At 29.6% G+C, this 141,434-nt stretch overlaps 11 protein-coding genes across 20 annotated transcripts; 6 read left to right on the top strand and 5 right to left on the bottom strand.

The window, feature by feature from the left end:
- Positions 1–35,094: 35,094 nt before the first annotated feature.
- LOC111036820 lies at positions 35,095–38,188 on the top strand. Its single transcript, XM_022319035.1, has 3 exons — positions 35,095–35,207; positions 35,646–35,817; positions 37,907–38,188. Coding segments are annotated over exons 1-3 (339 nt in total). The 5' UTR covers positions 35,095–35,205; the 3' UTR covers positions 38,072–38,188.
- Positions 38,189–38,972: 784 nt separating this feature from the next.
- On the bottom strand, positions 38,973–48,525 carry LOC111036817 (beta-galactosidase-like). Of its 3 annotated transcripts, none has more exons than XM_022319033.1 (13): positions 48,406–48,517; positions 47,779–48,296; positions 47,310–47,457; positions 45,033–45,199; positions 43,528–43,678; positions 43,399–43,462; positions 42,369–42,463; positions 42,097–42,289; positions 41,684–42,024; positions 41,321–41,596; positions 39,850–39,987; positions 39,584–39,790; positions 38,973–39,455 (listed from the first exon to the last, which is right to left on the bottom strand). In XM_022319033.1, exons 2-13 carry the CDS (start codon positions 47,808–47,810, stop codon positions 39,246–39,248), a joined length of 2,022 nt encoding a protein of 673 aa, XP_022174725.1. In that variant the 5' UTR covers positions 47,811–48,296; positions 48,406–48,517; the 3' UTR covers positions 38,973–39,245. The 3 variants fall into 3 exon arrangements, with proteins under 3 accessions (XP_022174725.1, XP_022174724.1, XP_022174723.1); XM_022319032.1 differs by having other exon boundaries at positions 47,779–48,320; positions 48,406–48,486; XM_022319031.1 differs by lacking the exon at positions 47,779–48,296 and having other exon boundaries at positions 48,406–48,525.
- A 2,028-nt stretch (positions 48,526–50,553) lies between these two features.
- LOC111036818 (beta-galactosidase-like) lies at positions 50,554–57,976 on the bottom strand. Its single transcript, XM_022319034.1, has 11 exons — positions 57,747–57,976; positions 54,575–54,741; positions 53,628–53,778; positions 53,500–53,563; positions 53,263–53,357; positions 52,997–53,189; positions 52,550–52,899; positions 52,199–52,474; positions 51,540–51,677; positions 51,242–51,448; positions 50,554–51,146 (listed from the first exon to the last, which is right to left on the bottom strand). The coding sequence occupies exons 1-11, from the start codon at positions 57,837–57,839 to the stop codon at positions 50,928–50,930; spliced, it is 1,953 nt and encodes a 650-aa protein (XP_022174726.1). The 5' UTR covers positions 57,840–57,976; the 3' UTR covers positions 50,554–50,927.
- Positions 57,977–76,517: 18,541 nt separating this feature from the next.
- On the bottom strand, positions 76,518–77,892 carry LOC111036822 (elongin-C-like). Its single transcript, XM_022319037.1, has 3 exons — positions 77,543–77,892; positions 77,280–77,461; positions 76,518–77,224 (listed from the first exon to the last, which is right to left on the bottom strand). Exons 1-3 carry the CDS (start codon positions 77,570–77,572, stop codon positions 77,083–77,085), a joined length of 354 nt encoding a protein of 117 aa, XP_022174729.1. The 5' UTR covers positions 77,573–77,892; the 3' UTR covers positions 76,518–77,082.
- A 2,739-nt stretch (positions 77,893–80,631) lies between these two features.
- LOC111036821 (elongin-C) lies at positions 80,632–82,127 on the bottom strand. Its single transcript, XM_022319036.1, has 3 exons — positions 81,826–82,127; positions 81,162–81,355; positions 80,632–81,061 (listed from the first exon to the last, which is right to left on the bottom strand). Exons 1-3 carry the CDS (start codon positions 81,853–81,855, stop codon positions 80,920–80,922), a joined length of 366 nt encoding a protein of 121 aa, XP_022174728.1. The 5' UTR covers positions 81,856–82,127; the 3' UTR covers positions 80,632–80,919.
- Positions 82,128–85,478: 3,351 nt separating this feature from the next.
- On the top strand, positions 85,479–89,218 carry LOC111036812 (threonylcarbamoyladenosine tRNA methylthiotransferase). 4 transcript variants are annotated; one of them, XM_022319023.1, is made up of 10 exons: positions 85,479–86,364; positions 86,655–86,882; positions 86,977–87,316; positions 87,374–87,604; positions 87,661–87,849; positions 87,923–88,125; positions 88,184–88,329; positions 88,393–88,573; positions 88,629–88,775; positions 88,983–89,218. In XM_022319023.1, the coding sequence occupies exons 3-10, from the start codon at positions 87,055–87,057 to the stop codon at positions 89,190–89,192; spliced, it is 1,569 nt and encodes a 522-aa protein (XP_022174715.1). In that variant the 5' UTR covers positions 85,479–86,364; positions 86,655–86,882; positions 86,977–87,054; the 3' UTR covers positions 89,193–89,218. The 4 variants fall into 4 exon arrangements, with proteins under 4 accessions (XP_022174715.1, XP_022174716.1, XP_022174713.1 ...); XM_022319024.1 differs by lacking the exon at positions 86,655–86,882; XM_022319021.1 differs by having other exon boundaries at positions 85,479–86,882.
- On the bottom strand, positions 89,124–94,885 carry LOC111036813 (probable tRNA N6-adenosine threonylcarbamoyltransferase). The gene is made up of 7 exons (XM_022319025.1): positions 94,617–94,885; positions 94,328–94,549; positions 94,035–94,254; positions 93,791–93,969; positions 91,669–91,801; positions 89,369–89,467; positions 89,124–89,278 (listed from the first exon to the last, which is right to left on the bottom strand). Exons 1-7 carry the CDS (start codon positions 94,729–94,731, stop codon positions 89,239–89,241), a joined length of 1,008 nt encoding a protein of 335 aa, XP_022174717.1. The 5' UTR covers positions 94,732–94,885; the 3' UTR covers positions 89,124–89,238.
- Positions 94,886–95,088: 203 nt separating this feature from the next.
- Positions 95,089–106,239, top strand: LOC111036811 (disks large homolog 5). Of its 2 annotated transcripts, none has more exons than XM_022319020.1 (21): positions 95,089–95,264; positions 95,655–95,825; positions 95,892–96,024; positions 96,093–96,261; positions 97,085–98,193; positions 98,258–98,390; positions 98,452–98,582; positions 99,363–99,639; positions 99,705–100,105; positions 101,601–101,813; positions 101,887–102,142; positions 102,219–102,385; positions 103,487–103,684; positions 103,749–104,053; positions 104,121–104,433; positions 104,515–104,639; positions 104,732–104,966; positions 105,046–105,272; positions 105,331–105,563; positions 105,634–105,853; positions 105,927–106,239. In XM_022319020.1, the coding sequence occupies exons 2-21, from the start codon at positions 95,786–95,788 to the stop codon at positions 106,034–106,036; spliced, it is 4,995 nt and encodes a 1,664-aa protein (XP_022174712.1). In that variant the 5' UTR covers positions 95,089–95,264; positions 95,655–95,785; the 3' UTR covers positions 106,037–106,239. The 2 variants fall into 2 exon arrangements, with proteins under 2 accessions (XP_022174712.1, XP_022174711.1); XM_022319019.1 differs by lacking the exon at positions 95,089–95,264 and adding an exon at positions 95,286–95,502.
- Positions 106,240–106,655: 416 nt separating this feature from the next.
- On the top strand, positions 106,656–122,230 carry LOC111036810 (protein spaetzle 4). Of its 4 annotated transcripts, none has more exons than XM_022319015.1 (5): positions 106,656–107,178; positions 114,592–114,737; positions 118,590–119,135; positions 119,954–120,076; positions 120,876–122,230. In XM_022319015.1, exons 2-5 carry the CDS (start codon positions 114,712–114,714, stop codon positions 121,150–121,152), a joined length of 972 nt encoding a protein of 323 aa, XP_022174707.1. In that variant the 5' UTR covers positions 106,656–107,178; positions 114,592–114,711; the 3' UTR covers positions 121,153–122,230. The 4 variants fall into 4 exon arrangements, with proteins under 4 accessions (XP_022174707.1, XP_022174706.1, XP_022174710.1 ...); XM_022319014.1 differs by lacking the exon at positions 106,656–107,178 and adding an exon at positions 110,526–111,063; XM_022319018.1 differs by lacking the exon at positions 106,656–107,178 and adding an exon at positions 113,757–113,859.
- A 1,449-nt stretch (positions 122,231–123,679) lies between these two features.
- Positions 123,680–125,536, top strand: LOC111036816 (eukaryotic translation initiation factor 3 subunit G-like). The gene is made up of 3 exons (XM_022319030.1): positions 123,680–123,891; positions 123,961–124,474; positions 124,922–125,536. Exons 2-3 carry the CDS (start codon positions 123,969–123,971, stop codon positions 125,265–125,267), a joined length of 852 nt encoding a protein of 283 aa, XP_022174722.1. The 5' UTR covers positions 123,680–123,891; positions 123,961–123,968; the 3' UTR covers positions 125,268–125,536.
- Positions 125,537–126,993: 1,457 nt separating this feature from the next.
- On the top strand, positions 126,994–130,739 carry LOC111036815 (probable rRNA-processing protein EBP2). The gene is made up of 5 exons (XM_022319029.1): positions 126,994–127,184; positions 127,599–127,682; positions 128,095–128,202; positions 129,017–129,489; positions 130,546–130,739. Exons 1-5 carry the CDS (start codon positions 127,143–127,145, stop codon positions 130,715–130,717), a joined length of 879 nt encoding a protein of 292 aa, XP_022174721.1. The 5' UTR covers positions 126,994–127,142; the 3' UTR covers positions 130,718–130,739.
- The last annotated feature ends 10,695 nt before the right edge of the window (positions 130,740–141,434 follow it).

Here is a 141,434-nt window from a genome sequence, read left to right as displayed (position 1 = left end):
CAACAAATAAAAATTCCACAGCTTGAATAACTGAAAAAAGCAATAAAAAAGCAAAAAAAGCATTTATACTAAAAAAAGCAAAAAAAAGCAAAAATAAATTCGTTTATTTCGTATCAGATTAACGTGAAATGAATTTATGTATAAAAATTAGATTTCTATCTTAAATATATAAATAGAAGCATTTGCTTTAAAATCCGAGCCCTATATATAAGTAACTTATATGACTTCAGACTTGATTTTTTTAACAAATATTAGTGTTTTTAGACAATAGCAAGTGATAAAAGTGTTTTTAATTATTTTAAAATATTATAGAATTTCAGTTAAAAAATATATTGCGACAATAATTATACGTATTCATTTTTTCTAAATTAGCCATATAGGTAAATACTATATAGCATGTGTCAGTCATGAACATATTGATTAATGTTTTGAATCAACCATCCGGTATTTTATTTAATAAAGGTGATCAAGTATCAAAATCATAAGTTAGCTTGCAATGTTTCATCATGCAGAAAGTGTATTATAATAAAACCCTTTTAATACCATACTGGGTATACTGTCTATTATAACCACTGACCCGTTAACTTTTTAACCATACTGTTCTCACTGTACATACCTATAATAATAATTAATAGTTATACGTACACAATGCATATGCAACTCACATATGTATGCACTCGTATATTTATAGATAGCTATATACATATACTTATTATTAACATTAGTTCACAGACCTATCAATTTTATAGACAATAATATAATATTTATAATATTGTTATAACGATGAAATATAAATAAAACAGAAATGAGTGAAGTATATAGAATATAGATAGATACATCGCTACGAGTACGATTCGTTTTTACCGGTTTTATATTTGCGTGTAACGTTATACTTTTTTGTTTGTTTTGCCATCGTTGTAAACAAAACAGTGGCGTTAAACAATGCGCAAACTCGAGCATTAGACAAAAAACTCGGCAGTACCTATCTATATTCACGTGTGATTTATATGACACTATATATTATATGCATTAGTTGGGACGCGGTCAATTATAACGCACTCGAAACACTGTATGACTAATGCGTATAGGTACCCACGATCGAGACAATAGACAATTCATTTTATGAATTAATTAGAAGAACATTTTGTACGAGTGTAGAAATTCAGCAGTGAATGCAACGGCGATTCGTACTCCGGACAGCAGGGGGACATGAAATCGGCCACGTGATGGGCGTTTAACGGCCCATGAATCGCAGTTTGGTGTCATTCGCAGTGACTTTAATGCAAGTCAACCCCGCCGCCACTGGTGGGTAGCCCATTTGCGACCGAGGGTGCGGTTCGTCTGGCCCCGTTTACAGTGTGCATACATAATAATAAAGATAATAATAATAATAATAATAGGTAATATACGTATGCATTAAATGTCATTATTGCGCTATTACCGGTGCAATGGTTGCAGTGAACATGAAAAGTAATCGTTGTATGCATATAATATATGTTTCCATAGAGAGCAAATTGTCATAACATTAAATTATTATTATGTGCGTTTGTGTATTGCAGTATTAATAAATAAATAAAATAAGTGACAATCATTTTGAACCTGCATAATAATATGTATCTACCTACCTATGCGTAATGTGTATAAGCGATTATATTATACAGTTGTTAAAAGGCATCAAGCATACCTCTATAAATACGACCCGCCTGCATTGCGGACGAATGATCGCAAAGAAGACGGCTTGTTGAATATTTGTATTTTAGATTAGTGTTTTATATTTGTATAAAATTATCTACCCCCGGGCTACATCATAATATAATTAATAATTATAATAGAATTTTACATTATTATGTACGGACAAATGGAATAGAAAGAACTTACATCAATTTCTAACCATATCATATGTTATGTTGTACTACCCTACAGTATGTATATTATATTATGTACGCATATCGCCCATTTAAACATCGATTCGTAATTGTCATGAATAAAATAGCATTAAAAAATGCAGTGAATGTATGGATCAACTATTATAATATTGTTGACCAATAATATTATAATAAATAATAATATGCGTTATAGTATACAATGCATTGTAATAGATAAACGCAACTCACTTATATAATGCGTATATATTAATCATTCCGTTTATCGCAATAATAATAAAAATGTAGTCTAGATTATTTTTGATGGCTCAATTACGGATCCCGCATTATATTATAATAGAATACAATGACAAAACATCTGACAAATTGACCTACGTTCAATTGCACAAAAGAAAATAATAACAATAGTAGGATTATTGTTATTTTTACGTTGCACTTCATTTGGTATTTTAGACAATGATTTTCATACTAGACATCAAGCCAGTTTCATTTGTTGTGTAATATTATAGTATTTATAATAAGCAATAATATATTATTGTATTACATTATTATCGTATACAATATGCATATATATTAAATCGTGATCATGATTCAGGGTGTAGGTATAACCAACGTGTCCTGCAGTGATGGGGAGCAGCTTTAACCCCGTCCGTTTTGTCTGATAATATTTTATTTATTTGTGTATAATATGTAATGTCTAACTACAATCTTGTTTTGATTGTGACAAATGCAAAATTAACATAAACCATTTTTTTTGTCTTACGCACATTTAGAACATAGTTAAAATGTATCTCCATATTTCCCTCTTTGCGATTTTATATATTATTGAAATTAAGGTATCATTACTTGTTGTAACAACTATAAATAATAATAATATTATTATATGTTTATCGTCAATAAGTTGCTATTTTTGAAGTATAGACTTTTAAGAAAGTAATTATTTTTTCATTTTCTAAATGTTTTAGTTATTTATAATTATTAGTATTATTAAAAACGTTCTTAGAAATAAAAAAGTCTTAAAAAAGCTTCTGACAAAACATAGTGTTATTCATTAAAATTGTATAATATAGGCAATGTATATTTTAATAATTAGTTTCAATAATTTAATTACTATGAGTGATATATGGAGGAATGTTTTAATGCATTATACTTGTGTAAGAGAGAGCAAAAATTATTCTAGTATATAAAATACGTATAAACTGTATATATGTTAAAATATTAAACAATATTCAAATCTGAGAAAACTATAAATTAATAAGAAATTTCATTTTAACAAAAATAAGTTAATTTTTGGTAAACAATTTCTGAATTCTATTCCAAAAATTTAAAATAACAGATACCCAATAAACATAAAAACTTAATTAAATTTGGCCGGTTTGTAATGAACAAGAAAAATGATTAATTTAGAAAAAGTGTACTCGTATTAGAACAATTTACTAGTTTCGTTTGATTTATTATTTTAACGGCGCGCCGGCAAACGAACCATTAGTATATAGATGCCATTTATTATTTTATATTCTGCTTTGTAAACATAATATTACATTGTAGTTGTAACTTATTATTTGTATTTATGTTCAATGTTCATACACGTTGATATCTGTCTACAATGAAATTTATTCATATATATTGTTTGATGTGTTTGATCATTGATAAAATATCGTAAATAATATTTATTTATTTTAAACCTCCCTAACACTTTTTTATCATAAAGATTTATGGTTTTTAACAATATATTAAGAATAGTAAGTATTTTTGGTAGATACAAACAAAACACGCGCTTTAGTTATCACTCCTAGAGGAGAGGTCCCGTCAATAATATAATGAACATAATTATAATATACTTTTGTACTTATATAGTTACTACAGATTTATTGTAAGGGAAAACCTACGATGCTTTATCAATATATATTAGAACTTGCAGTTATGTGCACTTTGGAGTGCAATATTTGTGTGCATTAATATTTGGATTTTGGATCACAAGATATTTGCCATTACACCTTATCGCTTTCTTTCAACAATAGTTAGTGTCCTATACTTGGATGTATATTCTGGATGGCTATACCGTTTAACCATTACCTATACCAATACGGGAGTTGCCAAATTCGTTACCAAGTACCATTAGGAATTGAGTATCTTAAAATGTAACGGAAGATACTTTCTGTTTAAATTTAAGCTGTACCTCACTTATTCGTTACATCCAAAAAATAGTTAGGCCTTTAATGTCCGATACCTGAATTATTTTCTTCAGTTTCTACCAAACTGTTGGATTTGTCTACACGCTATAACTGAATAAACTACACTAGCCTATTTTGATAAAAATGAAAAATGATTGGTAGAATTGCTTCTAACAATTTTTGAATAGAAAAAACAGTATTAAGCAAGTGTGTTAATACAATTTATCGGTTTACAATCAGTAAAAATAATGATTATAATAATAACTGCAATAACTAGATACATATTTTATATTGTGAAGAATTGCTTAAAATCAAACGAAATTCAACACGGCTCAAGGGTAAATGAAAGAAGATGCAATATGGGAACCAATTTGATATCAGTCATGATCAGCCACCAATATACCACTGGAAAATTTAACTAGACTAAATCGTCAACCCAGTCAAACACCCAACGCATTTGACATAATATGCGTCACAATACCTTTAAAGTTTTAAGTTATGAGCACTGGAGTAGTGGTGTCGTACTGTAGGTACCGACCGGTTTTGACAGATTAATTATTATTATTGTCGATATCAACTATTTTTCACAATTGCAGCTGCACTTATAGTATTCGCTATTATGTTGTTATTCTTTTTATACATTTCTTTCCAATCCAATGATTTATTTGAAATATGAAAAATATATCATATTTATACCCACATTATATACATTATATATATAATAATCGTATTGAAACTCGGTGATATTGTATGTGTATACACTGCGCACGCTGCTGCAATAATCCTCCAACATTTAAACCCACACAAATTCTTTTTTTTTCTCATCCCATTGAACAAATATTTGCTCTCGATATGTCAAAATGCCGCGGTTTTTTTTAGCATTCAATTTCACCGTCACCCCTCGGGTGCTCTAATTTTTTTTCTCACACGTACGGTTATCTAAATGTCATCGTTTCTCATGGTCTCGTTTGTGCTTCGTGGTGAAAAACGTATACCCCTAGGGTCAGGTCGTGGTTTAACTCTTTCACAAAAAATAATATTATATTATATATATTGTGCGTATGGTTTTATGGTTTACGTATACACACACACACACACACACATAATATATATATATATATGTATCACATATAATACATATAATATCGCAGAGTGAATTTGTCAACTAAAGGGTGACCTTTATGAAATTGATACTTTTTTCCATTCATATAAATCATACAGTTGTTACGGTTTTTATCCTACAACTGTTGCATGCATTTTCAATTAAACATTTATTATTATTATTGTTGTACAACGAAGGGTTCTCGAATCTTAAACTCAGAATCGTATTGTAATGCTCTTGCTCTATGTGCTATGTCAATCGTAAAAGAAATATAAAAAATATATATCAACCATTAAAAATGATAAACAAAAACAAGAGATGCCCTTTCTGAAAAAAGTAGGTACCTACCCTTTATGTGCACGATGACAGACCGCAGATACTAAAAAAAAATAATTTATTAATCATAACACGCGTGAACGAAATGGTGTAAAGCCGTTTCCGACGACATCATTCGCATTACATATCATTATTTATTATTGTGTTTCATATAGACTCGTTCTGAGTCATCGCAATGTTTTCAATTTGTATTATATTTTAGTTCTTTAACTGTACAACCGATTATTTTGGCGGTCGATTTAGAAAATAAATTCGTAGGTTAGGTTATTATAGTGCGCTTATTATAGTGTTAACATATTATCTCACTTAACTATTGGTTTCGGTAAAATGCGCTTCACTAGAGATTGGTGTCTTACATAAAATGTTTAAATGTGTCATAGGAACCGACTAATATGTTTGTTAAGGTAACTCGAGTCTTATACGTATTAACACTTTCAGATCATATTAAAATAATAAATAAACTTTTGGCTTCTAAAATGATAAAAACTTCTCTATCCTCCTACATTGAATAATATTATGCTTATTAGAACAAATAAAATATTTCCTCGAGTATTTATTTATGGGTGTACTGTAATTTTCTGTGACTTACCGACTTTTTAGTTTCGCCATTATATACCACTAAAGAGTAGTTCAAGGCGTATGTGTGCATACACTAAAAACGATTGAATATGTACAATCATGCTCCTAAAAATATTCAAATAATCACTTGAATATATTATACAGTATAAAACTTATGAATAAAACAATACAAACTACTTAATGAAAAAAAACTGCAGCTTAATGATAATTACCTATACATATGAAAGTTTGAATGAAAATAAGTGTATATATTTAATTTTATTTAAATACTATTTTGTTCCCATAACATAATTCGATAATTGTTTTGAGAATAAAATGATGGAAAATTTGTTTTCTGTAATTTGTATTTTACGGATTAACCGTGAAATTCACTTATCCGTGTGGTTGCCATGCCACCCTATTTCAAGGACAATCGAATGATCCCGGATAGACACATATTATAACAGTTAACCGTTTTTTCAATTCGTTGCCACGAGAACAAACAAATCATGTATTTAAATACTCAAGAAAATAGCTAAAACACTTGTATGTCCTATGACGTCGTGGATCTAGAAAGTGTTGAAACTAAATAAACTCTCCGAAAGCACAAACCCTCTGAAGCCAACTGCAGTAGGAGGTGTAAGTGCCGCTAGAGAGTTAGATTAGGGGCCCACATCTCTTTTTCACATTTCTTGTTCAATAAGTTTTCAAAAAAAATGGCTATTAATCCGTTTCACGAGAAACTAGTAGCTTTTAATCAACAGGTAATTAACGTCCATGGTTCGATCCCCGGCCGATGACATCATTTTTGCACTATTCTTAAATTTATTTTTATTTTTTGTCTATCGATTGACGTTTTATATTTTTATTGCACGAAAACTATTAATATGTTGTCTATCTATGCAGGTACGGTGCATCAGTGACAGATTAATACACCAAACAGGGAAATATGCTGAAGGATTTTGAAGCAATAATACTTGGCTAGATACTTAATAGTTATTCCTAGTACGTGTAAAGTATATTGAAATAAAATGTTAATAAAATAGTTTATATTTTATTTTACTGACCTGCAGGTATAGCAATACATGGAGCAAGTGATTAAACGAGATAAGTTTGACACTAGTGCCGGATAGGTTAAATAAGTAGTTAAAGCCCATTCAGTTTTAGAATTTTTACTAGCTCAAAACCAGTTAATTTGGCTTAGAACTACTAAGTTAAATACAAAACCCATAAAAATATACTATATAGTCCACCGAGCATCACTGAAATTGAAAATTGAAACATTATTTCGACTTCTTATCGTGTACACTGTAGGCACAAAAAAACCACATATGATTGTAAAACTAATACATTAATCGTTGATCTGAGAAACCAAAATTATATTAATTTATTATGAAAATATAATTTCAACTTGATGTTTTTGATTTCAAACTATATATGAATAAATACATTTTTTTATTGTGGTTGTTTATAAAATTGTAATTGTTATCATTGGACTTATGGGTCAACTATTGTTTTTAATAATTTAACAGTTTAGCGTCTACTATTGATTATACATGTATGCCTACTTTTTATTAAAAAAAAAAATTACAATCAGTTTTAATGAAAAAAAAGTAACAAGGACAATAGACAAAATAATACATAACACGAAACATCTAAAGAGGAGACTATATTCGGTAACAACTAACAGTACATATTTTTTAGTTTTTATTTTTCAAACACATCTTGTTTTTGATACATATAAAAACAAAACAAAAATGGTTCTTACATCAAAAGTTTATGAACATTATGTTTACAATAATTATAAAAATGTTAAATACTTTTTGAATAAAATAATATTATGCCAAAAAATGCCGAAACCTTGAAATATGCAATTATACGTAAAATTAAAATTAATGTTTTGAATCCTATGAAACTAATTTATTTGTTACTTAGTATCTAATACTGCTTAACAAAGTTGATATTATTTCTATATTATGATAAACATAATATTATTTCATTGAAAATTCTGTAGAGATTTACGAAGTTCAATTAAACCGGAGCTCTTTAATTCGCACATCAGCACATCAATATAATATTCTCTACAAATCTACAATATATACCTACACTTTTAACAGCAACTAAATCAAATGTGGAAAGTACAAAACAACAGATATAAGTAATCGAATGAAATAATGAAATATTGAACATATTTTATAAAGCGTATAAAATGGACCGTAATAATGGATCTGTTAGAATTATGACATAAACGGAGTAATTTTTTCGGTTTACGCAAACTTATTAATTCATAAAATTATTTCTCTATACTTTAATATTCAGAACACATCTCCCCCTCCTCCTCCGAAAATTGTTCCGAGTACACGGCCTCGTATCCCACCATATTATATTCCACGTGATAGGTCACCTAAATACACACAATGGCTACACAAATATATAGGTACTACGTCAAATATAATAATATAATGCGTTATAGCTGTTGGAAATGTGAAATGAGGATAATATTTTATTGTGGCAAACTGGCGAACTGGCAAAGCTGCAACAGGCGAGACATGTATTATTTTTGATCCCAAAATCCAATACACTAGGCACACGCAGATGCCTCCTCTCTATTGCTCTAAGGCCCTGCTGATACGGTTAGGTCACAATTTTCGGTTCGTCGTATCATACGTACGTATATATAGTGTACGTTATAATAGTATTATTATTGTTATTATTATTATTACTGCTATATAATAGGCGGGCACGACAATATTATACTCGCAAACTCTAACACAAGACGGTCACGACGAACACCGAATTCGCAACAAGGATTAGCGTCGATTGTACTGGCCCGCATTCAGACACACGGACGACGGACCACAACAATATTATACGCGCTTCAACGACTACGATTCGAGCGGAAACGGAGGGAAATAATTATTACAATGATACCTAATAATATTATATAATATTATTGAATCGTAAAACCGTTTCACAATCGTTTTTTCCCGTCTTGTCGGCAATACTCGAACGAGTTTCACTCAATTTTACCTCTTTTTTTTTTTTTATATTTCACCGAACGGACCGCGATCGCGGGTTCGACGTCGATGGCGATAATAACAATATAATGCGTTTTAAAATATTATTGAATCCTATTCGAAAACCACAACCGAAGAGTAAAAAAAAAAAAGTCTTTGCCCGTTCGTACTCGCCGCCGTAATATATTATATATATTTTTTCCATCGCCCAGCATTGTTTATCAGCGTACAATGATGTGACGACGAGGAGTGTGGCGCAACGGTGTCGCAGGTGGTAGCTTGTCGGTAGGCATGGCACATACATGCATCGTGCGCGAGGAGGCAGATGTTGAGATTGGCTTAGGGGCGATGTCGTCTTGTATCGGAAAAAAAAAATTCTATGCACAACAAAAGATCTAGAAAATCCCGGACGTTCTTTTTTTTTCAAACATCTTTTTCTTCCCATAAATCTGACGGGCTAAAGACGCGTGCCCCCGACGCCCGTTATTTTCGCCACACGACGGCTGGATTTATGTACTACATTTTATGTATATAATAATATATATATATATATATATATATCACGAGTATATACCTCGAGATATATGTATATATATGTTACGTATGCGTATATTGTATAATATACCTAAATTAGACTTGAATGGTTGTATAATAATATATATGTGGACCCCACTCGAGGCACGTCGAGCACCGTCCCGCGGTATATTGATCGATGACTCGGCGGTGACTTTTGCTCTACTTATATGGGTATAGGTACCTACTGCCATACGCATTATATTGTGAATGTTATGTGCTCCTACACTCTGCGAAAAGAGGCCGGTTGACATTATATTGTTTCTGTCCACTGCAGCCGACTATTATACTATTATTATTGTTCGGTGCCTATATATATATACACACACACACACACACACACACACACACACTTACGTGTAGGGCGGCGTGGGTCACCCCCGTCACACACAAGTCCTCTCGACTTACCGGTTTTTTTTTCTTTACCTTCTAGTGCTTTTTGCGATGACAAAACTGAATTCAACAAGTATAATAAGTATAATAATATTGTATACTGTGTAATATGTTATAGTACTGAGTACCGACGCGGCGTATACTTTGTATCCGCTCCAGCAGGTCGCTGTGCAGGACTGCAGCTCGACTTGGGGGATTTGTACGATTCGTTATCCGTCCCCGCTTGTCCACTGTGTATTGTAATATATAGATGATATTTTTGTACAGGGCGATTCATTGCTCACCCTCGTTTTTTTCCATCTACTATTCGTTTATTCAAATCATGATTTTTTTTAATTTTTAAATATATAGGTACCTACTTCAAAGCTATATTTCGAAAAGGTACTTGTATTTTTATATCATTTAACGGATGTCCTGTGGCGACACAAACTTATTTTTTTTCAAATTAGAACCGCCCGCTTTTATTGTAGATTATGGTCAAATTATTTTTTTTTTTTTTTTTGAAAATGGTATAGTTTTGGTAATTAATAAATTAATAGTACCTAATTCATTTTCAATCTTTTATTAACATTTTATAATTTTTTTTAACTGTCCATGTTAAATAAAGGCTAGGCTAATATTATATCTATTTTATACTTGATGCAGGGTCATTAATTAGTACTTAAACTGGACCTGTTGCACCTAAGACAAAATTTGTTTTTTAAGATCAGTATACCGATTGCGCTGCATATACTTTAGTTGGGTACCTATGTTTATGTATATTAGGAGTATCTTAAATGTACTAATTTTGTTGAAGTTCATTGTAAACAAACGAAAAAATTGTTTTTGTTTAAATCTGAAATAAGCTATTCATATATATTATGAACCACTTTTAATTATATACACTAAAAATATAATGTAGGTAATATAAAATAATATTATTTTAATATATATTTATTTAATGGTAATTGTATATTTGTGTGTATTATATTATTTATATTTATGTTCATGATTGTATTCTAATAAAAATATTGTTATATGTGCTATTGAATAAAACGAATATTACTCTGAAAATTACTAAGCTCAATTGGAGTATGAAAAAGGTTAAGAGGTTAAGCGCAATTGGTAAACTCCCTTTAAAACTACCCGTTTGAGTTTAAATTTTAAAGCATTAACATTGTCATAAAAATCATCTGCTTGATAATGTATAGTACAAAAGAGTGGTCCTCGTTAGATAAAAATGTTATATTGCCACGTGACATTTATATGATGGTGTATAAAACATTTATATCAAAATATATATTCAAAACATAGATTAAGGTCGTTAATAAGTATATATAAACATTCCAATAACTGACACTGAATAAATTCAATATTAAAGGATAAAAAGGGGCTTGTGAGTGTGTTACTAAATTCACCAAATATCCTGTATATGGTGTGATGTCGTCTGAAGTTCTAGCGGTGAATAATAAAAGAATTTAGAGGGATAACGAGTCAATCATGAAAATTTGTTGAAAACAATTCGTCAAGACCTTCTTGTATGGGTATCCACACTATTTACAAGTTAAACCGAGTCCTAATAGGTATCAAGTATATATCGATTGACAATGACGATGTAGTATTTTAAATACGATCGATTGTTTTGACGAAACGAAGACAATATGCAAACGAATAATATTGTGTTATAACGAGTTTATTTCATTCCGTTTGAAGTGAAAGTGTTATATATATATTATACTGCAGTTGTTGGCTTAGAACTAATGTATATAGTTCAATACAATGCTGAGTGATCACAAAAGGAAATTTTTGATAAAATTAGATTCATTTTGCACACGTTTTAGGTTTATACAAAGTATATTATCACATGCATATTGCTGAGTATTAGTTAAATTGCATATCTAACGAATTTTTGTGTTGTATACTTGTATGTCAATTTATCATTAGGAAACATAACACGCGAAGTGTATAATATGGTAATAATAAAAAACGACCTAACTAAAGCAAAATTAATTATGTCCATTCCGTTTAATTATGGCTGTTTAAGGTCTGCGTATAATATTCAAATATGTTTTTACACAATGTACACATATTGTAAGCCAAAATAAATTTTTTTCTAATAATCACAAATCCACATGGGAAACTTGAAGTAAATTATTACTTGGATAAAAACAATTTGATGTGAGAGTTGTAAATCATTTATTCGATGTATTTATACGATTAAATATGGTCCGTGTGCTGAACTGTGAAAGGTTGTAGAACTCCAAAAACTGAACGTGTTCCTTATAAATTAAACTTGGAATTATTCAGTAAAATTACGTTATTTTTGTGTTTTTTATACTTTCTCTAAAAACTACATAGTTTGTATATACGTTAAATATTAAATAAATATTGAAATATATTTAATGATATTTTGTTTATAACAGTATAATAAATATATTTCAGCGTTCGCTACATATATACATATTATATTCAAAACAGCATGTATTTCTTTTTAATATAATTCCAGTTTTTACACCCCGAACAAACGTAGTATAATTTTAACGACGTATGAATAAATTTTCAGCTGAATTGCGTGTATTGCTTTACCAGGTGAACACACAATATTAGACCTTTAGAATAAATCAGCTGTATTTCTAATTTATATACATTTAAATTGTATTTGAATTTTTTGTTTTTTTTTATGAGTAATAATACACATTCTCAAGTTTATACTTTTTAAATACACAAATCAATATCATCAGAAATAAAAATATTGTTTTTTTTGTGGACTACATTTAAGTTATGTTATAATTATAATATTATATGTACAGTAATGTAAATTATACTTAATGATATCGTGAAACACGTATAACAGCTTACGGCATTTTAAAAAGGTTCAGCCCCATATACATGTTAGCTGGAAAACGGTTTGGCAAACATTATAAGATAAAATATGCTGTATATTAGGGGTCTTAATTTCAGGGTAATCACCTAAACTGTGCCTAAGGGAGTGTTTAGACTCTTAAAAAAAAATACGAAATTGCAAAAACGTTTCGAAATATTTGTATTTCAACCGAAATATCGTCAGTAGCGGTTGTAACAATGGAGAGGGTACTGCGGGAAGAGAGATCAAATTCGCCCTGCTTAGCACACACGCCATATCAGTAGTATATATTCAATTGTCATCATTTAATTCAACGCTTTTTAATATTGTATTCAAGATAATACTTTAAAATATTAATATCTAGCCACTAATTTTTTGGAAAAGTTGCGTTTTTAAGCTCAATAATTGAACAAAACAACAACCTAGGCGTGGATCTTAAGAGTTAACATACTATGGTAAAACAAATAATAACTTTCACAATGTATGAAGCAATATAATAATATGTACTATAAAGATCAAACATATTAACCGTTAGCGTACATTATAAGACAGAAATGGGGCAATGGGCAGTATCTCAGATACAATGAAAAATGTAATAACATTTTTTCCCCTGGTACATACACATATTGTACCTATAGTACCTATATTGGCTACTACCTATCTTCTATTTATATACGTACTTAACTCATGAGTATGTATTGTCGATTTTAAGTTCAAAAGGAAGATCATTAAGTTATATTTTCAATTTAAAAATAATTCGATCTTTGTTTTATCTCGGAGACCCACTCACCAGTGAGTAAACATAATTGATTAATTGTGTTGTAGGTACCTAATCATTTTTGAATACTATAATTTCTCATCGATTTTTTAATAAATAAGCTAAATGATATGCAATTGCATTTATTCATCAGTGAAAAATTATAATTATATTTTGTATGATTATATTATAATATATTAAATAAAAATTGTTATTTGTATAGTTCATCGATATCAAATATAATATAATGAAAGGTTCGCAGAAAATTAAGCAGATAACCATTTTTTAAACGAATGCATACTATTATAATTCTTTCAGACTTCATTATTATATGAAAGCGTTGACAACAATTTCGTTTTTTTGTATACAACTGAAATGGAAAATACTCTCCAATTTTTTTTTATTTTCTGAGAATGTATCTTGTTATATATTATACCTATATGGGTACGCCGATACCATACACTTACTAGTCATCTTGTACAACGATATATTATTACCTATACGGAGAACAACGACGGAGTGTCGATGAAAAATAAATAACCACGAACAATGAGTATAACGATAATGACATTTAATATACTATTATGAAGTATATAAAATAATATACACCGGAGGATTTTCGCACGTTTGACGGATGCATTTCGACTGATGCACGCAGATGGCTCGCACCATACATCCCGTCCGTACCCAGGACCCGACGACGCCTAGGGGCTTTGCCTGCCGAAATCGCACTTACAATATACCGTGTACATTATCTACCTCTGCACGCACACATTTACCACCCATCTACCAAGGTATACCTACCCGTCAATAATAGACACGCGCGCACAAAAGTTAGTCGCCGTCACGGCCGGCGGTCACCGCGAAAAACGCCTTTCCCTTGTCGCCCATATAGTTATATATATAATAATAACGTCGTACACGCCTAGGTAATGTCGTAATATGCGCTAGTCACAGTCATCAATAATCTTCTTCCGGCGCCCCTAAAAAATCGACGTACACGCAACCCCCCCTTTGGTCGCGAATGAGACGTACCTGCCGTATGATATTTTATATACACGACGACGGCTGAATGACACGCTGTCGAAGATGGGCGGCCGGTTCGCGATAGAAAAAAATAATAATAATAATAATAATAATAATATACCTATGTGCAATATAGGCAGGCAGGTATATTACGCCAAAATGCACCGTGTAACGACGACACGGACGTATGTGTTGTATAATAGGAAGTCGTCGTCGTCGTCGTCGTCGGTGCCGCGAGACGATTTATCATCGATCGCACGGCGTATAATGTATAATATATTTTATTATCTTTTCCACTCGGCCCGATCCCGCGGGAGACACGATCGACGACGGCGAGATCATCATTATATAGGGGAGATTATTATCGTCCGTCGTCGTTATTACAATTATATTATATTATTATCTTCATCAACGCGTCTTCTACCTTGTCGTCGTCGCGATATTATATTATACCTGCGACAGTCGGATAATGGCCGACACCATTACCACCGCTGCGCGTATACACGACATTATTTTACACGCATTATTCGGAAATTGGCGAGATATCTGTCGCGGTGCGCACCGGTGCGATTCGAAATACTATCGCCGTTTTTAAATTGCCCTTCTCGGCGTCCTCGCACATGTCCTCCTCCTGTGACGTGCCGCGTCCTGCACGGTCTGCCGATTCGATCGTGATGAATAAAATATAATGTACGATGGTTTCGGCTATACCCGGTGTTCGATTTAGTCGTCCCGTTTTCCACATTATATTATATATTATAATATTCTATACCAGCTCGTCGTCATATCGAAAATAATAATAACCCTTTTTTTCGCGTAAAATACTGCACACGCGCACTTTATAATATATAGACATATAATAATATAAAACGCGCACGTTACGCGCGGGCCCTGCAGTGTATATAATTAAATATTTATTTTTTTCAATGTAAATATACGCACACTTATTATATTATGTTCTCGCGTATACCGTTCACGCATAATATTATAATGACCTATACCTAGGTAACGTTCTATTATTATTATTATTATTATTATATAGAGTCGAAGTGCGGTGGCTGCAGTGGCGGCCGCAATAACGTACCCGCCACCCATCATCATATACCAGCGGCATATTGTGCTTACTAATTATTATTATATGCGCTCGGGAGGAGGTGGAGATGGGTGGACAAAGCATAATATAATATTTAATATTATTCGCACCCCACGCGTTGGTATACGAGGAATACGACTATATTATATATGCATACGTAGGTGCCTCCGCCGAAGTATATTATATTGTTAAAATGCCGTGTGCGATCGGCAGATCTGGTTTGATTTTCGCCGGGGAAAACGGCCGTTGCGGATAAAAGTCCAAAGTCACGGTTTTAAATGGGCCCGTCGCCATCGTCGTCATCGTCGTCGTCGTAGTCGGCGGCTGCAGCGGGAGAGGTGAAAAGAAAAAGGGTTAATGCTACCCCCGCGGCCCCGGGATGATATCGGTCGGGAAAAATCGTGGGGGCCGTCGTCCGTCACGACGTGTTTCTATTATAAATATACCTACTTCATATATATATGGGCTCGCGCGCGCACTCACCCCGTTTAGGGGAGGATCGGTGCATGTCACAGAGACCGAATGACCCCCGCATGTGAGTCGGCCGTGTTTATTATAATGACGGCTAAAATGTCGTTTCGAATATATTTATTCTATTTTTTCTTTTGATTGACTTTGTCGCGGCGGCGGCGGCGGCGGTGGCGGCGGTGGCTCTAAACGGCTCGTTTGCATATATTATATGACCTCACGCTGACCGGAACAAATTGAATTATGCCGAGTCACTGCCCACCGAATGACAGATTTTTTTTCCGCGCATTGTTTCGTGTTTACGACACGTGCCGTTGACAGCTGCACACAATGTGTATAATATGCTGCTGCAGAATCCCGACGCGCGTACTTACATGTAATATGCATATTATAATATTATGTGTATATATGTCCTGGAGGTGTTGTTATACTACTGCATAGCGCACACGATATCGCGGGTGCGTTTAACTTTCGGAAATGTTTAAATTATTATTATTTCGGGAGCGATTCGTCACAATGGGCACGGCGCGTAACAGTATAATATTATCATATATACTGACCGATATATAGGTACCTATATTATATAATGTGCAGTATTCGGATGAATGGCTAATATAACATTATATAATATATACATGAACGTGTATAACACCCCTTTCGTGGATATAATATATAATAATATAGGCACCTAAATATTATAATATGTCATGTATTTTAGCAGAACGCGGTTAAATACAATATGCATGTATATCATTGTTACTATTTGTAAACTCTCGAGAAAGACAACAGAAAAAACGCTTTCGTTTCGCCGACTCTCGAAATAATAATAATATATATATGTAGGTACACACATGTAGTTTTAACGAAATCGTTTGATGGCTGTTTCGAGGGTGCGCACGGCGCATCATTGTAGATAAATTCACCAACCGTTTAACCGTTACACATATTATAAATAATTCTAAAGAGAACACACATAAACTGTGTAAATAACAATGTTTCTTGCGAGCCGTCCTGCGTAATGCGCTAGTAAAAAAGTGTTGTGCATTTTAACATTTAATCGTAGCAATTTATTATCTCCCGTGGGTACGGTTTTTACTATAAAACACAATTCGAACCGATGATGGGAATCAAATACGTATATTTCCGCACAATGGTACCTATTTATACTATATTGTATAGGTATCTACGACGATTCCCCCCCAAAAAAAGAACCGCGGAATCGAAAAAAAATAATGCTAAATCACACACCATTATAGTTGAGCATTTTTTTTTCCGAAAGAAAATGGTCTTGCCGTTTTGGGGTGTCTAATCAGTGAGATTCTATTTATTTTTTTTCATTTCCAACCGAATGTGGATTCGCTATATGGGTTTATGATTTTTAGTTCAGGTCATGACCCACCGTTAAAATCACCAAGCAAAAGCGCCGTGATAAAAACGAAATAATCAGCCGATTCGAAGAGCGTACACCTATATAGTATATACCTATATAAGTTGTGGAATAAAAAAAATACCAAATGATTTCCGAACGTGTATATTATGCACGCGAGGGCGTCCATTTGTTTGAGGGGCATTCGCGTGCGATGTAAATATTAGAAAATAATTTGAAAACACCCATTAAATTCCCATCGGCGTGTATATGAAAACTACCCGACGCGGGTGCAAAACCGTATGGGGGCGCACGTTCACACTATAGCTGATTATATTATATTATGTATTATTATTATCATACCTCTTTTTTATAATCCATTCCGTGTGCCCTTTGAAAAATATATTATTTCATTATAAAATTGCATACCCAGTGGCGATGGGTGGCATATAGAAAACATTTGTTTTTACACCATATAATACAATATAAGTCTTATACCTACTTTTTAGAATAATATCATACAATTCATAATAATTTCATGTGCGTTAAAACTATTGACGCAGAGGTATATTAATATATTATATACACACAGTGCTCGAAGTGGCTCAAAATAAGTGGGAGGATGCTCTTGATTAATATAATTTTCATATATAGCTTTAAAAGTTATACACCTTGAGTGGGAAGGGGTGAGTTCAACTCATGTATACCAAAATATTCAAAACACTCATTTTTAAAATGTTTTTAAATGCTCAACAATATTACTCAAAAATAGCGATTCTCATTTAAATGATTATTTTAAGGATGTATTTGAAAATATTATATTTATAAGTATAAATTAAAATTCTAAAAAAATAATTTGAATAAAAGCAACTAATAATGGAGGGGGTAGCATCATGTGTGAATCATCCAGTATAACAACATTTTTGAAAAGTGTCATATGTATAGGAACTTAGTTGTAACGAACACTTAAACAACAGCTGACCTTAAATATTAACCTATTAAATTGTAAACATGAAAATCTTCACGGTTGACGTCCAAAACACTATTAAGTTAAAAATTAATTTGTATTATTTTAATTTTTTGAATAGATTATAATATTAATTTTGAAACTGCAGTTATACATTATGAATACATTTGTACACTTTTAATTTAAAAAATTAGTGTGTAATTCACATTTGTAAAACCATTAATAACTATGTGCACTCTTTTAAATCATTTTTCAGAATATTGCAATGGAATAGTATAATATACATTACTGATACGTTGGATTAATGAATTGATTGTATCAGAAATCAGAATAAATATGCTGCTTGAAAGTTTGAATATTTTAATGATTATCAATATAATAGTTATTATTAAAAATAATTTTTCAGAAACTATTGTGGGTACTATGTGGAAGTTGGTTCGTATACTCGTATGTGATATTAATAGTATTTTGTGGCGATAAATATTGTTAATTTGTATATAATTAATTTTATAACTGGTCATATTACAATTATTTATTAATAGCATTCAAAATGGTATCTTAGTGACAGGCGTTGATATAGAAATCTGAAGGGGAGAGGTTTTTACTAAAATACGACAAATATTATTGTATTATAATTTAAACACGTAGCTTCCCAAGGTACAGTTGCTTGAATACAACTTGTTGTTTCACAACAATTTTTTGAAAACTCCAGTTCAGGAAAATGTCTATACCTACATATTATTTTTCTAAGGTATGCTACTTTTTCTAGCTTTTAGAGGAGCACTTAAATTATGGAGCTCCCGGCGTAAATTAAACCAGCAGCAAGAAAATAACCAGTTGTACATGGTGTAGTTGTTGGTGCTCAATATTAAATCTATATTTATAATGAATGTTGAGAATTTTACAAAACACTGTCTTTAAATGTTTTTTGCGTAAATTGCTCAATCATGTCCCCCATTAATATTATTTACGTTCTTTTTATGTGTCTGAATTAAGTACCTACATGATTTAATGTACTCACTCTATTATTATATTATAATGATGCCAGTAAGTGAATGAGTGAATGAGGAATGGCAGGTATACAACTATTGATACAATAAATATCTACAAAAGCACAAAATAAACACATCGTTAAAGATACTATACAGAAAGAATGTCGTTTTTATGATAAATTTTTGAATTGAGGACACATAAATAATTATTTAATTGGTTAGTGACAATGTTCGAATTACGCCGTCGAAAATGACAGCCGTATACTGCACGATTATTATCAAGATGAAAAATTATTAAATTATTTCAAAAAAATACATAAGTTAATTTCTAAGAACTGTAACTTATAACGACGATTCTCGAGGATACCAATCATTTGAGAAGTCTATTTCATTACGTAATACGCGGTGTACGTACACAGCTGAAACATAAAATCGATAGGTAACATTTTAAAACTGTTCGTTTTATTTAGTTGTTTAGTTTCTTCCAAAACGTGATTAATCACGTCTCACTATATATTCTTTACTTATGCATTCCATTCGAAATGGTTTACGCTCGGAAATCATTATTAATAAATAATAATTAACACAGACTATATTTCTGTTATTTGAATAATTTATTCTGCAATTACGTATATCATATGATCGTCGTACACAGAATTCAGAAATACGCGTTTCAGCTGCTGCAGGGTTGCTCCCCATAGCTATGTTCACCGAGAAGCAGTTTAAATATTACAATATGTTCGCATTGTTAAGTAGTACCGAAACGAAAATCGATAATATTTTCGATCTATATATCATGCCTAAAGGTTCGCCTCGACGGCACCGAGTATAATTTATTCAATAAAGGATTCCGTTATGATATTATTATATTGTGTTGCAATACATGTGATGTGGAAGAAAGAAAAACTCGTTGACATTAAAGAGGTTTCCGTTATCGGGAGGTGAAACCGGGTGACTCTTGTGGTAAAAATATAATATTTTAACCAAACCACAAACTAAATAATACCGATGTACAGGGTGATTTGGTAAGCATGCTCACCCCCTTTTATCTATTATAATAATGCACTTATTTCAATTCTGATTTTTTGAACTATCGAGCATAGGTACTTTTAAATATTATGATTTTAAATACATAGGTCAACTTTTTTTGTATAAATTATTTAAAAGGTATCTTGAAGCGGTATAAACTTCTTTTTAAAATCGAACCACGAACCACCCTTTTTCAATGTACTTTCTTATCAAATGAGACGTTTCAAAATTATTTAGCTTAGTCTTATACCTACTAAGAATAATCATAGTTATATTAATCATCAATTAATGTAAAATAGGTGTAACATTTAGTCTATTACCTATTACATTCTTACAAATTTTACAAATTATAAAACATTTGTAATTGCTTTACTTGTCAAATCATCATAACCCTCCAATCTGCTAAACCAATTATCACGCACTTGTATCCTTAGTAGGTACTTAAAGCTTAATAACTCAGGAACTAAATTTTTATCAATATATGCCTACAATAAAAAAAGTAGTGTTTCTTAAAAAAAGAATATTAAACATTAAGAGATACTGATTAAATTACACAAAAAATATTAGTTCATTAAAATATGGTCGTTTATATAAGTGCCTACTGCCTATGCTTAAAAAATCGAATAGGTATGTTCATTGTTAAAGGAAAAAATGTGGTCGATCAGTCTTTGTTAATTACCCTGTACGGCTGTACAACCATTCATGTAAGAACTGTGTATCCGGAAGATAGTATGACATAATATTATCATTTAAATGTAACGTCAATGTCAAATCCTGTAAATATAAATTATGTATACGACGCGTAACGCGACCAGACCGGTATATTATATTAATTTGACAATAATTATTTTCATGTCACTACAATGGGTTAGGTAATTTTACTAATGGACGTCGTTATGTGGTGTAATATGGTAATTCGGACGGCGCACAGGGACGGAAGTAGAGTTTTAAAAAAAGGGGGTTTACTACGGGACAAACGGACACGACGCCCACGTAAGTGCTCGAGGTGGGAAACCGTTGCGAAGTGCCACCTCGTCGTGCGTCGCACTGGCATATATATTATATATAGTAGTATACATACTCATTTATAAACTGCGTACAAGACGTACTGCACATAACGATCGAAATATACTTAGGCGTAATAAGTGAAACACCGATTTCGTTTTTACTGTAATATTATTATAGTCTAATTGCGAGACTTAAACAGTCTTGTACGAGTTTCACAATGTCATACGTTAGTATAATATGACGTGTGCTACAGTGCAATTGATCGCAAAACACATTGTTCTAAATTATAACGCATACGTCGTACCAAGGTTGTAACTAGTTTTTAAATATTAAATCTAAGTTAAAAGTTGAATTTTATTTTCACTTTTCGACTTCACTAATTAGTAGTTAAATTGTTTAATTAAATTATTAAATGAACGAGGTAGTTAAAGTATCCAGTATCCATTGTAACAATATACTTTCGCTTTTTCCAGTTAATTTGAAAAATAATACGATAAGTTAATTATGTCTACAAATATTTATAAATGTATTTATTTTTTGTTGTATCACTTTACATACACAATGTCATTAAATGCAAATAGACAAACTAATGTTCCCTGATTTAATAATTTACCATAAAAAACCATTGCCACTGACTCAAGTTAATTTTTTCATTACCTCACGTCCTCACTCACCCTTGCATCATGTTGTAGTAGTATAATACGCCTACTGGTTACTACAACACTAGCACACAACTTAATTGACGATGATTATATTATGCATATAATACCTATATATTTAATAAATACACGTAGAAAAACGTTGACACGTAATAATAATAATAATAATAATAGTGTATACCTACCTACAGCCTAGGTAAACTCGTATTTCCGAGCTACAGATCATATCGCACACGCCTGTGTATAATAAATATAATATTAAATATAAATATGATATTCTAATTAACCATTCACTTGTGCGGACGTGTGCAGGGCACCTATTACCTCGGCTATTGCACGTCAACGTTACATTATCGTTATAATTTATAGCCTTTAAGGTGTACTTGGGACGCGTCGCGAGCTATATTTAATATTTAAACGAAACCGTTTTCGCGAGCGCGAACAATGAGACGCTAACGAACGTTTTGCGCTGCATCGCAGCTCGGGCTGAAGCGAAAACACACCCACATCACATTAAATGCACACATAGGTATAACAGCCAATATTACTACTATGTTGTGCTATAAATCCTGGCGGCGACCATTGATCATCGTCGTCCAATCGTTCGCGCAGTTCGATTTCATGTGAATAATAAATAATAATATATAATATTAAAATATGGCATACACATATTATAACGATATTGTACAGTTGTTATATTATTATTATTTGAATTAATTTCAAGTTCCCTGTATATTTAATTCTCAAAATATAATGCACAACCCCACGCATATGCGGGCTATAAAAATATATGATACCCCGATGCCCAAACTCGTTGATATAAAAGGATAAGGTGTATACAAACGTCATTTATAACCGTGAAATCACACGTTCGATTTGTAATCGAATCATTTATAGCGATCTGTTTCGGGATTTATCATTTATAAATATTATAATATCATAATAATTGTACTGCTAACCATTAAGCAATAGACGGCAACGACGTTTTCCGGCGATTTTCGTACGCTGCGATTTTCACTGCATCGGCTATACGGTGGGTACCTGTGGTTGACCGTTGAAGTATTCTGCCTGTTTTTATTTCTCCGGTTTGGCCGCCTTTTCCGTCGAAATTAAGCCATATTTTCCGTCGTGGATAATAACGCGATGGTTCAGGATCACATCTACCGGTTACAACCGCTAGGGTCCGCTAATAATGAATATCATACATCGTCATAGTCTTGTATCTAGGTACCCATTTGGCTGCTGAAAGCTACTGAAAAATATCTGTATAGGTTTACTCCTTGAATATATTTTTATTTTGTAATCTATTTTTCGATGGTTTCGATTAACTTCTGAAAGTTGTAACGGCTTTATCATATAACAATAATCATGTAATATAAAAATTTAAAATGTCTTAATCAAATAAGCTTGTTGTTAAAATCAAGCTTTTATTTAAATTTAAAATAGCTCATTCATAATGCAAAAAAATAAAAATAAAGAACTATTATATAAACGTTTTTAGAAAATTATTTCAACATCTTCTGTACTTTTTAATTAAATAAAAAGCACCCCCCGTAGGATTGTGAACAATATGTCGGTCTGCAATCAATTAGCCACGGTTCACTCGAATCCTGATTTGCCTTGTTCCGAAATTCGCCGATCCACGTTCCTGAGAAATAAAATCGACAGAATACAACAATAATTATTTCAATTATAATAATAATAATAATTATTATTATTATTGTAATCGAGTAATGAATATTATTATTATTGTTGTTTACAGTGCACGAGCACCGATAAAAGCGTCGTAATTCGATCGCGGGAATAGGTAAACTGAATACTGATTCGATTACCGAGCGCGTAATATAGGTACCTGCTGTGTGTGTACCCATTCTAATATTCTATCATTAATACGTAAATAATACTTGCGCGGTTAGTACGCCCATACAGGTATAATATTATTGTTGTGCGATCGATTTAATAATACAAATAATATTACCGTCGATATAATATAATAATAATTAAACAAATTGTTTTTAACGGTTGATTAAATACCATCGTGAGACATGTATGCGCACTGCAGTCGTATAATAATTGTGTGTTTATATAGGAGGTACACTAGCGGGCAACCGATTATTATTATTTTAGCCTCCGGACAATACATTATATTATTATTAATTATTATACTATAATATCGTATAATGTATTATTATAATATTCTACTATAGGCATTCGTATATATTTTTTTTTCGCGGGGGGGGGGGGGGGGGGGGGTGAGAGTACCTGATGTTATGTATAACGTGAGCGTTTACAACACACGTATTAAATAATATTATGTCCGACGACCTCCCGATGATTCGCTTCCGCGCGGTTTTTTTTTTGTTTCTTCCCGTTCCGCTCCATCGACAACCGATTATTAGTATGCGTATTATTATACATACGTTCTCACCATGTGTATTTTTTAATAACAATCATTAGCGGTCCGTTTTCTTTCGAAAATCGTTTTCAGAATACTCGACCGACCGGCCGACCGAGTTCGTGGATAATGCATTAATACGTTTTCTCCGCGAGGGACAACAATCTTTGCACAATAGGTAAAGGAGGTACCTCACTACAATATAAAGAAATCAAATAAAACGAATGCGTCGTGCTGGTTTGGTAGCGAATTACGATCTCGAAGACACGACTTTATAAATGACGACAGATCCAGATTATTTTTGAAATTTTAACTGTAATTAGTTAATGATATATAATTAACTGAATGACTTAAATAGATCATAAATTATTCAATGTAATAGCTTTGAGTCTTGTGAAACTTTAGTCTGTTGATTTGAGAAAAATAGGAAAGCGGTTAGTCACGTTTAACGTTTAAACAAATCCATAAAAATGTGGTCAACCATGTTAATTAAACATATTTTTTAATTAATCACTCTGTAGACAATGGTATGAAATAAAAGTAAGCAAATATATATTAAGTGGGCACAAACCTAAAAGTTATAACTTATAAGTAATGAGTAAATAAGTCTTTGTGCATATGCCGTGAAATAAGAAGAAATAGTAGAATGTATTTTTGAAAGTTTCACAACCATTATGATGTTTGACAAGGGTAGAAATGAAAAAAAAATTTAATTGACGTTTTTTTAACCTAGCTTATATTTTTCTTCGTATTGGCTTTAAACTTTGAGGGTTAAATTGATTGTCTGTAGTAATTATTAACTGTTACACCCGGAACCGTTGACTCAATAATAAACTAACTCGAAATGATTTTTATTTCTCTCACCCGCTTGTTTTGATTAAGCACACAATAATAATATTATAATATGCAACATTATACATTTATACCTATTTTAAATATAATAGGTACCAGGCACATTATATTTATATACTACTTATATACGTGAATGCGATATGACTGTACACTAACGGTCCATATACAATATTGAGGGTAGGTATAGGTACACCGTGAGAATTCGTCCTGGAAAAGAACTATACATTCTACATCGTATACGTATACACTATCGGCGGCGTTGTTTTTGGGGAGGATTGCGGACGTTTGTTTTTTTTTTTTTTGTTTTCTCGTTCCATTCTATCTGTGTGCGACGGCCTTTTCTCTTTCCCTCGCCGCTCGCGTACGGTTCGGACAACGCTGCTCGTTTCACCCGGAGGACGCACCGCGTTGCCGCTCCCGGACCAGGTGACGAAGCCGCCGCCGTGAGTACAATATAATAATAATAATAATAATAATAATAATAATAATAACATAATATACTGATATACGCGAGGAGACATAACACACGTATACACGCAGGTACACTAGCACGAGGATTTCGCAGGCCACGCGAAAACAGATGTCGGTCACGCCTTTTCGACCGCGGCCGCTGCGGCGGCGGGATGCGTGAATAATGCGATCTCGCATTAGCCCGTAAAAACGTCACGGGTCCGGAACCGACGACGACGACGACGACGACGTATGGTCGAACACTGTTTTTCGTCGTAGCACTCGATTAAGTTCGGACGGCGCATAATATTACACGCGCTCATAAACGCAGGCCGCACGTACAGGGTGTCCCGCTGCAGGTTTCGAAAGAGTGACGGTCACTACTCTGATGCTCGCGGGTCTCGCGGTCGTGGCGTGTGGTGTCCATCGCGGTGAGACTCCGGTTTTTCGGGCACCTCCCCGACAATTCTGGGATGAGAAGTCCTCCGGAGAGCGGCGAGACCGGATCGAAATAGGGCTGTCGGTTCAGTATACAGTCATATATTATGGTCACGTCTGCATGCGACTCACAGAGCGTTAGCCCGCACTCTGCGGGATTTGTGCGGACGGGAATGGTTGTCGTCGCGATCTCGCGAGACGCGAGTCGTATTATATACGTCTCTAGCAGTGTGATATCGAACGTATATTTTGTGGAAAAAAAAAGTGCACAAAAACTCGATTTAGGTAACTCACAGTATATTGATTGGCGTACCGGATGTTTTGATTCTGTAAGTGCACTAACAATACAATATTACGGCGCGTACCTATAATACTTCATATTAAATATATCGTTTTGAAATCGGAACGTATTTCTTATGCGAGACACCCTGTAGAACATATTGTTTTAATTTAATGTCAGTGCTGTGCGCACGTTTGTAACGATATGTGATATAAAAATGTTTAATTCGTTTTATTGTTTTGTATAACAATAATATATATGTATATAGGCATACATATTATATGTTATTATACCATCGAGCGCGGGGGCGAAACCGGAACGATATTGCGTATCATCTTCGTCGTGTGTGATGGGCATGTGTGTAATATTATGTATATAAGAAGATGTACACCGGTAGATAGGAAACCGACACTTAATCGTCCGCCACTCGATACGGTGCAGAAAAGGGTTAAGCGAACCGCGGTGATGCGGCACCGGGCAATTTACACAGGCCGATATGAACATATTGTGTACAATTATTATTGTTATGACGGGCCCGAAGATAAGACGATTATAAAATTATGATAATAATATTATTTCAACGATATAACGTGAATTATTATAATAGAGCGGTTGTACGCGTGGACAACGATTGCTGGCCGACTATACGTAATATATTAAATTAATAATTTACACCGCGTACAAATGTGCCAGACGACTCGAACGTTATACTAGTGGTAATAATGATACCACATTATTTCATTATAAAATAAAATATATTGTTAACGATCGTTTTTTTTTTTTCATTATTCGTTCGGTCAATTTAAGTGTTTTTTTTTTTTAATAAATAAATGATTTATGGTTTATACGGTATTTAATAAACGTATTTAGTATTTACACATGCGACTACATGAGGGAAAATAAATGCAGGCTTGGGCGCTAAGTTCCCCTCAAGTATTTTTATGACTCCGTAAATATAATATATTGGATAATAAGTCATAAAAAATATATTCTTGAATGAGGCACATAATGTATTGAGAACGATGCTACAAGACTGATACACAAACCTACTCATATTTGACTGTTCTCGGTATTTAAAAAGATAATTTATCGTCAATTTATTAAATGATGTATTATTATAAATATAATATTTAAAAGACAGGCAGTTAAAGTATCAATATAACATTTTAATTTCTTGATTAAATAATAAATATTCATATATATATATACAACCATATAAATGCTACCGTTAATCTATATATGTATTACAAGCCACTTGCATCTGAGTACAATCGTATAAACTTATTACTTATTAGAGAGGAGACATGTTCGGAAACTTTATTAAAGATGAATATCAATGAGGGCTACAGCCCCATCTCCTAATGTGATCATAGCTGTGCCCATGCGTATGCCTACATAGTTAAAGTCTTATATAGCTATTATTATGAATAATGACATCACTGTTTTGAAAAATAACTGATTTCAATTTTTACGAGGATTTTATGAAAATAATAGGGACACTATTCTTAGCAATTCGTATATGTATATTGGTTTCACAGTGATATATTTTTTCTACAAACCATATTAAATAATTTTTTAAAGAATCCAACAAATCGATTTGATGTTAGCCATCTATAATTAATTTTTTCATTAAGAGCCTACTAGTGTAGTTCACCAAAACGCTAGAACAAACTTCGTAAATTTTTGAAAAAAGTAACTAGAAAGTGCTATTTTAACTAAAAACCATTTTTGTCATGCGAATATTTAAAATGTATTATAATAGTTAGGTACCTAAATTAGAGCAACATTATTCGACCCACAGAAGTGATTGAAGCGAAACGCTTTCCGAATACCCGTTATCTGTATTCCCTGGGTGCTTTTATTTTAAATAACAACCCTTACTGTCACTTTCATATTCTGAAATAATTTATTTTTATGGATATTTTTATGCATAAAAGTCAACAGTTTCGGTTGAACATTTTGCGAAAGTGTCAAAGTTTTTATATGTGGTCATGTGGAGAAAATTAAATGCAAACTGACAAAATACACCACAATCATATATTTAATAATAATAAATTAGAGTATGTATATTAAGATGCATCAACATTTTCGGTTCTATTATTAATGTACATTATGCGTGTAACAAAATGTTTGAAAACAAATTAAAAAAATTAGCTCTTGATTTGAGGTTAACGGTTTATATCGAATTTTATACTATACCAACCTACCTATATTTTATTTTATATTTCTGATGTACTTGAATAAAATAGGTACCTAACTGATTAATTATACAGCCAATAAATGGCATCATAAAAAAATTGAATTTTAATATTTTCCAGTTTACGAATTATTGTTTGTTTGTGCAGAAATTTAAACACGTAAGTAAATATACAATTTAGCCATTCAGCTATAAAAAAACAAAACATTTCACAATAACCCAAGAGGCTGAGAAAGATAGAAGACCCGAAATTCTCAGCGAATCTACAAATGTTTTTATTCTATACGTATGAGCTATTCTAGTCATTGTATAGGTGTATCTTTATAAAAAAAATCTAAAAAGACAGTTTCATTATTTTACACTATTAATTGTTTTATGATACTTTTAAAATTATAACTTAATTGTACTAACAGAAAAATAAAATGTTAAATATATTTTTTAATGAAAATGGTTTTTTTTCTGAAAGTTTTAATGGTGAAATCATCAATTTTTAATTCGCAGTTTTATCAACTATATGGACTACAGCTTTCCAAAGTTAAGTAAAAATTCATAAATAGTTTTAATTGAAATAATTGGAACATATTTCATTTGGTATAGTTCTAAATAGTTTTTTTTAACCATAATTTTAATTAATATTTGAATTTCACATATTTTTATAAACTCAAATATGTAATCTAATAAAACACACACAAACAATAAACATTGTAACACAACAAAATAAAATGTGAATATGTACATATGGTAGGTATAATAATAAATTCATTATTCATTATTCATCATACATATAATATAACAATAACATAATTCAATCTAACGTTCTACATTTTAACCTACCTACCTAATTTAACGATGATTGTACCTATACCAATGTAGCAATGTAGTGTTGTTACATCACGCGGAAAACAAAATTAAAAAAATATTTGGTAATAATCAACAAGGAGAAAAAATGCTTGTAGGTACAGTTGAAGTAATAACTAGACGGAAGAATAAAAAATTACCCTAGAACGTTTTTTTTCTTCTATTTTTTTTTTTACACGCAGAGGGGAGAAACAAAACTTTTGTTTGCGAGAATTATGTGCAAACCAGATTTTTTTTAATCATCCGGAGTTAAACCCTCCATTTGGAAATCGCACATAAAAAAAAAATACACAATATAATATTTCCAGGTGTAATTACGTTATTCACATACGCGTTTAAAAATTACGATTTTATTGAATTTGCTAACCGAGTTATTTGGCATTTAAATGTCGTCTTATTGTTGTCTTGATAATAATGAAAAAATAAATAAATATGCGTTTACACAGGTACAGCACAACAGGGGGAGATGTGAGCATTTTCCAAGGACTTTTATAGGGTCTACATGGGGATGAAAAAGTATTATTGGAATCTCACAGGTATTTAAAATTAAAATACGGTCCCTGGTATAAAGCATATTGTTGTCACTGAGGAGAAATACTGATTTTTGAAAACCGGATTTGCGTACACTTATAGTAAAAATGTATTACTCGATTAAATATTGTTTAATCATAATATTTTATATAATTTTGAAAATGAACCAACAAAAAAGTTATTTAAAAATCGAGTTTTGTGGTAGGTACTGTATTTCTGATAGACGCAGACGATAAGAATTATTGTTTTTAACGCATATAAAAAATATGGTAATAAGATAATAAAATATGATTATATCATATTTTTACCACATATTATATTATATTATATAATTGTATATCATGTTTGCTAGCTACCCAGTTTGCTTGAATCTAATACAAGTAAAATAGATATTGAATGTATAAACAACGAAATTTATGTACCTAATTAATAATAAATAATTTGTATTATTGTATGTTCATAAGTCATGAATACTTATGAATCGCAATTAGAGTTGGAGGGTGGGGGCTACACGCTCAACGTTTTTTTAAGTCTATAAACCTTAAGACTATTTGCTCCAACGATTATATATTAGGAGAAATGTTAAATATAGACCATTTGACCAGATAATTAAAAACATGGTTCATACATTTTTGTACAGCTATGTCTTGAATACTTTTTGGAATCGCCAAATTTGTAGAACGAGGCATGAAAGTTTACGAGCGTCGAACGTATACAACGTATGCACTATGCACCCTGTGTGCATTCTGTAATATGCAAAAGCTTTGGGTGGATATATTTATAAATATTTAAATAAACACATCATATGTAGTATACCTATTATATTATATTATTTTATCATAATGATAACGGTGCACCCTAAATTGTATGGTTACCAATCTGATGTTCGAGATTTTATGTATTTGCATAATATATTAATTCGTTAGTAAAATATTATTTTAAAATTTAAACACACTTACAGCTTTTTTTCTGTACGTATGCACAGAAGGAAATACAATAATCTAATACGATATTAAAATTTAATTGTGTTTGCCAAAATGGGCAATAACGTGATCTACAAAATGTTGCCTGTTAAATTTTTTAAATAATGCTAGTTTCGTTAATTTGTTGGTAAAAACTTCTCTGCGATATGCCATCTATCATAGTTTAATGGTGGTTTAATAAATAAGGCTATCTACAGATCAAATTTATCTTACCGTTATAATATACAGAATATTCCTTATACTTCACTATGCAAATATCTTCATAATATTAGTATGTACCGTGTAGGTTATAAATATATTTTATAACGTGTGATATACATATATCGTAAATGTATTTCTAAATTCCTTATATCTCCAAAGGACGATTCAAATAAATCCTTTGTAGATGGTTGAACCTGAAAACAACGCTAACACTCGCTCCTGAAATCGTGATTCTATTATTTTATTATATCATTTATAATATTGTAGATTACAAGATATTATATTATTATGAGTTTTGAACTATGTTAATGTGTTATTATATTCACGTGTTCTAATTTTATACTTGGTTATGTCATGACGTCCCCAGAACACTTCTACATCTTCTAAATTTCGGCACCAATTATTGTGTCAATGAATCGATGGTTCAACGATTGTTATATTAGTGTAGAGACACGCGAAATAGGTACGACACAGCTAGGCTATAACTATGTGTTTTTTATCATAAAATGACAAAAGTACTTAGTATATACTTACATATAGGTAACGTCTAATATTAATTAAGAAATGACCAAATTTCGGTATAGGCAGCATATTATACATAACCATGAAAAGTCGGGTAGGTAGTAATATAGCATATTGAACGAGTACACATTATATTGACTTTTTTCAGTGCATAAGACGGTTAAAATAAACCCTCATACGAGTAGAATGTGAATGTCATGTATTTTTGAGTAAGTACGGTTACGTGAATATTTTATAACAGTTTTAAGCACAAAGATAATTTAATCTAAACGTTAATAGTTGGGGCAAAAAAAAATGCTCATACACTGATTAAAAATATATTCTCTCGTTATTCCCGACGAAGTCGTGCTGAAAACTATATTCGTAGACAATTTTTTTAATTTTTAACACGTCTTCGACCGTTTACCGGTGGCTAAATATAATTATTACTATACTACACAAATTATTATAAAGTGATGACCAACAGATGTGATACTTTGTTTCGATGTTTTTATTTTTGTTTTATTTCGATACAGCATAATAATATACTATCTGTATTCTGTATAGTATACCTACAACGACATGCGATGATGTTACCCGACCGAAACTTTACACACGTGTTCATCGATAAATTTGCAGTTTGCCCATAGTATTTTACAGGGGGAGTATAGTGTGTACATTAATAATATTATTTTAATTGTATGGTGATAGGAACCTAGCTAGAAGTTGTTAATTGTCGAGCCAACAGTATACGAAAAATATAATATTATGCACGCGATATTAGGTATGCTGTAATTATTTACGGTACATCGATTTGGCAAACTGAATTCAAACACTATATCAAGGTCAGGCTGGACGACAGTTCCACCGGAAATATTCGTTCAAGCCACATATTGTGAATAAGATAATAATATTGTGGCGCGATAGCGAGCCAGTCTAATTAGGGGAGTAATTAATAAGAAACCGATCGTCCGTATTGCGGTAGTTCGATTTCTACCACCGAGAAACTTTTTTCTATCCACCGAGTTCGTAAACTTTACTAAACTAAGTCAAACAGAATGAAGGGTACAACGTTTTAAAAGGTTTTGAGGCGGTTTCCGATTGGTTTCTGTGCCGGATGTATCACAGCCGCTGGTCCAGAACATTTTAACAGACGGTGCTAAAATTGGTTACACTCTTCTATTATATTTTAGATTACTTAATTTTGAATACGAATTTATTTTACTGGTTTCTTGGTCGCTTAGAAGCCTATTACCTAGTATTATTGCAATGTGACGAAGAGCAGTTCCATTCGTTGTCACGATCGTCATTTTCCCTACGACAGTACGACATATCAAACACATCATAAAATAAATAACAACACTATTATAATAATGTCCAAACAACAATAATATTAATTATCGTACTGCTGTTGTATAGTATAATGTAAAAAGTTAATTTTTTTTCATTCAGAAAAATAATACTTATAAGTTTTAGAGTGCCCGGTTGGAAAGGAGAATGTGGTTCTTCGCAAAATATGCCGAATCTGACATCGTGATGTCCACAAAAACATATTAATCTACATTATTCTTCTTTTTTTTAAAAACAATTATAATAGTCTTGAACATTATAGCGGTGATGACATTTCATTGTTTTTTTTTGGATCTGTAAATTTATATTTTTAAGATCTAGAATTAGTCTCAGAATAACATAAGTCATAAAATGTAAATGTTTGTAAAAAGTAACGCGTTCGGTGCGACGAATGTGCACTATTTACAGTGGAAAATCTAAGTGTCACTATTAGTTTATATTAAGTAGGTATACGCTATTATTATAGTTTCGCTACAAGGCCGATCCCGCTGACCCCGCGTATACCTAGTACCTACCTAATATAATCATAATAATATTACTTTATATTATTTTAATATTTTAAGTATATCTAACCTAACCATCCCATGATCGAAATGTAAAACAAATATTTTTTTTTCCATTTTGGACAAATAATGCAATGTACATGACATATTATACAATATTCACTAATAAAATATTAGTTTATACAACTTTACTATCGTACAAAACAATAATCCTAGAAGTGTTACCAACAGAGGTGAGTAAAATAGACAATAGTGAAGGTATACCATCATTGAGTATCCATATAACGTAAACAATATTATGCAATATATACTCAACGGTACTAAATAACAGATAGGTACACATGTACACACGTTTTATTTTCTGCGATTTATAGTCGTACAGCAAGTCGAAACTTAATGACTCATGAAGTCATGACAAACCCATAGCAATTCTCTGTATAGTATAAGACATTATATTTAACTTAAATGCCCATCGTTACTCCGATGGTAGTTTTTCACAGTATATATTGTATTGTAATATAAGAATTATTTTTAACTATTTTAAAAGCTTTCAGCCCTCAGCTTGAAGGCTTAAAATAGGTACATTTATAGTTTATATAACAATTATAGTCTTCAAAATATAAAAACGCAAAAGAATTTAATAACTATAATTCTATAAAAATAACGTGGAATTCTTTTGTTTCCTATTTTGTGTTTATTGACCAAACCAGAGTATTATTTTTATTTTTTTAATACGATCACGTGTTTGACAAGTTTATTTTAAAATTTTAAAAGAAGTAAATATTTCATCTAAAATGTATATTTGTATAATGCACGTGCGTTTATTAATTATATTGCATAATATGAATGCTCAATGGTGTTGTTCAGGTAATAAATATTATATTATTTACTTAAATTGATTGAATGTAAATATATAACTTTACGCTTGTTTAATGTACTAAGGAAAATTATTTAAAAATAATCCAGAGAACTAATTACGTTAAGATATATACAACAAATGTATGATAATTTACTCTTAAAACGATGGTGCAATGGTACATTTCTTAATAAAGTAGTTGGTTGAAATGTTGAATTGCATGTGACAAGCCGTCACGTTCTTTATTTCGTGCAAAAAAAAATTAAAGTTATAAATAAGACTACATAAAATGTATAGTCATATAATATTAATAATAATAAAAAAGCGATGGGGGTTTTCGACCCTAATCCAACCACCCCTCATGGATATGGTGCTGCATGTGGACTCCTGTAGAGTACCTATATCTGCCGGTGAAATGTTTTCGGTTAATTCACAATATTATACTAGAATGACGTGTATTCAGAATAATGAGATAATACTATTGTATAACTCTGATCCGTTATTGGTATATAATATCGCTGTTTTCGATAATAAAAACAGAATCACCGAAGACAGTAAGATAACAACATGTAAGTAGAACATATTTTATTATGAGTAAATTACTGTTTGTATTTTTTATATATTTTTTTATTTTACTTACCCATTCATGTCAAGTTCATCAATTAACCATAATAATATTAAAGTTATTAACCTCTAAGTAAATTACAATTAAACTAATATAAGAGTAAATTAATTTCAAATAAATATCACGATCAGTTTTCTTTTTGATGTTTAGCAGCAATGCCATCAAACGATAAATATTCAAACAGCAATACAATATTTATAAGAAATGCTTTTAATTCATTAAATATTTAATTGTTTTTAAATACCTATATTACGATATTGTTTTTATTCTATTGTTATGTGTTACAACTTATGCAACATAATATATGTAACAAATAACAAAATCATTAAATTTGATCAACATTTCTCGGAAATTACGAACCGAACCTGCTTTTAAATTTCAGGAAACTCTTGGGCCACATTCATCACTTACTACTGATTTGTACGTACTTGACGTACCTCATCATCATGACCAACGGATATCCGTTACGACCTAATTATTGTTCTTTGTATGTTCCGGACGACAATTTCGTTATTGATGAACCAAACGCTCCAGTCGCCACTAAGCCCGTACTGGTAAAATATTATCTTTAAATCTTAATATATCTTGCAACCCAATGTCATTCCGCTATTCCTATTATATGATGATACCACTAATATATTACCACTGTCTTATTATTTCAACAACCAATGCATTCACTATACAAAAATATTTACGAAGCATGCTCCGTCATATTTGTTGTTTTTGAATAATGAATGTATTCAAATATTATTTTTTTTGATTTTTAAGTATACTACTATTAAGGACCATATTTTCAAATAGCTACTTAGATTTTGTAATATTATTTAAGGTGTGTGGCGATACAAATGATGGGTAGTCCACATTTTGTATCATAAACTGTTAAGCAGATTATTTTTGCAACACACCTTTGATGTATCTAAATCAAAATTCGAAAGAGTAGATAGTTTCTGATTTATAAAAATGCATATAGGTACTAATAGTCACTATATAGTCCTTAAAAATGATTTTACAAAAATTAAAAATATATTTTATATTGTCAACCAGTAAGTGGTTATCAAAATTTGTATGAACGCCAAAAAAAATTGAGTTTTCAAATGCCTAAAAATAGCTAATAATAATTAACAAAAATATTAGGCTTAGATTTTTGAGTATTGACAACGATGATTTTAGAAACAGTTTAATTAAAACAAACTTTTGACTTGTAGACTTATGAGGAAACTTGGATTAAATATTTAAATGTATAAGCCACGGGTATAAATATGAAAATGTTATGAATATTTAAATAGATGGTACAAACTAATTCTTCGGCAAAATATTATCGTGGACTTACGCTCAACTTTTTTTCTAATTCCAGTAGCCATTTAATACTTAAATAAAAATTAAATTTAAACATTTCAAATGCATAATATATCTTAAAATTACTTGGTCGAAATATTTTGAAAATTATACCATGATTAGAAAATGGTAATATTAATATTTGGTAAAAATTGAAGTTTCTATGGTTATTCGTTTTTGAATTAAGTACAACAAAATATTGAACTCGATTTTTCAGAAAAACGGTTTTAATGTAAAAATATTTGAAATTCTCTTTTTTCTATTGATTCCTAACAAAAATAAGTAGTAAACAAGCTAGTGTGATTTAAAAAAACTAAATATTTTTTAATTACTTAGAGAAGACCTACAATAGATAATTTAGATACTATAATTAAATATTTATACAGTATTTATTTTAAATATATTAAATAGAAGATTACTGTAAATAAAGATATCAAACATTTTATAAGTAATTGGATCATTTGTAGAAAAGTATTTGTTTAAAGATTAAAAATTAAAAATTACCAATGAACTAATATTATTATTATTATTATTACCATTATTATTCTATAAATTTAACAATTTTTTTTTTATACTTGAATATGATTAGATAAAGAGTTGGATTTAAAATAATTAGAGTTTCCAATGGATAAAATATAATTTAAAAATTAACAGTTACAAATTAAACAAAATTAAATAAAAATATTGTATCAGTTTAAATTATTTGCTTTTGCAATGTGATTTAACCGTTTTATGATTTCAATATTACACGTTTTCTTAAAAAAACCTATTTAAAAAAGGTATAATTTTGTTCGACCATAACTTATGGTAGAAACTAGCTGTACAAATAAAAATATTCTAAATATTCGTTTACTATAATATTCCCACTTTTATTATTTATTTTATTATAAGAGTATTAAACTATTCAAATTTTTTTTATCACACTTATTAGTTATTGGCTTAATGATAAACTATGGCAACTATGGTATTATTAGGTTATACAGCTATATATTTATTGTAATGATATTCTGATAGTTAACTTTTTATAATATAAAAAAGTAGGGGGCTCACCCCTATAAGGTGCAAGGTAGTATATTTAGGTAGGGGGCCCATCTAACATTGGCCCACCTAGTGAATATTCTCTGATTACGTGCCTGAATGGCAGTAAGTACCACAAACATAATTTTAAAGCATCAATACATTCACTGTGCCGCTTGGAATCTAAAATCAAGCATCACCACGTGTCCTGTATATTAAGTTGCCTAATTTATATTTTTTTTTTGTGTAGATACAGGTAATCATCGTTACTTAAGTGTTTTTTTCTTACAGTTTGTCGGCAAGAGATTTGTGGAAGATAATTCTTCAAGCGACTTAATAAAGCCATCGGAATCCAATATTATTCTAAAGAAGAAAAACTCGGAAATAATCAGTGCTTTGATGGGACTACGCAGGGCCATGTCAAACAATTATGGCGAACGTCATGTACACAATTGATAACGATATCAACGTTTTTGTTTTCTAGTAAAAATACCTATATTATGTTAACACGTAACACACATACAAATTGTAGCGAATATTATAATAATAAATAAAATACAACTAAATACGACATTTTTAAGCCTTTGTGTAAAAATGTTTTAAAAAATGTAAAAGTTATTTTTTAAATATATTATACCTAATTATGTATTTATGTATGGCACATTGTACACGGTTGATAAAAATATGAAATAACACTATAAATAAATATGGGTTACCTATGACAGATTATTATTTTAATAATTCTAACGATTCTATACCTGTATATTTATATTGGTAACAGTTCAATGCATTTATGTAATCACAATTTAACCAGACATACACGCAACGATCAAGTTGGACGATCAAATTATACCGAGATCTCTAACTTCATTCGCAACATTGAATCTGAATGATACTATAGCCAACCTAGACTTTTTTTTTTATTTATTTATAAAGTTTTCCTGACAAAATCATCTAAACTTAGTTATTTAAAGAACAAAAAAACCTAGACTATATAGTAGTGTTAACTAATGTAATAATATATTATATAAGATTAGCAATAAATTGATTTAGTCTTTACTCTTTGATTAGAATCAGAGAATGTGTACAATGGGTTGCCTAGTCCCAAAATACCGCCCGAACACAATTATTGTATAAGGCAATAGAAAATACCTAGAAAATAGTTTCCGAATCAACACCGCATATAGGACATATATAGCGTTGTGCAATTGTACGATTCGTTAAAAATATAATATTATTTTAAATATAAATATGTATTTTATACTTCCTGAAACACCAGTTTCCTGGTTATGTAAACATTTCTTAATTATTTACATCTTATTGTTATAATAATTATGAAAAAGAATTGAAAATTTAAAACACATGTAGGCACCAATTTTAACTTTCATGTTTCAAACATAGTACAAAAATATTGTAATCACTAAAAATAAGAAATTGATTCAGTCTTGTAAAATATGTTTCGTTGAAATACAGCGGTACAAAAGACTACTATTATTTGGCAATATTATTATATACTATAAAATATTAACATACGTATAATAAATGTCCCATAATGATAACACCATTCTTAATTCAATAATAAAATAAACGATATATTATTATGAACATATATCACATTATGTTTAGAAATCTAGAATATTGGGTTAACTGTACCATTGAGATTAGGTTTGTCAACAAACGATATTGACAAATTTTCAGGAACACCTTCCTGTTCCAACATTATGATGGTGTTTACTCCAGGATAAGGAATTAGAAATAAACCGGGAACGTATAGAGTAATTTGTGGTCCAACCGATGGCCAATATCGACCAATATTATTCCCGTTCACAAAAGCAACGCCCTTTTCAACATAAAACAAAAACAAAAAAAAACTTAGCGATCCATACAATTAAATAAATAATCTCCAATTAATTTTGGTCAGTTAACCATAATTATATAAAAATAGAGTTTTATGTTTAAAAAACGAACCTTTTTCCAACCTGTAGGGTCCAAGTAAGTATCTAAAGGTTCTGATAAATTATCTGGCAATGTAAATGTTGTTTTATAAAATGCCGGTAATACTGCATATTTGCGTGGTTCTATAGTCGAAAGCCAAGATGTTTCGTTCAGAGGGTATGGTATCATCTTCCACGGACCCAGTACATGGTCACCCAAAATTACAGGTTCAAATATACCCTGCATATAAAATGGATTTAATGAAACTAGATCAGTAAACTAAACAGTAACTGACAAACCTTTCTGTCTTCTATACCATTTCCGAGGTTGATTCTTCCTTGGTTTTCTATTAGAATGCTTAGCTTTTGAACTGTACTGTTTATATTTAAGCTCACGGGTAAATTTTCATATTTCCGAGGTATTATAGTCACTTGAACCTAAAAAATTGATAATAAATTGCTTATTTAAAAATATAATATATAATATAGTTGATCCCGGATTAAGTGGGTCTAGAAGCGGCATGGTCTCCGGGTCCAATTCACAATTGACTCTTGGGGGATCTTAAAGACCCATATAATTTCTACAAAATATTTATTTTAATGCCATACATTAAAAATGTAACTAAAATGTTCATATTCCGCCAACTTAACTTACGATAAATACACAATACATTAGTATATGATAACATTATGATAACATTTATAAGGTAATGAAAATAACGCAGTTATGTTCCCCCTCGCTATTTTGATTTTTTTATCCTAACTTCCGTGACTAAAGAGCTAAGAACGATGATACAATCAGACATTTTCACTGCGACTTGGCATAGTAATTTGAATTTCACTAAATTGACGCTGAAGACAGTAGTGCAATTAGAATTTGGTTCGTAGAGCAGTAGGATTTCGAGTTTGACAACCGCAGTCGGTAAGCGTATAAGTGACTAACTGTTATATTTATGTTATAATAGTTAAAGATAACCGATTAATCAAACAAAAAAAAATAAGTATAATTCATTTTAAAGCCAGATAATATGAAATTCGGTAATTTCCTATTTTTTGGTAGTTTTTTCCGATAACTTAATTAAAAAATCATGATATATATTCTAATTACACCATTGTTTTATCGAAAAAAAATTTAAATAAAGAAAAAATAATTTTAAACCTTTAACTTTTTATATTTGTAGACTTAATAACGTGATTAGTTGATAAATCCAAAAGTTGGTGGTTCTTTTGCAAATAACTATCTTATTAAGTTCAATTGAAAAATTCTTTTTTTAAATATTTTTCGGAGGTCATCTAACTCATTGATTACAGTTTTTTTTTTTAGTTACTTACAATTGATAATACATGTATAACATTATTTAAAAACACATATTTCGGCATAGCAAAATGTAAAACGGCAAGGTTGAAGTAAACTGCATTTGTTTCAAATACTGTATTGTTACACAGTGTTATTTTTGTGTTATCACTTTGATTTAAAAGTAAATTAAAACAATTTATTCATGGTAATTTTGTTTGTACTAATAAGTTTAGTATTTCTTGATTTTGTACTCACAATGGATAGTGAACAAACTAAAAGCTGGCGAGTAAAATATTTTACTACCCCATGTATAATCACACTGAACTTAATCTTTACTTACTCCATGTCGCTATTCATATGAGTATATTATTATGTAAGGTTATCTCTGTATCAGTCTAAATCTATGAAATTGAGCCAAATGGATCTATAATCTGGACTTAAATATAACATACTAGCGTTAGATATAACTTATACCTGGTCCAAGAAGATTGTTGCCTGGTCTCTGATTTTGCTAATAGTAAGATTTACAGGAGCTGTGACGAATTTTTGATCGTTTGTCAAAGTAGTCTCGTACATCACAAATCCTGATTTGAAGCCCATGATTTCGAAACCGAGTGGAACATCGCTTTCAATAGGTTTAATCCGTTGAGTGACTTTTTCAAAAATGCTAACCAACGGTTGCATTGTGAATGTCCCATAGTTACCTTTAGGTGCTGGAACGAGTGATACATCGTTTGACACTGCAAAATTCTTCCACGCGGAATTGATTAAAATTAAAATTAATATACGTACACAGTTATTCACATATGCCTACATATTTATCTCATTGAAACTTACAGATTCTTCGAGCAATTTCTTAATTTTAAAGTATTTTTCGGTGGGATCCCCAGCTTCGTTCAGTAGAGCAGAAAAATCATACGAGGTTACTGATGGCTTATAATTTTGATGAATTTTTTTGACGGCACCAGAAGTAAAGCCGAAATTCGTCCCTCCGTGGAACATAAAAATATTGAAAGATGCATTCAGAGCTAACATTTCTTTCATGGCAGATACAACTTTATCAGAGCTTATCACGTGCAACGGTGTACTCCAATAGGACGCCCAACCAGCATAAAACTCGGAGTTAACTAGTGGTCCTCCCTTTTGATTTTCTTTCATATAATTAAAACATGACTTAACTAAAAGAAAAATTAAAAAATTAAATCTAGTTATCATTATATTTATATGTAGTAGGCAGGTAAAATACTTACTATCGGTAATCCAAATGCCAAAATCCACGGTAGCATAAACATCAGCTACGGGACCACATTTGAAAAACGAATCTCCACACATATCGGTTGTGTAAAGTACAGCATTAGATTTAATGTAACTTTTATACAAATCTCGTAACCATATCATATACTGATGGTCACACGTGTAGAACGTTCCGTATTCGTTCTCTACCTATATAGCAACGAGAAATGAATAATATTATAGTACAAATATTCAGTTGTATTGTGATAGGTAAGTGATTAGTCTTTACTTGAACCATAATGATATTTCCACCATTTCCGTATAAAAATGGAACGATTTTAGGCATAAGTACATCAAACCATTTAGCAATTTGATGTTTATAAACTAAAATTAAAGAAAATGTATCAAAATTACAATTTATAGGTATTATAGGTATTATATAATATATTACATATGCATTATACCAATATACATAAGCATTTTATTATGTAACCAAATACCACTCACTCACTCACTCATTTGTTGCAACATCTCAAAAACTACAAAATGTAAGACTTATGGAATAGTGGTTAATCGAATGAATCTTATGCAACAAGATAGGATTTTCCGATATTCATATTTTAAAGATTTAGTCAAACAGGTATCTCGAGATTAACCTTGAAAATTGAAATATTTCTTTGTTAATAAATGGTTGCCATTGGTTACTCGGGCAGATCAGAAATGTACATCTATAGAGTATAATACTATAATATAGTAAATACTAAATAGGTATATTTAAAAATATTTATTTCTTTTTTTCCTCAAAAACTGAAAAACCCCAACGCAAATATTAAAACTATTTAATGATACAAATACAGCAAACATCCAAATTTATATTAATTTACTAGTACCCAATTTCTTCTATTGACATTTGAAATATTATTAGTATAATTCAATATATGATCAAAAAAAGAAATATTGTGTATTTATATAAAAAAAACTATTATCACTTATCAGATATTAGCATTAAATATTTAAATATATAATTCTATTTTTTTATTATGGAAGGAAATATCCACAGTATGAAATAATATGCAAAAACACTGGTTTAAAGGGTTTAATTCCTAAGTTATTCTATGATTTGTATAAATAAAAGATTGTCAGACTATATTTATTATACTTTATCGAGTTGTTTTGATTTTCATCTAATTTATTTTGAACAGTGTTGAAATGTTCCAAATTATTGCCAAATACAGAAAAATATAGGTTCCATATAACTATAAAAGTGAAATACAAAAGACTGGCGACAGCAATAGTCAATAGAAATTTTTAATACATACTTGGATCATTAGTGCGCAGACTGTTTTTTGGCACCACGTTCAATAACCAAAATGGAAATCCACCCTAGGTTACGAACAACAGTCATTTAAATGAAGATTATATTTTATTAAAAATTTATCATTACTTACAAAATCTCTTTCAGCGCTTATAAATGGTCCAGGTCTGAGCAACAAATACATGCCTTCGTCTTGAACTAATTTCAGGAAATACTCTAAATCGGCTATATCCTCAAAATTGTATACACCTGGATAAGGTTCATGTAAACTCCATTCTACATAACTAAAATTCCATTAACAAATATAATTATATTTTTATAATATTATATTATATATATTTTTATCTGTCGACATTATTTTAATCCCCGTCACAAATTATTGTGGTTTACAAATACAACTATGCAAGACTACAAAAACAGTAAAATAAACATTTTGATATAAGTATGTTGTATTGTTGTTTGCATTGTCATGTGTCGGTTAACGATTATAATTAATTATAAGTAGGGAAAAATATTGATTGTTGTACTAAAATGTCATCCATAATAAATACAAAGTATAAATTGAAAATATGCATTTATAAAAAAAAAGCACTAGAATATTTTAATTTATTTTTGTTCTCGTATTCCGTACACCTACTTATCTATCATGTTATGAGCCGTAATTAATTATCTAGGTATCTATAAACATAATTAATAACGAAAATGGATCTAATCGGCCATCCTCAAAAGCATCTAAGAAAAATATGCGTTCCCGAACAGTTAATAACCATATTATATGATAAAAATTAAAAATTAATTTAAATCCAACAGATATTATACGGAAACATCTTTTGCAAATTCTTATTTTTGAATGATTTGGTTACGTTACTAGGTGAAATAAAAACTTCAACTGGGAAAATATTGATAAAATTATTAATCATCATCTGCCCTCATTTTAAGTCATTCTAGATGTCGAGATATATCTATGACAAGTTTTAAAATTATATTACTGATGTATTACCGTATTCGATCATTTCGATGACCACGGTACCTACATACATATAGCTACGTATAACACGTCAAATAAATAAATAAATATGTAATATAACAGCAATATATATGGACCTACTGCGTAGGTATTTGTTTATTATTTTTGTGAAGACCGATAGTAACCTACGCATGCCCTGTATGGGCAGCTGCCTCAAAAACAAAAATTACAAAATTACAAACCCTTCAAAATAAATTTTTAAGAATAGCCCTAAAAGCTCCGTGGTTCATGGAAACAAACAACCACACAATGACACGGGCCTACCACACCTGGATAACACAACAATTAAAAAATGTCCACGAAAAACTTTACAAAGTTGACGGAGCACTTCACTACAAAATCGGTAGAAGATCCGCCAATCTAAGACTTAAGCCTCGGCTACCACAGATATCTACTAGAACCCAAAGAAGACACTTCACTCTTAGATTCTGACTTAGACTCATGAACTAACCAAAATAAATCATTGTAATTATGTGAATCTTTCTACACATAACATTGCAATCATATTAATCTTAAATCGTATATTGCACCTAACATTGCACAAATACCTGATGTATTGACAATACAATTAATAAATATAAAAAAAAAATTTTTTTGTAATTTTTACTCACGTGGACACAGCATTTAAGCCAGCTGCTTTCATTTTCTTAATTCGGTCCTTCCAATAAGGTTTAGGAACTCTAAAATAGTGGAACGAACCGGAGACATATCGAAATACTTGACCATCTTTTAGAAACTCATTTTGTTCGTAATCAACAATAAAAGTTCGCTCAGGTGTCTACAAATAATTAAAAACATATGAAAGTTTTCAACAGACATTAACGTTTATAAACATTTATCATAAGCAGAAACTCTCATGAAACAAGATTTATTAAAAAATATTATTATTATTTTTATAACTACCTAACGGTTTATTATTTAAACTTCATTAGCTTCTAGTGTAATTATTATAGTTCAACAATTATTCAATATATATTCAGGCACATAACATATTTAATCGAAAATATTACAAAATAATAATAGTGCACATAAAATATTAGATAATATGAAAAAATGTAGAGATAAATATATAGATTGAAGACGCACGAAATGAACAAGTTACAGATAACATAATACACGGTAACTCGACTTTGACTTTGGTTTGCAAAATTAATAAAAGATTTGAAATTTCTTTATTGTTGGTTCTTTTTTGTTGGTATTGGTATGTAATTCCACAGCGAATAGCGGGCACGGGTGGCCGTTTTTGATGACATTCGTGATACGTCTGGTGGAGTGACCCAACTCCGAAAGTGCATCAGATATATCAGAGATAAGTGTTGTGTGGTGCAGATTTCTGATTCTGACCTTGAAAGGTCAATGTTGGCGACATGAAGATGTGAAAACAGGCACTGGTGGCCATTAGGTGTAGAGTGATTAAGTTAAATATTTGGCGACCACGAGGACGAACAATCAGAAAGGTCAAGTTGACTTGCATGTAAACCCGTTAGGGCCGCCGGCGATTTGTAATAACGTGTATTCGAAAGAGGAGTAGTTGATTATGTTTTGGACATAAATTGGCGGAGCCCTGGTGTTGTCCTGTTGTTAGTGAATGGTAGATTCATTGATTAGCTTAGAGGTATCACAAGAAGTGTCGGATTTGATTTCACTGTCCTCATCGTTCGCCAGAACAGCAAATTTATTTATCAAAATAAATGACGTGGTTTTTTTAGTCCCGTCTGGATAAGTGAATTGGGAGATAATAGCAGCGACCGTTTGGGTTTAGACATTTTCGGAGAGGTGATGTTATCAATTTTTCGAGAAAACGCGTTCAATAGGGTGAATCCCGTGTCTCTTGAAACTGTTTACATAATTAAGCTATTAATAACGGAACGGACAATCGCACATACGTGCGAACGTATTGCAGGTCAACACCGAATTAATTGATATACTTACCATCCATCATTGTAGTTTTTATATTATCATATGAAGATAATTGTTGTATATAAATAGAAAATAATATCATATCTTATAAAGTGAATTTATTTATTATTAATCAATAAAAATTTAAATTTAACTTACTACCTATATGTTACTATAATAGTAAAAAAAATTACTTTAATAGCAAAAACTACGTACAGACCGACAGACTGTATTCGCTCAGAATCTTACATAATAACTTATAATTGAATTCAAATTTAACTCATCCATGCTTGCACTCAAGTTAAGTTTCCAACATTTTTAAAGGTTTAAGTCTTCGAAAGTTCAAATTGAAAATAATATGAGGACAAGTGTGTACCACTCTGCAGCACAGTAGGTATAATCGATGGGTTATGGTATTAGTGCAATGGATACGTTAAATTTGAATTTTTATGATATCAAATCATAGTATGCGTAAAACTATTCTGAACGAAGGTAATTCAGTCTATATTACTAACTATAAAATATATTATTTAAATATTTTGGTCACAGTATGAACTATACTTATGAAAAACCTAGTTTTCAATTTTAAATCCTTATAGTATGTATAATGTTGTACATATTTGAACTTCGTACCCTTCACAAAAAATTAATTAGAGTAACTGTTTTACTTTAATTAAGATGGAAAAACTTATGAGGATTTTTGTATTGAATTTTAAAATTTTTGATACGAAAATTCCTTCAGGCGGTTATACAATTTTTTTATGGATTTACGCTCAACTTTTCAATTTAACTTATGACGATTTCAAATAGGATGCCCCATATATAGTTGGCTAGAATGGGTTTATTATAACAGAAAATATCCATTGGACGTTGTTATTTTAACTCGAAAAGACATGGGAAACAATTTTTTACTTCAACCTATCTTTCTTATAGGTATAATACATAATTATTAATTATAGGTAGGTATAATACAATTTTACAAGTGTTACCTTTGGTGTTTCTTTAGATTCTCGTCCATCGATTAAAATGTATAGAATATAAATAAAAACCAGTAACAAAATACCGAATAATATAGCAATTAAAGGACACTTTGACAGTTTTTGGTTCCACCGAAGTTTTTGTTTTTTTAACAATGATCTGAAACATAATACAATTAATAAATTAACCAAATGTACTCTTACTGTAGAAGTCGTTTATAATGACACCGGTTGTAACTTGTAGTAACATATCGAGTTTTATAACCCTAAGTAAAGGACCCTAAAAAATGCGTAAGCAAGTTTTATATGTTAAATTGTATAGGTAATTATTATGACTATCAGTTATTGTGATCTATATTCCTTAGTCCCTTGAACGTCATTATAAACGATTTCTACTGTAAACCAGTATCAAATTTTAATTTAATTTACGATTTATAGTTATTAATAATTATTTAATATGAATTATACTGTAAAAACTTACTGTGTTTCATCATTTTCAGACAATAAACCCATATTGTATAATAGTTGAAGCCAGAAGGTATTTGCAGTTGAGTTAACGACGTAGCCAGCAAAATTATTAATTTATTTATTCAGATGTTTTTGATGAAATAAAAACGAAGAAATTTATTTTTCACCCAGAAAAGATAAATACAAATTCAAATTATAAAATAAAGTTACATAGTAATGTGTAAGAATTTAAATAACATTCGCATTTGTCGACTTATAGAGAACCTATGGCATCTATTGCATAGTACGGTTTAGACGAGACTGCCTATAAATGTGTTTAAAATATGACTTCACTTGTCCGTTGGAATATATCAATGCATATTCATCAGTTAAAACGTTGTTTCGTATTTTCAATAAAATGGAATTCTATTTTATTCAGTCTTGTTTTTATCCAATAAACGTAACATTGATATTACATAATTCATTATAATCATTATTAATTCGTCCTTGCGTATGTTGGCAAGAATAGATAATATTCGAACCGTTAAGCCACTGTTAAACGGAACAAACTGAATACTATTATAAAAATAAACACGAGGAAGATATGTTTGTAAAACTATTAAACTTAAAACAAAGTTTTTTCTACATTTAAATTGCATACCTTAACTTAATATTGTAGTTTTGTATACTGGACATGAGTGGAGTATTGTGTTGGTGAATCAGGATTTGGATTTAAAATTTGAACATTGATTACAATATAATAGTGCCACGCGTACTACAAGTTACTTCATATACTCAGAAGTCAGAATAGCTAAAAAGCTGGAACCGGTTTCTCTACTAACGACCAGTCTCACTTCGATTGTTGGCAGTCCCACCTTCTGCAATAAAGACAGGTTTTTTTGATTCATTGAGCAGCATACTTCATTCAGTGTCGAGGTACGCTAGTCAAACGAATACACAAACTAATATTATAATAAATGCATAATGTTGACAGACTTATGTAACTGTGATAATAGGTTTAGTGCGATCAAGAGACTTGATTTAAATCATTTATAAAGAATATGGAAAAAACCTCAGGAACCCTATGTGCTGTTTAAAGTTGACAAACCAACATTCAATATAGTCAATATGTCATCGTGATGGACGTGTCAAATTTGAATTCGGCTATTGCATACGAAAAACAATTCTGTGCAAAGACTGTCTGCCAGCCTATATGATATCTTATATCACCAGATATATTTACTAATATATTTCTATTTATACGAGGCATAGTAATTTATTTTACTGATTTAATTTTTGCTTAAAGCATTCTATTATTTAATAATATTCATTATTAAAATAGTATATATTAGTATATATCTACTCATATCATATAATATTATTGTCAACTTTTGAATCAATACTGACTTACAGTAGACTCCATACCTCAAATCCAAAGTACCAACTACATTAATTTTCTTACCAGAAAAGGTTTTGAAGCTGAAAATCTAAAGATTTTCACTGCTTTAAATACTGATGAGTGATGACGAATACAAAAAAAATAAAAGTTGGCATTTTCATCAAATATTTACATTACCATTTTCTGTACATGATAAAAATTTCAAAATATTTTCACTCTTATTATAGCTATTTATAGATATTTAAAATTGTTGGTTTTTATTTCTTTAATTGTTCCGTTGATCAAACACTTAGAAAATTTGAAAGAATTCAAGGTATAGGTAAATGAATTCAAGGTTCCTCATAACTCATAAATTGCTTATAAATTATTTAAAAAACATCGAAAATACAGTTACAATATTTTCTTATGAGCGTTTAAAATTCAAATGTTGACAAGTCCATCAAAATCACGAAAATTCGTAAATTATTTTGTAGTTAAAAATTTATAAAATGTTCAATTTTTATAGCTAAAGGCTTAAAATATAAAACAAGGTTTCTCATAAGCATTTCATTGTACAACCAAAAAATCTAAAAATTGTATAAAGGTCTCAGATATCTATAATAATATAATATTATAAATTAAATACACAATTAATGGGAGACAGCTCACAGATGGATTAAATATGATAATATATCAGATAAAATAAAAACATCAAGTCATTATGTTGATTTAGGGTAAGACTTATAATAATATATAATTGTACAATTGACTGGCGCAAAGGTGAAAAATTATAAAATCAAAATATTTGTACTGTCCCAATAAGCGATGACACAAAAAAAAAATAATGACATCATTGTAAAATCAATACATTTGTCAGTACTAATATACTTTTATAATTTATAAAATGTAGATATTTATAAAATGTAGATATTTATCGTTATCAAAATAATGTTAATATAAATATTCTCTATACATTTGGCATTTTTAAAGTCTTGATTATTACAATGAATTATTTTGATACTTGGTAGTTGGTATTTACCAATTAAAAATAGATAACAGAGTGTGTACAGAAAATAAATAACTCCAATCCAATTGATTGAATGTGTTTGTGGGAAGAATGAGAAGTGTTTAAGTAAAAACTTATTTTATAAATTTTAAGTTTTTAGTCACATTTAAAATCTATAATTAAATGTATAATTCTATATATTACTAAAGTATACTAAAACCCACATTTACGTAGAAATCGGAAGTATCAGAAGTAAATCTTTGTGGGACATTATGAAATAAATAAAGAATAGGCTTTAAAATAATTTTTAAAATAATTCGATGTCCATGTATTTTAATATCACAATTAATACACTATTATTTACAAAAGTTCATTTTTTTTAATAATAATAATTTCAAATTTATAAGTGTGAACAACCATAATAATAAATAATAAAAACTGTAGGTATATTACTTTAATATAATACTTAGAATACTTAAATATACTTATATAAATATATATATATATAGGTTTACCTTCTACAAACCTGTCAAACTCACTGTCACATTGGAGAATCAAAACTATTTTGTTAGCAATTTTTTTAATTATTGATAAAGTTAAAATAAAAAAATAACTAACCATTAGATATCTTACATGGAGAACAAGTAGTAACTGCATATATATTTATTCCCATAATAACTATATAGTAGATAACATGCTGATTACTACCAAAAATGATATAAAAATAAATTAAACTAGGTACTAATTTTAACTACACTAACCACAGTTTAATTAACAAAATATATCAAGACCAGCATTATTAAAAATTGATTGGCAAGATATTTATAGGACCAAAAAGAATAGGTTTATCAGTTAACGATACTGACAAGTTCTCAGGAACTCCTTCAAGTTCCAACATGACGATTGTGTTTAATCCCGGTTGTGGAATTAGAAATGTGGCTGGAACATAAAGAGTTACTTGTGGTCCAGCCGATGGCCAATATCGTCCTATATTTATTCCGTTCACAAAAGCAACGCCCTTTTAACAACAAAAAAATATAATAAATTATGCAATAAATATTATATCTTGTTTATTTTGGTCAGGTATTAATAGTTTTTTTTATAGAAACCAACCTTTTTCCAGCCAGTAACGTCCAAATAAGTATCCAAAGGTTTTGTTGTAGAATCAGGTAATGTAAATTGTGTTCTATAAAATGCTGGTAGTACAGCGTCTTTTTGTGGTTCAACCGTCGAAAACCAAGACGTTTCATTTAAAGGGTAAGCAATCATTTTCCACGGTCCTAGTACATGGTTACCCAATAATACCAGGTCAAATATACCCTGTGCAAAGTATAATTTGAATAGTAATGAGTTGTAGTAATGGCATTATGACAAACCAATGAACTATAGGTACAACCTAACCTGTACTAACCTTTCTGTCTTCCATAAAGCTTCCGTAGTTTATTCTTCCTTGATTTTCAATTAGAATACTTAGCTTTTGAACTGTACTACTAATATTTAAGCTAATAGGTGTATTTTCATATTTACGAGGTACAACAGTCACTTTTACCTAAAAAAAAAAATGTTTAGTACCAACGTGTTTTATTCTAAAATATAGTAATGGCAACGATATCGATATATTTTACTTAAAAAATATCTTTGTTTTAGTTGGTATAAATATATATTTTTTAACCCTTTCACTGATATGGACGCATATAATATGCGAGTATGGAAAAAAATAATATCTAATAAAAAAATTAGTAAAAAAATGTTTTTTTTTAATTTAAAAATCAGGAGAGTATTTGTACCTACTCTTTGTCTTAGTATCGAAATCCTATATTATAATCTACGTCAATTACACATAACCATCACAGTATCACATGGTAGTACAATTTTACCGACGCATCAACAACGTATCTACTGTTTAAAAAAGTAATTAAGGAAAATATCAACATAAGGATATCAAATATTTTTCATAAGAATATATCGTCATTCATCACATAGATACTATCGTTTTCGATAGCCGAGACCCAGAAAAATGTTGCTATATACTTGTATATTAACAAATGTATAAAGCATTATATCGTATACCTGGTCCAAGAAGATTGTTGCTTGATCTCTGATTGTGCTAATAGTAAGGTTTACAGGACCTGTGACATCTTTTTGATCGTCCGTCAAAATAGTTTCGTACATTACAAATCCCGAGTTTATACCCATGATTTCGAACCCAAGAGGAACATCGCTTTCAACCGGCTTAATCCGTTGCGTGGACTTTTCAAAAAGACTAACCAACGGCTGCATTGTGAATGTTCCATAATCACCTTTAGGTGCTGGAACGGGTGATATTTCATTTGATACTGAAAAATTCTTTAAAAAGATTATTTCTATTATTAAAGTGAATATATTATAAATAATAAGTATATCTTTATCATCAACACTTACAGTTTCTTCGAGCAGTTTCTTAATTTTAAAGTACTTTTCAGTTGGATCGCCTGCTTCATCTAGCGGAGAATTGTAATCATACGAGGTTAATTGAGGTAAATAATCTGGTTTTTTTAAACTTTCGTATTTGTTGGCACCAGAAGTAAACCCAAAATTTGTACCTCCGTGGAACATATAGAAATTGATCGATGCATTCAAAGCTAGCATGTCTCTCATAGTTTCCACAACTTCGTAACTTCTGACGACTGGTGATGGTTCACGCCAATGCGACAACCAACCAGCATAATACTCGGAATTTACTAGAGGCCCTCTCTTTTGTGTGGTTCTCATATATTTAAAACATTGGGAAACTGAAAACCAGGATGAAAGCAAAATTACGATAAATTTGATATTAACTTCCACAGGTGTGTGTATTATAGTGTACTAGCTGGTAGATTGTATACTTACCATCTTTAGTCGAGGCACCGAAATCCACAGTTGCGTATACGTCAGGTATAGCACCACATGTAAAATAAGAATATCCACATCCATCAGTTGTGTACAGTAAAGCTTTATATCCAACGTAACTTTTATACAAATCTCGTAACCACAACATATACTCTTGGTCACAGGCATTATAGCTACCGTATTCATTCTCCACCTACACACAGAAAAGGGAAATTAATTTTCAAAATATTTGGAGTACAGTAGTAAGTATTAATAATTGACTATACCTGAACCATTATTATGTTTCCACCATTTCCATACAAAAAGCGATCAATTTTGGGCATAAGCACATTAAACCATTTGGTAACGTAATGTTTATAACCTAAGTTTGAATATAAAAAATTGTATTACTGCTGTTTCTTACAGTTGATATTTTCAAGTCATTGATTTATTTTTGGAAACCAGTATATTCAAATAATAAATAAAGGGTTAATCGTAACAATAGAAACCAATATAATGCGTACTTGGGTCATTAGTTCTCAGACGTTTTTTAGGCACCACGTTCAATAACCAAAATGGAAATCCACCCTAAAACAGGTTAAACAATAATTTTAATTTAGTTTATAATTCATTTTTGTATGTTATTACTCACAAAATCTCGTTCAGCGCAAATATATGGTCCGGGTCTGAGCAACACATACATGCCCTCATCTTTAACTAACTGCAAGAAATACTCTAAATCGGCCATATCATCAAAGTTGTATACGCCTGGATATGGTTCATGTAAACTCCATTCCACATAACTACAATACCATATTATGTTGTTATTATTTATAAATTGACTTAATAATTATTATTACCCAATAAAGTAATAATTATTGCATTTGATAATATACATTTAAGGATTTCTAATTATCTAGTTTGCTTCAAATTTTATATTTTTAATTATTTTCATGATCTCATCACTTTAATGTCATTAAATGTATAAAATAAAATAATTTACTTTAAAAGTTTCAAGTACTTACGAAAACATTTTTTAAATCACAACGAAATAATTGAAATTGTTATTCGTAGTTTAAATAACTAATTTCCTTCAAATTTGAACACAAAATGTTTATGAAAAACCCGTATTTATATATATTTTTAGATTTTTCGGATGATAAGTATTAAGAACTAACTATTTATGAGAATTCTTGTTTTAAATTTTCAAGCATTTCGACCCATCGAAAAAATGTTAACGACATTAATAGAAAAATACATTCATCTTTCCACTCAGAATCTAAAAAATAATTGAAAATGTCCATAAACAGTACAAAAAATGTCACGCTATCTTTAAAATGATATGGTGTATAGAAAATGCTTGTACCTATAAACATTTGTTGAAAATTTCATGTGTAGTCTTAAATCTAATCTAAAATTGTATATGTATAAAATTTTTAAGCATGTTGCATTTTATATAGCAGTTAACTTATAGTAAGTTAGAACTTATTTTATATTATTTTTTTAATTTATTTTAAAACACATACCTAACTGTATTTACTATTTGTGCTTTTTGTTTAATTTTGTATACCTAAGTAATATAATATAATATTTACTTACGTTGATACAGCGTTTAAACCAGCTGCTTTCATTTTGTGAATTCTGTCCTTCCAATAAGGTTTTGGAACTCTAAAGTAGTGTAACGAACCGGAGACATATCGAAAAACTTGACCGTCTTTTAGGAACTCATTTCGTTCGTAATCGACGGTAAAAGTTGGCTTGCTTGTCTAGAAAAATACATTTAAAAAAAAAGTTTTACAAACATGCTTTTTCCATCATAGATAAGACTCAATAAGAAAAACATTAAACATTGTTACTTACATTTTACAAGTAGAAACCCGAAAATTAGTACAGTAAATATTATAATAATAAATTTAATAACCTACTTACAAATTGATATTTTACTCGTAAAATTGATTTTATTATTTAGAATCGTTTAAATCTTCTGCTAAGGTTATTGTAATTTTTTTATGTTCATTTTTACATAATATATACAGTATACACCATTTTATGTACGACAATACAATTTATATGAGCTTAATAATTTATAAAATCCTATTCTTTTAGAATTTAGATCATGGTATATGTTACAATGTTAAAATATACTAGGTATTTTTAAATAAAAAAATTACTAAAAATTTATTTTTGGTAAAATAGTGATTATAATTATTTCTTAATGTAAAAATACATCGGTGAGCTTGATTATAAAGATAAACAGTAGAGTTCAAAATCTTAGTATTTTAATAGAAAATCAACGAAGAATTGAATACAAATGCTTTATAGACAACAACACAATAGTTAATTGTTACTTAATAAATAATAACTAATTAAAAGAAAAAAATCAATCAATAATACAATTTACAAAATATTGAGTGTGTATAAAATATAACTTACTATTAAACATAAATATACATTATTATTTATTATAAAATATAATATACATTGATATTAAACATTACTTTTTTTATAGCTACTTTATTTGTAATAGGCTTTTTATCTTGGTTGTTTATTAATTTATTAATTTATTTTTTTTTTTCTTGATTTTTTTCTTTAAATGTAAATATTTGTTTCATAGTTGAGCTATAATAATTTAAATAATGAAATTTAATAAAAAAAAATCACTTCTGTTCGTCCAACAGTTCTATATTTAAATGTTTTATATTTATAATATTAGCACTAAAGTAAATAATTATATACGTAAGATGATCTCAATATAAAATAAGTCGTTACGTCTCAGTGAATATTTAAGAATTCAAAATATTATATTGTTCTTGATAATTTTTACATATACAATGTACCTACTAACAATAGATTGGGAGTTTCACAATTATATTTTTTTGTTCCGAAATCAATTGATTTTCACATCGTACATGTGTACATTTTTTCTTAAAACTTTCTTGCAAAATAAGACTGATCATTTTATGGCTCGATTCGGAACAATACATATACCTAGGTTTTTTTTTAATGTTAAATAACAATCCCTCTTTTATTCGGCCATGAAATGCGGTTTTTCTTTTTAATTCAATTCAAGTTTCTATATTGATTTTAACTATAGGACGTTTACTCTCGAAACTATTTTCAATACATCAGACCTTCAAAATATGCCCTTATCGTATGATTATAAATTAATATATATATAATGTAATAATATATATTTTAATATAATATACTATATAAATAAGTTATATAACAAAACGTAGTGTATGTAACAACAATAAATATACCTTGTTAGATAGATTTTTCTTCGTAGTTTAGCAACTGTCTTATAATATTATTACACATAATAATTCTAATTTGTTGAAAGATTATATTACTTAATGTTACTGCTGTTCATTATATGACAAGTAAGTACTTGAACACGTTATAAATAGCTACAGATTACAAACGTATTGCTTAATTTAACCAATTCAAATTAAAAATCATGAATATACCTGGTCTAAGTATATAAAACTCTTTACTAGACTATTCCAGTTGTTTGATATTTAATTTATAAAATGACATGTAACAATAATATTATACTTATAAAGTTATAACTTATGATAACCTAATAAAAATGATTTTAGTCATTCTATGACTAAAAAAAAATACTAACACTAAATAATCAGAATTTTCAACATTTCATGTTCCTGAATTTGTGTCATTAATAATTAATAAATAATAATATTATGCAAAAAAAAATAATAATAATAAACCGAAACATATACCTAAAACAACACTAATAAAACCACATGCCTAGTTTTATTAGCACCTCTTTAAGTGTGGGTGGGAATTTGGGGTAAATGTTTAAAAATCTATTTATTTATAAAAGTTGTTTTAAAAAAATATATAATTTAATTAGGTCACTTGATGATTATACACATGGAAATGGGTTAGATCACCAACCATATGGGTGGTATATTTTTATTTAGATAAATGTTGAACAATTCCATAAATTTGTTTTAGTTGAGAACGTTTTACATTTACCAGCAAGTCATAAATTATTTTATCGTGAAAACTTTACGAGCGTAGATGAATGCAAATCGTATGAAAAATAACAATTTTAAGCATACATTTATATAATATTAGGTTTGTTTGAATTTTTATTTGACATCTGAGCACAAGTTAACCACACAATTTAATATAATATAGTTAATAATATATATTATTGCTATATATACAATTATAATAAACATATATTTATATTATTTATATTATATACTTTATAGAAGTTCTCAATTTATTACCCGGTCATAATCGTGTATAATAATATATAGATTAAGCTAAAGTTAAAATCTTTAATATTCACTAGTGAAATGTGAAAATTTTAAATTACACTTTCAAACATAGTACAACATGAAATTCCATCTTATATATCTTAACATTCGACTATAGTGTATACAATAGTATTGTAAGAGTACGACTATATTTAAATATTATAAAATAGTCAATGTTAAATGACTGAAGAGTAATGAGTAATGAACTACATCTGTTTGGTTAGCAAAAAAAAGTTAGAAAGCCCGGTAAAAAAATCGTCTGTCCTCAACCACTAATGCTGCACAGTGTTGGGTAGCAACGTTACAATCTACAGCGTGTTATTCGTCCGTTAATCGTTTATGCACTAATAATAATTATTATTATCGACGTCACTTTTTTTAAAGATTTATGAAGTATACTCAACGTTGTTCGTATAGATATATTATTCATAATATTAATTATAAATCATTCTAACAGACGTGTGGTCGTGTATACTCACATCGATCGTCAAACCCGTCGTCGTGATCCCGGCGACGACCGTACAGTACAGGAAGGTGGCAGCGGCGACCGCCAAACTTGTCGTTGCTATCATATTATTGTTAATTGTATCTGTTTCTTAACAATATTAAAAATAACAATAATTGAGTGAAACGCACAGCGATGGTTGTCGGGACGCTGCAGCGAGTTGTCCCGGGAACGTCGCGAAAGCAACAGGACGAAGACGGCCGCGTCGGCTGTGGTTCTCGCCTCGCGCGAGCGTCGCGCGCCGCCCCCCGGACGCGGGACGTCGCGCGTTTTTTTTATACAATATTATTCCACGATGGTGGTTTCCCGACTCTTGACCGCTTAACTCTCAGTCACTGACCTCCGTCAACCGCATATGTATAACATATTATACGCGTATATAGACGATAATAATAATAGATATACATTGATAATATGCAAAAGTACGATCGTATCCTGCAGCGGTCGCGGGTCCGGAGGGTGTATATATATGTATAGGTACCGCACCGGGTCCGGTCGTAACGTAAAATATATTATAATCGTACTATATATTTGATTATTGCAACCTACCGATAATATGTATAATGTTATGCGCACCACCCGTCGCGGTTAGGTCAGGTTAGAGGCGTCTTGTAGATCACGACCGAAGATGTCGTACACGCGCGCTTGGGAGCAACAACCAGACGTTTCCGTCTGGCGAAAAGAAAGATAAAAGATGATAATAATACATAGTTTGCAGCGGCGAACCGTTTTGCGGAGTCTATAATATTATACCATCGTATTACACTATTACACATATTATAAGCGTAATATATCGCACGATTCCGGGGTGTGTTAAATCTGTGGACTCGTTCACCCGCAGCAATGACGTATAAATATAAATTTAAATAATATATTATTCACTGCGTGAAAATTGCATCACTTTTATTGCGCGATACATTTTATAGCATTTTTATAAGCTCGTATTATTTAAACGTTGTGCTATAATATCACATGTGCAGTAGTTCGGTGACTAAAATGTAGGTACCTAGGTATATAGACCTATACATTTATACAAATTTGAAAAATTACAACTTTGAAAGTTTTTTGTTGGTTTTTTACACCATCGCATGACAGTAAGGTTAGAAATAAGGTTAAATTAAACATTAAAGCACTCGCCTACTTCAAAATTAAGTACGACGTGTACCTATGAAATGTCGCTTTCAAATAATTTCTTATTCATACGACCCGCGAGAAAACAAACAGGAAAAAATGTTCACAAAAAAACTGTATAAGTAGCTACTCTAGCTACATTACCAACGTACAAAGTACAATGTACAATGTACAAAGTGCTAGAAACCTAAAAATAAACCATCAAATTCCAATTTCCTATTGGCGGTGGGTAAATCCGGCGTATTGGCATTTGACGCAACACGTGTAGTGATCCGAGGCTCGTCATCCTCGCGCGACCAACCCTCGAGAGAGAAGTCATAGTTTTGACCGTTTTAGGGGGTAACCGGAACGGTTAGGTTATAGAGGTACGCACCATATATTATACAAATTACAATAATAAAGTTATAAATGTTATTCCAAATAACCAAGTCGGTACTCAACCCGCAGCGTTCGCGACTAAAATATTGTATCATTATATACCCATGTATCCGAGAGCCTCGGGGAAACACGTTCGACCCGAATATTATAATAAATATATAACATCATTTTATGGTAATAATTTTTGTATTATTTTAAAACTGTTTTACGTGTAATATATTATAGGTAAACACTAGATGACAGTATATTGTGTCTATAAATAACTACAGTATATAGTATAATACGGCCGTACCGTATGAACACGAGATGCATTTAGATAAGTGGGGGCGAACCGGACCTCGCGGATTTAGGTTCAAAAAAAATGAATAACCAATTCATTTTTTTTTCCTTTATGTGTTCCGGTGTTCCACTAAAAATACTAAACTCGTATAATATTATAACTGATATCCCGAGCTAGTCCATATTTCATATACATATTTTATATTATACTGCACGTATAGGACATAGCATAAGCTCCTTGGCCCAACGTTATAGTTTGACCTCTTGTATACGGGTCACGCCGGTATTCACGCGACCGGAATATTACTTATTGCCCCCCCACGCCACAGGGGATACGTCCAGCCACATCGTCAGCGACTTTCTGATGAGGTACCTATGGATTATATTTTATGAAATGTACAGCGTTACATTATAATATTTTATTTTTCTCGTCTCTTGGACAGGTAGACAACTAAAACAAAAAAACGTAATCGGTTTAAAATACTTTCTAGATTTTCTAACGACGTAAAAATATATAATTTAAAATTAAAACTAAAGTAATTAAATCGTTGAAAAAAAATCATTAGTGATTCACTAAACATGTTCATTGTTCAACTCCCCCCCCCCTCCCATTTTATTCTTTGATAAATTATTTATTTATTCAAAGTTCCAATTTTTTAATATATTTTCATACATAAAACAAAAATTTAAACAAGTGGGTAGTTGTTGGGTTGTTAAAATATATACAGGTATCAGGTATTAATGATATAATAGTCATTAATAATAGTTTTACATAAAAATTTTAAATAATCATATAATTACATTTTTAACTGAACGAATTACAATAGCTTTTTATAAAATGTATAAGTGTTATCTAGTTCATATTTTTTACATCACCTGCTTCAGATTTATTTCAATATTGTGAGGCATTGCTTTTATTGATACAATTCTGGTTCTTTATCTTTTGAATTTTACAACACTGCTACATGACCAACTTCAAATTGTATTTTTTTCATTTTTTTTTCAACGTTGTAAGATACTATAAGGTGTTTAATTTTGTATAAATATCTAAACAAAAAAATATTACTGCACAATTTTTTGGGGGTAATTTTAGAGCAAAATGTATATTCTATATTCTGTTTTAGCCATCAGGATACAGCTTTATCCTTAAGTAATTGTATAAAATTAATAAACAAATATTATTGATTCATAAATATAATGGATTAGTTATTTTTCCACAGATCTGACCCCCCCCCCCCCCCCATCCATCCAACCAATACAAAATACGCCACTGCGCACAATGTATACAGCAAGAGTAATTGGACTCTATTTATGTGTATAATGTACAATATTATAATAATTTACACAATACATCATGTACTACCTTGGGCCCGGTCATTGGAGTACAATACATTTCTAATTACTAGTAACGCATACAAAATAGCCGTTTTAGGCTTTTTGAAAACAATCAGCCTAGCCAGTCGTCGCCACTCGCCAATAATATACGCGCCATTTCATCCATCGTAGTAGATATCGAGCATATACAATACACATGTAATATAGGTAGGATTATATTGTTTGAAATTTGAATAGGTTAATAATAAATAATAACAACAAACGAGTGTGCGACGCTGCAGCAAACACCAAACACGAGAACAATTCAGGTTGCCAGCAACAATATTATATACCTACATAACAACGTTTACAAAATGCGTTCTGAGCGTCACGAGGTTTCGACACAGTGATTGATTTACCTAGATACCTAGTATAATATGTAATATTTATCATGTATACAGTGCGAATGTGACTGCCTACTAATAGTGCATAGGTACGGTAAAATATGTATGTAACTGCAGTATACCTATAGGCTATAAGTATATAACGTATATAATATAAACAGAATGATTCACCAAGCATACTCATCATCAATTATTTCCTTTAATAATAATAAATTTATTCCAATTCAGACTTTTGAGAATTTTAAAAACCATATATTTTCAAATATTTAGATATTTATATAACTTTTTTTTCGTGTGAGAACCAGCCATTTTTACCATGAATTATCAAGCTATAGATAATTTTGTTTGAAAATTTTTACACACCTAAATCAAGATTCAAACGACTATAACGTTGAAGTATCTGAATTATTAAAATGTATATACACTAACTACAAAGGATAATAGTTCCGAAAAATAGTTTTATAAAAATATAAAAATATATGTAATATAATATATAACATACATGGTCTTTAATGCCATATTTAAAAATTTTAAAAATCAGTATTTGAATAAATGAATGATTACAATAGTGGTGAGCATGCTTGCTGAATCACCTATTACTTTATATAACATTATGTATTATATTATTATAGTTTTGTAGCAGACTCGAATCAATAACAACGTTTTTTTATTTAATGGTCAAGACCACATCGTCTATAAATTGTACATAAAAAATATTTTAATAATTGATTCAAGCAAATGTTATTGCATTAAGGGGATTCAGTCTTCCTGTACACCTAGTATGATATTATATGGTAAGTAATGTGCTAATATATGTTATATTAATTGTTTGCTCATTTGATCACATGACATATAATTATTATAATATTTACAACGGTTAATATAATTTCTATATTCTATATCTGTAGGTACCTACAGATAAATTTAACATACATTTCTACTATTCAACGAAAATTCGTATTCACTTTGGAGAATTAATTTTATTGTAAAACCATTATATTATGAAGTATGTATATTGTACACACATAATGTATTTATATTATTTTATATTATATTTGGTATTTTAATATTATTAAGTTCGGTCAAAATATTGAAATATATGGATAATTTATTTTTTGTTAATCATTAGTACGCCTACTTAATAATAATAGGTATGGAATATAGATTTGTATATATAGGTATTAATGTTGTAATCAATTAGATTATAAAGCTAATAATCTCTCTGCACCGGTATTTACCTGATTAGATACCTATTTAAATACTTCGAAATCTTCGATTAGGTAACTTCCGACTTCGATGTGGTACACTTGATTAAGTAAGTCTTGTTCCACAATTTACGTACAGGTCAGTCCTGTTGGCACATATTATACGCTTAGCTAATAGTGTAATGAATAAGTAAATGAGTAGGTAATATATGCCTAATGACTAATGCAGTAATTGAGTACTACACTTATACAAATTAGTAATTACAATGATATTCATACTCACGAATCAAGTATAATATGTTTAAGACCCATGTAAAAAAGTAATGTACCTACTTCTTAACGTAAAATTCTTATAGTTATTCTAACTATGGTTTAATTTTAATACTATTAAATTAGATATTGACTTATTTGGATAAAAAATTGTATAAAACCCCAAATTGTATTACTTATCGGGTGAACCTATATAAAATATGGACACTAATAAAATATATTATAGTTTATATTATGTTATTTAATACCTATGTATAATAAATAATAATCATAATAATGAATAATTAGAAACACTTTTGTAGTTTTGTCCACAGTCCACATTCAAACTATTCTATCAGACTGGATTCAAAAACTAAAAAATGAACTGTTTTCATAATTTAATAGTTTATTATGTATATGTTTATGTTACATATTAGGGCTCGGATTTTATAGGAGTTGCATATTATTTGCAATACTCTCGATTTATAGCAGACCGAGCTATACAATTTTAAAAATGTATATTTTGTTAATTTTTAAGAAAAAAGTGCATATTTCTTGATTTTTATGAGCATACCATGCTATTTAATATTTTCTAAAAAAATTTAATTTTTTTAATTTTAAAATATGAAATTCAATATTATTAAAGTACTATTAATATTCATTGTTATTCTCAATCTACTACTAATTTAACAACAACGGTACGATTCACATTTAATCTCAAACTTTTTTTAAAACTTTTTTCAGTTCAATAAAATGTCAAAATAACATCCAGTTACGCACCATATTTTATTTTTCCATGGTATATATAACCTATAACGACATTATATTTGTTTTTGAATAATGAATTTTAAATTATTTTTTGCATATTTTACATTTTTTTTATGCATATTTTACAATTTTTTAGTACATATTTTACAATTTGTTTGTACATATTTTGCTTTACTAGCTCCTATAAGTTCAGAGTCCTATAATTATTTAAATTGAAAAAAACTGCCACTGTCGAAACTAATGGTTTTTACATAGTTTACAAATAAAAATAATAATAATAAAACATTGTTTATTAAAACTAAGTAAACAAACTCGAATAAAATTAAAATAAAAACAATTGTAAGCTTATCCAAGGTTTATAAGGAGTATAAACAATGAAATTGAATGCGGATAATCTAAATTCTTAACTATTTAAATTTTAAATACGTAGAATTAATTAAAAAATAAAATTAAAAAATAAATAAATAAATTTTCCAAGACGTAAAACAATGTTGTTAAAAAAACCTACATCTAAGACAGAATAATAGTTACATAATTCGTATACCTCCGACTTACGAGTGCTACAATCTACCAACATTACCAACTCTTTGAAGTTAAAAAAACAACAAATGTGTATCATATTTATGAAATAAAAAGACACCTTTAAAATTTAGGCTTGGATTCCAAACTGATTGTGAGATTATATTGAACAAAAAATTAGGTTTCAACAATTTTTTTAGTCTTGTACTATAATTGTGTGATGGTTGATAATCTTTAATTGACAAACCCAATAAAAGCTTTGACTATGTGCACAGCTGCACTCTATACTCCGATTTACAAATTGGCGATTTGGAATTTAGGATTAATTTTGTTTTGTGTATTAAAAAATCAAATCAAAATATGTTATATTATATATAGAGCAAGTCAATAAATTATATATATATATATTTAAAAAATTATTATTGATTGAAACAAAAGATGTTTAATTTGTCAGGTCTTCCTGTTACACTCTAAATATTTGTCCGTTAATAAAAATTATAGATCATATCCAGGGTATATAAGAAGGTTATTATTTAAGATCGTGCTACTATATATTTGCAACAAAACTACTGTCCATACTATTTCATATTATCATAGGTCAAAAAAATAAGATAGAAAGTAATGCATTTAATTTTATTGCAGGGTAAGAAAATACATAATATTGGTATATTTGTGTTACTGTCTAGAATCGAATTCGCGTCCCTAAGGGTGTAATTTTTTTCGCGAGGGAACTTACATGTATGTGCCTATTTGCCTGCAATTTTTCTTGTGGAGACTTACTAAGCCCCATATGGCCATATTTGTACATTGCCAAGATTAGGAGACTTTGGATTGTTCGATTTTAATGCTTTAAATACTTTTTTTTCAATACACTGACATGTACCTGCTAGCTAGTGCGAAGACGCGTTGAGATAAGCTGCAGCGTGTAGCGTACACACACTAATATTCATATACACTCGCACACATTGACATCACCCGGATGTACCTGCAACATAATTTGCCTAATTCTTACTCCTTAGAAAATGACCGATTAGAACCCCCATGATCAATGCAGAAAAATGTATTTTATTTAAATTGATACATATTAAAAACTACAATAATATAATACGGATTATGGAACTTTACTTTCCGTTTTTAGTTCAATTTTCGTTAAAAGGGTAAAATAAGCTAGAAAAACAAAAATAAAATGCAGGCATGCGTAGGGTACATAAGTATAGTAGGTAGGTATTCAAGTTTAATCGAAGATCATACTAGTTACCAGAGTGGATACATGCAAAAAAGGTGTGGTGCCCTAACAAACTGTGATAAAGATAAGTAACCATAACACCAACATTTATCTAGTATTTTAGTTTGTATTTTTTAATAATAGGTTAAAAACACTGACAAAATAGTAGGTGATTACAATAGTCAATAATAATAGTAAAAAAAAATCATACTGAATAAAATTACTTAATTAAAAAAATTGGCTAATATCGAAATGATAAAAATCTTGTCTTTATCGTATAATCAGTATTTATAACTGCATATAACCATTAAGGTAACCAGTAGACTCTTCGCTCACAACATATCGTGAAAGAAATTCCTATCCGTGTATATATTAAGTATGTCTAAATACCTTTGTGAAAACTTGATAAATGTTACATCTGGTTTAGTAACAATCAAAAAATAAAATGTACACCCAACTGTTTTCAAAAAAAGTTGTTGTATACGTGAATGCGTCTAAAGCAAATCATCTATAAACGATAATTCGGGTCATGGGCTCCATTTTTCGTCCAATTATCATTCTAGCCAATAGACCTTATACTCATAGACGGAGCTTCTAGGTTTGATGTGGGTGAGTAGCGGTCAATTCTTAGTGTGCCAGCAGTGATGTTATTTCTTGCGACCAAAAATATTGTTATTAACCATAATCATATAATATTATACAATTTTATACATTATTTTATACTTTATATTTAAGTTTTTACTATACCAAATCTAAATGAGCTATATCAAAATAAGAACACCACAGTTAAAACCGTTTTTGTTGTAGAAAACTAGTAGAAAGTCTAGGACCAGAATACGATACAATCATTATCACTATCTAAACACAACCTGGTTTGTTATTCAAACATGCGAAGAAGTATGGAACAGTATGTGCAGCGCAGTCACATTCCACCTCGGAAACTTCCACCACGATTCGTCTATGAGTTGAGTACAACTAGTATAAGGCAGTAAGGCACGGACCACGGACTAAGATAAACAGGACTGGAAACGATAGACCGGAGGAGTGCAAGTTTAAGGAACCACAGTTTAACAGAAGTTATTCTGTGGTGCAACACTTATAGTACATCGATAAATGTGGCTCTATCTATTGATAATATTAAGGATTTTGTTACACATGCATTTATTTGCATATTTCTATTTATAATAGTTCATTACATTAGCACACATATAAGCTATTATGGTGCAATCTACAAAAAGTAGCCACGATCATCACGCGCCTACTAGCCGTTTTACAGCATTGGTCTCCAAACGATTTCCCGCCGAATTTAATGTTTAATCGTGTAATGTACAACTGCTTACTAAATTATTATATTGGATCTACGTGTCAACAAAAACAAAATTTTCAAAATGTAAACTAAAATGCAATGAAACACCACCTGAAAACCATCTCTCTACTATGATAAAATAATGAAAATAATAATACTCCCAAACGGAGATCCCCTGGATTTACGAAAAACTGCTGATAGGGGCGCAACGATCGCAGCCCACTTTTCGTAGACCGCACTATAACTATTAGTATGTATTATCAGGGCATAGACACTGTGTGTAATGGCAAAATCTGGTGACTGTGGCCTTGAACGCGGTCTCTAGGAGTGCGTGGCATGCGTTATCACTTAAATAAATCATATCATTATTATTACACAAAAATAATAAGAATAACATTGGTCATTGCGTGGTTTGGTTGTTTCCGTTTTTATAATTCTGTAACTTAGAGGGATACACGTTGCTAACATTCTATCAGATTACGGATACGGTACAATTTCCAATACTTCAACCGTAGGGATACAGTAACCCGATCAGCTGATCGAGTGTCTATTCTATATTGTTCTGTGGTATTATGTAATGTACTACATTTTACGAACTATATACTACTACTTTTTTTTAAAAATTACTCTCAGTTTGGTAGGTATATGATAAATATATAAATATATACTATAATATAATATACTATATAAACCAAAGTAATTTCTATCATGGATACGAGAATATATTTATTTTAATTTTTGAAAGAACAACGATGATTAGTGAGATGGGTCATTCTGACTTCTGGCACGAAATACGAATGCATAATTATTAATTGTAATTAATGTACTAATATTTCTTAGAATGGATCATAGATGGCGTTAAAATCGCGCTTGAACCAGAAGTGTAACACCATCGAACAATATAGAAGCAAAACTCAGTCAGCTGGTTGGGATCTTGTTTACCTACGATCTGAAGTCTGAACCTCCGAAAAACATGGAAACGTTTACCGCAAAAACATAGTTACACTCTTAGACATATAATAGAATAGACCAGGAATGAAGTGAAATATGTGAAGTCAACATGTCCAAATAAAACTGCGTTTTTATCAAAGAGATTATAACTTTAGTATCACTGATAGAAGATAGATAAGACAATATTATCAGTTCAAAATTTTAAAAAACGTTTTTTTTCATCTAACATTTTTAACTATGGTGTATGTTATTATGTACACAATATGCAATACGCATTTAAATTGTAAAATATAATAATTTTATAAGAATTAAATTTCTAACACAAAAAAGGCGGGAATAGTTTGGACGAAACATGGCTGCCACTACTCAGTTGGCCATTCTCCTATTATCTAGTCTCTCTACCTTACGCTATACTTAAAGAGCGGTGAACAATTTTTTAGCTTTTGGGTAGCTGAGCTCCTTTATTTACTTTGTGGTTTACACCTATAACCCCTTGCGTTATTAAAGGCTAGACCCATCCATGAATATACCGAATAGGTAGACAAATGGGCTTAAGATACGACTTGTCAGTTGCCACTTGCCTATATAGGTGTCATATCATCATAACAACCTGCCCGTGGCGGTTAAAGGGTATTTTGATAAGAGTGCCATCAAAGGGCCAGCGTGCCATTATACTGCCTACTACCCTAATCTAACTAGACCTATTCGGTGGATTAGTGTCTTCATATTTGTACATTAATTGTAGACTTGCGGCATTTTTACTATCGGCACATAGTTACACACTCTACAGTCAATAGTTTCCTAAGGGTCGTCTTCACCGAGGAATTGTGGAACTGGAGAGTCGAAACATGGACAACCTCAAATTCATACTCCTCTTTTTCATGCTCTTGTACTTAATAACATATGTTGTAATATTAGCGTGGAAAATATTGAAACCAGGATTCATGCAGTTGCTGGAGATGAGAGGACTAGGTGACCATACTGCCCAATGCCAAAGTGACGAAATGCCTCAAACGAATGTACAAATTATGAACTTATAACCTATACATTCTCGATAGTCAATATTCAATAATAATTATCAATATTCGTATGAAAATGTCCAAATGTTGTGTCGTGTATTAAAAGTATGTAAGGTGTTTTACATCTACCTATTATATTGTAATACCTAATATATGCATGCAGTACTAATTCATTAAACAAATAATGTAAATCGAAATAATATGTTATTTATTTATTTATAACAACCATAATAAAGGCTTTAAATTAGTGTACAATATTTGAGAGGCAAATGTTATGTACACAAACAAAAATATTTTATGGTTATCTGTGTAGGTACTTATGTTCAATATTGAAAAGCAGCAAAGTCACTCTGTATCTGTATAGAGTATATACACTACACACTTTAAGATGGCCTACCTTAAACTATTATAGACATATATACCAAATGTGTTCTTCTTCTTAACTTAAGGCTCTGCCTTGTACCGTAATGAAAATTTACTTCCATTCTTATCTCATTAACGCAAGAGTTTTGAATACTTCTTATGTGGGTACCTGTTGCATCCAACCATTTCAACCATTGAACCATTTCTTAAATAAAAGTTTTCCTTGTTATTCCCCTTCCATTTTATCCGTTAATTCTTAAAATAATAAGTTTATTGCAACATCAAAATTGCATTTATGTGCACAATATTGCAACATTCCCAGTAATCAAAACTTAAAAAGAACAGTTCTTAAAAATATAAATAAGAGACCAATATAATAATATGGTATAGAATAAATGTAAATATAACATAGAATTAAATATAAGAATAGAAAAGATTATTCCAATTTAAAATAATCTTTAACAAGAATAAAATAATGTAACATTTTATAGATTAATATACGTAGTTAACAGAATAAAGTAAGAAATTATGAAAAAATAAAATATAAGTGACATAGTAAAATAATTAAACGTATGCACAAGCTAAATCTAAAAGTTCAATATGTTTCATAAAGTTAATTAAATTATTAAAATTACTTATATTTATATTAAAATATATACATAATTTAGACCAATATAAAATACACTTTTTTGAACACAAACTTTTGCAATAATTAGGGTATGTAAATTAATATTTTATTTAAATCTAGTTTTATATTTATAATCAAAAATGGAAAAGTGTTTATGTTTACATAACTTGATTAAAACAGAAATTATGAATAAATTTCAGATTTTTTACATTAAGTGCTTTTTATATTGTTGTTATACTAGTTACAATAGGTAGTAAATATTTCATGACACAATTTATAATTTATTTGAATACCTATATGATAAATTTATTAAAAAATGAATAAAATTAGATTCAGATGGATTAAGTTTTAATTTATTTTTACAGAACCAAGAATGTACAGTAGCTAGAATTTTATTATACTCATTAAATAAGTTATAAATTCAATGTTCAGTTGCTAATACAGCTGTATCATTTGCAAATCAGAATAATTCTGTGTAAGTATTTTTTTGTAGTATTTGTTTTAAATGATCATTTATGAAAATAATGAATAGAAAGTACTGTGCCTTGAGAACATAGCAAATTATATTAAAAAATTCACTTTAAGTATCATCTATATTAAGTTTTAATTCTTTGAGTTTTTTTCTTTTTTATTTAACATAAATAATAATTTTGTAGAATTCAACAATTTACTTAATAAATATCTGCATGCATGGTTTTTTGTTGGTTTGTGTTAATATAGTTAAAGAAATAATAACTTTTTGACTTTAAAACTTTAATGCAGTTATGTAATACAAGGTTATTCATACAAAAGCAACTATTTTGAGGGCTCATGAATGCCTCATCACTATTTTCTACTAATTTGTTTAAACATTGGTCGCATTTAATAGTGTAACAAATATAGCAAAACAGCATATACCAATACAATTTAGAATACAATTGAACTTGTGTTGAAAGCCTGGCATGGACCAAAATTCTGTATGTCATGAGTCATGACAGTCATAATCATGTATTGAGAGAATAACATGTGACTAATAAAAGTATTGCGAGTGTTTAAAACAATTACTAGGTATCAATATTAATATAACTTTTTGAACACTAGGTGTAATATTTTAAAAGGTTATTTACACAAAACCAATTATTTTTAACCAATTTGAGTATAAGAATACTTTATCATTACTATACATTTTCAATTAATTTGTTTAAACGTTAGTCTCATTTAATAATGTAATAACTCTATAAATATAGGGGAATACCTAACAAATATATAATTTATTATTAAACTTAACTATATTATGTACCTTATGGTATGTACCTAATACACCAGATTGTTTTATTGAAAAAAAAAGTAGAGTCTTTTGAAAATAATAAATTTGCTTTTAAATTTAGTTTACCATACAAATCTTAGTTCTTCTTTTTCTTTGGGATTTGTCAGCCATTAAGACCGTAGTGTCACACATCCAACTGTCCAGCTTTCCCTATCCAGTGCTCGTACCTTCCAATTCGTTCCTCCATTTAGTGCTCCACATCTTCCAACATTCACTTAGGTTTCCCCAGTGATCTTTTACTAACTAGATTCTCAGTTATGGTAACATCATCCTTATTATTATTATGTTGTTCTGGCTTCGCATAGCGTGTCTAGAACACTGAAGTCTTCGGTTTCTAATTGTATTTACTATGTTATCTTTTTTGAAAAAAAGGAAGAACCTTAGCGTAGAACCTACTTTAGATGAGGTAAAAAGTCAAATAAACAATTTAAAAAATCACAAGTCACCAGAAGAGGATGAAATCCAAGCAGAACTCTTTAAACAAGGAGGATATGAAATATCATTTAGAGTATTTAAACTGATCTGCCGAACCTGGATAAATGAAGAATTACCAGTAGAACGGAGAACAGCTATGATATACCCAATACACAAGAAGGGAAACAAACAGAATTGTAACAACTATAGAGGAATAGCTCTTCTAAATGTAACATACATGGTTATCTCAAACTACACTCTATCAAGACAAAGGTAAAGTAGAAGAAATATTAGGGAACTATCAGGGAGGATTTACACCTGGAAAGTCAATGATAGATCAGATATTCATCCTCAGACAGTTATTTCAAAAAGCATGAGAGTTTGACAAAGATATAAGAGTTCTTTTCATTGACTTCAAGAAAGTGTATGATAGTATAGTATACACAGAACAAGTCTGATCAACTCTCTGAAAGAATTTTATTTACCACAAAACTAATAAGTTTAATTGAAATAAGTATCACAGAAACTTTTGTTAAGATTAAGGTAGGAGCTGCAATATCAGACCCAATACTGGTTTAGTCTGGGTTAAAGCAGGGAGACTCCATATCACCAATTCTGTTTAGCCTAATTCTAGGAAAAGAAGTAGTAAGAGAAATGAACATACAACCACAAGAAGGTTTTAAACTACAGGAATCGGATGTAACTTTGTTGGTGTATGAACGATGTGATACTAATGACTAATGAGCAATTCATATAATAATCTAAAATCACTGTTCACCTGGTTAGAAGAAATGGCTAAGAGAGAAATATTACAAGTAAATTAAGATAAAACTGAGTACATGGTCATGGGGAGAAGAGATAATGCTGCAACATTTAACACATGGAAGTAGGTACCTAGATAGGAGTTCAATAGAGCCAATCAAGTCAAGTACCTAGGTTCAATACTAACAGGAAAAAAATGAAACTGACAAAGAAATTGTGGCAAGAATTGTATCAGGAAATAAGTGCTTTTATAGACTCTCAAAAATATTAGGATCCTTGTCATTAGAAATGAAAAAACAGTTACATACAACCTTAAAATGCCCAGTTATCACTTATGGGACAGAGACCTGGACATTAAACAAGAATAAAGAAAGAAAACTACTAGTCTTTGAAAGGAAAATCCTCAGGGAAAATGTTGGGCCAGTAAAAGACAGTAAAACGGGAGAGTGGAAAATAAGAAAAAACAATGAACTGGAAAATCTATTTTAAAAAAATAACATAGTAAACACACATCTTGATAGCTCAATCATTTTAACATAATACAATTTACAAAATGACAACAATAAATAATAATTTGCAGTCATATTAGTAAATATTAATTATTAATTTTTACATAAATGTATAATATAATAGTACACATAACAAATAAAATTTTCACATTTATTAAAATTTAATTATAAGTTGTAAAACTAAAATCCACCTAAATCCAGAGATAGAAAATACTTGTAAATAGGTACATTACGAAATTAGGAACAAAAATGTAAATAAAAGTTTTCAATCCTGGCCTAAAACCCAACACTATTCACCACTCAGAATATATTGCAATAATTTTTTACTGATGCAATTGGCATATTTGAAATACTTCTTAATTATGCCAAGGCTGGAACTTTGATGGTATACATAGGCGCAAATAGGGGGGGGGGGCTTAGGGGGTATTAGCACCCCCAATTTTAAAATTAGCACCCTCAAATAATTGTTGTGTTTATGCATCAAAACGTCTCTTTACAAAAAAAAAAAATTAATTAATGTTAATAAAGTTATTGACTCATTTGCAGAAAAAGACAGACGTATAAATCTTGTATAAACTTATACATAATTCTTGTTCCTGTAAATTGTAATACTTATACTGACTATTGTATTAATTTTTAAAAATGTAATAAACTAAATATTCAAGGTTAAATTGTTAAAAAACATTTTTGCTCGAAAAACTAAAAAGTCATTAATGCCTCATAGTTATAATTTAATTTTAATTTAAGAAAATTGCAGAAAATGCAGAGTTTAAGCACCCTCAGTTTTTTTATTGAAATTGCGCCTATGATGGTATAATTAAATTAAAAACTCATATTATAATATTTATAATAGTATGAAACTTTATTTTGCATATTATTCTTAAAAGAGCAAAAAATAAATAAATTGCTTACACAAATTTAATGTATTTTACTATTTTAACAATGTTGTGTAAATATTGTGTGACTTCCATGTGATGATGGCTTTGAGCTCCATACCACAGATGACAATCCCTCCTATTGACTTATCGTTTTCTTTTTTGTTTTAAGACATTGGAGCAATAAGTACAATTATTCAAAAAAAAAATTGATAATACAGATAATAATTAAATACATTTTTCAAAAAATTCAATAAATTGTCTTGTTCTGATGTTTACATATTTGCTCATATTATTATGTGTATTTGTCTGTCTTTACAGTTCTTAAGTCCCGAAGTCTAGTTATAACCTTTAGTCTTTAATAACTTGTAATTAGTGAAACAACATCAGAGTCCTAATTAATATAATTTAATTTTGAATTGATCACATCTTTATACTGTGAAAAGGTGATGTTCTTTCAATATCGGTTTGATTTTATATGTATCATTTAAAAAATGTTGAACACGCAGTTCAATCATACAAGTTTTTGAAATCAATTTTGTCATTTTGAAGTGTTTAGAAATGGTATATCTAATATTAAGGTAATTCAAACAAAAATGTATTTAGTAGCCAGTAGGTATATTCTACATAAGTCAAAAAAAATGCAGGTACCAAACCTATTTGTATAAATTTTAAATAATTGTAATCTGTTTATTTTTATATTATAAATAATAAATATTATGTAAAATTATTGAGTAGATAAAAACCGGTCACAATATACAATATAAATAGTATAATAGGGAGGTAGGTATATTATTATCTAACGAGTTGTTTTTTTTTTATTATCAATACAATAATGTGATTACACTTGGGTAATTAAAATTAAATTAAGATATTAAGCAAAAGTTTTATTACTACCTATAATAAATTGATAGTTAGATCGTACAGATTATTAAGGTTATACAAAAATGCATCGGAGTATGACAGAAGTAACCTAACAGAAGTATTAGAAAATATGAAATTCAAATAAAAATAGCTTCCTTAACTATGAACTATACCTCAAAATGTATCAAAAAATAAATCCTATACCTATGAATCATATTTCAAAAATATAGGTTTCAATTTTAAATTTAAAAGTTACCTCTAAAATTTCCCTTTCTTCGTTAATAAAAATAATAATTAATATTAAATTAGTTTAGATTAAATGATTCAAAGAGGTTTTCACATATGTCATTTTTTTCCTAATTTAAATGTATCATGCTGAAATCTGCTACCACATAAACTTTGAAACACCCTATATATAAATTGGATGATTTAAATATTGTTAGAAAATGATCATTTGTATCAGATCTCATTAGGTATACCTAGGAGAATTAATTTTATTGGATTCAACATTTTTGATAAAAACATGGTCAATGCACATTTTAGAAAGATTTCACTCTCTAGTAAAATTATTAATGCACGGTAAAACTAACATTTTTCGTCTTTATATTTAATTTTTTAATTTTGTTAATATAAATGTTTCCACAAAAAGTACTTGAATATATTGTTAAACATAATTGTTATTAATATTTGATAAATCTAAACCTTGGATAAAATTTTCGATATCATAATTTGGTGATCAAATGCAAATCAATGAAAATGTTAGGTCATTCACATTAAGAATAAGATAAATAGAATTACACTTTCATAATTAGGGCATGGTTTATTGTGGAATAAAAAAGTCAAAATATGTATTAATAAACATGAAATATTTTTTTAAAAAAATCGGAATAGACCCAAATGGGACCACGTTTAATGATATCTCGAATTATGAAATCGTTTCATTATAAATAGGTAACTTCCACGTAATTTGTTCGAACAGTGCTTTCATCGGGAATTGCTTGTCCAGTGTAATTTTCCAAAAACATTTTAAAAGTTGGATTTTTTTAATTTAGAAAGTGGAAAATCAGGTTTAATTAATGGTGCGGCTTAAATCAGTATTAAAAAATGACTTACTGTTCGAGGATGACAAAATTCTGAGTGAATTTAATTTTCCTTTCCCCATTTTCTTTGTGCTTTGTTTTTATATACTTATTTATTTGTATATAATGCGTTACATAAAACGTATATTACACGTTGCAAATAATATACAGATTTTTCATAAGCTACACCAAATAACACGAGGCCATCACTCTTGAGTCTTGAATGTTTTATTGGGAAATTCTTAAAGTCTCTTGCTCTTTTGGTTAACGGAACTTTCCGCATGATTATTATCGGTGTAATACACAGAAAATAAAAATATAATGAACCCAACCTCCCCTAAACAGTTAAATGCATGAACGAACGAAAACAATAATTGCACAAAATGGTGCTTGTTCAATAGTCAATACTGTAAGAAAACTACAGTCTACCCAATTAGGCTACGTTAAAATGTTTTATCTATTGTTATCTCTTATTTATTTATAACGCCGTATATTAATAGAAGCCGATGGAACAAACTTTCCAACTTCTAATATAAGAATTGTACAGGTATTCAACAAAATATATGAAAATGTGTAAAATGAAAATGTCTCATCTTATTCAGGGTGCTGTGAAACGTGCCTTTTTTAAATTAGAATTAAGAAATTTGCTTTCAACAAAATTATGTATATACGAACAATCCGCACACTATAGTCTATAATAATACATGTTTTTCAATGTGTACTGTATTCAATGAGTCTCTAACATAGTTACACCGTCACTTTTATTGAAATTCCTTAATAATTTAACGTTTCATACTCATTTAATATTTTAATTAAATTCAAAATCATTGAGTAGCCACTAGCCACGTTTCACAAGCTAAAAAATGTAGTTTTTAGGACATTTTTGCACATTATTTACGAGAATATTCCTTCTCGTGCCCGCACACCAGTACACCACACTTACTATTATACCCGGTATTTTTGATTATAGTTAGGTCTTTGGTTCTCAAACTCTTTTTTTATTATCACCTGATAATTGATATCTACTAAATGTCTAAATACTTTTTCTTCCTGAAAATCTAGATTCAAAAAACAACTATTTTCTTTAACATTTATTTTATTAGCTTTTGGAATTACAAAAAATAACAACTATTATTTAATTAAGATAAAAAAAAAATTAAGGACTCGTCACCATTTTTAAGTATACAAAATATAGTCTTAAATTGGAAAAGTTACTGTTTTATTCATATATCTAATTATTAATTATTTGTTTACAACATTTAATTTTTAATTTTATAAAAATATAGTTTTCCTCTACGGCTACAAAACTTCTAAATGTGAAGATCAGATTTATTATAGTCAGTGACACAACTAGAGCCAATCACTTTTGTAGGAGGTGGAGGGCAGGGCTGTAGCCTCTACCAGATATTACATAAGTAACAATTGTATTTGTAATAATATGACATGATTTAAACAATGTGCTCAAGGTAGGTATTAAATAACAAATTAAGTAATAGAAATATTAAACAAACTCCTTTGTATTTTGATATAAGAAAATAGACACTTTGAAAAAGTATTTTAAAATTTAACTTGAGCATTATAAAATATTGACTATAATATTTGATGTACACTGTACACATTTAAATATTATAATTTTATTTGGTTGTTACTTTTATTGTTGAGTTAAAAAAAATTGTTTTTAAAAGTAGGATACACTGGATGATACTTATATAAACTTGAAATATTAATATTAGTAGTAGTAATATTCAGTCGTTGAGGGCAGTTAACAGTCTAAAAAGTTGGCAGCCATGAGTAGTTCCAAAGCGATTTGAGGCTTGATGATGAACTCTGGTATTTCAGTAGAACTGTTCGAATAACGAGCTTTGTACGTGAAGTACATACAAACATTATGCAACACGTGCGAGCTAAACAATAGGAAATCATTATATCAATACTTCTGATAATATGGTTATTGCTTACGGTATCTCTCTGAAGTGGATTTCGTTTGTTTCATTCTCTGCAAACTGACCGGGTCCGCTCAACATGGCTTTGATCGTACCCGACATCAAGGCATGTTCCCGCTTAACAATGAACTCGTGCCCATCACTCGAAATCAGCTTGATGTACATAGCATCAGGGCCATCGCAATTGCCGGACCCATTCTAAATGTACACTCAAATATCGTAAGTTTGTTTTCAATATTAGGTAACTAATGCATTTCTTAATATACATAATTTCATTACCTCATTTTCTTGAACCGCGTCGACGATCATGTTTTTTTTCGTTCAACACTTTTGACTTCGGGACCGTGTGACAATCAATAGATCAAAACTTGTGGAATTGAGGTGAAATATTATAAGAACAATAATATTATAGTTGACGAGAAATAAGCAATATTAGCAATAACACTAGACACACAGGACAGACCTAGACGATTTCCACTTTTCGGAGCCCACTCACTCACGTCTCTCACTAGGGCAGTAGTGCAGCTGCTGTGACTTAGGTGCTATATCCAGTAGAATCACTAATCATGGTTGAAATATACCTATAAGCACAGAACTATAAGGTTAATTCATTTATACCCCCTCTCAATCAAATAGCTAATGATAAAAACAAAAATGGCAGCGTAAAAAGAGCAATCGAATTTTGTATGATAAGACAAATTGATAAATGTTGTAATTTGTGATATCCCTTTACCATGGGCATCCATGGCATAGATTATTACCTAATCGCATAATTGATTTATCATGGCTAGAATAATAATAATTAATAATATACTTACATCATATATATATGGATCCTTACCTATCGAAACTAAAATATTATTTTTAATAAAATACCTATTATAACTATTTAAATTTACAAATATTTATTAATTGATTATACTTATATTATATTTTGTTATTTATTGAAATTTAAAATGTTCAGTAAAAACTGATCGTGTGAAGTCAACATAAGACGCTCATTATTTTAAGGATTAACGTTTTTGAAAATATTTTCTTTGGGTGGTTTCAATACGCTTTTTTTAAAATACTTTTTTACCTCTATAATTTTTTTAAGATTTGTTATAATATAATATAAATATATACCAATGCTCTATATTTTATAAGTATATAGGATTCGTTTAATATAGATAGGTTATAGGTGTCTAGTACTTAGAATAAAACATTTAAAAATTAATATTAAAAACAAATTTACTTAATAGGTAGGTATTTAAATAAGTAGAGGAAAAAAGTCACTAATTTATGGTACTCAGATTGACTTTTGTACATTTTTCTATAGATTGAAACACTTACATATACATAAGAATTGAAACGCAATGTAATTACTCAATGTTTTTTAGATATTAAAAGCACCTATCATCATTTTAAGTTTCATTACACAGATCATTTTCATATTCATTCAATCTATGATATTTGTCTGACTGATTGTTGTTCATCAGCTTTTAAGTTAATCAATAATAATTAAACCATAGGCGTAAATCAATATCTTAAAATAAAATACAAGATAGAAATCAATAATTCTTTAAACATAGTGTATAATAGATGAACAACTGTCATTGAAATAAAAATAAGATATTCTTGACAAATGACTAATTTGGTCATGTATTTAGTTTTATATCAATACATACAATATCCACATCAAATAATATAAACCAGATAATTAGGAATCTGATTAAAAGATATAATGTTAATATAGAAGATAATTTAATATTTTACGTCCTTATCATTCAGTAGTACTAAATTATATTTGTATTTATCTCTAACATGAGCTTAAAAAAATTACAATCTTAGAAATAATTTTAACATCACTTATGCCATTGTGTGTGTAATTTTTCTTTAAAAATGATGATTAACAGTCACCAATATGCATACTAATACTTTCATAATAAAATATAAACATCATTTTAATAATAACTAACTACTAAGCCTAATTCTAACGGTTATACCTAATTACAGACCTACACTACATCATTATTTAGGGCCTACACATTGTACAGTTGTAAACAAAAACTTAACTTTCTCATCACAGGTGGGACAATCTAAATTATTTCTAACCTGTCATTGCTCACATGTGAGAATTTCCTTTACTTTGTTTTTAAATTGAAAACAGCTGGACTTATGTAATTATATCCAAGTCCTCAAAACTATCATGGTTTAAGCTTTATGTTGATCAGTCAGTAAGTCAGTTTGTACATGGTCAATTATATATATATAGTATATATATACTTTATTGTTAGTTTAAGTTAATATATTGGGTTCCAAAATTAACTAGATTTTTGTGAGAATTATTTTATACACAACTAACAACTAACAGAATTATTATACATTTTATAGGTCAATGATTATAACATTATATTTATGGTAGAATAAATTTAAAAAACATTTAAAATTGTATATTATTTATTCTAGATTATACTAAATAAGTTCATCCCTGAAAATTGAATAGTTCCTTTATGACAATGTATTGTCAGGTCACCCAATCGCTCTATACATGAGCAATGATATTCAATTTTATTTAAAATTGGCTTCACCGAGGCCTGATTATAACTACATTGTATGTAAAACTATTATACAATTTATAATACACATGTATGCTATAATATAGTAAAAATTAAACCTAATTAATTTCCATATAATTGAGTAAGTAATATAAAATAATACATTAACAACTAACATGCGTTACTTAAAAATTAGCTTCTAGAATTTATAAGTAAGTACATGTTTTTACTTTGACTAGATAATTTAATGTAGGCAAGTAATACATTTTTTTCAAATGATTTATAATAAAATGAGCCATACTCAATATTATATATTTTTATATATTTTGTTTTAAAAACATATTTTTACATATATATCAAGATTCCATATTTTCCTATATATCAATAATTCCATTTTCGCCTATAATATATTTACACAATTTTGATAAAATACGATTATTTATTTTGTCAACTATACAAACTTATTATAATTCTGTGTTCCAAAAGCACGTGAACAAAATAATACCAGTTATTAAATTTAATTTATAGTCAAAGTAAAAAAAAAATAATACTATTTAAAATACCTTTCATACAAATGATAACCTATTAATAACAATTGTGAATTATATATATTTTTCAATTTCTTTTTAAGTCTAGTGTATTTAAAATTGGTAGTAAAAGAAGTTTTATTTTTTTTATTTATTATTATGTGTTCTATTTATTTATCTGGCACACTTTAATATTAAATGAATGCAATACTATATTTATTTATTAGTAAATTAATTTATAAATTTGAAGATTTTATAAAATATAGATAATTAAGTTGTTTAAAAAAAACAAAATTGAATGTAGTTATAGGTATATATATATATATTTTTAATACAAAATAAGTATAATAATAATTAATTAATCAAACAAAAACACATAGAAAATCATTTACAGAACATAAGTATATGTAAATCTGTGCCCACATAATAATTTATAGTTACAATAAAAATAATTGACTATAAAATTATCATTTACCATTCCAATAATGTTTAAACTATCAAGTTTATGAAGACAAGAATGTTTTAAAAGCTTATAGATTATTTAATTCTGAAATTGTAATAATTTGTGAAAATCGGTTTTCATTACTCAACATTAACAATCCAAAAAGTTAGCTGCCATCAGAAGTTCCAAAGCGATTTGTGGTGGAATAGGGAACTCTGGAATCTCGGTTGAGCTGTTTGTGTAACGAGCTTTGTATGTAAAGTACATACAGACCTTTTGTAAAACGTGAGAGCTATAAGTAAACAAGAAAAAAAAATATTTTTTAGACTTCTTTTGACAAGGTTTGTACTATATTATACATTTATACGGTGGTAATCACCAACACCACTTACGGTATCTCCCTGAAGTGGATTTCGTTTGTTTCGTTTTCTGAAAACTGGCCAGGGCCACTCAACATGGCTTTTATTGTGCCTGACATCAAGGCATGCTCCCGCTTTACGATAAACTCGTGTCCATCACTCGATATCAGCTTGACATACATAGCATCCGGACCCTCACAGCTACCATATGCTGAATTGTCCTCATCCTATACACAAGCAAGTATCATAACATTTAATTTGGTCATTGTCACATCATTGCAGTATTTATATTTTATTATCATAATATACATATATCCTGTATTATCGTGGACTCCCGCCGTATAGGTATAAGTGCATAACTATTTTTGATTACTTAACAAAATTTAATTTATAATAACAATCCCTCAGCCTGCACAGATACGTGTGCCATACTCGTCGAAATTAATTGCTTGCCTTATGTATCGCCAATTACTACCAGGTCATCGGGGCAAAGTGAAACATATTATAATAACATGTTATTTCAATATGTAGGAATAAGTGTCTAGTCTAATACTGGTGACATCAAAATCCTCTCACATTGTTTGGTATTAATCTATCATTGGTTCGCGGTACCAGAGATATGTAAAACGTCTTATTAGTCACAACGTAACAGCAAGTAAGAGTCATTTTGTCGAAAATGATCAATTATCATTGTTACCTGACCGTCTTCCACCATGTCGACACTCATCTTTTCGCACGACGTGTGATCAATGGCGACAAGGACGATCCGCGTTCACGGACCGGTAGGGCACGAACGAAGAAGTGAACTTGCAACTTCAAACAGTTAAGTTTAGGCCGACGAAGAGTTATTGCGATCCAAACGACGCCATAAACATCCAAGAGTGGTTGCAACTTATGACGGAGGCCACTAAGCCAGTGAGAACGTCAATCAGCGATATCGGTAATCGGTATAGACTCTAGAGGGGCATAATATTTTGATATCTCGAAACTACATTCTCATTTAATTTCTCGATGTGTTGCGGGCCGCGGTGGCGTTATCAAACAATTCGTCGTCGACAACACGGCTATAAATAAATAAAATTACTTAACGATCCCGGCTTGTTAAAATGTTCTCATTATTTAATACAAAAATAAGCTCATTATACTATATAGAATGCTAGCGCTTCCAGAGGACTCGGTGGTGTACTGTAATGCCCGTGAAATCCTGTACTACAAAATGAATTTAATTTTATCTATTGCTATTGCTTATTTATCTACTAATGTGCTATGACTACTACTGTTGAACTGTATAGATTGATGGTAGAAAAGAAAGGCTCAGGGTAAAAAAGTCCCGGAAGAAAAGTCTTTTTCTAAAGATAATAACTAATAAATACAAGACAGATATATTAAAGAAAAAAAAAATAGCAGATAGGTAATTATATATTTTTTAAAAATATGTCATTGAATCATAGTCAATAATATTATTAAAAAATAATTCTCAAATTTTTATAGACACTTAATCTTTTTACCCATAAACATGTTTGGGTAGGTACCCGTTCTCATTTAGTAAACCAAAATGTATAAAAAAGTGTTAAAGACTTATTTAATCTATGCAATTTAATAATGCGTGTCATACTGTCATGTTTAAATAAAAACAGATATTGCCTACATACATTTTTACTTCGTAATTGGGTTCTACATTAGTTAAATACAATCTTATATAATTGGCAACATTTAATTTGTTCCTTTATTAACTTTTAAGATGAGTTAAACTTGAAAAATCTTTTCCACACAAATAATTAGTGGAAAACCCAACTGAAAATTTAACAGCAATGCTAGACAGTTATTCTTATTTCCTTTCCCACACAGATCCAGACATCTAACAATGTAGTTCCTAGTTTCCTACCAAAACTTAAGTATTTGTTGTTCATCGTGGATAACACGAGACTTCGACGAGCCGAGAGTTTCACTGCAATGACGCGAATGCACTGCATTGGCGTGCATCCGTCCAACGTCAATATATTATAATTGTCAACTTGGTATTACGGCAGCCGCGCTTACACTGGCGAGTGAAACGGTTAGGTACTGTCATTGATTATATATACTAGTATATATAATATTGTAGGTATATCAGTATATGCCATATGGTACTGTCTAGTCTGTACAGTTTTAAATCTGAAATTCGCAATTCGTATACGTTGGATTTCGGAGTTTTTTCCTCTATTCAAATTTGAAGGTTTGTTGGTCAGACTCGTAACTCCTAAAAAATATTCAGTATCCCAAGGGGTACGCATACCATCAAGATTTTCAAGAAAGAATTTGGAGTGTATCGGTACGTATCGGGTCAATTTTGAGCGTTCAAGATGTTACACGTGCAATATACCAGCGATACATACCGACCCGTCACCCGTATCGGACTCGAACTCCGATACGAGGCGGTACGTAACTATTTCGTATTGATACGTATCGAATTTTTCTTCTTGAAAATCTTGCATATTTTGAAAATCACTACTCTATCACGATTAAAGATATACGTATATCTTTAATCGTGCACTCTATAATACAGTAATACACCATACTACCACAGGAACCGCTAGCAGTAAATAGTTTTCGTCTGATTTGATAAGAACATTTGACGCCATTCCCATATGCAGGCTACAACTTTAATAATAATAATTATATTGCGACATTTAGACAATATTGTCTATGATTTCAGATTTGATATAATTTTTAAGAATTATTTTTAGCAGACATCATCATAGATAATATATATATATAAGAAATGATCTATATGCCCCACTATTCACGAACTAAGATATCTTATATTCTTATATCTCATATATTATATTTATTCTGTGGTCATCGAAATCCATAGACGTGACTAATTTCATCCGCAGCGACAGCCGAAAAAAAAATTTTTTCGATCCCAACGACCGGCGCTACCTTGAACCGAAAAATGCTATACAGGCCAAAAGACCCAAAGCTGTATTTTTTAAAGCTTAGGCTCCCAATGAAATATTTATATAATTTTAAAAAAGTCTGCATTATCTATTTACAATTAATAATCTACAGAAGTACAGAATTAATTTTGCAATACCTACCTTTAAAGTTTAAATTTTACTATAGACATATTATTTATCTACAGCCCTGGATTACACCAACTAGCTAAAAATAAAAAAAAAATAAATAAAAATAGCGGGAAAGTGGAAGATCGCTGTAATGGATGGTATCAAGTCATTGTATACGAAAAACGATTCTGAGCGGAGACGGTATGTCGGTTTAGGATATTTTATAATATTGTTATTATTTATTATTAATGTGGTAACTGGTAAGTTGAATTAATATTATTCTTTAATTATCAGTGATGCTGGAAAAATATTAAATATAAAACTCAATGAGATCATAATTAACAATTTACTATAAAAATTGATAAATTAATTTTGTTCAAGCTTTTAAACTTAACTAATTGGTTAATTTTCTAATTAGCTTAATAACTAATCTAGTTAAATAATCCAATGTAGCAACGCTTAGCTTATCCCAGTTAGTTTGAAAAATGGAAAATAATACGTTTATTCATCATGTGTAAATAAAAAAAACACATAAATATTACAATTACAAATATATTAAAAACGAATTAATTAATTTGTATTGTTTAGTCATATAAATATAATAAAATTATAATTCTTAATAAATACGTGACGTTATAGTAGTCAAAAACTGTTTCATGAATTAATCGTGAAAGTTTAATTTCATTATTTTTAGTATTCTTCGAATTTTGTTAGTGTACCAGGTACCTTATCAGAATACATCAAAATATAAATCAAAGTGGCTTGAAAAAAAGTCACAGGCAAATACAGTATCTAATTATTTTCCAACATAATATGAACACTTTTACAAGTTGTAGCTACTGAACCTATGGCAACGGCGACAAAAAAAGAATATTTTTTTCTTTCAAGAGATTTAAAACGTACCTTCGGAACTCGACTGGTGAAACTCGTCTCAACATATTTCACAGGGAAATAAATGTTGATCCAGAAAAGGTGCTAAATCAGTTTGCAAAACAATCTAGGAAAATGATGTTGATTTAAAATCAAATTTGATTAATTTATATTAATACAGATACCTAAAACACTAATATGGTTCTATTTATAAAAATGACCCCTTCCCGGCTTCCCCCAACAAAAAGTGCTGGACACGACCATGGTTTTTGATATAATAATCAAAAGGTATTTTTTTTTAAATTAACTTTACGATACGTTAGTAATTTATCATACATTTTTGTCCTGTCATTATAATATTAATTATTATTTAATATTTACTGTCATTTATATGGTTTATATACATATAATATTTTATATTGCGAAATAAGTAAAATATAATTTATGAATAATAATAAAGACAATATAATATTTAAAACATTGATGGAAGGTAAGGTGATTTGTTAGTCTATTTAAACGTAATATTGCAACATTAAGTTTGTTTTAAAAAATGGAAGTAGTATTTTTTAAATTATACCAATTATTGCAGGCTTGCGTAAAAAATTGATCAATGTGATGGACCAATCGTGAGCCAAGTCATATTTAAGGAACCATAATCTCACTATTGATTCATGTTTAGTAATTGTTCAAGCAACCTGGCATGGCCATGGCGGCATATAAATGATATTATGGTTATTAATTGCTATCTGGCATTATATTATTATAATATAAGACAATATTCTACAAAACGAATAAAATGCGTAAAATTACTAAAATTATCGTCTATAACGTATTAAGATTTTAGGTACAGTTGACAATAGAGAAACTGTTACTCTATAGTTTACACACAACAGTACATTCAATTCAAAATTATTTAAAAAAAAAATAAAAATGTTAAAAATATCCATACACAGCCATCGGTGGCGGCATCTGTCTATAAATCGGGGAACTATGGAATATTGCCGTACATTTCGGCATCAAATATCAATAATATTATTGTTGTGCCCGGAGACTTGAGATTACAAAGCGGCATCGCGTTATCTTTCCACATCACGGGTACAATAATTATAAGTTACATATTATTATTATTGTTATTTATTATTACCAAACACCAACAATGTAGTTATACACTTTTGTGATATTACGTAAATATACGTACACATGTATACACATATGCGTGCATTATTATTATTGATTATTAATAGACAGCACGATGTAGAAATAGAAAAGATATCTCGATAGGCAGTTGAACAACATATTAAAACTTATTAAAACAAAAGGTATATATATATATTTAAATCGTACGTATGAATGTATAGACAACAGTAGTTACTATTATGACTTGAATGCGATTTAATTTAATGTTATTATTTACTTTGCGATGCTATATTATGGATGATTACGTGTTCGATTTAATATATATTAAAATGCTTAATTCATATTGCATACTTGCACATTGTGTTGCATCTTGTGAACTGTTGCAAAAATGCGAAATGAAAATTACCCGTTCAGGCCCTGTTTGCGATTATTGTAAAAAATCATAATTATATTGATATTATGTATGCCGTAGTTAAATTTAGTCGGCGAATGCGAAACGAATGACACCAAATGAAATGTTCAACGAGAAATATAATATCATGTACGAGTGATGTAGTTAGATTTATTCACCATGCACATGTCCATACGCAGCTGTCATACGTTTTTGAATTAGTTTTTGACTGCTCTGCCATAATGAATCCAATTTTTACAAACCGTTATCAATTTGTATATATGAAGAATTATCATGAAAAAAAATTAGGTACGCTGTTAAAGTTGTATTAGATTAGTATAATACATAAATCTATGTACAAATTGTTTGCCAAACGTGTTAAAAAACGATTTGTTTACTCTAGGTTTAGGCATTGGGCGCATACTACTACTACCCATGCTAAGTTGTAAACTGAATTACTAAACTGGCTGGTTGACAGTCAATGACAATGGATGATGTCGGTGACATCGAAGACTTGATTTCGTCTGTTGCCGATGTTGCTGAAATTGGTAGAGTCAAACCTAGGAATATTGTATCTCTGCGTCCCAAAGTTAAGGAAAAACGACTAAGGGAAATTGATCATCCACCATCCCAAGTCCCTGGCACCCAAACAATATTTATTAAGACTTGGGGATGTTCACATAACAGCTCAGATGGGGAATATATGGCTGGTCTTCTATCTAACTATGGATATAAAATAACCGGTAAGACTAAAAAATCCTTGATAACTATTTTTTAGCATTAAAAGTATCTTTTTTTAGAGGACAAAGCCATTGCTGATCTGTGGATATTAAATAGCTGTACAGTGAAAAATCCCGCTGAAGATCATTTTAGAAATGAAATTTCTACTGGGAAAAAATCTGGAAAATTTGTAGTAGTGGCTGGTTGTGTACCTCAAGGAGATAAAAAGTCTCCTTTTATTCAAAACCTAAGTGTTATTGGAGTTCAGCAAATAGACAGGGTAGTAGAAGTAGTAGAAGAAACATTAAAAGGTTTGTTCAACAACATTTCTTTTGCATGAAACAATATTTTTACTTACTTTCAATAGGACATACTATTCGTTTGTTGGGTCAAAAAAAGATAAATGGAAAAAAAGATGGTGGTGCCAGATTACAGTTACCAAAAATGCGTAAAAATAAATTAATTGAAATTATTGCTATTAGCACTGGATGTTTGAATCAGTGTACCTATTGTAAAACGAAACATGCAAGGGGTAACCTTGGTAGTTATCCTCCAGGTAAATTATTAATGTAGTAACATTCACTGACAGTTGTTAATTCTTATAACAATAGCAATATAATATTGTTTAGATGAAATTGTACAAAGAGCCATAGAATCTTTTAATGAAGGTGCAGTGGAATTGTGGCTAACAAGTGAAGATACTGGTGCATACGGGTTAGACATACAAACGAATTTACCAGAACTTCTTTGGCGTTTAGTGGCTATTATACCTGAAGGTTGTATGATGCGGATTGGTATGACTAATCCACCATATATACTCGATCATCTTGAGGTTCAGTAAAATCACATTAGATGTAAGGAGATAGCGATTTAATCATTTTTTTAAATAGGAAATAGCCAAGATTTTATCCCACCCTAGGGTGTATGCATTTTTGCATGTGCCTGTGCAATCAGGAAGTAATCAAGTACTAGCAGACATGAAGCGTGAATACTCAATCGAAGAGTTTGAAACTGTTGTTACTTTTTTGAGACAAAGGTAAATTTAAATTTTAGAAACCATTTAAATTGTAAAATGTATATGTTTAAATTATTTTACCAGAGTACCTGGTGTTTCTATTGCAACAGATATTATTTGTGGCTTCCCAACTGAAACAGAAGAAGATTTTTCTGAAACAATGAGTGTTTGTGAAAAATATAAATTTCCTAGTTTATTTATTAATCAATTTTACCCACGTAAAGGTACACCAGCTGCAAGAATGCCCAAAATTCCCACAGACATGGTAATCAATAATATTGATTTTTTTTTATGAAATTACAACCAAATTTTATTCATAGGTTAAAATTCGAACTAAACGTCTGACAGAATTATTTCATTCTTATACCACGAATGACCATAGCATTGGTGAAGTACAAGAGATTTTGATAACCGAAGAAGCCAAAAATGGTATTGAGTTGATTGGACACAATAAATATTATGAACAGGTTAGTAACACAAAAATTAATCATTTGGAATTCTAAATTTGGAAAATTAGTAACTCTCTAGTATACATATATTATACTAGTTGTATTACATTGAATAATAAATTGTAAAATTTTCCTTGGATATTTAGCATAATGTATCTGATTTCTGTAAATTTAATTTACTTATACAAATTGAGGATAAACCTTAAAGTGTCAGTCTTTTTTTAGGTTTTGGTGACAAAAGAACCAGAACTAATGGGCAAGTGTATTAAAGTAATCGTAAAGTCAGCAAAAAAGCATTGTCTAATAGCTGAAATGGTAGACAAACCAAGAATTTTTAAGAATAACCTTCAAGGAATCAACGATACGTACTCGATATGGCCTGTTTTTGCTTTATTAGTTTGCGTTTTAGCAAGAATACTTTGGTTATTCGTATAACATAAAAATTATGTAGTGTATATAAAAAAAAGCTTTAAATACATTTTCATGACCTCCATGTAACTTCAACTTCGTCTGTCCTAAACCTGAGAAAAATTATTTATGATTATATTAAGACTACTTTAGCAATTAATAATTTATTTTATTTGTTTAATATTTGAATAATTAAACGATACCTCTGTGTACAAAATGTATCTTCCCATGTAGTCTTATATCCACTTTTATGCATTAGTGCTCCAGTATGAGCTATCATTACTCCATTGTCTATACAAAATCTATTGTAAACAAACATTTAAAAAACAATATATCAATGTTTATTTTTAGATTCTAAAGGAAGCAAAAAATTCATCGGTTTAATAATGTTTTAGTATTTTTTTTTTATTCATACATATTACATACACAAGGTAATCCTTTCACGTGTCGACATTCATTATTTTGAATGGTTTACATGTTTATAAAAATATTCTTTTTTATATGATTCGATGTCAGTGCAAAACATAATTTAAAAATATAATTTGTTTTATTGTTATTTATCTTAATAATTTAATTGCTTTTTCAAAATGAAGTAGAATATTTTTCAAAGAACTTTGATTGATAACATTGAATTTTGAACAGGTAAACAACTAAAATGTATTTTAAAAAAAACCTTGAAAGATGCATTAAAAATCCAGAAAAATGCAGTATACACAATGAATATACTGGATAGTATATGAAGAATCATACTTTAAAAAATACAAAAATAACTTTAATTGAAATTATTTTTAAGTGTACATTGTACAGAACTTTTCAAATATTCATAGTACAAAATTCAACAATAATACATACATACATAAAAAGTTCTAATTGATGGAAATTATTATAATATTGAAATTAGGGTGGTAAAAGAATGGTACAAAACAGTCTAAAAATGACCTAATATTAATATTTAACGCTGTCGTTCAAAACAGTAAAAACCTAAAAAAATTATAACATGTATGATTAAAAAATGTTGTTTTGCAATAACATCACATTTTATTTTTATTTTGCATATATCAATGCCTGACAACAATTTCACACATTTTAGTTATTACATAAAGACAAGGCCGTAACTGCAAAATTAATTTTGGAGGGGGGTTTTAAGCTAAAATAATGTATTCTAATTTTATTAAAATCTTTGAATTCCGATGTGATTTTCAATATTTATTTGGACCCCCCCCCCCCCATATACACCCTTGCATAAAGATAACATACATACACAAATTATATAAAAAAGTTCAAAATAATGAGCAAGCACCAATTGATAACTTTATATATATTCATTTTCAGGATGTTAACATTTGTTTTTTTGTGGTTATTCAGAAGTATAATGTAGTTACAATGTCTAATAGAAAATTTGGAAACTATACACTAATGGTACCTTAAACTTGGGATCTGAGTTAGTAATAAGTATAAAAAATTAAAATACAAGTACTTCAAAATTATCAAAATCGATGTGTATTCATAGTCCAGCGTACACAGGAAATAAATACATGGGTAATAAGTTATAACTAATAAGTAGATGCATATTAAAAGCAAAATATATACTTAATATTAATACAATATAATTGCATGTCTTTTATTAATTTACTTTTTTTCTAGGCAATAGTGTGGCTAATGGTTTTTACTATAGATTTTATACTACTAGACAAGTAACGAGTGTAAGGAACGTAGCAAAAGATAGAGGGGGATTTTTGATTACACAATTACTCGGACGCAAGGTAGTACGGTACTATATGCATAGGCCTATTTATTGACCATACCAAATTGATAGGTTAGGTACACATATGATATGAGTTCAGTCTTAAGCTAAACTCCAAAATAATTATTGTAAATATGTCGTCAAAAATCACTGAGATATTTTACTGTCACCTGTTATTATACACATTACTTGTCTAGTAGTATAAGGTCTATTGTATTTACTTGCTTGTGTTTTCTAACTACACAGACCTTAACATTGCTTTATATAAGAACATGTGGGGATAAAAAGATATGAAGACCCTTAATTTTAATAACTTTCATGAGTTATAGAAAAATAACTATGAATGTTAGTTGTTCATCAAACAATAAAACATCAGATGGCCCTAATAGTTTAATAGGTTTTACAAAACATTTTAATTTTCAAGACAGTTTTGAATGTTTTACATACTCATTACTCCCTTATAATTAAAAATATTATTAAAAAAACCAACAAAAGAAATCTGACGAAGTACCTACCTTAAAGTTAAGAAATTTCATGGAATTTAGCTGTATAATTTTTATTTTTTTGAAACTTGAAAATTTAAATACGATTTGAATTGAACAATAGATATTGATATGTTATGTAAACATTTTCAAAAACCTTGAAAGATAACTTTATGAGCAGTAATAATTTATAGTATATTTTAAGTCCATTTTTTCATATAAATATTAAAAAATAATTGTTTACTATATTATGATTGGTTATTATTTATTATCTTACCTTTCATCAGTAGCATATAATATTGCACTCCTTTCTTCACACATAATTTTCATCATATCTTGTAATCTTTCATTACAACCAACACCTCCGACTATAAGTACTTCTTTTGACTGACAATGAGACATTGCTCTTTCTGAAAAAAAAGGCATAACAATTAAATGTTGAAATGTACCTTATTTTATCAATGCTCTATGTTATTAATTTTTTTTTTTACTCTTCAAAAATAATGAAGCAATTAAAAGTTTGATCATATATTTTAAAATATTATTTTGATAGATACTACTTTTCACCTTTAAGTGAAAACTTTAATACTTAATTATATTAAATTATCCTATAAAACAGTATTTTGATATAACAAACATTGAGATAAGTTTAAAATTATGTAGGCAGACTGACAATAATTTTTAAGTGCAGTATATTGATCAATAATAGCTCTGATCAGACTGTATATGTAAGAGAAAACATAAAAAGTTGACTATCATTAATCTATGTAAATAGTGGGTGTTATGGTTTTCGATTAAAAGATTTTTTTAATTTAGTGTAACATTGGCAGGTAGTAACAGCAGCTTTGGGTTATTTAGTATAACCTTAAATTTGTAATTGCAAATAACTTATAGAACTTATGTGTGGCATTACTTATTTACTTACTATTTCATTAAAGGGCATACATAGCTATGTTTAAGTACTTTAAATCTAAATCAATGTTAACAACATGATAGTATGGTAAGTCAATTACTTTTTAAATATAGAATATAAGGTGCTATGGCCAATTTTATTAAAATGATATTTTAAAAATAATTATGCCAATTATATGATTTTTCACTACTGATTTCATACATATTTTTATTACCCTAAACTCTAAAGTAATAAACAACTTTCTTGTACAATAGCTGATATCCCTAATTGCATATTGCATATTTTAATTAATATTTTTCATAAATGTTGAGGAATATTTTCAATTTTTGAAGTAAAGTAATACATGTTTAATACAGATTAATTGGTACATTTGGATATACTAGTGTGAATTAATTTACTATTGAATTTTAAAAATAAAAATGTTATGTAACAAATCTGAAAAGCCTATTTTATGATATGCATTGAAACTTCTAAATACTGTCACTGTTGGTTGCTGCAATTTTGTCTGCTATTTAGAGAAAGAAATTTTGTTTTAATTAAATAAGAATTATAAGTTAAATTAAACTACAAATAATTTTATTTTTACATTAATTAAATACATACATCATAAAAATTAACATTTATGAAAAAAAATCAGTTACATTAGCTTGTGCTTACTAGCTCAATGTCTAGTCACTTCAAAAATCAAAGCATTTTTTAGTTAGACTGTGTTTAGGAACAATGTAGTATTCTTTATCTCGATAGAATAAAGGTATTTACAAACGCCCATATTTGTATTTGATGCTTGAAATCAAGAACGTCTATTATATATTTCAAAGTTAATCGTTTTCTTTTATTGACTTAGAGTAGAACAATAAACGTTCGTATACGTTTGTATTAGCATCACAAACATAACTAAACATGAATCCAACAACGCATTAGTCACAACCTTTCGTTGACTCAAATAATATTTCAACAACTGAACAGATAAAATGTACTATATAGTATAATAATGTATGTAATAAAATATAACCTTATATATAAACTTTTATTTAGGTATTCCACAATTATTCTTAGTTTAAGATAAAAATTATACATTTCAAAAATTAAAATGTCATAAAAGTGTTTGTTATTTAGAGGTTTCCCTATAGAAAAGTATAGAAAATATCCCCGTTCCTGAAAAAGGCCGTTATTTATTTATTCAGATGTTAAAGAGCGTTTCACTGTATTTTAAGAGAGAGATATGAGCAATGAGAATTGTTAGATAAATAAATTAAATAAAATATTCTTATTTTTAAACTTGATACTAGAAACCTAGTCAATTCACACTAATATTAAAAATAACATAGTTAAATGGATTATTTAGAACTTACAATTTGATGTTATGTGTTTGTAAGATGGAGACAATGCATCTTATTAATGAAAATTTAAAACCATATGACTGCAGGGTAATAACAAATTATCAGCGTTTAAACAAATTACTAAAAATAAATATATTTGTGTTTACCTGTTGTTTCTATTAGCATTGCAAAAATAGTTTCTTGAAGTGAAAAACACAAATCTTCAGGAGTATATTCACCAGATGACAACAATGATGGAGCTTTTTCTTCTATGTAGGATAGTAAACCAGAGAACGATACATCCATACCTTTTACCACATAAGGTAATTTAAGATATTTTTTACCACTTAAAACATTATTACATTATTTGATACAGATTTTAAAATTTTAATTTAACAAGTATTCTATTACTTTTTAGCCATTTGTTCAATATTGTAACCAGGACTAGGATCATTGGATAATTTTAAAACTCTTGCAAATCGATCTAAGCAATTTCCAACAGCAATATCTATTGTTTCACCAAATATTCTATAATATTTCCCAGAATATGCTATGACTTGAGTATTTCCTCCACTTACATATAAAACAGTAGGGTTGTCACTACCAGTTATTAAGCGACCCATTTCGATATCTGGGCATGATTATTAAGGTTGAATTAAAAAAATTAGTAACAACTAAAAAAGTCTAATGCCATAAAAGGATACGTGCAATACAATGGTTAACAGGTATTAAAGGTTTGTTCCAAAGTAGAGCAAGGGTGCGTGCCACAGCAGCAACACCAACTAAACAACTACCAATTCCAGGGCCTTTTGTAAAACATACAACATCAATCTGTTCCAGTTGTATGCCAGATGTTTTAATTGTTTCTTCTAATAACAATATAATGTTATCTTGGTGATGTTTTGCAGTTTCTCTGGGTAAAAATCCTAAAAACAATACAATTCAGGTTTTTTCAAATATAGGTAACAATTAAACAGGAAGAAAAATGAATACCTTCACCGGGCGGTGTTATGTATGTTCTTCTACAATTCGCCAGCACCTCACCATCTTTAACGATTCCAATAGCTAGTTTATTTGCACTACCTTCGAATCCTATGCTAATAACCATTGTTTAGAAATAAACTTTAGGTAAGTTACTACTAAGGCACTATACACTGGGTTTGTCACTTTTTCATGATCGACCATCAGTTCCACTTGTTTCAGTAAAATTCAGTATTTCTGTGCGAGTCTTTAGAAACTTCGATTTCGCAGTTCATGATGGAGCCAAATCAGTAATTACTTATCAGTTATCACTTTCAACAGTTTTCCGGCCCATACAACACAAATCCACGAGGTATTCATGTCTGCAGTGGTATCACAGTGGTATTCTGGTATCACGGCTATAAATATTACTATCACAGAATAACTTTTTATCACGAACTAAGATATATTAGTTCGTGCTTTTTACTCCGTGTTACTATCTTAAGACCTAAGTCGTAGGTGCCAGGTGGTGGTATTCATGACAAAGTATAACATGAAAAATTATACCAGTAGACAGTCACTACGTCAGCGGTGATTTAAGACTGGACTACTGAAGTCTGGAGAAGACAGTGCGGTCAGTGCCACAGTGGAGACGTTAGGCCTCTTTTTCCATTAGAGACGGTACAAAAGATTTTTGTTGTTGTTTGAATGAGACTGTTGAACCACGGTTACGTGTAAATTGTAGATATTTATACCTTCTGTAACCTAAATCTAACATATGTTCTGCATCTACCTATTTTATATTTTTATCTATAATATTGTTCTGTATTTTCGTAAAATAATAATACAAATTAGTAATTATTATTTACTACCTAGTACCAATACAGTTAGCATTTTGCAATTATTTATTTTTCGTTGGGTATGTAATTTATTTTTTTTTCTTACTCGTTTTACTGTTTATCCCCATTACATTTTTTTTCCATTTTAATTAAATTTATTATTTGCTTAAATCTTTGAATATTTTCTTTCATAAATTGATTGTGTTTTTTACTTTTGTTTATGAACTATTAGTCATGGATAAATTCAGGACATCCCGTTATAAATGTTTTAAACTTATAACATGATTAACATGAAATTGTCAGAGCTAAAAATATAAAAACGATTCTGTGCTTTGGACTAAATATTGTGTAAATAATATTAAGATGTCGTCAAATAGTACTATTGAAAATTCTAAGAATACTGGTTTGTAAAATCTGTTGACGGGCATGTGAGTACATTATTATTTTACTTTTTTGTGTTTTATGATAGATATGCTTACTCGAAGTTATTCAGATCGAAGTAATGATCGAAATCGAGATGCTAATAGTAACCGTGAACGTGATTATGATGGACTAAAGCAACAATGTGATAAAGCAATGCACGAGTTAATGATGTTGAGAAGGTATATAATTATTTTAACGTCAAAACTGTAAATAATGTTAGTATCTCAAATTGTTTTCACTATTACAGACAACACGGAGAAACAGTACGAAGATATGATCAAACTAGAAAAGAATTAGAATATTATCGTGGTCAAAATCAAGTTATGATTAATCAAATTGAACAAGCTGCCCAAGAATCATCATCATTACGAGCTAAACTAGCTGCCGAAAAACAAATTTTAAATAGATCCGAACAGGTACATATTTTTTATAAATTATTAAACATTAGAGGGAGAAAAATAATTGTTAGGAAAAATATTAGAGTAGAGTAATAAATAAAACTGGTACAATAAAAGCAAATAAAAATAACAAATTTACAAGTTCTAAAAAATTATTTTGGTATTAGATCAGAACCAGGATTGTATTGTCCTATTGATGATACTAACATATTTTTATTCTTATTATAACGTAAAAAATAAGTATAATGGTCAAATCTCATTATTCCATCAAATCTATCAAAATTAGCTTTCTGAAACTATTACTGAGGTTACTATGGTTTTTTGAAAAAATAAACTGTTATAACATCCAATGTAAAAAAGATCGAAAAATTGTTGTCTTGTTGGCAAGAGAGAGCTATTAGAAGTAGAAGGATTTATTCTCTGATGAAAATGATACTATTTCTTTTTGTTGAATTTTTGGATAGATATTTTGTAGTTTATTTTGTTATTATAAAATGCATTTAGGTTGGACAATTTTTCTGACATTATATTTATATATATATATATATATATATACTATTGTAAATTATAATAGCTTACTTAAGAAATTGATTGAATTGGAAAAATTATATATTAACTAGCTTTGATTTAATATTAGTTCATATGTCTAAATGCTAAACAAATTAGCATATTATATAACAAATATGATTTATCTAAAATACTAACAGAATCAATGTAACTTATTAATTTAAGTTTGCAAAATTTATTTTTTCAATAATATATTTAAGCATGGATAGAGCAATAAATTATAACATAAAATATATTAAAATTGTATTTTTACGTTATTAAAATATTTTTTCAGGATATTCCTGAAGATGATACAGCAAGTGGTGATTCGCTAAATGATCACTTCATGCCATATGATTCAAGGCTAGAAGATTATGAAGCTTTGAGAAAGGGATATGAAGACTTGCGCACTACACATTCAGCAGCTGTTGATAAAATGGATATGATGAAAGATGAAATAAATCAACTAAAGAAACAATGTAATGAATTATTTAAAGAACGGGATATAGCTTTTCGAGAAAGAGATGGTTTAAAACAACAGTGTACAGCTGCTATACGCCAATGGGATTTAACACTTCGAGAACGTAATGATCTTCAAGAAGCTATACAAAAAGTTCAACAACAACATGAAGAAGCAGTTCAAGAAATGAAAGCTGCTGTTGCTTATAGTGTAAAAAGTAGTAAGGAACTTAAAGACTTGAATAAAGCTCATGATGCTGCTGTTAAAGAATATAGACTCATTATGAGTGAGCGTGATAGTGTTCATAATGAACTCGAAAAGCTCTCTGAAGATTTATCTCAAGCTTATAACAAAAATAAATCATTGGAAAATGAAATAAAATCTTGTAGAGATGAAAAAAAAACTTTACAGTTGCACGTTGAATCATTAAAACGTGAAATATCATCAGCATTACATGATCGTGATAAAGCACTTAAAGAATGCAATGATTATCAGGAAAGATTTGGTGAAATAACAGCTAAAAATGAATCTCAAAGAGAATTTAAGAGTCATTTAGATTATGGCTTCAGTAGAGAAAGAGAAAATCGAAATGATTCACGAGAACAAGTAGCTTCTTTAGATTTATTTAACTCTTGTCAAAAAGAGCGTATGGATAATCTAGATCAAGCTAATCAAGAAATTGAACGTTTAAGAAAATTAGCAGATAAATATCATAATGAATTAGATGAGTCTCTAGAAGAAGCAGAAGTATCTAAAAGACGCCGTGATTGGGCTTTTAGTGAACGTGATAAAATTGTGTTAGAGCGTGAAAGTATACGAACCCTCTGCGATAGTTTAAGAAAACAGCGTGATGATGCTGTGAGCAAGTTAGCGCGTGCTATGAGAGACTGTGATGATATAATGAAACAAAAAAGTGATACTGCTAAAGAACTCAATGATTTTAAGTATGATAATAATAATTTTAAATGCAATTTTTTTCTTATGAAAATATGTTTTATTACTTTGTAGAGAAAAAATGGAAGCTCAATTAGAAAAAGAAGCTCGTTTACTACAATTACAGGCTACTGGTCGTTATAGTCAAGACTCTGCAATAGATACCGACCTTCAAGATTGGGATACAGAAATATTAAATATTGATTTAGTAAGTATTATTTAAAATCTAATCAGCTGACATATGATTTAATGTAAACGTATATTTTCAGGGTGTTTTAGGGACAAATGAAGATTTAGGGATTGATTTACTTGGTGGAAGAGATGATCCTTTGTATCCCAACGATAATGCTATTTATATATCATCTGTTAACAAAGGAAGTGTTGCCGCAAGAAAATTAAGGTTAGATATACTATATTTTTAAAATCTGTTTATATTTATACTACAACTTTATAGTATATATAAGAGTCAAATAGTCAATTAAATTCTTTAAATGCATATTTATCTCAATAATGCAATATCCAATCTATACATTTTGTACACTTAAAACTTAAGCAAATAAACTGTTGAGAGGGTACTTACTTTTGGCTCTCAAATGTTGATAATGTTTTAGGACATTCCTTAAGAAAATTAATCTATCTGAAAGAATATTAAACTACTTACAGAAAAATATGATTTTATTTAAGAAAAATGTACAAATGATAATCTTATGACGTTCTGCCTAATTTACAATTTTACAACAACTGCTCACCCAGTGAACTCAGGCTCTGTCTGTATAGACCTAAAGGTTTGTGTCAGCACTTCCATCCTCGCTGGACGATCAGTTCATGGAGTTCCTATACATTATGAAAACATTTATACTACATTATTACTTGATGGACATCTTAACTAAACACTCATTAGTTAAAAGGATATCAGTGTACTGTTAGTTTTCTGTCTGATCTATGTACAACATAGAAAATTTAAATTCAACTCAACCGATTTGGTATGGTTAGTTTTAATATTAGAGTGATGGATCGATTATAATAATTAACAGTAAAAATATTATTTAGGATACCTCATAGGGTTTTATTGATGTTTTAATGTTAATGTTATATTTAATTATTTAATAAATGATAACTTAAAATATTTAATTTTTTTCTTCTAGTTAATATTAATGCCTATCTATATTTTTTCTTCTAGAGTTAATGATTGTATATTAAGAGTGAATAGCCTTGATTGTACATCGATTAGTAAACGATTAGTTTTGGAGACTATGAGATCATTAAGCAGTGCTACTTTAGTTGTAAGACGAAGAAAACCTGCGTCTCCATCTAGGAGTCTTTTTACAACTCAACTTCAAGTAAATAATTATGATCATGGAATCTCACTGGAAACTGGTGTATACATTAATAAAATAACACCTGGATCTCTGGCTGCTAAAGATGGAAATTTAGATGTTGGTGATAGAGTATTAAGTGTAAGTAAATGTCAAATGAAAATAAATAATTTGTCTGAATATTCTTATTTTTGTTTTGTTTTTAGATTAACAATACAACAGTCGATAATATAAAACATTCAAGAGAAGCAATGCTATTACTACATGAACCTGGTGATGTATTAACTATTACTACTATGAAATCAACATATTGTGCTGGAAATTGTGGTTCCGGTCCAAATCGTGATATTTATAAAAAATATACGAATAGTACAACACAAACAGACAAATCTAGTTATTCAAGATATCAAGAATCTTATCAAAAACCTCAATATGTTCAGTCAAGAAGAGTAATGCTTGATGTACAAGAAAAACCTCATAGAAATCCTTCACCAGTCAATAATTCTATCTCTGAACGAGATCAAGAAGATGCTATTGCAGAATTAGATTCTGTAATTGATGCTTTTAGACCACATCCTGCACCTCCCACTACTACTAAACATTCTAGGTAATTATTTATCTTTTCTTGGTTTAATATAACTTATTTATTTTTAACATTATATATACTCCTATAATTTCCTTATTATCAATTTTTCACAATATGCACAGATTCCATATTTTTTGGCATCTGATTTTTTATACTTTTGTTACTCTTCAAAACAAACCTCTTATATCATTTGTTTTAATATTGAAACAATTCCTAACAGCCTAGTCTATTAAAGAATCATGTAGTAACTGCCAGTTTCAGTTATTGGTAATTATGTCATTTCAGTTTTTTTGATAGGTCCTCCAAATAAAATTAATAGTATGCCAAAATAAAATGGTACCAGTACACTACGTTCTATGTACAGTTGGTGGAACTAAAACCTATAAAAATATTGCTTCACTTGCATCTCAACTTACTTACATTAAAAACAAATAAATTATTTAAAATCGAGAAAGTTTTAATTGACTTGCTTCTATGAAAACTATAATTTATTATTAATACTATTCTCATGACATTTGAGTCACTAGATACAATAAGGATTATTGAATAAACCATTATAATATATTTAAGACTAATTTTAGTCAAAAATTATTATTATGAAAATAAAAGTAAAAAATATAAAATACAGATGCTGTAGTAACAAAATAATCACTACCTTGTGTTTCGTTCAATGTCCCCTGCCGCCATAGATGATCATCTGTTTCATTCCATATTCCATTATCATCCTCAAACTACTATCTCAATTCTCAGATCATTCGTCTTCTGTGCTTTGCCATTTCGACCCTTCTTTCTCTCTAAAATTTAAGTCTGGTTTCTATAAAGCATTTTATTTTTGTTTTACTCATATCTAAAGTGTTCGTCCTGTACTGTTAAGTAGTAAAATAAAATATACTATATTTTAAAAACTTTTTGGTATGGTGCAAAAATTATTGTCTGACAGTATAATATCTTCATTGTTAATATGTTTGTAAGTCTATATATAAATGTATTATTCATTGGTCTTACTCGTGGCCCTATAGATCAATGGTGAATGAAATACATTACCTTCCATGTATGTTTTATCATTTAACAAAAATAGAGAGACATAGAGACAGCTATACAAATTACGATTTACGAGTATGGATATAATTATAACATTTTTATATAAAAAATATTTTTCACTATAAAATATTCATTTTCACGAATAAATTGTATGATAAATTCTCCATAATTTGATACGGCACATCAGTGCACAGAGCAGATCATTGAATACAGACCATAATTTTTTCGGTAGAAATTTGCATATTTAATTTGCAATACCATTTATTATGTTCCTGGTTATGGGTACAAGTTATAAATAGCAGTATCAAATGAATACTAAAATATGATTCAAATTGTTTTAGATAAAGCCTAAACCAATAATTACGATTTAATTATACAAAACTCTTAGATGGATGTGAATTAGTTAATCATCTATGTATACTTTATTTTATAATTATTTAATAAACATACCTTTCATGAATTTTTATTTTTATAGTCGACATAGAAAAACTAAGGAATTAGACAAGAATGGTGGTACTTGGCCAAAAGCTAGAAGTGGTCCTGTAATTGAACATGGAACTGGTACAATTCTTCATCCTCGTAAAAATAAAGAACGTTTGCCACTGTCCGTACTTTTAAATAATCCTCCATCTTGGTCATCTCAAAATAATTCAAAAACTGATACTTCATCTATAGATTTCTCTGTCAGGTAAATATTTTATTTTATTCTATTTATTTAAATAAAATATATTTGAGACTATTTGCTTATTTAATTTAAATAGGTCTGGTAAAGTTGGTAAAGATGTAATGGACTATTATGTTAAAAAGAAAACTGGTAAGTATACAAATAGCGATACTGAAAGTAATGCTGGAGATAGCCTTGCAGCAAGACCTACATCACATATGTATGGGCCACCTTCAACCAATGCTCATCATTTTTTCACTCCACAATACAGTAGATATTCCCAACCATCTCCATCACATAGTGGAGAATCAATGTTATATTGTTTTGAACCTCCGTACAGTCATGTGTCGCAAGTAAGTTAAAATATATATGAAATAATTATTATATTAGTGTAGTTGTTATTAATATAAACAATTTATCTTTATACAGTTTCATAGTCACTCTCCATCGGTTGATATGCACTACAATAGACATACAACTAGATCACCTCATCGCATAATGACTAATATTGGCTATCGTGGTGAAGATATGCCAGAATCTTATCATGGTTATGAAGTTGGTACATTTCCTAGAAAGAGAGAAACTCCTAGATTTAGGTATGTTTGTATTTTGTCTTTTAGGTCTACATTTTTATATTGAAGAAAATACTAAAAAGACATCATACTCACGTGTGTTGTTTCTTGTCTTACAAACTAATTTGTCTTCAGGAGAGTTGATTTTATGTTTATAGGTTAATTCTGACCAACTTTAAAGCTAAGAACATACAATTTGTTCTTTTAAATTGAATTTTAGTATTTACAATTGTATGTATTAAATGACTCATAACTCGCTAAAAAAAATGAAATATTATTTAAAAAAACTGATTTACAATGTATAATATACAGGTTACGTTCTTTGTACTTCTTACTTTTAAGTTTGACAATCAATCAATTCACTATAATACTAAAGGTATCAACATAAATTGATTCTGTTGATGTTGAAAGTTTGACGGAGACAACACATATATTATGATATTTTTATTTATTGATATGATTATTGAAATAATATATTATACCCATTCCTTCGAGTCAAAAAACGTTCAGAAAATTATGAACTATACTGACTGATCCAATTAATGTAAGACATTCATTATTTCAAAACTAATAACGTTTTTAAAAAAAAAATTTTCCATATAATTTTAAGTCATTACTCATTAAAAAACAACATTTTCCAAACAGTTATACTAATAATTACTTGGGCTAAATTTGATTTTTATAGACCAAAATACTGGCAATAATATTCTGCTTCGTAGTATAACATTAAAAATGTATACTATTCAGAAGACTAAAAACTTAAAAACAGTAAAATTATAATATTTTCAAAAACATTATTGTTTTCTGAAATGATGTGTGTATCTTAAGTTAAATGGGATATCTGTATACTTATTTACTTTCTCAACATCAGGCTATAATATCAATGAGACATGTTGTTAGATAATATTATGTACTGAAACTTCAAAAACTAATTTGTATAATAGAGAAATTCGTTAAATGGTTTTAATTTTTTGATATAGTGTTTGAAAGTATTAATTTAACTATTCGAGTAGATATTTATTAAAATATCTTGTTTTGTTAAGTAATTGGGGCACATTTGATAAAAAAAATTTATATGCATATTTAAATATTAATAATAATAAATATATTACTTATTTTACTTAGAATACCTTCTAACCCAAGCGTGGCTAGTAAAAGTAGTGGTGGTGCAGTTGGTATATCAACTGGAAGTATTGATAGATCTGTGAGTAGTGAAAGGGATAGCCCAATGCCTACTTTTAGAGTTGAAGTTCTTAATCCTGGACAAATACCTATGCCTGCCAACAAGCGACAATCTTTACCTGAATATGGTTGGGCATCAAAGTTAGTACTAAAACTAAATTATTAATAGTTTCAATACTAATTACTAATAAAATAAATATTTTAGATATTTGAAAAAACCACTACTAAGAGGTGTTGGAAGTGGTCCATTAACTGGCGAGTTGAGATGGATCAGTATAGAGAAGTCAGTTGAACCTCTCGGAATTCAGATATCTTGTGTTGACAGTGGTGGAGTTTTTGTATCTACTGTTAGTGAACATAGTGTGGCTTCCAAAGTAGGTCTTCAAGTTGGAGATCAGCTTCTAGAAGTTTGTGGGATAAACATGAGAAGTGCAACATATCAGTTAGCTGCAAATGTTTTACGGCAGTGTGGAAACTCAATTACCATGCTGGTACAATACAGCCCAGATAGTATGTCTTAATATTAATCCATTAAAGATTTTAGATAAATAAATTGTAAACTAAATTATGTCTTAAGAATACCAAGAACTAGAAGGCGCCGAAAGCTCAACAAGCAGTCGTTCAGAAACTCCAACACCTTGCAATTCACCTACTGTTAATAGAAAGTCTACAGGTGCTTCAGTTATAGCTCATGGCATGACTACATTAACTCGTCGAAAGAGTGATCGAAATACGGATAGTAGAAGTTTAAGAGCATATGAACCACGGTATTTTATCATGGAGACAAGAAAGTGTAGTAACTTAGGAATAAGCCTAGTTGGTGGAAATGCTGTTGGAATATTTGTCCATAGTGTTAACTTAAATTCCTTGGCTTATAATGCAGGCTTACGGTACGGCTACTCTAAATTTGTCCATTTTAATTAATCTTAATTATAAACTTATATTTTATTTACAAATATTTTTTCGTTTAGAACTGGTGATCGTATACTGGAATATAATGGAACAGATTTAAGAGAAGCAACTGCTGAAGAAGCAGCTTATGAATTAGCCAAGCCAGCTGAAAAAGTCACAGTTCTCGCGCAATACTTGATTGATAGTAAGTACTAAGTAGTAACATAATTTTTAAATTATTATTAAATGTTACTAAAAAAAAATATTTATATTTAATCATTTTATTTATTTTATTAGAATACAATGAAATAAAAGATAAACCTGGTGATAGCTTCTTTATACGAGCGCTGTTTGATCGTACAATTGAATTAAGTGATGCTGGTAGTAATTCTTCTCAGCTACAATTTCGCAAAGATGATGTTCTGTATGTAGATAACACAATGTATAATGGTGTTCCTGGCAATTGGCGAGCTTGGTTAGTTGATCACAATGGTTATAAACAACAAGTTGGCATTATACCTAGCAAATACAAGTAATTATATTTAAAATTTAAATGCAATTATATTTTGTAATACAATTGTTTATTGTGAAGTTTAATTTTTTATGATTAGAGTTGAAGAAGAACTTGTAATTAGACGTAGTGGAGGAGAATTAGAAGGTGATGCACGACGTGCAACAAGACGCAGTTTCTTTAGACGTAAAAAGCATCAACGCAGCAGTTCCAAAGAATTGGCTAGTTTTTCAAATATTAACTTAGGATGGTATAGTAGTGACTCTGGTACTTTACATGATGATGCCATTGTTATTGCTTCTTACCAAAGAGTTATCAGGTTAAATTGTAAGTGTAATTTTATAAACAAAAATAACTGTGTATTACATGTATGTTCTTATTCTAGCTGAACCAAGCATTCGTCCTGTAATGGTGGTTGGACCTCTTGCAGATTGCGTAACTGATAAACTAATAGTAGATTTTCCTGATTTATTTATGCGATATATACCAGAGGCAAAACATTGTTCTCAAGCATCTATGGAAAAAGGAGTTGCTGATAGTGTGTACATTGATTATCGGAAAAAAGGGTCTGTTTATGAATGTGTTTCTGTCTCTGGACTTAAGGAAGCATGTAGCAAAGTAATTGTTTGAATATTTCTGAGACATATTAAATTAATATTTACTAAACTTAGTTATATTTATTTTATAGAACTGTCATTGTATAATTGATATTGGTCTTACCAGCGTCGAGAGACTTCATCGTCATCACATATATCCTATTGTTTTGTTAATTAAGTTTAAATCCACTAAGCAAGTGAAAGAAGCTAAAGACTCTCGATCATCTCATGATAAAATTTCTGCTAAAGCAGCTAAAGAAATGTATGAACACGCATTGAAGCTTGAATCTGAATATCGGCATTACATTTCAGGTGGGTTTCTGTTAATAGTATACATAATATTTCATAATGAATTATATTAAAAATATTAAATGTTTTATTACAGCTGTCATACCAGCTGGAGTTAATGTGGCATACATGTGTACTCAAATTAAAGCTGCTGTCGATTTAGAACAAAGCAAAACACTCTGGGTTCCTTCTCCAACTCCACTTTGATAACAAGTGTTTTATGAATCATTGTTCCGTCCAAAATAATTTAGTTTTATTATTATTATTATTATTATTATTATTGCTATTATACTAATTTGGGGATTCCCTTTGAGTTTTATATTGAAAAATGTATTTTAAACTATTGTTGGTTGTTGGATTTTTTTTTATATATAATAATTTTGTATTTAAAAATTTTACTGCTTAATATAACATATTAAATATTTAATGCATAACATACCATAAAGAGTATCCATGATATTATTATACACTTTATCTTAAATTATTCTATTTTATAAGAAATCAGTGGTTAGGTGGAGGTGAAATGAATATATTTATTGTTGCTTTGAGAGGAGACACAATTTAGAGAGAATATATCCCAAATTCCCAACTTTAACTTATAAGTACCATCTACATGGCTGCATCTGAGTGAAAATGAAAATGAATAAGAATAATCTTATTATAAATTATTATATTAACGTTGGCATCAAGCTGTAGCTATCAATTTGTTTGTTTATATGCAAATGATTTATTATATTAAAAATAAATGAACTTTTTTGTTTTTTTGACAATGAACAAATTGCTAGTTTTTTATTGTATACTATTAACTATTAAGTAACACATTATGAATTATAAAAAACTGTTATTACTTATTAGTTATTGACATTATGCAATTATGTTTCTATTCACTTCTCCATCAAAAAAAATGCTGAAGTCAAAAATTGGAGTATTTTTTCTAAGCACTCCAAAAATTTGAAGACAAGCAGAAATAAAATTGACATTTTTCAATTTTTTTTTTTTCCAATTTCAAGATCGTAATTTATATTAGTTAGAAGCCGAAAAGTCACAAACGCTACTTTTTCTTTAAATTTGTTAATGTTCGCTGGAACACTGTTTTCCATCTCTTTCCTAGTTACCTAGTTAGAAGTTAAAACTAACATTTTTGAATTTTTTTTTGCAAAAATGTTACTCACCAGTACCATAAACTTTCTAGGTTAATTTTGAAATTCACTCGGAAAATCCTTCCACGGAAAAATGGTCGAAAACGAAAGCTGATGATGAAAGTTTAAGATAACTGATTTAATCAATGTGTGTGGTCCGAGTGTCTTACTGAATCGAACGAAAATCGGTCACCGCCTGAGGTTACATAGGTAAGTAGGTATACTCTTGTTTAAGACAGAGTAAACTATTGGGTTTAATTTTTGATATGATATATATATTTTTTTAAATTTGTATTATCATGGGGGGAAACCCGTTTCAACATAAACCATTTGGGCGTGTGGTGGTACGGTTGGGGGTAGAACTACTAAGATCATTAGCCTGGTACCGTGGGGGGGGGGGGATTTGAACAGGTGTAGTTGTGTGGCAAGGATTTATTGCTAAAAACCCCGGGTGTACACCTATCCTGGAACTAGCAACACCGGCTGCGTACACTCAGGGGTAGACACCGCGCCATGATATATTACATTATAACTATTGCATTATTATTACATCATACTCAACTGTCAATAATCAATACTCATCATATTAATATCAAAATGTTCAATGTTTAATATAATTTAACATCATTTAGTTTGGTAGTAGACAGACAATATTTTAACTTTCAATAGGTAAGTATAGATATACCTAGTACCTATATACTATACGGCAGAGATGGCAAATTTATGACATGCGTGTCACAGAGTGATACACACGAATGTGTAAAAGTTTGATAATATTAAAGTATTTGAAAAAAAAATTGAAGGGTTATCGAGTTAGTTGACACGCAGGGAAAACAAAATCCAACCAAAATTTTTATTTGACATGCTGGTACAAAAAGGTTCGCCTCCCTGTTGTACGGTAATTGATATGACCTCTCATTTAAATCTTGTATATACTGTATGGTATATAATTTATATACTTACTCTAAAATACATAATATAAAATATAATAATTAATTACCTATGTTATAATATGTTACATCATAAATATTTCGAGTTCCTTTCGTTTGCGGATGATATTTTCATAAAACTAATTCGAGTTTCCCGTGTATAATGTTGTCCCACAAATCTGATTATTGCTTATATTTCAAATATTCGAGTTATTTTAATTGATTTTGGGAAAACAGAAAAATTTTAATACATTTGGGATAACTAGATTTACCGTTGGTTAACACTACATACCACATATTAACAACTACCTACCCTGTTAGCTTGTTAGAATAACGACAATAAACAAGTAATATAAGTAATAACCAAAACCAATAGGTATAAAATATTAATATATATATTTATACTAAATAGTAAATACTACAAAATAACAATGGCTATACTTAATCACTTTATACCTAAATACTATATGTACTTACTTAGTATATTATATTATAGGGAATATTGGATTTTAATCCAAAGAATGGATGAATAAAGCCTTTACTAACTCTTTTAATGGCCGAGGGGGACCTATAGGGGCTTTTCACTCAGAGTACTCAATGACTTTTTTTCAATCTTGTCGCCCATGTTAGATAATCATTAAGTACTTTGGTATTTTAATGTTTATGTTAGGTGTACGAATATCAGAATATTATACGATTGCTTATTTGCAATTCATTCATTAGAATTATAAATTGATAAATTAAAAATAATAAATGATTCATTTTTTAATATATTATGATGTAATAATACAAACATTGAAACATTCATGCTGGACAAGCGTATTCATTCATTCGTAGATACAGTTAAATTTGTTTTTTGTCCAAACGTTCGTTGCCCTTCAGAGGTCATAAACCGCAATTATACTTAACCGAGAGCTCATATTCCTTTATTTGACTAGATATAGATCTAATTAAAGAAGTTGCTTTAAAATGTTCCATAAGGACTATAACCATAATATAATATTCCTAAAGACTAAAGAGCTTACAGGGACAAATTACTATAGTTCAACGGTCTAATATTCTTATGATGGAAAAAATACTTTAGGTAAAAACCTAGTAAAAAACTTTTTTCCTTTAAATTTTCAATCAAGAACTTATTTTTTTTTTAAATCGTATGGAACCCATTTTTGAATTATTTATACGTATTAGTATTATCAATATTCATTTCTATATAAAATAGTTTTAATAATAATAACTATGTAGGTTTTAGGCGCAAACTTATTAACATTTTATTTTAATTCACATTGTCTTACCTTGTAAATTATTTATTTCCAATTTTATCATCAGTCTTTACGAAAACTCGTTCTCAGTCAATGTTTTTACTCATCAATGATGACATTCGTGACCATTATTATCTTCTAGCATTCTCGCTACATACACTTTGAAAACATTACGTAGCCAATCAAACATATTTTGTTCGTAGAAATGGTAACATTATTTATTTGTAGTAAATACTACATTCCTTTAATATTTGAAAATTTGAAATTTTATTTGGGTATTTTTTTAAAGTCATTACTTAAAGTTATTAAATTGTTAAATAATATTATTATAATTTATAATGTACCTAAGTAGCCACGTATGTATATAGCCGTATGGGCTATAGGTATTCTGTATATAGTATCATATCTGTAATATTATATCGATGAAAAATATGACAATTTATGATTAACAAAATTTTGCATTTATTACATATACATAATACTCTTAAACAAATAAAATAAATCCCACATATCAACAGATCTGTTCGTACCTACTACATATAATACCACAAATTCCATATTATTGTTCTTTTACCTAAATTTGATCACGATAATTACCAACGGATCAAAATTATAAAGGTATATTTTATATTAATTAATAACGTAATGCGGTTCTATTTTCTGAAGCGCAAATGATTACATGAAATTATACATGCATTTGAACGAATGCCAAATCGGCCAAGTCGAGCGGTCGTGGCCGGAGACTTAAACGTGACATAAGCAGTTGAATAGGTACGCATTATAAATTTAAAGCATCTGCGAATGTACCCGAGAAAATCAATAGTGCTCTATGATGATTATACTAGAGGTTTGAACTTGATTTCAAAGTGGTTTCCAACATTCAAATCGTCAATATCCGATACATATCTACCATAGATACTGTATAGTTTACATAGCGTAGCCGAACAACAATTTTAAAAAAAATAACAATGATTTGTATGTTGAATATTTGTTTAACCATAAAGTAGAATTAGTGTAAAATGACATTTACAAAACTATAATATTAATGCTTAGGTATTGAGTATATCGTAAACAATATATCATATTATGTGGGTATACATTTATAAAAATAATATTATATAGGTATTCCTCAATGTACCTAAAATAATATTATAATCAAACGGCAGTGTCGACGCCGCCGCCGCCGCCGCCACGCTTTGACCGATCTCGGTCGAATTCGATTTTTATACGCACGTGCGCCGAAAACAAACAAACGTTACTGTGTCTATTATTGTAATTGTAGGGGGGCGCGAAAAACGAAATAAACAATAAACAATAAGGACGAAAAAAAGGGAAATGCGCTCAATCGCGCCGGGATATCCGCGAACTCCGTCTTCGGCTGCTACAATAATAATAATATTATAATGGGACACGTGCGTTCGAATTATTAATTATCATTATCGTTATTATGATCACATTGTTATCATTTAATACGCTGTGTAGGCACGTCATAAAATAATAATATTATTACTAATATATCCACACACTCGGCGGCTGGTGAAAGTGAGCGACGCGATCGGGTGTTACGTGCGCGGGCGCTGTCGACGTGATGGCGGCGGTGTGCGCGCGTGGGAACCACCGATCTTCGACTCATTCTTCGTCTTGTACGGTCTTCTTCTTCTACTCCACCGCCGCCGCCGCCGTCGTCCGAGTAGGCTAAACGTAACGGTATATGCCACGCTACGGAGCTGCTGCTGACCCAGTTTCGTGGTCGCCGCCGCCGTCGTCGTCGCCGTCCGGCCAGTCAGTCAGTCTCGCGTGCGACACCCGGCCGAGCTCAGTAAAACCCATGTGCGTGGTCGCGCGCGCCCCTACAGTGTACTGCATGTGGACGACTCATGTACTTAAAGATACTATTCCTTTGGGCAGTAAGTACTAATTGATGATATTATAATGATGTTGATGTGTGGTTAAGATTATGACGGATGTAGGTATACCGTATACGTCATTAAACAAATTATTGTTCATGGTTCAACAACCATACGATGCTAGGTTTCTTATTTAATTGCTTGTGTTTTTTTTATAAATTAAAATAATGTCAGATAATTTGGAACGGCGAGGAAAAAAATTGCTAAACAAATTTTTACCTATGACTTATAACTTATAATATGATACCTATATTACTATCATATTGATATTATTGTATATTATATTATGATGTGACGTGCGCAACAGCGAGTATTTTTATGTCAAATTATACGTATTCTAATAAATAGTAATACATAGGTACTGAACACGTTACTTGTAGCATGAGTACCTATGTAAATACGTATAATAAGTATTGAAGAGTTAAAACAAACTTTTATTTTTTTATCTGTTCCGTTGGACACTTCCCGGGTGGGTCCGATGCCCAATAAAATACACAAACTTTCGGGGGTGCAACATGGCGATAATCACTTTTCTTTGCATTTTCCTCCGTCTTGAAAATCGCCTATGTACCAATCATATCAGTCCTATCATAACTCTGATTATTGATACAAAATAAAACATTGGACGTTTTTCGTTACGAGCATAATATGGTGTGCCTCAATAAAATAATTTTTAGCCGTTATTGTATGAGAGTAGTGAGTACGTATGTGCGGGTAAGTAGTAATACCGAATACGAGCATACGATGTATAAAATGAGGTTTTAACAAAGCGCGTGGTCAGGAGCAGGAAGAGGAAGAGCTATCGGCAAGGCAGGGTGAAGGTCGGAGCTTCACCTTTCCAGTGCGGTCGATTGTACCTATACCAAACTGGACCAATGCCCTCGACCGAGTTAATATTATCTTATTATCAAAGATATTTTTGATATTTACTGTTAATACTTAATACAATGTACTATTATATTTTACATTTATTACCTAGATTTACTCATAATATCGAGATAAGCCACAATATCCGACCCGATTAAAATAAATAAATTTAGAACTATTCAAAAACGAATCTAATTCACAGCCTGTTTATGATTCGTGAACGATCTTATAGCTACATTTAAATCTTGGAGGAGGTGTGCCGCATATGGAATAGTAGGCTGTTCCGTAAATAATATGTTGAACTAGGTATCTGTTGAGTATTATGGTACATCATTTTATCAAACCTAATAATATGACAAATTGCAAATGACAATTGACAGGTATTCATATTGTAACCAATGTTACAGTTCATTTTTGCTATTAACATAATCTTTTTATTTTCCTAATAACACAAATATTTAAAGATATGTACCCATATTTATATTTATTTTATGTTGGTATTATATACGCAATATATTGTAATATTTAAAATCAACTTTTCAAAATGTCTGAAATTATTGAATATAACATAACATAAAAAATAAAAATAATGATATTACGTTTTATATTTTAAAGTAGACACCTATAATAACAGTGACCATGATATGGAAATATAGAATATTAACTTGTATTCAATACGGAAGACTGTTTATAACGATAATCATTATACTTAAATCAAATTATTTTTATTTTTATATGATAAAAGTATCAGGTCTTACAATTTTTTATTTTTTAAATAAACAATGTTGGTTATAATTCTAACATAGTACAACGACTACAACGTAATAGTTTAAACTTATATTATGAAATACCCTGAGGAATATATCTAATTTCATAATGCCAATACGTTTTTAATTTAATTAGCTTAACATTCAGTGTTAAAACCATATAACGAAATCATCTCTTATATGGTACTTGAAATTAACTGAACAATTGTATTTGATTTCTTTTATTAGATTATAACCTATCAAAGAGCAAACACGTAAGGTATTCCATATTCGGTCGGCGCACCTTCTCATCTATTTGTGTAACCAATAGGCGCACATTTTGTACCATTCACTTATATTATTTGTCCTTTTTGTCGGAATACAGGAATACATTTATTTACATTCACCCCGAAAATTGTTTTTTTCTCATAATAAATGCTAGATAGTAGATACATTATTAAAACTAATTTCTGTGTGATCATTGCACACATTTTCATACGTATATAGGTACGTGCAATTGTTTATGTTATTATTGGTAGGTATAATAATAACAATACTGTATTGTACACTATGTTTGAAAAGTCTCTACTGTCCGGTTGTCATTGCCCGCTCCATTGCCAACTGAGAATTAATGTATATTCTAAATTTCGTGATATGGCTTAATTTTAAAGTATCGTGTTCTTTCCGCGTTTCCTATAGCTAATATGTACTTACTAATACCAATTCGTAATCCATAGCGACAAATTGATTGACGGAACTGGTTGGTTTCTCATTACTCATTATTCATTAGTCATTATAGACTATATGACTATGTATAGTACTTTGCTCATTTGGATAATAAATTGCTGACCAACGGGCAACGGATATGCCTAAATGCTGTGTTTTATAACGTTGTCTGTGTACATTTCACAAGTATAGAGCAGTAAAAATATTTATTAGTAGAAATGTATTAAATAATAATTACTTGGTAGGTAAAAGACAAGACTCAACCACCGCGGTCCCATATCGAGTGCGATCTTCATGAGCAAAACCCGAAACAACTGTGTGCATATAATATAGATACGTAAAGCGTGACGTAGAGTACGTTTAAAGTGGTCAGACCAGATTGGTGGCAAAAAAAAATAACGTTCATCATTGACCGCGCAGAGGTCGTCGAATCCGCGAATTTATTGCGAAACTAGCGGTTCGTATCCATATTACAATATTGTTTCCATGTATTATTACTACACTGCTGCACAACACACTATAATATAGCGCGGACGCTCGGTGTATACTGCACCTGTACAATGTACATGAATTTATTAATAATTCATTCGTCCTTGTGAGATAAAGACACCACTGGAGGAGGTCTTTGACTGTTTCGCGAGTGGTTATAGTATTATACATTTATATTGTGCTTAATTGAATAAATATGTATACGAAAATCGTCGGTGGCGTTTTCGAGTGCGCGTATAATTTTTTGCCGAAGACGTTAATTGGAAATCCGATCGTTTTATTTTCGACACCGGGGAACCGTAACTAAAATATGATAGCCATTGTCCACATAGTGTATGATATACGCGTATTATATAGTTATTTAGCGTGTATTATTATGCTTCACGAGACGAAAAAATAATCGTAATTCATCCTTGCAATGTTGAGGCACCTTGACATTGTGTGCACAATAAAAATCACCGTCAGCCGCCACATGGCACAGTTTCCAATGCCAACGCTTAACTTTCACGGCTCCTTTCTTCTGCCCGACATACCGCTCCTATATAACACATAAAGCAGGTCATACTTTTCTCAAATTTCGATATTGCGTAGAAATTTTTAAAAGAAAATAATATTAAATATCTAGATTTTTGTTGTAAATATTATATCTACGAAACATTTATATTATTTTTGCTGTAACATAATATATTATTTGTTTCAGCTGCCGTTGGAGCTCAATGGTTACGGTTACGACGGTTATAGCACCTGCACAAAACCATATCGAAATGCAAGAGCCAAATTTCCAGATTTGCCGTGCGATTTTAACACTCAATCATGGTGCATGGTACCTGGATCAACGTACCCGTGGTAATATATTATAATATTATTTGCGACGCAAAAGTCCCAATGACCTAATATTTAGAAAGCAAAAACCACATTGTTACCCAAAAATATACGTAGGTTATTTGTTATGAATGAAAAAAAAATTGCCCATTATATTGTTTGTCATGATTTATGTAACACACGCATAAATGTAGGTGAAAGTATGTCTAATGTGACACGAGCGAGTGAAAGTTCTAGATTTAAACGGTGATGTTCTTTGTTTGTGTTCGGGATCTGATAAGACGCATATTCTAGGGACACGGTGAAAGTATACCTATAGTGTTTATAGTTTAAGTATTTTCAAGGAAAACTAGAGTATTTCCACGAAACACAAACATTTCTGGATTTTTCTTTGGGTCAAGGTTAATCATTTTGTGTTATTATAATATATTTTCGTTAATAATATCCCAAAAGATGATATCTTTAAAGACTTGATACAACAATAAGAATTATTATTTTATAAATATTTTATTTTAATAAACGGGTTGAACCGTGTTGAATAAATATAATAATTGACATAATATGCAGTACATACAGTGACGTGATAATCCGATCTATATATCCTAGACGCGTGTTATTTAAAAAAATTAAAGTCACAGGCCGACATTGCATAGTGCAAAAATTAAAATTAAATACATTTTATAATGAAATATAAAGACAATTTTTTTCATTATTACTATGGTACAGGTCAAAATTTGTTTAAAAAAATTTAAAAATGTCCCATTAAAATCGTATAGGATACGCATGAAACACATTTTATAGCTCGGAAAGCTTAGAGTCAGATAATCCAATATAAAGATATTATAATATTTTATAGATGTAGATATAATTTTCAAAATAATTTACCATATATAGACATTTTAAATGTTTGACTTTTTTTTTTTTAATAATGTTGATGTTTAATGAAACCCTTGTAATTATTACCTTGTAAATATGTAATACAAAGTTCTTAATACAATGTACAATTGTATTTATAATACGCAATGTAGGTACCTATATTAAATATAGTAATTTTAAAATTTCAAAAGTAAATTCATCAAAATTACGAACAATAACAAATTACTTTGTATCTAAAAATTCTTCATTTTTAATTTTTGTACTTTACAATTTTAATACAAGGTTCTTCATAGATTGGTCTTACAGCATCTAACTCAGTTATGAGGTATACTCAAACCTATTATACATTCTGAAGGAAAAGTAGCGAATTTCATACTAAATAGTTAAATGATTATCATAAAAGAAACATGAAGTATTTAAGAAGACTCTTATTCAACCAAATACAAAGTATGTTCTTAAATTTCATAATATATTTTTATGTTACATACCAATACCTACTTTAAATTCAACATGATGCGTGCTACTGTACTCATGCTCAATGGTCGTTGTTACTAATTATTAGTTATATACACTGTACCGTCTATACCGGATGCAACTGTGGGAGTGTACTTATTGGATTGATGAGTCAGTCAGCAAGACAACTAAAACAATTAGAAGCAGCTATGGGCAGTGTTATAATCAAGAAGTGCAACTTGGTTAACTAAGTTAAATAGTCAATACCTCGAACTTTTTCCCGGTTCCTAGAATTTCGAATTTCCTATTAAATTGTATTATCCTAGGATAACTCGAACTTCTTGGCCAGTCCCTTCAACCTTAAGTTAACTAAGTCCAACTGTATGTAGTGTATATGTTTGTGTACATCCCTTATTATTTATTGGATAATAGTATATGTTACTATGAAACTCTAATTAACACCACAAAAGAAGGGGGAGAATAGGTAATTTCTCCGCTGTACAGTATAGGCGTCGACTGTCCAGTGTACGTCGTCACCAAGTAAGCCGAGCACTGTATTGATTGAATGTGTTAAATTTTGATTCAATAATAATCATTGCATACGATAAACGATTGCGAGCAAAGATCTATATTACCAAGTATATTTTATAATATATTCATCATTTATGTTCAAGTAGTTGTAGTTTATTTTACTATTAGTAATAGTATTGGTACTGTAGTTTGAATTATTTTTTGCCAAAACATTTGCATTTTAAATTTCATTGCTCGTATATAATATATAATAATATGCTTCAAGTTCCCACGAATAATATTTTGTGATTATAGATACAAAAAATAACTAAAATTTTAATTCTTTGTTTAAACTTTAAATATATCTAAATTTGAACTTTGAATGTTTATAAAAAAATCGTGCCTTTGATTCTTTAAAATATTTTTAAATAACTGTAATATAATTATAATACCATATATAAAAAAAGATAGTATAAACATTAAACATTTGATACAAATATTTCAGGTTTCCACGGTTATTCGTTTTTGAGTTCAAAATAACAAAATTGATTTTTTCAAAAACCGGTTATGCAAAAAAAATTCTGTTTTTTCTTAATTTTTTTTTTTTTTTTGCAGTTATTTTGAAAAGTACTTGGAATTTTTACCTTCGACACAACTTTTAAAAGTTGAAAATTGAAGCATTTTTATTACTCTAAAATATGATGTTGGAACAAAAAAAATAATAATAATAATATAAAACGCATTATTGAAAAATTAACACATACATTCACCGCTCCGCTCAGAATCTAAAACATGGATAACCACAGGGCCCAAGTACACCTTACCTACACTAAACTATAATACTGCATATTGTATGTACAATATTCATATGCATATATATGATGCATACATCATATTATAATAATTACGAGAATATTAAACATAACATTACATTTTAGTATTTTACAATATCATAGCCTGGGGATGGCTGTTAAACTATCGACACACTTTACAATTTCAGACGTCGATTTGCGGCAGACCGATGCTTTTATAGTTTATTTCTTTATCGTAATCACGTTTTATCCGGTTATCGTGATCCGAACAATGGGCCGTTAATCGTTATTGACTATTGTAACAAAACTGCCGTGTTTAAAACTACCTATACGTTTCGCGTGACGTTACGCTTGACCTTGAAAGACAGCATCAAAAGTTAAAACCACTGATAGAGCTATATTTAATAATTTTTGTGAACATTGCCTAGTCAGTAATCAATGATTGTTTTTATTTTAGTTTTCAGCAATTTAAAAATAAAAAGTTTGAATTACAACTCTCGTGCACATTTTAATTTTTTAGATTCTGTAATGCTTACTTAAATACAATTATTATAATTATTTAAAGTACGCCAAAAACACGCCCTCGAAACTTGCTTGCATACAATTTTATCGAATATTATATCACGACTACTATAATATCTCCTTCAATTTGTTTTTGTTTTTGAACAGTAACACATAATATACTAGATAATAGATGGGTATAACTACGGTATAGCTTATGAGTTACCAATATCGTGGAAGTTGTATGAAAAAACACTAAAATTCAAAATTTATATATGAGACGGTGGAATCGCGAAAACACAGTTTGATTGTATGAAATGATTTATATTACAGGCGAATACTTGGGATTGTATTTTACTGTGTATAAATGTTACCTTAATCAATACCTATGTAAAAGTACAGTAATTGTGTCGGTCAGCAACTCTTAATATAGTATAATATTTTAAATAATACTATGTCATACAGTTAAAAATTCAATTTCGTAAAGCATTACTCATAAATTTCATTTTTAGTGCCTTTTAATGGAGCATAAAAAGTACTAGGTATTTACCGCCAAATTAAAACGTGTGCAATTTTTTGAATGACTCACATTAAGGAATTATGGCTAAAATATATACCATGCATAATATATTATTTGATTTACACCCGAAATCACGATTTCTCACGTTTTCTCTTCACTGTCGTTGTGATATTATTTTATTGAATTGCATATTATCATGTGCAGGCACGCGGTCCGACGGTTCGTTTTCGAGAATCACGGTTTGATGAAACGCATGTACGGCGAACAGCGACACATATCGGTGTTGCGCGCCGACATGGACACCAACGACATCGAAGGTGGCGTCTGGAACCGCCGCCGGGAGGAGTCGTCGTTGAACCGCTACGACTCTCAACCGTCGCCACCGGTACCTACTTTGGGGACCTCAACCGGCACCGCTACAGCTAGCAACGTTACCAGCTCTACTACGACGACGTCGGCAACGTCGGCGACGGCGACCACCGCGACCACGACCACGACGTCCACCGCCCGGCCGTCCAACGTCACCGCCGCGTCCGTGGCCGACGTCATGCCGCCCACGACGACCACCGCCGAAGAAGACGTAGAAGACGGCACCGCGGAAGACGTTACCGTGGACGACCAGTTGCAGTTCGAAACCACCACCGAACCGATAGCGTCGACCCAGCGCACCGACCAGGTGCAAGAGCAACCGGGATTCTTCCAGGAGTCCACCGATGGCGGCACGGACAACACTCAGAAATCAAAAGGCATGTGAGTACGCTGTACTTGTACAATAAGATAAGAAAATCGAGTATTGTGATGGGAAATAAATCAAATATACACATAGGCGTAAATGTAGTTAAAAATCTGGTGGGAGGGTCTGGGTAGAAATATCAATTGATACGAATTAACATAATTTACTATATTTACGAGGTCAAGTTAGGAAACACTTTGGTTAAAGGATTCGTGCATTTTTGGGGGGTTTTTCCCAATGTACGCCTATGCAGTACAAGTATCAAGCATCACGTTCTTTATGTCGTTATATTATAAGTTTTAAAGTTTACAACTTTAGGGGTGTATGTTGTGTATAATGTATGGTAGACCAACAATTCTAATAGGTACCTGCAGTGCCGTACCACCTATCTCTCCTTTTCATTCAGAATTTCAATCCTCCGTTAAACCAAAAAAAAAAAAACTTCTTTTTATAACAAACGAATTGATTTGTTTAAGAAAATTCAATTTAGCAGGTTTATTAACAAGCGGGTGCCGTCGGGATGAAAGAAATTAAGTATATAAGGGAATTTATCCGGATTATTTTCACTTTATCATACTATATTGGAGCTTATCCATTACTAGTCATGTACGTAACGCGACCATATAATAATATGACATTTGTCTTTCAAAGCAAACCAATTGACCAATAACGAGCAAAACTGAACGTTTTCCGTTGAACGCGTTATTGCCTTTGGAGCTTTGAATAATGATAGTACAATAATAATAATAATAATAATAATAATAATAATAATAATAATAATAATATAATATATCTTTTTCGATTATGTGGAACCGCGTGTTTTTGTTTCTTGCAGTAACGCTTGCCCGGTAAAGGAAGAGGTGGTCGCGCCGTTTTGGGCGAACAACACTCGCGGCGAAGTGCTCGCTCTGCTCAATCTCTACCCGTTCGAGCAGTACGTTCACTGGGAGCGATGCACGTGAGTATTGAGTAGTCAATAATCAATATAATTAATATTTTATAATATTACCATACACGGGTTGATTCATTGACTATGGAGATACTAATATAGTAATATGCTATAAGTCTGTATCATTTAAAAATTGTTGTGTTTATGAAAACCAATGTAATTAGAAATTACCGCTGCTAGTTTCAATTAAAATTAAATACCAAATTTTAAAGAAGATCAAATTTTTAAACTGAAATTTATTATTAATTATCATATGAGAGGCTGTTAATAGGTTACTTGATGCATTTCTTTAAAGGATATAATGGAACGTTTAACCAATAATAGTTAATTAATAGGGCATATTATAAGCAGTTTATATCGATACAACTATATAAGCCGAGGTACTGTCTATTATGTTGTACCTACATTCTAAACATTAAAATATTCTCTATTAATTAAAAAACTTCAGTGGTTGTGGAAGTATCGCTCTACTTCTTTTTGCAGCAATAACTGATACCTTATTGATTTATTTTATCGTATACAGAGCGGTAACACTTAATTTTTCATTAGAAAAAGCTCCAGTTTCACTATTTTTCTTAAGATTAAAATAATAATAAATAATTTGTAGTTGTATTGCTTTATTTTAGTTTATACCAAAATAATTGCATACTTAGAGTTTAATATGTATACACTTATAATATATTGTCAATAATAATTAACAAACATAATATAATATATTGTTAATAATAATTAACAAACATAATATTATATTCGCACATGTATGTATAAGTATAATACATTAATACCAATATGATATCGTGTTGCGCAGGTTCGAGAACAAGCAGATGTTCTGCCGCCAGGGCTGTCGATGCGAACAGCAGTACCGCTTGCACAGGCTGCTCGCCTACGACCCGTCCAATGACTGTCGCGGAATATTCTCCGACTGGTTCAGGTTCCCGTCGTGCTGCGTGTGCCGTTGTTACGATCTGCCCAACGACCTGAGGATCACTTCCCGCAGTCCTCGCACCGATGGAGACGACGGCACCGGCAGCAACGGCAACAGCAATGACCTCGACACGTGGTTCCAAAATCCGTTGAACTCTTAACTCTTACTTTTCTTTACACGATATTATTGTATTATTATAACGTATCCGTGTTGTATCTTTATTCCCTCACTCTTTCTCTCTCTCTCTCTTTCAATAATATTATTTGTTACTGCACATCATTTAGTGTTGGGCAAAAAAAAAAACCACTTGCAGATCGACGGGTCATCTGAAAGATTATACCGCACATCGACATCAATACAGCAAAAATTGAATTGAAAACCGATAAATCTCGATAAACATAGGTACCTACTACCTAACCTACCTACATTCGATTTGAATTATTTGTCAATTTACTAATGAATTGAGACGACTACGTAGGCAGGTACTAACTAATAGTAATTGATACTTATGACTCTAAATTATAATATGAAAATACCTAGTGAGATCAATACTCATTTCACCATTCCATCTCCATGATTAATATGTATTGTAAGCCAGGGATAATTTCGTTTAGCTTTTTTTTTTTTAATTATAAAATTTATTTTATAATTGTTATCATATTATATACATGGACCCACAAATTCAACAAATTTATACATTTTATTGAATTTTACAAATTTTAATTGGCAGTCGTCGCTTAGACGTCCACTATTTAATATATTTTTTTTGCCTTACACTGCCGTGCATAATATGCAGACGTTTTAATCTATATATTATAGAAGCCATAAGTTTGTAATAATATTTTTGTTTTTAAATGTTTATCAAATTTAACTCGTAGGTATCATCAATATAATATATATTTTGTACATAAACATTAGTGTACATATAATATTTTTTATGTAGTGTTAAGGTGTTTCAATCTTGTGATACGTATAAATTAATTATTACTATTATTTATTTATATTTTAAACTTATTCATTGATACAATGATAAATGATATTATGTGCATATACTTGTGGGATATTCTCGTGTCCATGTTTATATTCACTACAAATCATTATGGATTTACGATTTGAAACTACAAAGTTTATCGTTGATGTATGAAAATAATGTTAAATATTAATGTTACATATCGTATTGTTGATATTATAATATAAATATTTACAGCATGAGTATTAAAGTCATTCTGTCACTCAAGTGTCAAGTCTCTATATCTTTTCCCCTGATCAGAACGTTGAATTGATTTTTTGTTTATACATAGTTCATACTTAGTATAACATCAGTCCACACTCCATATTAGGTTGATCAATGATATTTATTAAGATAACAGTTCTCGAAAATTAAATTTGTTCATTAGTACATACTTAACTCCTACGACCTACATGGCTACATACGAATACGACAGAGTTCAACAACCGTGTCAGTGGCGTATATACGAATTATTTTCACTATGGGCCGATTTATCAATTATCACTATTCAAGCAGCATAGCCATAATTATACATTTTTAAGGGAGCAGCTGTTATATAATTAAGAATTATGACGTATTATACAGTTCAAATAAAAATTGCGCAATTCAATTTTATAATTATTATGTAAAATTAATTTTTTGTTTCTTTTTTTAAAAATATTGACAGTGTCGTTTGTATATTTTAATGTTATCTTACTATGAATTTAACATCAAAGTCAATAAGTCATTAAAGCAAGTCCCGTCAATATATCTAACATTTCCTTGTAGATTACTCAAAAATTATGCTATATATTATCTATATCAACCGAAACTTAATACTTGATTTTATTAAAAATGTTTACCAATAATAAATTGACGTACCTTATATGAATTTCACTTGATACTTATTTTGTACAACAACAATATACATTATCCACGTTTGCAATATTATTAAAGGGACTGCAGTCGGTCGTGTGTTGAGGACATTAATATAGGCAATATAACATGATGACAATTTAGTGGTGGATACTTTCCATAAACACCAGTCACTACTCACTAATGCTAGACCTAATTCTTTACGTGAACAATATTTTGTTTTTCAAAGATTACATTCTTTCAGTACTAATGATTTGATCGGGTTTATAAATGTATATTACACAATAAATCATTGTTTTACAAAATAATACCAACAATATTATTAAAAATATCGCATAAAACCATATTATTTAACCACTACGAATTACGATAATTAGATACAATATTGAATTTGTAAATGATATGAATAAAATATAAAATTCAAATTGCCGAACTTCGGAAAGTACAAAATTGTATGCATAGAGCACTGCATACGAATGATCAAACATAATGATATTATGTGAAACAGTATAACTTTTGAAATTTAATTTTTAATTTTTTTTTTAGATAATATAACACGGCGATGTAGATAGGCTATACATTGCACTCCACGTCATCTTGAACAACAAAGTTTCTGTAGTAATCTTGACCTTAAATTATTTTGTAATACTATTGAATTTCACAATCGTGATTTTTAATTTTACAAAAACAAAACAAATGGGCTCAATTTTAATATTTTCTTATTTTTAATATTTATTATGGTTGATAAATATCGAACCATATTAATTGTATCATAACCTTTAATTTTTTTGTGTCGCGTGATATTGTGTTATCATTGTTTATTCTTAATTAACCTTCTCTTCTCCTCCCTTCACGCTTCTTAGTTGTGGTGCGGTGCATTTTACTTACGTTAAGTCCTGTAAAATTTAATTGTACTACGAATTAACTTCGTTCGCCTTGGCAGAAATAGAACGAATCTCGAAGACTTCACGATTTTATTTGGAAATTATTTGTTTGGATTAATTGTTTTCCTTTTGAAATTTACTAATCAACTAGGTAGGTAACATAATATTTTATTTTGGTTATCAATAAAATATAAACGTGTAATACTTAATTATTTTAAAGGTGCAAAGATGCATAATAAGGATCTGATCAAATCCAGTTGGGCAGATGAGGTTGAAGATCATTTGGAAAAAACCACATTGCCGCCACCAAAAGTTGATACACACGGAAATACGAAAATAATTACTGAATATCGTTGGAACAAAGATGACAAAAAAGAAAAGGTAGTTCGTACTTACAAAATTGAAAAACGATTAGTGTCCAAAACTATAGCTGAGCGCAAGACATGGGCGAAATTTGGAGATTCACGCAATGATAAACCAGGACCAAATACTTCAACCACGATTCCGGCTGAAGAAATACAGATGCAATTCTTGTCCGGTAAGGATGGCGACAAGGTCGAAGAAAACCCATTGGACAAATTAAAGAATGTGAACATGAACATTAAATGCCGAAATTGTGGTGGAGAGCATTGGTCGTTTTCATGTCATCTCAAGGGTACCGGTTTGGTGATTGAAGATAAAAAACTGGTTCAAGAGAAGGTACCAGAGCCTGAAAAGAACACCAGTACCAACAGGTATAAAACTATGATGTCTTTTTATTTTCTAAAATGTTTTTATGTATGTAGACAAAATCATCTAATACCCACATTTGTCTTGCATACATGTAAAACCTTTAGCAAATAGTAAAATATTAATTTTAATTTGTATCATTCAATATGTTCAGTTTTGTTTTTGTTAGTATAATTATTATTGTTAAATTTACAAATTAGACATATATCATGCTCCATTACATGGGTTTTATAGAACCATTTTTTAAATTTTTCATTTTTTTATACAATAATTTTGAGGTTTTAAATATTAAAATTAACAAAACCTTACTACTATTGAAGAACATAGATTAATAATTACATTACATGTATTCAAGACAAATAATAACTCGCATTATTGTTGAATCTTCTTAAAATTATTCTGGTATACAACTATGCACAATATTGTGTTCTTAATCTAATGTTTTGTTTTAGACCATATATTCCCCCATCAGCAAGAGAAGGAGCCACAAATACAGCTGGTAAACGAGATCCATACTCACGTGGTTATGACGAAGTACCTGCTATCCGTATAGAAAATCTTTCTGAAAGTACATCTGAAGCTGATTTAAGTGAATTAGTGAACAAATTTGGTCAAGTTGCTCGAATTTTCTTGGCGTCTAATAAGGTCACTGGTGCTTGTAAAGGATATGCATTTGTTAATTTCAAATCCAAATTGGATGCAGAACGAGCAATTAAAGGATTACACGGATATGGATATGATCATTTAATATTAAATGTTGGTTGGTCAACAAACAATTATAGCAAGAGTACTTACTAATTAAATGGACATTTACTGGAAATAACAATATTCTATGGATACTTTATTTTATACCTATTTTTCAGTCAATATTAGTTAAAATATAAATAATATATAATGCACAATAACTTTTATACTATTATAATATTATTTAAATGTAAATTTGTATTTTTTTCTATGCTTTTCATTTTATAGAAATTGTATGGTTAGGTTACAAAAACAAAACAATGAACTGTATAAGAATATTGGAACTTACTTTCTCAATTTAAAAATAATACTGTGAAAATGTATGTATTTTTTTTTCTTTCAATCCAGCTCAAGGTGGTGAACCACAAATATTGGTTGAAATTTGAAAACATTGTCTTATATATTCATACATTTAGTTCTAAATTTTTGTATGAAGAGTTTTGGTTGACTTAATCGTTCTAAATGAATAATTTGTATATTGTATCAAATGCTTTTAAGTAATAAGCACATTCAAGCCAGGGCCTCAAGGCAGCTACTAAAGAAGGGCCCTTTTAAATATATATTAATAAAAACTGCTTTTAATTTGTATATATTCAACATACTAATAGATAAAACAAATATTATAACAATATTGCTCGCACCGAAAAAAAAATGTTTAGTGTTTACGGCTATACATTTATTTATGGGTTTCGGCTATAAATATAATCGAATAGAAAGAAACAATCACTGATAAACACCACGAAATGTGTTTATATACGGTTCCATAAAACTAAAACACAACATAATAATATTAATTTCTAAATTACTTCCTCTCAATAATATTCTATATTAAACACGAACTATTTTCCGTGTTAATCAATGTATGTGAGTGATACCTTTTTTTTTGTGTGTGTTTCCCTGAGGGCCCCAGGAAAGCAAGGGCCCCTAAGCAGCTGCCTAGTTGGCCTAGGCGGAAGTTCGGCCCTGATTCAAGCATTCACCATAGTTTTGGTTATTCTTGTGATATGTAATTATTTCTTGTGGATGTAACTATTGATACTACTGATGAAACTTGCCTGATGTAGCATTTTTCTGATAGAAATACTGGTCTACGCATGCACCTAAAAAATCAACATAGTTGTTGTTAAACAATTCATTCATCACTCCACTCAACATTTTAAATATATATTTTATGCAAAACAATAATTAAAAAACTAGTTTTTTTACATTTTTACATCAGTATCATGCAAAAGCATGAACTCATCACAAGGTTAGTATTCCGAATATATAAATAAATATTTTAAATTTAGTTTTTTTTCTTAAATTTATAATTTTTGCCAACAAATATAATACTTCATACTTGTGTATTTTTATGTAATAGCTGTTCATATTCTATACAAATGGTATAATAATAATTAATAGTACATATATCTATTATTTTTTCCATACATAATAAAATTTGTATTATTCTACGACATCATGACAGATTTATTTAATATTGTTTATTATTGAGTTATATTGTTTAAATAAAACAATTTCACATTTATTTTCTAGTATTCGCGGTATTTGACATCGTTGCTATATTTAAATTCATAAATTTAAAAATCTAATAACTTGTTACATCAATTTATATACAGTATAATTTATTTTTATTTTTTCCATAGAAATAATTTTAATTTCAAATTTGACACCAATTTAATAAAATAGTTAGGTTGGTATTACGATTTTTCTAAAAAAAAAAAAATACTTTTAATATGTTCACGTTGGTTATTGATACGAGTTATCGCGAGATTGATAATGATTAAAATTTAAAATACGAAGCACATGTTTGAATTGTTATTTGTTAATAATATTGTTAGATTTTAGATAGTTGATGTGTTTTGGTAAATAATTAATACTATTAAATTATTTAAATTTATAGTTTTGTGACTGGAGACTACTGTCTTAGAAATGCCTATCGTCATGTCTTCCGATGTCGACTCTGAAGAAGAGGTAAGTTTTAAAATAAATCAGAGTTAGGAACTTACAACTATTGTACAACTACTTTTTTAACTAAACAACAGACGAATTCATGCTTATGAAATGAATCATATGAAAAATGTAAAATTAAAACTCCATGAGTGTTATTCAAATTTTCATATGATTTTAATACATTTTTAATGTAAATTTAATTACACTTAATTTAAATATCACACTGATTTTTTAATTGGTTGTGAAATAAATAAATAATTTCAGTTGTTAACAACAAACTGTAACTGATTGGATTTATAAACTAATAAGTTTATCTAATTTATTATTGACTAGTATAAAACATTGTCTTTGTATTAGTTTTTATTATACAATTATTTTACATAATATAAATAACTATCATCTGATATTTAGTGAAATATACAATTTTCTTTTTAGTTGCTGGAATTATATGCAGCTGGAAAATTAAAGCCAGGTTTAAATATACCTGTAGAAGAAGATAAAGTATTCATCAACAATGTAGTAAGTAATATTAGTATTATTTATGCATTTAGCATGCATTATGGTTTCTATATATCAAATGAGTACTACTTCCTATTTTAAAAATTAAACTAAGTAAGGTATAAGAAAATTTTAAGCTATCATTGCCCTAGTATGTTGTGTGGAGAAAGAGAAGAAGTATAATATAAATGTAAAGAAAGAGTTTAAATTAATATTAAAGTATACAAGAGAAATTAAAGTGAGTGAACAGAGATTATCAATGACGAACTAATTAAGTAAAATAATTTTGTCCTATAGAAATGTCCTGAGGACAAGGATAGGGTAGTATGTCTCACTTGCATGTAGTAAAGTTGAAGTAATACTTTTTATACTGTAATTTGTACTTAGAAATGTAATATTTGATCAAATTACTCATTGTTTATTCTTCTTTTAGAAAGGACTAAAAGAATCTATTGCTTCATTTCAAAGTAGCTTACCATGGAGCGAACGACTCGATATTGTGGCTGAAGTTGCTCCAATGGCTCCTGAGCTTTCAATGGAAGTATGTATTTAATTTTTATATTCTTAAAATCCTGAATATCCCTTACATTTTAAAAGCAGATTAGACGTCCTGATTTTATTTGTACTGTTACTTATTTTTCTCATCAACTATACTATAATTTACGAGATAATTTACACTAGCGCCATTTGAAAATAAGAATAAGCATTTAACCATTTTTCCGTGCCAGCAAACATCACTAGTATACTAAGCATGTGTAATTATTATGCTTCACACAAATAATCATGATTCAGCTATGTGCCTAGATAAATATTGATCATGAATATCAACATTTTAAATTAGGTAAATACTGTTGAAGTAAGGTTGGCTGGTGGTGAGGGAGATAAATTGTATACGGATCGGTAGCAGGGCAATAACAAACAATTACTATTTTTTTTTAAACATTAATAAACTTCATAAATATAGGTGGGTTTTTGAACTGAATTTTAGCTATAGTATGGCCAGCGAAAAGTGAGCCGTGACCGTTATGGTCCTAGTGGTGTATTTAAGTGTAATCGCATATAATTATGGAAGCCCTGATGAAATTCCCGAAGCATTGGTATCGCGGCTCACTTTTTGCTGGTCGTACTATAGTGATAAAATCTAATTATTGGTAAATCTTAAATCATGCTTGTTTTTTTGTAGCATGCAAATTTTAATACATAATTTAAATAAAATTGTATTATTTTGTTAAAATATATACTAATTAAATTAATGTTTCTGTATTATTCCAGCAAAATGTACTCAAATAAAAATTTTTTTTTTTTTTAATTGCTTCTGTCATTATTTTTATCAAAATATTTTCTTTTTATTTCAGATTACTGAACAACAACAATTTCTTAAAGCTGGTAAAATTGATGAAGTAGCTTTAAATGATTTTAAACGGGAAACCATGTTTCACCGTCAAGCCCAAACAGCTGTAATGCGTGGCATAGAATTGTTACGTAAACATAATATAGCTACACATCGACCAGAAGATTATTTTGCAGAAATGTTTAAATCTGATGAGCATATGCAAAAGGTACGACATGCACTCTTACAAAGAAAGACTGCTCTAGAACAAACAGAAAAAGTGCGTCGTATCCGTCAAGAAAAGAAATTAGCTAAAGAGAAACAAGTAGCAGCTATACAAGCAAAACATAAACAAAAACGTGATCTTAATGAAAATATTAAGAAGTTTAGAAAAGGTTTAAGAAATGATTTAGACTTTTTGGAAACCGATAGTGGGAAGAAAAATAAGAAAAAAGATGATGGTGGCGGTGGCGGCGAAAAGAAAAAAAATCTTTCAAGGTATTTAAATTTAAATTATTATTCAAATTAAATAACATTTAAATGAAGTAGATAACGTAAATTGATATTTAACTTTTGATACATTTTTTGTATTAAAAAATTAAAAATGATGTTGTGAAAAACACTCATTTTTATAATACTTTGTTTTATTATAAACTTATTACTTACACAACTCAAAAATAAATTTAATTGTTAAGAAAATTTATTATTTGTATACTATTTGATTTAAATATCAATTAACTAAAATAGTGATTAATAGTACTTAATTCGGAATAATACAATTTAAAATACATGCATAGTAAATTTTAAAACTTCAGAATACTACATTAGTTAATTTTTTTTGATAAATCTTTTTAAATATTATGTAATACACAGTATTGAAATATTCTTGCTTTTTAAAATTATATTTTTGTATATAAGGTCCTTTTATCTTCCATTTATTCAATCAACACAACCGTACATTTGCTGATAATCTGGTACTTAGAGAAATAGTAATTGTAAAAATATACAAACTTGTTATTTGATTTAATTGATATTATTGCAAATGTACATTATACATATTACCATATTTTATTAAGTAAGAACAAATAAATTGTAATCCATTTATTTAAAAGATTAAATATAATAAAATATAGTAATTGTTAATGTTAAAAAACTATTCAACATTTCTTCATAATGAGTTTTACAGCAAATGTTATTTTAGCTATGTTCATTATACTTCTTAAAATTGAAAAATCTATCATGATGAATTAAATTTGTATTCATACATGATTATTAAATTTTGCTAAAAATAGTTGTTTCCTGTCAATTTAAATTTTTACTCTTTAATCTACAATTATCTTAAAAATAGTATTACCTTAAATTGGATATTATTGATCATATCATAATCAGATAAGTTAGTTAGATTTTTCTTAGAGTTTAATTAATGAGGGCAAATGATTTGTGTTCTCTTTAAAATTTAAATAATATATCCAAGTATACGTTTTCAGTTTTTTTTATTTAAAGTCATAATAGGTATATTACAAAAATTTTACTTTTGTTTTTTTAATTTTATAGATCACAACATAAAAGAAAAGGAAAAGATACAAAGTATGGATTTGGTGGCAAAAAAAGAGGCATGAAAGAAAACACTACAGAAAGTACATTTGGTGGTAGTGGTAAATCAAATTTTAAAGGAAAGAATAAGGGTAGAATTAATAAACAAAAGAGAATGTCTTCAAAAAAATAAAGAAACTTTAATTATGAGTGTACATAATCGTATTATCTGTTGAATTTTCTACCATATAATCCTGTAGTAAGTTCAATTCCTATTTAGACATTTCAATCCAAATCTTTTACAACAAATTCAAATTTTTTTTTTTATAACATTGTTTTTATTTATTCAGTTATCAAGAGCTAATGATTAAACTTAAAGATATAGCTGTATATCAATTACTAATACTAAACAAGTGTATAAGTTTATCTGATATTTAAATAATAATCAAGTTTTGATAAATTGATAAAATACATAGTATGCATTTATAACATCAAGTACATTTTATACTTACAATTATTAGATGGTAGGACTTAAATTGGAATCTAGGAAAAAAAGACCAAGGAAAAAAAGAACAAGTAAAAAAGAACAAAGGAAAAAAAGAACAACTTTTAGAAATTTTGAACAGTGTCCCACTAATCAATATTTTTTAAAACAAAAATTTTAATTTAATGCATAGACACTTATGCTATATTTTTGGTATTATTTATAATAAAAAAAATACGAAACATAAATACAATAAAGCTTAGTATAATAATATAGAGTAAGATACATTTTTATTACTGGAAATGCCCTAAGTAATCCTAGTGCTCTTATAGTTGATTATAGGTGATTTTTTTATACTTTATAGCTATAATTTGAGTGAACATATTTTAGTCTATTGACAGTCATTGAAGTGTTCAAGTGTTTTCATTAAATTTTTATACTTCAATTTTTTAAATACATTTTAAATGGAAATTGTTATGAAAGCAGTATCAAAAATGAAATTAATGGCTATGACATCCTGTACAAATCCAGTCGAGATTTATGCTCGAGGTGTCTCCGAGTTCGATGAACGTTCTAAATCAAAAATTTATGTTCCGTATTTTTTTTTATAATAAATAATAATAATAATAATAATAATAATAATAAATAATACCAAAAATATAGCATAAGTGTCTATGCATTATATTACAATTTTTTTTTAAAGAATATTGATTAGTGGGACACTGTTTAAAATTTTTAAAAATTGTTCTTTTTTTCCGTGTTCTTTTTTTCCTTTGTTCTTTTTTTCCGTGTTCTTTTTGCTTGTTCTTTTTTTCCTTGGTCTTTTTTACCGATTACCCTTAAATTGTATGCTAAATAAACTAGAATGTTGATGAAGTAATTGGTATATTTAACACAAATATGATATTAGCAAACTTTTATTACATCTTATAACATAAAAAATTAGATGCTGCACAAAGCATTCCATTAATTAAATTGATCTATTTAGCAACAGTGAATACTATGTAGTATATATATTTTATAGTGAATACAATATATTCAGCAAAACATTTTTTATATCTTGATATTTGAATAAGTGCATTCAAAAGTTTCTTAATCATAATACATATTTAAAAAAAATGTTTTAAGTGATATTGGTAAATATTTGGTTGTACAAATCTTTTATTTTCAAAAATATTGAAATGAAAATGTAATTGAAGTAATAATAATCTAGCATACCCATATTACATTTTTATTTTAATTACCAGATGTAATAATAGCCAGAAAAATATGTTAAGGTAGTAGTGTAATAATAATAAAGAAGATTTTATAAAAACACATTATATGTACTTACAAAAATATTTTACTTAAATACTGATTTTTTTTCATTATTTTTTTCTGTAGAATAACTTCTAAGTAAAAAAATATTTTCTGGGCCTTGAAAATTTATTTTCAAATCATCTGTACCTCTTTAGATATTAAATTCTGACCTCTAACTTAAAGAATAAATAGTTAAATCTTCTCAAAACAAAGCACTTGGTAGAGTTTTATACCCAGAAACTTATTTAATAATTGAATAAAAAATAGTTAATCTACCCAGATAAACTTAATTTATCTAAGCATGTGTCCGCAAAAAAAATATGATGCCATTTATTTGTCAACTACACTGAGTAGGTACTTGGTATAATTTATTATAGGTTAATAAAGTAGGTATTGAATTACTTTTTATAATCTGTTTAAAACAATACCATGTGTATTTATAATAGGATTAGATTTCAACAATTAATAACACGTTTAAAATATAACATGCATTTTGTTTACAGCAACACACATTTTACTAGTTAAGGAATAAGTGTACCCATGGGCTATGATCAGGAGTTATATGTTATGTTTATTTAGCCTTTATTGACCTGTGCAAATATCTTGATTAAATATTACCAGAAAACAGTAGGTCATGTTATACATATTTAATTATTTAATGAGCTAGACAAATTTGTTGAAGTTTGTATGATTGAAGTTTCGATAAATTACATTTTCACGCATTTAGTTTCAATTAAAGACAATTGAATTATTTTTAGTCACAGCCAGTACCTATATTATATTGCTTTTGTACCTACCTACTAATTAGTAACTAGTAACTACTGACCATTTCACCGTTAAAATTTTGGATTTACATTCCATTTTATTCCAATCATTATATCATAATTGATAATAATTAATAGTATCTTCCCAGTTCCTGTTTTTAATGACTTAACTACCTATTAAACTCAAACTACTAAACGTCTCAAGTCATACTCATTCAGTTTATTTTTTTTTTAATTTAACATCCTTTAGTCAATGCACCATATTAATTGTTTTGTACTCGGTAAGTAACAATTTTCAGAAAACTTTCGACATTAGACTATGTTTTTTTATTGTAATTTTATTTTAAATAATACATTTTTTTGGAAATACGGTCTTGGAAGGGGGCCCTAGAGCAGCCTCTGCTACCATTTAACTAATTATACCTACTTACTTGGAATTATAATAATATAATTTAAAAGGCACTAAGAGACTAATTTCTATACGGTGTTGATTAACCTGTTACCTGTGTATCTTAAATCGTGATGTTAAGTAATAATAATATACTTAATATCTATAATGACCTGTAATATAAGAAGAACTATACAACTTTGTTTAAAATTTTAATTGGTTGATACCTGCCTACTCATCTTTTATTTGTCAAAAAACACTTATTCGGTTTGGCTTAGGTAAAGTATAAATTATATGATATTATATACTTATTAGTTATTACTTACGCAATATTTACGTAAGTACGTAACTATTTAAACTTGTTTTGTGCAATTTTAAAAGTAGCTATCATATACTAGTATGCGCGTTGTACATGTGTAGGTACACCTGGGTTATATTGCGCATAGATTTTAATTGAATCAAATATATTTATTAAGTGACTAAGGGAGCTATAGTTAAGAAAAAAAAATGTTTTTATAATAATACGTATTGGCCGATAAAATGTTTATTGGAAGAGATGACGTGTTTTGCAATAATACATACAAATATACAATGTTAATGTTAAGCTAATAACATAATAATATGTAAATAGTTGTTCGCCGTTAAAAAAAAAAATATTTCAACCAAATTATCATAATTATAATTCATAATATCAACATTATTTGACTGTATTTTTAATAATACTGTCATCACTGCGCCGTCGATAAATTATTATTTGATATGTATCGTAATTATTCGCCACTGGCCACTGCACCTGAATTTACTTATGCATGGTTGTCTTTGTTTAACACAACTACACAAGTACTGAAGTACGCGCATAAGTGCTTAACATTAAACAAGGCGATGTTTGCTGCAGTTTCGTGGTATGTGTCTTTCGAATTTTGTTTGAGAGGTAGGTATGCAAAACAATTGTGTATTTTATACTAAACAGAAATAATATTTTCTAACGTATATAACCGAAATCGTCCATCGAGATACTTTTGCTCGGCTGTTCACTTGGAGAGGTTTGTCGTTTTTAAATAGTTACCCACATAAAATGTTTAATAATGATAAACTCGCATTAAAATAGTATTATCTTGACCGTCCAAGTCATCACGGACGTTGTAGCTACCTATACTTGGGTCGCCTTGAATTTTTCGTTCAAACCAAATTTGAAGGACATTGTTTGAACGTGAGTTTATTGTAATGCGTAACACAAAACAATGACAGATTATAAATGCGGGTTCAGTGTCCTGTTATACCTAATAGTTTTCTGTAAAAATATTCAAATCACAAAATTAACAACTTTTTTTTTTTGATTTATAGACGGACGCCGGTCAGACATCTATAACAGTGTGTAACAAATAAATAAAAAGACCAAACGATTACACATATTATATTTAATGAACAGTTTTACCGCCTGTACTATTATACCGTTTGCTTAGAATTAATTTCTACTTAGGCTATGGTCACATAATGTGTGTAGCTTATTGAAGTCGTATGGTGACTATAAATTTTGGCTTGACGTTCAGTTTTATTTTTTTTAAGGCAGACATATTACATATGCAACAGAACAAGAAGGAAGACTTGTAACCATTGAAAACACCTGTCTTACTACAGAGAATAGTTAATAATATTAACATACCGATAAAAAAATAGGTAGGTAATAAAAAATGTTTAGTAGGTGAGTACCTGTATATTAATATGTATTTAATTAATGCATTTTAGTTCTGAATAAATATATTTGAAAGAAGTTCGAAATTCTGCAAGTGAATTTTGAGCTGGCAGATAAGTGAACTTTATAGGTCGAGCGTTAAATGTTAATATTAGTTGTAATAAAATATTTGTACTTAATAATATTTACACTCTTGGGTACCTAGGTGGCTAGGTAGGTACCTATATAAGTGCCTCTTTTGTGTTTATGGTTGAAAACATATTTGTTCACACTAAAACAACAGAAAATGCTTGCTTGTCATAAACTTTTGATAAACGGCTCTTAAAGTCTTAAATTAAAAATTAATTAAGTACATATTTCTATAACCATCATAGCCGACGATTGAAATTCTGATTAACTTCGAGTTATGAGTTTGTGACCAACCGTATACAAGACCCCTTCTCCCCCATACAAATATATAATATATATTCATATTTTCTTGTTATACTGGCAACAGTAAAATATCGTTATGGATGTTGTTAAAAACTATTGATAATGTCGATTAAAATTATTCATTGAAAATTATTTTTTAGCTGTATGTTTGCTTTTTACGTATAATTTATGGTAACGTGGACGACCAGAGTGGGAGAGAAAATTTACCACCTGAGTTATATTTTTTAATGATTTGGACTTTTCAATAAATAATAAAATATAAAAATTCATTTTTTGTTAATTTATTTCCATGATTATGGCCGAATAGTAAAATTGTTAGAACTCTGGCTCACTTATAAGTTATAGGTACCTAGTAGGCATACCGTTTGCTATACGGCGTATACAGTCACAAAAGGACGTAAATACCATGCAAATTGGGTTTTAATTTTAGTAACGATGACATCACAATCAATTAGGTAATCACGATATGTGATAATATATTATTATAACTATTCTAATCTAATATTTGTCTATTGTGGTTGAGCTTGAATGGTCGAAATATTTAATATCGTAACAGTATTTTTATCGCGAATAATAAATTAGTGACCAGTGTAAATTTTCTAAAATTAGTCATGTTTAAAATATACATTGTTGTTTTATTATGATTAATGACCATCGTCATGTGGAAAGACTTCTTATAAGTAGCGTTGAAGGGGTTGTAGAAAGTAAATTTCGCTAAGTTAGTCGAAAAGTATTTTGGCTGAAACTTATTTTTCCTGTCGCGTCGTCTATAATATTGTCGTTCGAAATATCTGTCTAATATAATAATGTCTTAATGTCTAAAATATTTGTTGGCTAAAATATGGTTCTGTTATACATGTCTAATAAAAAATATTTTACGGTTGAAATGCGGGTAGGACTCAATATTTTCGGATTTTGTATGCGTTTCCGTCAATAAAAGATACACCTATACCACCCACTTACGAAATCGTAACTGCTTGTATCCAAGTTTCTTGATTCTTAAAAAATATTCATTTTTAATTTTATTTTCAGAATTTTTCGGGAACACCTAGAGGCTGGAATATTTTTTCGTTTATGATATAAATTTATTGTAAAATTTACATAACTGATTATAAGTTATCTATACTGCTATATTATAATCGATTATAAATGTATAAATACTGTTATTTATAATCAATAGTTATATACTTATATTTATGGGCTGTACTGACTACAAAGTGACTCGCCTTGTTTGTCTTATCTATTTACCTTCGCCCTGTCTAAATGTTAAGATTTCAAAATCCACATACTTAACAATTTTTGAATATTTAATGGTAATCAAAAATTTAACTATTAAAATATTTGCTTAAATTATAGTGTTATATAAATTAGCTATCTCAACGTTTTTGTCTAGACTAGATGATAATAGTTTAGGTCAACGATTATACATAAATACATAATAACACTATGGCTTCTAGTACAGTGAAAAAGCCAATAAATGGTTATTAATACACGATTGCCCTAAAAAGGCACTGGGTATTTCAAATGTCACCTAGAGAAGGAGAAATTAAGAAAACAGTTTTAAGATTTTGTAACACAAAAATTGAACATTACATATTAATCATAATATTATTATTATCAGTTGGCTGTCCATAAAATAATATATACATATATGTGCAAACAATATTTACCTCATTATTATTTGCTACAGATCATAGTAGATAGGTATATTATAATTATTATATTAATATATTATATTTATTTATAATTATTTTTGTATTTGTTTAGATCAATATTAATTAACCTATGACGATTTGTTAAGTTATGCAATATTCGTGTGCACAATATTAACAATTCAAACAAAATAATGAATTAATAACAATAAAATATGAATACTCACTTAATCATCTATATTGTAGGATCGACCAAATGTTTGCATTTATATTAAAAACATACAAGTTGATCTTTTAAAGCTTTACAATGATTGACAAGAAACGTGCTGATATGTGAAAAATTGATGAATAAGTAAGTAAATTAAATTTAGTTTAGTTAGTAGGCACTTTTAAGATACCTACCCTATATGTATAAATAGTTGAATCGTCTATATTTGATTATCAACTGTCCTACATAAATATTAACGTGATAAAATGAAACAATTATTTTCGTAATGGTAGGGTTTATTAATAGGTTACTACAGCGAAGGGAAGGTAGTATACTTTCCAATTTCATTTACTTTCTAACAAAAGACAATTTATTATTGTTGTATCATTTTGCAATATTTTCAGTACTAACTTTAAAAAAATATTAAAATAAGTACACATGTATTATATTTTTTTTTTCATAGCATAAGACTAAACTTAGAAAAGTGATAAATATACCTGATACAAAGGTTACTGGTTAGGTTGATTATGGTTGATTATATGCTTATTGTTTCGATCATATTTTGATAGTCGGTATAGGTAACGGGTATAGTTATACATTTATAATATTATAGAAATCCATTTAAAAGTAATTGTAAATGTACCTAAGTAGTTATGCAGATGAGGGAGTTGGTATTCCCTGCAAACTGCAAAGTGAATATGTGTAATAAAGTAGATAGTAACTAGTAAGGTAAGTATAATAAATTTATATAAGGCACGAAAATTTCCCAGAATTATTGATCGATATCGTATGAAGTAATCATTAATAGGCAATTAAAGTTGGGTGGAACTACATTAGTTTTAAATTATTGGAACCAGTTACTTTCTTTGCATATTAGTAAAACAAGTCTTATCGAGTATTCATGCGTGCATTTAGCATTTAAGTACAGTAATCTTAACTTATAATTATAACCTGCACATAGCCTATAGGCTATATTTATTAGTAAGTAATTACAATGACTAATGACGGATATAAATTATAAACAACAGAGGCGTGTTCGTCTCATTTTAAAGCTGTTATTGGCACTTTTACATCTTTTAATTCGGTACACTTTTAAATTCAAACAGTTATTTACTTGATCTCATAGTTTGCAGTTCGTATGAAATATAACTAATATTGTTGAGAAGTCATCACAATGTCTACCTCACAATTATTTATTCTGTAAACATTTTATTCATTACAAGTAAAATACTGTAGTTACTAGTTAGTCTCAAAAAGTTACATTAAATAATATTATTGAACAAGAAAATATTATTTATAAGTTTAATTTAAATGTTTATGATTATGTTTTCTGTTTTTCTCCTTGGCACGATCACGTGACTTTTAGATCAAGGTTGTAGTGGTGTTGTGCAACTACAATAAATCCTAAATTACGGTACCTAGTATTATAGAGCCATAGAGGCGTCCTAAATTACGACTTTAGAACGAGGAACCTGTGAATATACATTGATGATTGAAATAATGCATCTTACCTTGACGTAATCTCGGTTAACTGGCGAATTACGCATAAAACATTAAATCGACCATCCTATTGGGAAACGGTGACACGAAAACGAGGTTTGATCGAGTACCGGACAGCGTGCAACAGGCAGATGCATGGAAAACTGTTGAACTGCCATAGTTTTCCGTCGAGATTCCAGACTGACCGACCGAAAATGTCTCGGTTACCCTTTTACACGAGTAAATTCTTTTATAATGTGGGTGATGGTGACTGCATAAAGTCTGCCGCATCGACTGTTATCCATTTTGTATATACGGATCTATGAGCACCACTAGAGTCGAAATTCTGGAAAGTAGCGAAAACAAAAATAATATATAACATGGGGCATGGCTGATATTTAGTCAGGTTTTTTTTCTAACACAACAAAAGAACCATCGAGGTTGGCCTAACCCCAAAATGTGATCTCCGTTTTCTCCGCGTCTGCTGCGCCGCACTGTGTGATTTATAATCATATTTGATCAAATCAAACTGTTTTACGCATCGTCGTTCGTCATCCGTGAGAATTCTCAAGGACGTCGACGAGTATAATATTATACTATAATAGTATAATCCAAAATATAGTGTAATTTATATTGGTTATGTGCGCTCAGAGCGATTAAACTCCAGCGGAAAGGGTCTTTAATCAATTTATGGTATTTAAGTGTTATGTACCTATAGGTACCTATATATTTTGCGAGCAATATCATTTCCTGTCCGACGAAACGCGTTGCCCGTTTCCCGAGCGAACTGAGCGTCGCCAAAGTAATAGACTCACGTCTTTTCCCCTATATTACCTATACTGCACATGCTCTTTGACCTTTGCTAGGTTTAGACATAAAACAGCTATATTGGATGTTATATAGAATGTGCATTTATTATACAGCGTTCACTATGTATAGGTAATTGATATTTGGTAGGTACTAGCCACTATTATAGGTTTATAAACTTACGAGATTTTGAAACGTACGAGGCATCATGTACATTTGAAAAATTCAAGTTAAACCTTGAAGAAATAGTCGTGTACTTACTCTCCGTATGAACGGTTTGTTCATTGTATATATTATGTTCCTATGTCATATAAAATATAATTTAAGTTTAAGCATTTAAGGATAATGAACGTGACGTACTTTAAAAATCAATCTGTATGAAGGGGTAGGTGTGTTATACCTGGCTTAATAAAATATAAGACATGCAAGTTAGGTTGTGTACCTGCAATAACCACAGTAAAATCACTAACATTTAACGTTAGAATTAATTGTATACTTATTGGCTACAATCATTAAATATTTTTTAAGTAAATAGGAAAAACAACTCCAATAAAATAAAATAAACCGAATTTCAATAAGAAATAGCAATACATAGGTAACTTAGAATGTAAAAAGTATAGGGTTTAGAAATAATAAAATGTGCAATAAGTAGGTAAGTAAAATACTGAATACCGTACATTTTTAATATTATATAGGTAACTTATCGTGGGCTTGTTTTTTTAACACATATTGAAATGACACGTTATCATAGTAAGACTGCTTACTCCTGATAGCTTAGAGTTTTTTTTTTCTATTTTTGGGTGTGTTCTCGTATGGTATACCTAACTAATTTCGTATAATTGTATGACCAAGTGACAGTTAATTTATTTTTCACGCGCGAACACCATCGATATTATTCAATTCATAATAATATTTATGTAATATAACATATGAAATGTACCTATATTTGTATGATATTATTTCATTTAAATATTTAAATACATATAACTTATAAGCATATAGGTAACTGTACTACCTATTGTTTTATTACATTGATAAATAATTTAAAGCCTGACATTGCAGAAGTCATAGCGAAGTGCAAACCTGAGAAAAAATTTACTAGTTATTTGGTCTAAACAGTAGAACAAGAGAACTTCAAGAGTAAATTATCAATTTATAAAATGTACGTAAGTAACTATTTTTAATTTTTGGTCTTTCGGCACATGCAGTGATTAAAATAATTAAGAATTGAATAAATATTAATTTAGGCGATTCATTATAAGTACGTACCTATCGGTCTATCATCATTGACTAAAAATACTAATTACTAAATAGTATTTATCTGCAGGTACATCGAGATATCATTTAAATGTTATGTTATTACAATGAAAAAAGAAAATAGTAATTAATACTTAATAGATGTACTTATAATATAATGATGTAAGACATATAATTATGAAGTGCTGTACATTCTTTTTTGAAAAACAACAGTTTTATTCGCAAAATACTCTATGCTACATAATGTAAGCTGCTTCACAGTTCGCGGAATTATATTAGAGGAGTCATCGCGAAACTACCAGACAAAAACAAATAAACCGTTTACGTAGTATATTTTTTAGTCTAAATAGTAAATACGTATGTACAGATATTAGTTCACCCGGGAACCACAGCGTAGAAACTGTCACTCATTACTCATACACAGAAAAATATAATATGTAAACACGC

Source organism: Myzus persicae, unplaced genomic scaffold, assembly GCF_001856785.1.
Source record: "Myzus persicae strain clone G006 unplaced genomic scaffold, MPER_G0061.0, whole genome shotgun sequence".
Lineage (NCBI taxonomy): Eukaryota > Metazoa > Arthropoda > Insecta > Hemiptera > Aphididae > Myzus > Myzus persicae.
The sequence above is the reverse complement of the archived record's forward strand: the minus strand, read 5'-3'. Positions and strand labels throughout refer to the sequence as shown.

Coding starts and splice junctions, on each gene's coding strand:
- LOC111036811 (XM_022319020.1), top strand. CDS start 95,786: ATGTCGTCAAATAGTACTATTGAAAATTCTAAGAATACTG. Junction 96,025..96,092: donor GAGTTAATGATGTTGAGAAG/GTATATAATTAT, acceptor TCACTATTACAG/ACAACACGGAGAAACAGTAC. Junction 104,054..104,120: donor GGTACAATACAGCCCAGATA/GTATGTCTTAAT, acceptor TTATGTCTTAAG/AATACCAAGAACTAGAAGGC.
- LOC111036820 (XM_022319035.1), top strand. Junction 35,818..37,906: donor TCGCCACTAAGCCCGTACTG/GTAAAATATTAT, acceptor TTTTTCTTACAG/TTTGTCGGCAAGAGATTTGT.
- LOC111036816 (XM_022319030.1), top strand. CDS start 123,969: ATGCATAATAAGGATCTGATCAAATCCAGTTGGGCAGATGAGGTTGAA. Junction 124,475..124,921: donor AAGAACACCAGTACCAACAG/GTATAAAACTAT, acceptor GTTTTGTTTTAG/ACCATATATTCCCCCATCAG.
- LOC111036821 (XM_022319036.1), bottom strand. CDS start 81,855: ATGAGTGTCGACATGGTGGAAGACGGTCAG. Junction 81,356..81,825: donor ACATGGTGGAAGACGGTCAG/GTAACAATGATA, acceptor GCTTGTGTATAG/GATGAGGACAATTCAGCATA. Junction 81,062..81,161: donor ATCCACTTCAGGGAGATACC/GTAAGTGGTGTT, acceptor GTTTACTTATAG/CTCTCACGTTTTACAAAAGG.
- LOC111036813 (XM_022319025.1), bottom strand. CDS start 94,731: ATGGTTATTAGCATAGGATTCGAAGGTAGTGCAAATAAACTAGCTATT. Junction 91,802..93,790: donor AATGCTAATAGAAACAACAG/GTAAACACAAAT, acceptor CTTTTTTTTCAG/AAAGAGCAATGTCTCATTGT. Junction 89,468..91,668: donor TTATATGCTACTGATGAAAG/GTAAGATAATAA, acceptor TGTTTACAATAG/ATTTTGTATAGACAATGGAG.
- LOC111036822 (XM_022319037.1), bottom strand. CDS start 77,572: ATGATCGTCGACGCGGTTCAAGAAAATGAG. Junction 77,462..77,542: donor ACGCGGTTCAAGAAAATGAG/GTAATGAAATTA, acceptor GTGTACATTTAG/AATGGGTCCGGCAATTGCGA. Junction 77,225..77,279: donor ATCCACTTCAGAGAGATACC/GTAAGCAATAAC, acceptor CCTATTGTTTAG/CTCGCACGTGTTGCATAATG.
- LOC111036810 (XM_022319014.1), top strand. CDS start 111,034: ATGTACTTAAAGATACTATTCCTTTGGGCA. Junction 119,136..119,953: donor ACTCAGAAATCAAAAGGCAT/GTGAGTACGCTG, acceptor TGTTTCTTGCAG/TAACGCTTGCCCGGTAAAGG. Junction 120,077..120,875: donor GTTCACTGGGAGCGATGCAC/GTGAGTATTGAG, acceptor CGTGTTGCGCAG/GTTCGAGAACAAGCAGATGT.
- LOC111036812 (XM_022319024.1), top strand. CDS start 87,055: ATGACAATGGATGATGTCGGTGACATCGAAGACTTGATTTCGTCTGTT. Junction 87,605..87,660: donor AGTAGAAGAAACATTAAAAG/GTTTGTTCAACA, acceptor TACTTTCAATAG/GACATACTATTCGTTTGTTG. Junction 88,574..88,628: donor CCAAAATTCCCACAGACATG/GTAATCAATAAT, acceptor TTTTATTCATAG/GTTAAAATTCGAACTAAACG.
- LOC111036818 (XM_022319034.1), bottom strand. CDS start 57,839: ATGATAGCAACGACAAGTTTGGCGGTCGCCGCTGCCACCTTCCTGTAC. Junction 53,564..53,627: donor TTTGCGCTGAACGAGATTTT/GTGAGTAATAAC, acceptor AACCTGTTTTAG/GGTGGATTTCCATTTTGGTT. Junction 53,358..53,499: donor TCTGAGAACTAATGACCCAA/GTACGCATTATA, acceptor ATTCAAACTTAG/GTTATAAACATTACGTTACC.
- LOC111036815 (XM_022319029.1), top strand. CDS start 127,143: ATGCCTATCGTCATGTCTTCCGATGTCGACTCTGAAGAAGAG. Junction 128,203..129,016: donor CTCCTGAGCTTTCAATGGAA/GTATGTATTTAA, acceptor TTTTTATTTCAG/ATTACTGAACAACAACAATT. Junction 129,490..130,545: donor AAGAAAAAAAATCTTTCAAG/GTATTTAAATTT, acceptor TTAATTTTATAG/ATCACAACATAAAAGAAAAG.
- LOC111036817 (XM_022319031.1), bottom strand. CDS start 48,440: ATGTCCAGTATACAAAACTACAATATTAAGTTAAG. Junction 45,200..47,309: donor AATCTAAAGAAACACCAAAG/GTAACACTTGTA, acceptor AATTATTTGTAG/ACACCTGAGCGAACTTTTAT. Junction 39,988..41,320: donor CAACAATCTTCTTGGACCAG/GTATAAGTTATA, acceptor TCAATTTTTTAG/GTTCAAGTGACTATAATACC.